Source organism: Sorex fumeus, unplaced genomic scaffold (assembly GCF_029834395.1).
Source record: "Sorex fumeus unplaced genomic scaffold, SorFum_2.1 ptg000010l, whole genome shotgun sequence".
Classification (NCBI taxonomy): Eukaryota; Metazoa; Chordata; class Mammalia; order Eulipotyphla; family Soricidae; genus Sorex; species Sorex fumeus.
Genome location: NW_026606067.1, coordinates 18381512 through 18525690, shown reverse-complemented (window position 1 = coordinate 18525690; position 144179 = coordinate 18381512). Strand labels below are relative to the sequence as shown.

At 46.3% G+C, this 144179-nt stretch overlaps 1 protein-coding gene across 2 annotated transcripts; it reads left to right on the top strand.

Moving 5' to 3' along the window:
* The first annotated feature begins 55646 nt into the window (after positions 1-55646).
* Positions 55647-137878, top strand: MARK1 (microtubule affinity regulating kinase 1). 2 transcript variants are annotated; one of them, XM_056110842.1, is made up of 18 exons: positions 55647-55740; positions 86183-86386; positions 87666-87719; positions 101319-101367; positions 102762-102827; positions 107096-107166; positions 112316-112372; positions 114785-115021; positions 115107-115226; positions 123785-123884; positions 124636-124748; positions 126837-126990; positions 127446-127564; positions 128687-128787; positions 130002-130166; positions 131156-131407; positions 134377-134421; positions 137280-137878. In XM_056110842.1, the coding sequence occupies exons 1-18, from the start codon at positions 55690-55692 to the stop codon at positions 137632-137634; spliced, it is 2313 nt and encodes a 770-aa protein (XP_055966817.1). In that variant the 5' UTR covers positions 55647-55689; the 3' UTR covers positions 137635-137878. The 2 variants fall into 2 exon arrangements, with proteins under 2 accessions (XP_055966817.1, XP_055966816.1); XM_056110841.1 differs by having other exon boundaries at positions 127446-127639.
* Positions 137879-144179: the final 6301 nt, after the last annotated feature.

Here is a 144179-nt window from a genome sequence, read left to right as displayed (position 1 = left end):
CTGCCTCTGTGGCAGGGAATTCCCTTTTGTTCTCTCTCTCTCTCTCTCTCTCTCTCTCTCTCTCTCTCTCTCTCTCTCTCTCTCTCTCTCTCCTTTTGGGTCCTGTGGTTTGCAAGAGAGGCATTGAGTGGCAATCATGTTTGGTATATAGTCTACTTTCAGCATGCTTCTCTCACCCTGGGAGGATCCTCCCAACACCCTTTATTTGGTGCTCTCTTCTCTATCTGAGCTTCCTTTTCCCCTAGCACATGTAGCTGGCCTCCAAGTCATGGAGCAAAATTCCTGGTACTAATCTCAGCCATTCCTGGGTGTTACTCTCCCATTTTGTTGCTCTATGTTCCCCAGATGAATGCAATCTTTCTGTGTCTACCCTTCTCTTTCTGACTCATTTCGCTTAACATGATACTTTCCATGTAGTACCACTTGTATGTGAATTTCATGACTTTATCTTTTCTAACAGCTACATAGTACTCCATTGTATAAATGTACCACAGTTTCTTTAACCAGTCATCTGTTCTCGGGCACTCAGGTTTTTTTCAGATTCTGGCTATTGTAAAGAGTGCTGCAATGAACAAACAAGTGCAGATAGGAACTAGAATTTTTAAGTTTTCTGAATAGATTCTTAAAAACTGACATCAGGTAACCTTAAACTATATGAAAAAATAAAGATATTTGGAAAATGGGTCTATTTATCTTACAAAAACATTATACACAATCAGAGTTTTTGTTATTTTCTAGATATAAAATATGTTACACACCCTAGACCTCAGAGAAAATTTAGGTTGATATAAATATTGCATGATATTATTATATGGGATTGAACCACGCAGTGGAAGCTCTTAGTGACATTTTAATGTTGAAGTTGCTTTTAAGAATTATTAACTAGTGAATAATTAAACTGTTGTCGGAATGGATTCAAGGCCAATTAGTTTGGCTGCAGATAATATGTCCTAAGAAATACATGACTTCCAACAAGAGCAATTAATACAATTTTATTTGCATGCTAAGAAAAATTAGTGTGAGTTCCAATATGTTTTCTAGAATATAGTAAATTACTAAATTAGCTTTCATACCCAAACGGGATGTGTGATACTATCATAAATGAGTCCCTAAAAGGAGAAATAGGAAACTAATGGCATAGTAATGAGACATGACATTTGTAGATGCTCAAAATTTTTTTTATTTTTGGGTCACACCCGGCGATGCACAGGGGTTAATCCTGGTTCATGCACTCAGGAATTACTCCTGGCAATGCTCATTTGGGATGCTGGGAATTGAACTCAGTTAGGCTGTGTGCAAGGCAAATGCCCTAACCGCTGTGCTGTGCTACCACTCCAGCCCCTGCTCGACATTTTTTTCAAATAACTTTTCACAACTCTTATATTCAAATTGCTCAGTCTGCAATAGATTGGATTTGTAACAAGTTTTGTAGCTTGCACTTCGAATGATTTACAAATTTCAAGCAATAAATTTGACATTTTTGTACCACTTGAACGAGTGATGTGCTTACACCACTCGACTGACCTGCTGTCCTTGTAACAAACAGGTAATTCTGAGATGCTGCGACCTAGTTTCACAAGGCCAAGTTCAGGCATTCTCAGTCTCAAGGCCTCGGAGAGCCAAATTCAAACGATGCTCCTGGGGTAACAGGGATCCCTAACTCTGCATTCTTTGCCCCTTCCCTGCTGTTGGAGCAAGAACCAACACTGCTCACCAGTACACGTGGGGAACTTGCACCTGTCTTTACTCTGCCCACTGCTTCCCAGTACATTTGCGGGGCTGACTTGCATCTGTCTTTACTCCTTTTTTGTAGTACTGGGGATTAAGCCCACGGCCTCACACATACAAAGCAAGGGCTCTACTGTGGAGCTCCATTCCCAACCTTCTTCATAGGCTTTTACTCCTTTAGCATTTCACCCCTAGGAGTCTCTCCCGGCCTTGGCCTGCAATTCTTCTCCTATATGTATCCATTGTTGACAGCATTGAACTCCATTCATACCCAAAAACAGTCTTTGCGGATAATATTCACTTGCTTATTTTAGGGTGAAAATTTTACTCCTGAAAACTACATGTGTTTATTAAATACATTATACATATAAGAATAACAAATATGCTACATTATAGAACATTATGTTGAAATGTATTTTCCACTAGTAATATGAATATTAATAGAATTTCAATCTATGGTACCCAGATTCTTCATATTTTAGATATTACAGCCAAACAGATCCAAATCAGACACTGGATAAAATCTAGAAACATCTTTTGATTATTAAATTAATTTTTAAAAAATTCACAAGATAGTTAAGTTTCTTTAGGAGTAAAGCAAGATGCACTTAATTATTCAGGAAAATTATCTTTTAACCTAGGACATTTTCTCTACATTTTAAAATTAGGACTGCTCTTAGTAGGGTAGAGTTATGCTGGTTGAAGATTTTTTGTGAAAAGCCCAAAAACATTTGAACAAATATCTTTATGACACAGAAAAAGTATTTGTTGGCTGAAATTAAGATGTCAATTACTTTAATTTTTAATTCACACAGTAGCTTGTATATAAACTTTGTCTGTTCAATACTACCTCTGAGGGGGTATGGTGCTGCCAGCAGGTCAATCTATACCTGTGATGAGAGTGCATCAGCAGTCTGATGGCACCTTCAGACTTCCAGATACCCCAAAATTGCTGCTGTGCCTTTAGCCATACCCCAAAAACTTGGGGCAAAGTTTACAAGAAAGTAAACGGCCAGAAGTCAGGTATGTGGGAGACACACCCACAAACTACCTCCAGCTCAGCTATATAATTGGAGGCATGGCCTCTCTGGTACTTGATTGAACTGCTTAATGGCCATGATCCCAGAGACTCAGAGATAAATCTTGAAACCCAGAGGCTTTTGGCAGAAATGCGTCCCCACAGTAGGTTATAGTCGCCAGGCCACCCCAGGGCGGAAAGGGTACTGTTCCTCAGCCTGCTCCCCCTAGGCAGCTCAGTGGCCGCCATCCTCCAGAGGCCACTGGACAGTCAATTTTGGGCCCACAGTGACAAGACACGTGGGGGCCTCACGGGATGGGGGTAGAGGCGGCCCTTTCCTCCCCGTCGCAATGAGACCCCGAGTCACCACCCACGAATGGCCTCTCTGGCTCTTGATCGAGTCGCTTAATGGCCATGATCCCAGAGACTTAGAAACAAATCTGGAACCCAGCAGCTTTTGGCAGAAATGCGTCCAGTCCCTGCAGTAGGTTACTGGAGCTGGTCCACCCCAGGTGGGAATAGGTTTCGTGCCTTGGCCTGTTCGGCCCGGTGGTCACCATCCTCCAGAGGCCACTGGACAGTTGGGTTCAGGCCTACAGTGGAGAGACACACGGGGCCTCACGGGATGGGGGTGGAGTTGGCCCTTCCCTCCTCACCCCAATGAAACCCCGAGTCGCCACCCATGAACGGCCTCTCTGGCTCCTGATTAAGCTGCTTACCGGCCATGATCCCAGAGACTCAGAAACAAGTCTCAGAACCCAGTGGCTTTTGGCAGAAATGCGTCCAGACCTCGCAGTAGGTTACTGTCGTCAGGCTATTCCAGGGGGGAAAGCGTGCTGTCTCTCTGCTGGCTTCCCCTAGGTGGCTCGGTGGCCACCATCCTCCAGAGTCCTTCAGTGATGAGACATGTGGGACCTCACGGGATGGGGGTGGAGCCGCCCTTTCCACCCCGTCCCAATGAGACCCTGAGTCGCTGCCCACTAACGGCCTTTCTGGCTCCTGATCAAGCTGCTTAACAGCCATGATCCAAGAGACTCAGGAACAAATCTCGGAACCCAGCAGGTTTTGGCAGAAATCACTCCAGATTTAATTGTTAAAATTTCGGAATTTCAAAATCTCGCAGTCACTATTGCAGCCATGCGACATCATATGTTATTCATAACCAGAAATAGAAAACAATTTGTCTACTGTTGTCTTTTCAGCAGATCTGAGTGTTGGGGTAAAATCCCAAATGCTAATGGTGGGTCTGATGTCTAAATATTGAATGTAATCAAAGTAGAGAGAGAGAGAGTAATGTGAAAATCATCTGCCCCACAGGTAGGGGGAGGGTGTGGACTGAGGTATACTGGGGTTTTTGGTGGTGTTGAATGGGCACTGGTGAAGGTACAGGTGTTTCATTGTATGGCCGAGACTTAAACCTGAAAGTTTTGTAACTGCTCTCACAGTGATTCAATAAATAAAATTATAAAAAATAAATAAATAAAATACTACCTCTGGCCATTAAGATTTTAAAAAAAAAACCAGAAATGGTGATATCATAACTTCCTGGAAAGACTCATTCATTGGTGACCCTAGGGAGGAAAAATTGACTTCCTTTTTCCCTGGAGATAGTGAGGCAATCTAACTCTCCTTACTGTCCTTCCATTCCTGTGTTAAGGCCATAGTGAAAGGTCTTGGCCAACAAGCTGCCCACACAGACTTCTGGCCTGAAACAGCTGCTGCTCTATCTTGGAACAAAGTAAAGGTTTTATTCCGAAGCTCAAGGTTAAGGCCCCCCCCAAGAGATCTTTTGTTATCCTCTCCAGAGAAACATCAAGGTCATTATTTGGAACTCAGGTAATGGCATTAAAAAATAGATATTCCTTGCACAACATCAATCTATTTTCTTCCTTGCCCTACAGGCACCCACATGATCAGACATGTGAAAAACGTCAGCCAGCTTCACAATTCATAACCTGCCCCATGTGTGAGAACTATAAAATCTCACTGGAGCCATCATTTGGTTTGCTTTAATGTGAAAAATCACTGAGAAAGCTGCCCAAAATAATAATATACCTTGGGGAAATCAACATAATGGGTCATTGCTTTACCCCAAACCCAAACTCCAGATTCTTCCATTTCAGTAGAGTGTCCTTTCTTAATTCAAGTTCTGGCATTGAAAATAGTAGCAAGTAGTTAAAAAGGGGGGGGGGGGTTGCTTGTTTGTTTTTGTTTGGGGGCCACACCCAGCTGTTTTCAGGGGTTACTCCAGGCTCTGAACTCAGGAGTAACTCCTGGCAAACTAGGAAAACCATGTGGGTTGTTAAGGATCAAGCCCAGGTTGGCCAATTGCAAAACAGGTGCCCTACCTGCTGTACTATTGTTCCAGTTCTATAAAAGGGTTTTCATCAGTTGTTTTCATGCTGGTATGGAAGTCTTTTCTTCATGTTGAGTCCTTTGGACAATTGTGACAGGTTGGACTGTAGTGCAGTGGGATGTCAGCCATTTTTAGGTCAGGTCTAGACAGAGTGATCAAACTGACCAAGGTAAAGTCAATATTCTGTCATGAAGGGAGGAGACTCTGCTTGGCAACCTAATGAACTATGTCGTAGCTGGATTCAGATTTCTTGTTGAGATGGATCTAGAAGCTTTGTCAGCTATGCCATGATATTTCAGACCTGGCAGAAAGCTAATTCTATGTGGCTTTAACTATCATCGAAGAGGAAGAAATCTCAAATGTTATTAAAGCAAATGAACTGTGTCAGGTGTCAGGTCATTTTTCTATATAGACTCAGAGTCCTATGTAGTACTTTGTCTCATGGGCTGCTTACTCAAGGACCAGGACAAACTCAGTACTTTTCATGCTTTAATTCAGAGAACTCTTATAATGACCTTATGGAAATACCATTTTTTTGGTTCATGGACTGTGAGTTCAAAAAGTGTGGGGGTGCAATGCATGCATTCAGTGTTTGAAAGCACTTCCTCAGGATACTTCAGAATAGAAATAAAGATTCAGGGAACCATGGATAGATGGTAAAAATGGCCCATTGAATGCAGATATGTTAACTTATTTAGAGAACATTTGAAGGGGGTTGAGGTATAGGACTGTATGTAGGTAATGTTTATCATGTACGGTAGTAAAGTGTTTCAGTGGAGGCAATTCTATTGGGAATATTAACTCAAGGAAATGCTCTGTCTCCCAGGGACATCTATTTGCTTCTCTCTTTCTTTCTAGTTGTACATATTAAACAATTAAGTTACTTCTTATTTGGATAAACACAGTAAGAAATATAGATTCCAAACTTTAGTTCTCTGAGTCTCAAGGCTTTTACTGTAAATCCCAGACTAGGTTCCTAGGTCAGTTCAGGTCATCCCACTGCAGCAAAGGACCCATGGGGGTCCTAGCTCCTAGGTCATAACAGCTTCATCAAGACCATGCTTCCATGCTTTATAGACTATCTCATTTCTTTGCCACTTGCCCCGGGTCCATCCAAAAACCACGATGGGATCTTCGTTTCTAGGATGGGATGTAGGAACTATGACAACCAAAGCCTGAGTCAAGTAATTATGACAGATTTCCAGGAGTAGATATGTTCCAGTATCAATAAACTCCTAAATATTAGGAACATAGCATTAATGGTCTTTCTGTATTTAAGCAAAGAACATTGCTCTATAGTAAAATATGAAAATGATATAGGGGAAATAGAAAAGCAAGTAATTCACTATAAATACAAAGTCCCAAGTTACCGGAAAGTTTTGGCTTGTAAGTAACAAAGACTGACTTGGGGAACTGTGACAATGAGAGGTGAAACACAAAGGAAAGGTTAAAGATAAACTCAGGGGATTAGGAGTGATCACAAGAGCACTGTAAGTTTCTCTGGGGTGTGTGTGGTGGGGGGTGGGTGGGGGGAAATGGGGAAATTCACTGATGAAGCCTAAAACATTTAGGGTCAATATCCGACAGGAGACCACACAAACTACTTACTCAGTGCCTATTCCTGTTACAATGGTCAGGGGTCACTCTTGGCCATGCTTGAAGGATGCTGTGGTGCCAGGGTTTAGCCCAATCTTCCCTGCTGCAAAGCATGTATTCAAGCCATTTGTGCTTTCTCCTTGACCCATAAGTATCAATTTTATGACTTATTTTCAGACAAAGTACTGAGGCACACAGGAATTAAGTAATTTATTCAAAATCACGTCACTGGTAAGTGATAGAATCATGATCTGAGTCATTTGTGGTACCATTTATCTCTTAACACTCATTTCAAAGACTCAGAGTGAAATGATCATCAAGAATAGACCTCACACTTTGGGGACAACAGCATACTCGGGCAAGAAAGCTCCTGGGTTCAGACTATGGGGCCAGGATACATATGTAGCAGCAGTTTCATAGTGTAGGCACTGAAGCATTTGTCAATGTCCTGTCATGCAGTAGGCAAACAATAGGTGGCCTTCCCAGGAATCCTAGAGCTAGAAGCATCCTTTCTAGGGAGAAAGTTCCAGCTGTGAAAGGGAGTATCTGACTTTTGTAAGATCTGTCCCTAGAGCAAGTACTGCTGACTCCTGTGAACTGAAGCACAGTATCTTCAGGAAGGGAAATCCATGTCTTTATTTAAGTAGTTTCTTAAGGGTTGAATCTCTGGCTTTCATCATTGTAATTCTACAGCTTTGGTTGAGAATTGTGCATTTTTTGTAGTATTGATTTACAGTTGCAACAGCAAGACATTTTGGAATTTCTGGCTAAAATGAATTATAAAATATCTTCTCTCTAGAGGCGATAGTGATGGCACAGCAGATAGGGTATTTGCTTTGCATGCTCCTGACCCAGTTCTGATAGCTATCACTCCCATGTAGTCCCCTAAGCCTTCTGGGAGTGATCCCTGAGCTCAGAACCAGGAGTGAGCCCAGAGCACTGCCAGATGTGGTCCCCAAACCAAAAAAGTAAAATATTTTCTTTATTGCCCTTCCTCTGGAGTAAACCTCTGTGAGACCAGAAAGTTTTGTTCCATGTATCCAGGATAAGCATTCAAGAATTATTTATTCAGTGAATTATATGATACATATCAAATTTGTTCTGATTTGAGGGGTAGGGTTGGGCCACAGTCTCTCTGACCCCCATATCCAGATGTTAGAGGAAATGAAAGCTTGTCAGCTATGGACCTTTGGAGTTGTGAGATTGAGTTCAAATTGGAGCTTAACGCACTGATTGCACTTTCCTCATTTCAAAAGTGGGCATGATGTTGAACTTAGAGGAATGCGAAGTCACAGAGACCAAGTCTCCAGCCTGAGTTGAGCACCTGCTGAAGCCTAAGGCCCCGGGAGGGTCCAGCAACTTCTTGCTCCCGCCAATCTGTGATGTGAAAGCTGCTCTTACTTATTTCTGTGCCTCAGGCAGTGAAGTGTTTTCTCCCTAATGGGGGAAGGCATCATTAGCAAAAGTCTATTTGGAAAGCTAGCTTTTTACCTATAGTTGCAGTTTATTTCTCAATTCTGGGATGTTGGGGATGGTTTGGAATTGAGATTAAGCTTTGTGGGTTGAAGGATCTGAATATGAACATTTTCATCAGTTCTTGCATCTTGACAATAACCTTTGGTGGGGGAGAAGGGATCATAGGTTACAGCCCATGTGGCTTGAGCTTCTATCCATCTGGCAGGGGGTGGGACCCCAGGGATTGTTAGGTCTGATAGGAGAGCAGGTGACGACATGCTCGATGCCTTTGCAAGGTTATTTATAGCCTGCTGAGTGGGCCACAGCAATTTCCATTGCCACTTTCCTCTGGAATGCCTTGGGCTGGGAAACAGCTGCTTCCCAGGCTCCTTTCTTCGAGAAACAGAGGCCGCTCTTCCGCTGACAGTGTATTTGGGGGGCTAGGGGGATGGCTTGGGAGACATGTGTTGTGCCATGGGTTTGCATGACCTTCCTGCTCCTGGCTGTCAGAGATTCTAGACTGGAGAAGGAAGGGTTGCCGTTGTGTTCAGAAGATGGTCTTACAGGTCCAGCCCAGAATCCCAGCCCCAGCCAGAAAGAAGTGTGTGTGTGTGTGTGTGTGTGTGTGTGTGTGTGTGTGTGTTTCATATTACGTTCCGATGGGGATGGAGTGAATGGAGAGCAGAGAGACAGAGAACAGGAACTTTTTATTTATTTTTTATTTTATTTTATTTTATTTTTTTTTATTTATTGAATCACTGTGGGAAAGGTTACAAAGCTTTCAGGTTTATGTCTCAGTCATGCAAATATCAAACACATTTCCCTTTACCAATACTTATTTTTTACCATGAAGAACCCCAATAAAACCCCACCCCCCACCCCTCCCCGTCCCTGTGAGGCAGATGAATTCTAGTTAACACTCTATCTGCTTTGATTAGATTCATTGTTTCAATAAAAGATTCACCACTATTATTTAGAGTTTACCCCCCCCCCCAAATCAGACATGCTGAAAAAGCATTGTGAAGTGATTTGCTTTCTACAGCTGGGTTCAAGAATTAAATGTTGGTTTTGGATTTCTGCTATTTTACCTATTGACCCTGGAAGTATTTCTACTGAAAGTCAGATAGTTAAGAAATTGGTTTCTGTGTTCTGGAGTCGTGGCCGTGCTGGAGAGCCGCTCGCGGGGGCAACCGGTGGCCTCGGTAGGGCGTGAAGGGCGGAGCGAAACGCCCCCCTTCCCATGAGGTTTTAGTCGCCCCCACACTCCCGGCTCATACCTGCTGTCCACAAGGCTCCCATGTGGCCGCCATCTTTCTTTCCAGAGAGGAGGGGGCGAATGGGGCAACACCCTTTCCCCTCCGGCAGACTTGATGGCCTGGATCAATGCATAGTCCGTTCACTTTTCTGCTCCAAGCTGCTGGGTTCTGCATTAAGTCCTTGTGCTTCTGGGGCTGTGGCCGTGCTGGAGAGCCGCTTGTGGGGGGCGACTGGTGACCTCGGTAGGGCGTGAAGGACGGACCGGAAAGCCCCCCGACCCATGAGGTTTTAGTCGCCCCCACTCCCCCGGCTCATACCTGCTGTCCACAAGGCTCCCATGTGGCCGCCATCTTTCTTTCCAGAGGGAGGAGGGCGGAAGGGAGCAACACCCTTTCCCCTCTGGGCAGAAATGATTGCCTGGATTAACGCATAGTCCTTTCACTTTTCTGCTCCAAGCTGCTGGGTTCTGCATTAGGTCATTGTGCTTCTGGGGCTGTGGCCGTGCTGGAGAGCCGCTCGTGGGGGCAACTGGCGGCCTCGGTAGGGCGTGAAGGGCGGACCTAAACGCCCCCTTTCCCATGAGGTTTTAGTCGCCCCCACACTCCCGGCTCATACTTGCTGTCCACAAGGCTCCCATGTGGCCGCCATCTTTCTTTCCAGAGAGGAGAGGGCGAATGGGGCAACACCCTTTCCCCTCTGGCAGACTTGATGGCCTGGATCAATGCATAGTCCGTTCACTTTTCTGCTCCAAGCGAACAGGAACTTTTTAAAAAGTGTATAATATGCTCTCTTTTTTTAAAAAACAGATTTATACACTTTCGTGATTACCTTTCAGTTATACAATGGTCGAATACCTATCCCTCCACCAGTGCCCATTCTCTACCACCAATGTTCCCAGTATCCCTCCTACCACCCCCACCCCATCCCCCCTGCCTCTGTGGCAGGTAATTCCCTTTTACTCTCTCTCTCTCTCTCTCTCTCTCTCTCTCTCTCTCTCTCTCTCTCTCTCTCCTTTTGGGTGTTATGGTGAGAACAGGAACCTTTGGAAAAACTGACTGCCTGTCAGACGAATGCAAAAAAAGAGAAAATTGACCCATGTTGGCAACTCTCCCCATACTTGGGGTTTTTTATTTTTGGGGTTTTGGGGTTTTTTTTCCAAAATATAACTGGATTCTCACATTTAGAGAGATGTCTCCTTCCCCACACAGCCATCTGTTGAAAACACACCTGTCTTCAAACCACATCTCAAGGAAGCTGCTCTTGGAACAGATGCAAGCACTTGGTGCCGCTCCTGACCAGGGCAGTGAGGCCGGGTTGAGCAGCCAGTGGAACTGGTCCCTGCTGGCACCTCAGAACATAGGGGTGAGCAGAAGAAGGAACCCAGAAGCAGATAGGGCTCCATGCGGGAGACACCAGCCCATCGCACACTGGTGGGGGGGGGGGGGCTTGTGTGTCAGAAGCAAAGAGACAGGCGGGCACACTCAGATGGCGTGTTGACCGGGTTCATATGAACACAGGAATGCAGGAACCCTCGGAGCTGAGAGGAGGCAGCAGGGCCCACAGCCTGAGGTTCTGGGTTTAATTCCTTTCCTGCAGAACTCCATGGCTCAAGTGACAGAACCAGGCTTGATGACAGGATTTCAGCCCACTGTGTGGTCTCTGGGAACCGGCAGAGGTGGTCTGTGGTCTGTGTAAAGCAGTCCCCACCTTCCTTTTATCCACACCCTGCACCTGACCCCCAGCACCTAATATGTGTTTGATGCCCACACCCACGGAAGGAAATCAAAGCCTAGCCAGCCATCAGATGGAGTCAAAGCTAGGTACTGACAGGTGAGGACCGACTTTAAGGAGAACAATAACCTGTGGGGCTCAGGCAGCGGAAGCTACTAAAGTCAAACCCACCAGTGGGTGGGAAAAGGCAGACGGTTATATCCTGTCTTCAACATGAATGACTCAAGACAAAGCCTCTAGTCATCCAGAACCACATCCCCAAGGCCTGGCAGAGGCTGATGTGACCTGCAGAAACAGGTTTCCTTTCTGAGATGGCATCCCTAGGTGACAATGGCAATCTGCAGGAGGCCCCAGGCTCTCAGTTCACAATTTCATATCGTGACAGTTTTAGGAAATCTGAAATCAAAAGAAGTTTTAGAGGCCATTTAATCTCACCTCAAGGAAATTGGGCTTGAAAGGGAGGGAAAGAATGTCTTGGACAGAAACAAAATATTTTGCCTTTCATTATAATTGTGCCTTTATCTGTACATGGTTTTGATTTTGTTCTGCACCTCTACTAGATTCTAAGTGTCCCCCCAGGAAGCGATTTTTCTCCTATCACCATGTCAAGTTCACATGACAACATGGATGACAGGCAGTCTCCAATCCAGCTGTCGGCTGACTGCTGGCATGAGTGAGCCAGGAAATAAGACATTTTTTGAAGGGCAAAAAAGTTGTTTTGAAATTCGAATTCCCTGCAGCATGGAAAAGCTCCCTGAGAACTTTTTGGAGCAGCACTTCTTCTCACGCATACCCTGTCCTCAGGAATCACGCAGAGGAGAAGATGTATTTTACGTAACATAGTCTCTGCTTCTGAGTTAGCCATGGGTGCAGTAGAGATGGCTCTGGGGGTTCTCTTTCAAGACCCCATATTCAATCCAGGCAGAAATGAGCTCTCCATCCTAGTTTATAGGAGCTATAAACTAATACATTCGTGGATAGTTCTTTTTTTTCCTTTTGTTTTGTGCTGTACTCGGCAATGCTCGAGGTTACTCCTGGCTCTGCACTCAGGAATTACTCCTGGTGGGCTCAAAGGACCACTGGGGGTGCTAGGAATCCATCCCAAGTCAGTCACATATAAAGCAAACTGTACTAGCTGTTGTATTATTTCTCTGGTACCTAGTTCTTTTTTTTAATTTAATTTAATTTAATTTTTATAAAGTAGTTCACAATATTTGGTTACATTCAATATTCGAACACTAATCCCACCACCATTACACCTTCCCACCACCATATTTTAGATGTTTTCATCCTGCACCTCAATCCCTGCCCCAAAGCAAAACTGAAATAATTTACTTTGTATTGTTTGTTATGGAAAAACTACTGAAAATGTTCTGAAAGACTTTCCTTATAGGAGAGTGTGTGAAGACTGTTGTATTTCACCCAGAGGCCATTAAGCCCTTTAGAAGAGATTACTGATAGGTTGTTAAGGGTTGAGCCTTGTATATATATATACATATATCTATATCAATATATATATGTAAAAATATATTTCCCTCTAGGATTGGTTGCCTTCTACTTTAAACCCCATCAAATGTAATGTGCTACTCTTGGAGTATGAGTGATATGAGGTATGAGATGTGATGTGGCCACAAATGTGGCCTCAGTCCAGGGATGGGTTTACTTGTGCGTGAGGCTCAGCCTGAGCACATGGAGAGTGACCATGAGCATTGCGGAGGTTGAGCTCTGGCCCTAGTTCTTTTAAAAGTAGAAATTTCCTCTTAGAAATAGTGAGAGCAGCCTGGCATTCATGCTGGCTAATGGTCTTAGCAGCTAGTTCAGAAGCAGGTGTGTAAATCTGAATCACCCAAGGACTCCTTTCAAAACATAGGTCAGAGGCCCCAGGCCGAATGTTGAACATAATTCAAGGAGGAGATGGGGAAAACACTTGTATTTTGAAAATAATTTCCAGGGGACCTTGATATATGCTCCACTAGACTAACTGCAAAAGAATTGTCAGAGGGTAACCCCAGGGAAAGTGGAATTTCCTCTTGCACATTCCATTTTGAGTGATTTCCGACTAGTCTAACCACCTGAACCCACACCGTCATAGCCCAACTTCTGCCCATTTAAACTGTTCACACAAAGGATCTGTTAACATCATCCACACTACACTACAGATAAAGGACAAGACTTTAGGGATAGTTGGATTTATTTCCCTTACAAATAGAAGCACAGAGTTGAAGCAAAAGAGCAACAGTGCAATTATGGCAGGACAGTTCCTGACTGGTCAACTACTGAACTGGTTGCAGGTGCCATTCAGGGTATTGCTGGCCTCCCTGCCCTGGCCTCTACCAATAAGCAATAGCAGCACTCTTCCAGCCATGACCACCCAAACTGTCCAGATGTTGCGGGATGTCTCCTAAGGGATGAAACTGCCCTGTGATTTGAGAATCACTGAACTTGGTAAAGCTCCAATATGGCTCATTAGTAGGTGTGAAGGTGCTGAGTGAGAGATAAACTCTATTATATATGGAGGACGCTGACCTCCGTATTTTATAGATTATAATCTTATAATTGTATAGAATACAGAGGGCAGCAAAGGCTGGAGAAGGATGAGAGGCATAATCTACAAGACCTGGAAGAAAAAGGACATTTTTGTTTGCATCATCCTCTTGTCCTTTAATGGGAGGGTTATTTGAATTTTGAGAGTGGTCAGAGGATAGGAATAACTTTAATTACATTATTTTTGTTCAGGGTTAGTTCATAGTCAAAGGATTTGTCAGTTCATAGTCAAAGGATTTGAAGGATTTCAGAGATTCCTGGTACTCCCTAAATCTAGACATTAAACTCAGAGTAAAAAATAGCCCTGAAAATGTCATCAAACTACAAAACTTTTGCACCATAAAGTAAATAAAGCCTAGACATGGCTGCTTCTCCTGAAAGGGAGCATAAAATGAGGTTTCCATAACCCTGCCACCAGACTCCGCACCAGGCTCTTTTCACTTGGGGTGCCCCAGAGGGGGGCGGCAGGTGAGAGCCCTCCCTGCCCCAAAGGACCCGGCCCCAGCAGCCGACCTCCACAACCCAAACGCTGCCACTCTCCAGGCCACACTCCACATGCTCAGGCCAGGCCTCATGCATGAGTGAAGTCCCACCAAACGCAGGTAATATGGAACTTTGTGACCTTGGATTCTGGGCTCAACGGGACCCAGAAGCAGAGATCCTCTGCCTGTTCCCCCCAGTCTCTAGTGACCCAGGGCTCACTCCCATAAGCCACCTCCTGTCGGCGCCAGATAATCTCATCATTGGCCACCATCCGGATCATACGACTTCTTCTCCCAAAAGGGAGCATAACATGAGGCTCCCATAGCCATGCCACCAAGACTCCACCCCAAGCTGTTTTCACTCAGGGCACCCCGGAGGGGGACTGGTGAGAGCCCTCCCTACCCCAAGGGACCCGGCCCCGGCAGCTGACCTCCACAACCCAACCACTGCCATGCTCAAGGCCACTCCCTACATGCTTGGGCCAGCCGTCACATATTAGTGAACATATTCCTGGACCACGCAGTCCTTTTGCGGTTGGCTTTTGCAGTCGCATGACACATCATAAGAGACTCCCTACCCATTCTCCATAATTACCACACCATATTTGATGGGGTTCAGACAGTAGGCAACAAATTACAGACAGAAATATATATATATGCATATATACATATTTTAGATATGTATACACCAAATCTCACATCACCCAAACATTAACAACATGTTAGTGATATTCTACAGAATGTCTTAATGGTTCCTGCCAAAATAGAATAGTCTTCACACTGTTTCCTCTATGATCACTTATTTGTAAGCGTATTCAGCAGTTCTTCATAACAGACACTATAAAATATATTCTTAAAAAAAAAGAAAGAAAAGAAAAAAGAAATAGAGCCTAAGTAAAAAGACACCCTACTGTTTGGGAGAAAATATTCACACATCGCCCAGCAGTCTAAATAATAATGGTGCAACTTTTGTCGAAGTGATGAATCTAGTTAAAGTAGATAGAGTGTTAACTAGAATTCATTTGCCTCACAGGCATTGGGGGTGGGGTGGGGGGTGGGGGTTTATTGGGGTTCTTCGCGGTGAAAAATAAGTATTGGTAAAGGGAGATGTGTTTGATATTTGCATGATCGAGACCTAAACCTGAAAGCTTTGTAACTTTTCCCACAGTGATTCAATGAATAAATAAATTATAAAAAAAAATGAATTGAGCTTCCATATAATTCAGTGATTCCACTCCTGGACATCTGTCCCCCATGAACACAAAAACTGAAACCTAAAAGGATTTTTGCATGCTATGTTCATGCTGCATTATTTATAATAGCCAATATTTAAACACAACTTAAGTGCCTGACAACAGATGACTGGCTAGAGAAGCTGTAATAATATTTACCCAATGGAATATTACTCAGTAGTGAGAAAAGATGAAATCTTGCAGTATGCCACAACTTGAATGGAATTGAAGGGTAATGTGCTAAGTAAGGTGAGAAGGAAGGAGACAAATACCCAATGATCTAACTAGCATGCAGTATAGCACTGTAGCATTGTCTTCCCATTGTTCATTGATTTGCTTGAGTGGGCACCAATAATGTCTCCGTTGTGAGACTTGTTGTTACTGTTTTTGGCATATGGAATACACCACAGGGAGCTTGCTAGACTCTGCCGTGTGGGCAGGATACTCTTGGTAGCTTGCCGGGCTCTCTGAGAGTGAGTGGTATCTCACTAATAAAATTTTTTTTTAAAAAAATGGAAATAACAAAGGATTAGACAAGCCCCAATGGAAACAAACCTCAGATATAGGTAACAGAGCTGTTACTCCAGAGTGCTGGGGGAAGAGGGGAAGGGGTTAAGGGTCTTGTGATAGCGGTAGACAGATCTGGGGCCCCTGGTGGTAGGCATGATGTTGCAGCCCTGCAACAATAGTATTGGTATCACTGTAAAAAGTGTTCTGGTGAGAACAGCTCTTAGGAAGCAAACTCTGGCCGGAAGAGGCTTTGGGAGTAGGATGGTGGTGGAATCAAATTCCAGGCAGGCCCCCAGAGGGAAGCTCAGGTCCCAAGACTGTCAGCACATTCCAGAACTGCACAACAGTCAGCAAAAGACAGCCTCAGTCTTTCTGGCGGTTTCTGGAGAAACAGTCCCAGGGCAAGTAGAGGGGCTCTTTGTCATGAGACATTAACAAATAAAGAGGACTTAGTGCCTGCAGGCCAGAGCCATCGGGCCAGGATGTGCAGGAGAGTGTGATGAGAAAGTGTGCATACAGGTAGCTAGTGTACAGCTTAACACTAGGGTAAACTTGGAACTTCCCCACTGATGCAAGGGAATCAGAGCACAGTGTTCCTTGTTGTGTGGGGCCAGGCGGTATTCCTATTCAGGCTGGGTGTCACCTGACAGGCAGCAGGTGAGTCATGCCCTAAGCAGTGGCACCATTGTCACCTTCTGCCTTGTCCCCCAGGTCTCAGTTTTAATTTCACCAAGATGAGGTGTTTCACATTTGTCCTGGATGGCACAGTTCCAGCTACCTTGCCATTGTTCCACCTTTCTCTTTCTTACAGCATTTAGGCATGATTAACTCATTGCCATGGTTTCCACAGGCTGTGGAATGACATCATTGTGGAGGAAGGAAGCGCTCCCTTTCCCTCTGTTACAGCCTGCTCCAGTTCCTTCTCACTGTCTACAGTACAACCAAGGTGCACTGCAACCAGCTGTCTCTTGGGTTCTACCTGCTCTGGATGTGTGTATTTCGTGCACCTCAGAGCAGAGACCGGAGAAATGAAAGCAGCTGATATGAAGGATGAGTTGCTCTCCAGAGGTGTCTCCACTCCTCTCTAGCCTGGACACACCCATGAGAGTAACTGAGAAAAGATCATGAATTTGAGGTTATTTGAAAACCTTGCTCTTATTCAAATAAAAAACTTTCCGAAGCAAAGTCAGGGACCTACATCCAAACCAACTCTCACACCAAGGCAAAGCACTGACTTTTGTCAACATTTCCCCTAGATCCTCGAGCTGATTCCACACATAGGAGGGATGAGGAGCCCCTGAGGAGGACGGAGCTGAGGGCCTCTCCTCACCGGCCACCAGACTAGACTAGCGTGTTTTGTTGTCAGTGCACAAAGGGAGTTTGTATTTTGGATGCAGGAAGAGGGACTGGATGATACAGATTCTTGGGAAATCAGACTCTAAGAAAGTGCTATTGAGACTCTGGGTCCCAGAGAGTGGATCTGAGCTACTTTGGAGGTCAGATCTTCAAGGTCTAACTCTCATGAAATGAACCCAAGATAGGAGCAACCCAGCTCTGCTGACTTTCATTTTCTCCAAGAAGAACCCAGAAGAGAAGCTGATGCTTTCTCCCTGATGCTAACAATTGCCCTGAGGCTGAGAGAGACTGAGGTTTCAGATCTTGTGTGGAATGAGAGGGGATGCCTCACAGACCCCTCACATTTAACAGGCCCAAACTGAACTCTCACCAAATCCATTCCTCTTGCCATGATCCCAACCTGTGAATGTCACCCCACCAACTGCCAGCTGTGTGAGTCAAACATTCTGGTGTCACCTTTCCCTGACCTCATCCTCTGTATCCCATTCCCCAGCCTCCTCCACACGCCAATTCCCAATATCCTCAATATCCCTTTATGCAATACCTCCATTTCTCATTATCCACCAAGGCACTCTGTGTTTACACACAAGCAGCTTATGAATTCAAGTCCCTGAAACTGTGTTAATTAATTCAGGACATCATCTGATTTTCCAGATCAATCTGTACCTTCCTGGAAGGTATAGTATCCTCTCATCTCAGCCCTCCTCAGAATTTTCTTCATAATGTACTGGAGTGATTCTTCATTATAAAAATGGAACCATGTCACTCCACTGCTCCAACATTACTGTGACTGATCTCTTGTGTACCCGGGCATTCAAATTTCCTCGGAGACTTACTTCACATAGTTATACCTTAAAATTTTGCCTTAACTCACCTCTACAACCCACTCTGTTTCTCTTTCATACTTTATTTTGTGGTAGCTTCGGCTTACAAGACTGCATCAATTTTAGGGGTAAGATTCCATACATATTGTGTGTATGCTACCATGCCACGCTCACCACCACAGAACCATCATCCCCTGCCACTGCCACTGCACTGGATCTTCTCCCCTGCTATAATCCATGCTTTTTTCTTCCCATCTGGTAACTTAGGTTTTGCAGTCGCAGTTTGTTTTCCTTTGATTTTGGTTTTGTCTGTCTTCTGTCTTTGTTTCTTTATATCCCACACGTAAGTGAGATCATCTGGTGTTTGCCTTTCTTCTCACTTGTTTCACTTAGAATGACTCCTGCCAGCTTTATCTATGTTTATCTATGTTGTCGAAAAAGATTTCACCTTGTCTCATAGCTGAGTAGTATTCCGTTGTGTATGTATACACAATTCCTGTTTCTACTCATCCCTCCTTGGGTATTTGTTTCCAATTCATGGCTATTTCAAAGAGTGTTGAAATAAACATAGGAGTTTATATATCTCTTCGTATGGGTATTTTTGTGTTATCTAGATAGATACCTGGAGTAGTTGAATCAACAGATCATATGATAGATCTATTTTTAATTTATTGAGAAATCTCCATACTATTTTCCACAGGGGCCAGGTAATTTACATTCCTATCAACTGAAGGTTCTTTTTTCCCCATATGTCTTTCAACACTTGTTTCTGGCCTTTTTCATAAAGGTTATTCTCATAGGTATAAGGTGATATCTCATTGTCATTTTGATCCAATTTCACAGGTAGGGATCATGGCAAGAATAATGGATTCAGTGAGAGTTCATACATTTTCTTGATAATGGGCAGTTTTAAAAGTACCTGTGGGATATTATATGTCTTCTTTGGTGAAGTATCTACAGAATTCTTCTCCCATTTTTATGGGGTTGGTTTTCTACTATCATGATTTATGAGTGTCTTAAACATTTTGATAGTAGCCCTTTGTTTGATATACAGTGTGCCAGTCTTTTCTGTTCACTAAACTGAACTTTTGTTTCAATGATAGTTTTTTTTCTATGCAGAAACTTTTTAATTTTCTTTTTGTTTATTTTTTTGGTACCTTTGACATTAAAATTGCATTCCTGAAGTATCACTGAAGTCAGTATCGTGGAGTGTTTGCCTGTGCTTTCCTCATTGTATTTTATGGTTTATATCTAACATCTGAGTTCTTTAATTAATTTTGAGTTAACCTTTGTATGGAAGATAGTGATCTGGTTTAATTCTTTTATCCAGTTTTCCCATCACCACTTATTAAAGAAACCTTTTATTCTCAATTTGATATTCTGCATTCTTTGTGAATTTACTATCCATTTATGTGAGGGTTTAGTTCTGGACTCTCAAATCTATTCCATTGATCTGTGTGTCTATATTTTTGGGGGGAGAGGTGATTGGACTACATTTGATTCAGGAGATACCACTGTATCAGTGCTCAGAGTTCATTCCTGGTGGTGCTCAAAACCATATGTAGTGCCAGTGGTCAAACTGGGGTTAGCTACATGCAAAGCAAGCATCTTAACCTCTGTCTTATCTCTTTCAGATCCTCTTTTCAATTTTTAATGGCAAGGATTTCTTACTTCTTAAACCATGAATGACGAAGGGTATGCAAATATCCCCTTTCTAGATTTTTACTTTAGCTTGATCATGGAGTCATTTTCTGTTCTTTCATTCTCTATCACTATTATGGGTTAACATGCCCATGTCTCCATTGACATTTAAGTGTCTCTGAGAAGAGGCACAAGAGCTTTGCTCTTGAAGTCCTTAGCAGGTAGTATCATGATTAGCACACATGAGATACTCAATAACTATTAAAGATTAATGTACATGTATGTGTGTGTAATGTACAAATGAGGATATGGACGAAGAAACAAATTACAAACCTAAACCTTTGCCATGTCTTCAAGCTTCCCTCTTGGTGTGTATAGTGAGCATAAGCATAAGCCAGATTTCTGCGTGTGCCTATTTGCACAACAGGAGGCGAGGGCCCTGGGAAACTAAAATTACAGACTTCACTCCATTCGTCTGGCTTCTGTCACTGATGAGCAGCTCCTGACTGCTCATAGTCGATTTCTATGAGCTTGTGTTCTACAAACCTAAGACAGACTCTTACGCCTCTTCCATCCAGACAGTCCAGCTCCTGCTTATGTGGCACTCCCCCAAAATGCCATGTCCTCTCTCTTTCTCTTATGTGAGGATGATACTACATACATTACCCTGTTGTTGTGAGGATGAAATGGTATATTTGATGTAAAGCATCAGATATGACATGCAGCCTAGGTTCAATAAATGACAGTTGCTATTTCAGTTATTTTTCAGTTTTATTTACTTTGGTATCATTTCACCAGAACATTTGCTTTTAACCTTTCTAGTGACAATGACTGACTCAGAATCTTACACAGAGACACATTTTACATGTCATTTCAAGAATGCTACAGAACTCCCCCCAAAATTCCAGAATATCCTCAAAGAGTCTTAGCACTAGAAAGTGGAAAATGACGTACCATCCTTACTGTCTTTTGCTCTAAAAATGTAGTTATAGTTTGTTGTTAACTAGGTGAAAAGCCATAGGTATATTGGAATTTCTTAATGCCTCTAGCAAAATGCCATCAATTTTGGCTATTTATTTGAAGAAATGGCTTGCTCGATTTGGAAAGCTTTACACAACAATTAATCCAAATTTTTGTCTTTTTTGGTTTTTGAGCCACACATGGCAGTGCTCAGGGCTTACTCCTGGCTCTGTGTTCAGGGATCACTCCTGGCAGGACTCAGGAATCATATGGGATGCCAGAGATTCAACCCAGCTTGGTCATATGCAAGACAAGTGACCTACCGACTGTGCTATCTCTCCAGTAAATTTTTAAATGGTATCTACTTACTCCTGGATTGTTTACTAGTAAGTGATTCTAAGAATTTTCAAGATGCATAAAGTCAATGGCAACTCATTAGTCATGGAGTTCCCTAAATTGTTACTATCAAATAATGCAACTTCATAAAAATTTAAATTAAAAATGCATTCTTGAAAACTTTTCCAAAAGCCTGGGATCTTTATTATTACAGAGGGAAAAGGTGCACTTTTCAAAATAAGTTTGCTGCCAAAAGATTCATACTTATGTTAAAGAACTTCCAGGGAAAACAGGGGGAGCATTATTCCAGGTCTTCCAGTTAGGAATTGTTTACTATGACTCTTTGGAAATGGCAATCAAAGTCAATCAGAGCTTGAGTTTTTATTTGTATTTTGGACCATGTCCAGTTGTGCCCAGGGGTTTCTTTCTGATCAGTGCTTGGGAGCTGTTCCTGGCCATGCTGGGGCGGGGGCAGGGGCTACAATGCCAGGGATGGAACCAGGAGTTCCTGCTTGAGAAGCACGCACCCCACCTGTTGGACTAGCTCCCTGGCACATGTGTTTCCAATAAATTTGTCAGGTACTCACTTCCTCTATGTCAATAGGAGAAGTAGTTTATTCCTCTTAATTAATCTTTGACATTCCATGAAATATATCAAGGGACCACTGAATTTAATAGACTATGATGATAAAAAGTATAAAATCAGTACCCTCTTATTGTCCAATAATTAAATATTTTGTAAGTTTGGATCTGCGCATTAATGGTATTTTAATAACAAGATACACTATTACTGCGAACAATAATATGCTTGATTTTTACTTTGGGAAAGCACTCCTTTGAACGACTATCATTTGGAATGGAATTAATATTTTAATCAAGCAGAAAATTGCTCCTTTAGGACCAGTAATCATGCTGCCAATACAGTCTTTTCTGGGACTCCATCACAGTTTCAAAGGGATGGCAAAGTTGGGATAAATAAACAGCTGTTGCGTGTCCAGAAAGAAGCACATTAAAGATTTGATCCTCAAATCATCCTTGGTTATTTACCCTTTATGTGGAGATGGCTGATTAGTTTCCAATCAGCACTTCCTGCTCTCCCTCCCCACTTCTGACAGGGCACACGGTTGAGTCCCTTTCCTGTCCTGTGGAGGCTCCGCTTAGCATATGTCCACCAAAAGAAATGGCAGCAGGAATAATTTGCAGTTTCCTGCTGTGTCATGGCCTTAAAATAAGTTTGATTTTGTGTTTTGTTTTCATCTACCTTCTTTTCATTCCCAGGAATGAAGATGGGGTCTACTTCATGGGTGCTAGGCCAGCATCTTGGGGGAGGGCCAAGCAACCGGATGAAAGGTTCCTGAATCCTTGATCCCTGGAAAACTGCAATGATCCTCTGCTTGGATTGGTTGACCTCTGGTCTCTCTGAAAGAAAAAGCTTAACTTCAATCCTATTTAAGCCACCTTATTTGAAAGTCTTTGTTCCACTAACCTTGTTTTTACCCTAGATGAAGCACAGTCCCCATTTTGATGATACCAGATATGATAAGAAATCTCTAAGATGTTCAACATTCCTGCCTCCTGGTACACACCCTTTCATGTAACCTTTTCCATGGAAAGTGGGTTTGCCTAGTGATTCATTTTTAACCAATAGAAACAGTGTTCACAATGGAATGCGACTTTCACAATTGAGTCTCAGGAGTTTGTGACCCACATCTAACCTGCCTCATCAAAGGCAGACTTTGGGGATGAAAAATTTCATGTTGGAAAGACCTACATGGAATGGATGTGTGATACAAAGTCAGCAAGAAACTGAGACCATCAATCCAGCTGTCCACCAAGACCCTGGTTTGGCCAGCAATGATAAGACCTTGGAAACAGACTGACTCAGTCCAGACTTAGTAGGATTGTCTCTGGGTTGCAGTCTCTGAGCCACCCTGAAATAAGGGAACGTGCTAATGCTCACAAGTTCCTGATTCACTGGGACTCAAAGAGCATCAGCAAGTGTTGCACTTGGTGTTGTATTGTCCTGTCAGCAATACCTATCTAATGCCACGCAGGCATCATTTTACTTCGACACAATAACATGTCACGGATGAAAAGGGTTAAGGTAAAAAAATTAATTTTGGAATATCAGGAAGGAAGTGCACCAGACACTTATGCTTCAGTTCTTTGATGTGGTCACTATGTTCTGAGACACAGCCCTCCCTCCGCTCTGGAGGTCCATAGACTTGATTAATTAGGAAGTCCAGTGTGGTGAGGCTCAGGGGAGCTGAAGTGGCTAAACGAACTCCCACGAGAGTTATATCAAAATCAGAATGCTAATTTGTTAATTTACCGTGAGGAATAAAACTGCCAAGTAAATCAGATAAGTTATATCTTTATAAATTACAGCTTTCCAGGATTCAATTCAATGCTTAAAAAAATCCCTTTAGCCTCTCTCCTGCAAAATCTCAAACTCACACATGCACACATACACTTTTGTGCCTGGAAATAGATATATAGGTGTAGCTATTTATGCAAATATGAAGAATCTCACACAAGCCCATATTCAGACCAGACTTCTGTGAGTTTATTATTTTTTGTGGTATATTGATTCTACGTATTATGCTACAACTGAGTTTCCCAGGACTAGAATAGATTTCTGATCTGGTTAAACCTGCTCTATCCTGGAAGATGTCAGGAAGCTCAGAAGAACAAGGATCTTCCCAGCGGCTTCTTTCCTTGCTGCTGGGTCTTGCTCAGGCAGGAGATGACTCTTTGTTCTCATTCTTTTGGACTGCTGGACAGAACTAAGGAATGACTGGACCCTCTGTGATTTTCTGCTCAGTCCCACTGCTGCTCAGAGATTGCAGACCGAACCTCCCATGGCCTGTCTCCCAGTCTCCACCCACCTTCCACTGACAAACACCCGGCTCCCAGCATGAGCAAAGCCATTTGCATGCTGCTACAGCTGCACTTTGTTATTTGCACTTTCCATCTGAGGCTCCTGGGGGCCCGAGGGTTGGACACCCGCTGAACCTTGGGGTGCACCCTCTGGGGCAGATCAAGTCCCACAAGGCCACCTAGACTAATGGCAGAAAACATAGGTTCTATGGTTCATTCTATGTGGTTGCTCTGAAGTTTCTGGGGCAGGATGGTGTCCTCCTCACCAGAAGCAGAGAACTTCTGGGGTTCCCCTTTCCCTCCCACTCCCTGCACCATGTTCCCTGGGAGCACATCATGTTCCCCCAAACCAACCAATAGCATGCCAATCTTGACCAGGCTCTGCTGTGTGGGCAAAGCCTAGCTAAGTCTCACTCAAAGGCTTCTTCCATCTGATGCTCCCACTCTGGGGCCACTTCCTGATTTCCCTCTGCTCCATGGACTGCTCTGGCCTCTAGTCTTAGTCTTTTCAAATCCTTCAAAAGGATGTCCCATCCACTGCCCACACCAATGCATATTTCTTTGAACCTCTTTGCTTAAATGGCCTCTCATCCACTTCAGCCGCCCTACTGGAGACTGACATGAGCCCCCCCAACCCCCCACTGCACCATTACAAAGTTCTCAAGCATCAGTATCCCTTCCTCATACTTTTCCCTCCCTGTGTATACTCACACTTACCCATTTGCCAAGTTTTAACTCTGATAGAGTTCTGACTCACAGACCACTCTCCTTATTCACTATGAGCTTTGTTACCTAGTCTGGTCACTCTGGAATTGCTTCCTAGCTTCTATCACTCTCTAGGAGGGCTTCTATGCATGTTGCTTTTTCAAAGCTTGTTGTTCATCTTCCAAATCACTAAATCTTTCCATTCATCATAAAGCTTCTGAGTACTACCTGCAAAGCTTGTTGTTCATCTTCCAAATCACCAAATGTTTCCATTCATCATTAAGCTTCTGAGTACCATGCTGGGGTAATTGGTGCTACCTTGGATATGGTCTCCAAGCCTCAGTAAGCATACTCATCACCTGGATCACAATAATGCTCTTGACATTCTCTCTTCCTAACCGGAAGCAGCTTTTTTGTGTGTCTTTCTTTTTCCATAGTTTACCTTATCTTTAAGAATGATATTGTTATTGATATTGATATTGATAGTACAGTGGGTAGGGCATTTGCCTTGCATGCTGCTGACCTTTGTTTGATCCCTGGCATCCCATACGGTCCCCCGAGCACCACCAGGAGTAATTCCTGAGTGCAAAGTCAAGAGTAACCCTGAGCTTCACTGGATATGACGCAAAAGGCAAAAAAAAATTATATTGTTGACAAAACCCAATTATGAAGTACAACATTAAATCTATTTTATATTTTTCTTTCATTGCAAAACCCCCGTGTTGAATAGATGTGGCACAGGGCAAGGAAAATCCCAGATGGTGAAATCATGACGCTATCGACTTAGACAATTTTGGAATAACTCATCCTTTTCTTTGCTTGCTCCTTGGCATTTTTAGAAAGCAAAGCTTTAACCTTCATTTCAATATGATTTAACTTTTGCTCCTCTGATTGGAGCACAGTGGGAAAATCTCAAGACTGTTATTTTGTTTGAAGACCTTGTTTCAGCCTCATCTGTGGAGAATGAGTTTGTGTAGCATAAATATTTCATAGAAAAGAAACATTAAATATTAATTTTATGCTGAAATTGTAATTCAAGATACATAACATATGGCAGTGGTCATTGAATAAATGACACGGATCAATTTGAAATCAATGCTACTTATGTGTCTAGATAGAGGCTGAATATTTTGCATTCTTGTATCACATATTAATCTATCAAGAAAAGTTCTCTTGGACATATCAGGTTATTATATAATATTTGGGAATCATTATATAAAAGTAGATTATTAGCTTAGGTTTGTAAAAAGTGGGTTCTCATTCTTTTTCTAACATTTTGATAAAAAATAATCTCTTGCATTGAGCAATTTACTAGGTTTTCCTGGAGTATCAGTTAATGCCTTGAGACAGTGGCATTTCTGGAAACCAAGTCTGAGAAATGCAACAATTATTTCCATTTGGCGTGGGTGGAGGAGTGGGTCATACACTTGGTGGTGCTCAAGGGTTAGTTCAGAGGACTCTATGCAGTGCCAAGGGCAAACTGGGGTGAGCTGAACACAAAGCAGTGCCTTAGTGCCTGTACTATCTCTCTGTCCCTAATTTAGAATAATTCTGAGAAGACAGCCAGCCTTATTCTTTCTCCTGGAGTATAGAGATGCCTGTGTAGGCATATAGGCAAGCCTCGTCTTCTTGGTCTGTGTCTCCATCCCAAGACAGAAACCAACCAAAGTTAGGTTGTCAGAAACCAACTAAAGTTCTCACACTTGGATTTTACCTAAAGACTTAGGTTATAAACAATGATTATCAAAGTGGTAAGCTGTCTGTAGAGAAAAGGGCCCCAAGATCTACTGTTATTTAAAAATGATGTCCTATACTTCTACAGCTTCTTCCCCCAAACCTGAGGGTGTAGTAGAAGGAGATTTCTTCCACCTTGTAAAGTGATGAGCATCTCATTGGGAAGACCGCATTTGTGGCTAGACAATCATGTTTGCCTGGAATAAGTGATGCTGTGAGAACTGAAGAGTCAGGACAAGAGATAAGCATTTGCCTCACCAGGTTCAAATCTCAGGCACTGTGTATGGTTCCCTGTGCACTTCCAGGGGTCACTCCTGAGCACTGGGCCAGAAATAGTCCCAAAACACTGCTGGATGTGCCCCCCCCCCCAAAAAATAAGAGTAACAGTTTGGACAGTATTTCACCTTTATGATCTGGTTACTTGTTCACCTCTAAGTGGAAGAAAGGGAGACTGAGGCCACAAACTGGGCAGACCATTGCTTGGAGACACCTGTGCTGGCCTCAAGGTAAATCCTTCTGACCAGCCTGCTGGACTCCTGGCTAATCTCTGCGTCAAAGCACACTTGCTTCTTAGTGTCTCACTGGAAACTGTGGTTCTGGATGATCATAAAATTGGTTTAAATGCAATTATTTTAAGACTAGTTAATGGACATTTATAATTTAACAGCGCCTTTAAGGTGGCTGGAGTCAGGAAGGAGAAGTGAACTCCTCCCTCCTCCCCTCCACTGAGAAACATATGCTCGGAACTGAAAATGCCCGCTAATGCCTTGTGCTTGTTTGTTTATTTTGAGGCTTGCTTTCCTGGTGAAATAAAGAGACCGTTATGGGGCTGCCTTAATTGGTACCACAGACAGAGTTTTCTTAAAGGGGATTTCTTCACTCTCATTAGCAGCACTTCTGAAAGCTCTCAGTGGCTGTTTAGGGAGGTTCCCAGAATTCCTCCCCCCAAAGAACTCATCTTCTGAGCTGCCGACCTCAAGATCATTATCAGCTCAGGCCAAGTCTGCATGCAGAGAGCTTCCTTCCAGCCACCAGTGACCTCCAAGAGGGCTTCACCAATTATCCACCCTGTTCCAGCCTGCTGAAAGCCACTGCCCATAAAATCTCTACTGGTTGTCTCAGCATCTTCTCCCCATGTTTCTTCATCCCGGGGTGGCAGCTGGACTCACCTTGTGATCCTCAGCAGCCCAGCCCGTGGGCCATCCACAGAGCCGGGTGCTGTGGGGACAGCCCAGCTCTCTGTGCAGGGCAGCAAGGACCTCCAGTCTCAGGGCTGGGGAGCTGGGGGGCTCCAGAAGCTCCTCTGGGGACTCTCCTCTGCAGTTGTCTTCACCTGGTGCTGAGATGCACTCGTCTCGGAGAAGCTGCAAACACGAACCTCCCTGGCCTCCAGCAGGCCATTAGAACAGGGAGGAGCCGCAAATGGTAGATGCTGACACCGTAGGGAGAAATGGAAGGAGGCCTAGCGTGCAGGACAGGGCTGGGCACTGGCGGGGGGCAGGACTGTCCTTTCCAGGCCTGCAGCCTGGTTGAGAATACCCGAGCCAATGAGCCCTCTCAGACCAGGGAAGCAGTGGATGGTTTTTAGAGAAGGTGAGACATGGGGTTGTTTTCTTGAAGACTGAATTCCAGTCAGCTGGTAGAAAGACAACAGCAGTGTGAAAAAACCTGTGCCCACGCATCCCCAGAGAGTTCCATGACTTTACCTCTCTCGCGTGACCTTGAGAAACTGAGTTGTGTCCCCAGCAGTGTCAGCCCCTTGGCCACGTGGCCACGTGGCAGGAAACCCGGCAGGAAAGCCACGTGGTCAGAGCAGAGACAGCGCAGGCCCTGCTCCTTTCCACCCCGCTGTCCGAGACCCCCTGCGGGTGAGGGGGTGCAGGGGGTGTGACAGCTGGGAGCAGCATCTGGCCTGGGAACCTGGAATTTTGTTCTTTTTCCTCCTCTGTATAGAAGATGACAAGGGAGAACTATTCCTCCCCAAGGCCTTTTTCTTGCGGGTGATCCTGAGTGCCCTGGGTTTTGCACAGGCCTGAGGCTCACGCTTTGGAAATGTGCTGTGAGCAGCCTCAGCCAGGAGCTCCCCTTCCTCGGAGCAAGACTGGAAGTCAACATGACTCTTCGCATTTTGTTTGTTTGCCTTTTGGGCCACACTCAGTTGTGCTTAGGGCTTGCTCCTAGCTCTGCATACAGAGATCACTCCTGGCGGAGCCCAGGGCCTCATATGCAGTGTTGGGGATTGAAGCCAGGTCAGCTGTAAGCAAGGCAAGCATCTTATAAATATATAAATAATAAATATAAATAATAATAATAATAAATAATAATAAATATGGTCAGAACATCTCTCTGACCATATTTATTATTTGCAGGTACTGTGCTTGATTATTATGGGGTATGGGGGTGGGGGACAGGCAGGGCCAGGGAGAGAACCCAGTTCTCAGGTATGCAAGGCAGACATTTGGCCTCAGAGTCACATGCCTGGCCCCTGAGTTTTCCAGTGTCACCCACTAGACTAGAAACACTGTGGAAAGCTGCTGTGTCATAATCCGAGACACGCACAGCTCAGTAGGAGGGACAGCTCAGGAAACAAGTGGTCAGGGAGAGCAGAATCAATCCCGTAACCACACTAAACCTGGAGCGGACAAGGAAGGGCCTGCTGGGTGGGAGACATTCTCTGGAGATCATCCAGGAGCAGAGACATGGAAGAGAAAGGGAAGAGACAAGGATGAATCTGCAGGTAAGGAATTGGAGATGGGTGGAAAGGAATATGGTTGCAACAGCCTTCTGCACACACCAGCCTTAGGATACTTCTTTAAATACTCGGAACACCATTCTATTCTTGCATTGGCAGAGGCGGGGCAGAGAGGTAGCACAGTGGGTAAAGTGTTTGCCCTGCACGCACTGATCATGATTCTATCCCCAGCACTGCTTGAGGTCCCCCAAACCCTGCCAAGAATCATTCCTGAGCACTGAGCCAGCAGAAAGTTCTGAGCACAGCTGGATATGACTCAAGAGCAACAAAACAAAAATGACAGTGCAGTGGGCCGGAGGGAAAGCTCAATGCACCGAGTGTGTGCTTTGCGTGCAGGAGGTCGGGGTTCAGTCCCTGCCTCACTCCACAGGGATCCCCATACACCACCAGAAGCAACTTTGAGCATAGAGCTGGGAGCAGTTCCACAGCACCACCGTGTATGGCCAAAGAACAAAAGCAGCACTGCAGCTGGGCATGGTTCAGTGGCAAGCGTCTACCTGACTGTATTGAGTTTGATTGTCCAGGGCTGCCCACATATGCTGAGCCTGGTCCTGGTGGCTCTGCTGTTCGGACCCCTGGTGTCACAGTGAAGTGAGGTCTCTGGACACACAGCAGACAGATGTGTATATGGCTGAGTGTGTGTGAGCACTGTAACGAAGAAAGGGACTCCGGTGAGTACAGTATCAGAATGTGGGTGAACACTGCAGCCAGGAGAGTGCACCCACTCACCCTCCCACCCCCAACACCCAGTAAATGCACGTGCAAGGACTACAGCTGAAACTTTTGACCACAGCAGTGGCTGTGGTCCTGTGTGCGAGCACCACAACCGCATCATCACAACTGCAGCAGCAGAGGAGAAGGGAAGTGAGGAGATATTTAGTATTTAAAATAAATGCCCAGGGAGATAACTACCTTTTTCTGCTTTAAAGTTAATTACCAAGTTAACGTTCTCTCCGCATGCTGTCAATCTTTAAGATGGTCTTGAGTTGGAGGAGGTATTGACAACCACTTATTCCTGGTCTTTTCAATGCCTAAATTTCCTTGCTAAAAGCCTTTTTGGGTGTTTTCCTGATAATAAAGGAAAAGAAAAAATGGGTAGACTCAAATTTCCTCTTTCTATCCAGAGAAACATTTGTGCATGTGGTTAAGAATGTGGATTCTGGAAGCAGACCACCTGGTATCGAATCCTGACTTGATAAATCTTGACCTTGAGCAAATTATTTAGCCTCAATTATTGTCAGAATCATCACCACTAAAATAGAGACTAAACATATCTTCTCCAGCAATAATATTCTCAAGTGGATTTAATACAGTAACTATCACTGTCCTCCCATTGTTCATGGATTTGCTCAAGCATGCCCAGTAACGTCTCCATTGTGACACTTGTTACTGTGTTTGGCATATTGAATACGTCACAGGGAGCTTGCCAGGTTTTGCTGTACGGGTGAAATACTCTCAGTAGCTTGCCGGGCTCTCCAAGAGGGCGGAGGAATCGAACCTGGGTGGGTCAGGTCCGCTGCGTGCAAGGCAAACGCTCTACCCAGTAACTAGCACAGAGTAAATGCTCAAGAAATGCATTCTCGGGGCTGGAGCATGCACAGAGGGTAGCATGTTTGCCTTAAAAGCGGCCAACATGGATTCAATTCCCAGCATCCCATAAGGTCCCCTGAACACTGCCAGGAGTAATTTCTGAGTGCAGAACCAGGAGTAACCCCTGTGCATTGCTAGGTGTGGCCCAAAAAGCAAAAAAAAAAAAAAAAAAACAAATTTAAAAAAAGAAATGCGTTCTCTTGATACTAGAGAGATAGTACAGTAGATACATGCAGCCAACCTGGGTTCAATCTCTGGCATTCCATAAGGTCCCCTGAGAACCCCTAGGAATAATTCCTGAGGGCAGAGCCAAGAGTAAGTCCTGAAGTCCTGAACACTGCTGAGTGTGGCTCCAAACACCCACATCTACACCCCCACGCCTCCCCACACACATCCAACCCTCCCACACACACTAAAAGAAATTTACTCTATCACCTATTAATCTACCATATGTCTATCACCTATAGTCTATCACATACCTACATATATTTATCATCTATAATTTATGAATTATCCTACCAACATATATCATAAAACTTATCTCTTACATGTCCTAAATATAAGTGGTAGTTCTCTGCTTACATTCAAATTCACATTTGTTCTACTAAAGTCATCATAAATCTTCAGAGTAAAGCATAAAAACAAATTTTTTTGGAAAAAGAGACACAGTAAATGGCTTAAGGCATTTGCCTTGCATGTTACTGACTCTACTTAGGTTCCCAGAGTTGTAAATGGTCTCTTTTTTTCAAATTTTTATTAGTGAAACACCATGAGGTACAGTTGTAGACTTACAAATTTTTGTGCTTGGGTTTCAGTTATACAATGATCGAGTACCCATCCCTCCACCAGTGCCCATTCTCCATCACCATGGATCCCAGTATCCCTCCCACCCCCCATACCCCCATCCCCCATCCCACCCTGCCTCTGTGGCAGGGCACTCCCTTTTGTTCTCTCTCTCCCTTTGGGTGCTGTGGTTTGCAAAAGAGGAATTGAGTGGCAATCATGTTCGGTCTACAGTCTACTTTCAGCAAGCATCTCCCATCCTGGGTGGATCTTTCCAACACCCTTTATTCGGTGCTCCCTTCTCTAGCTGAGCTGCCTTTACCCCTAGAGTGTGCAGCTGGCCTCCATCTACACAATGGAGTACTATGTAGCTGTTAGAAAGGATGAAGTCATGAAATTTACATACAAGTGGTGCTACATGGAAAGTATCATGCTAAGTGAAATGAGTCAGAAAGAGAGGGACAGATATAGAAAGATTGCATTCATCTGGGGAGCATAAAGTAACAAAATAGGAGACTAACACCCAAGAATAGCCGAGATAAATACCAGGAGGTTTACTCCATGGCTTGTAGATGGTCTCTTGAGGATCACCAAGAGTGACCCCTGAGCTCCACCAAGTTTGGCCCAAACACCTCCTCCACTGAAAGAGGAAACAAAAAGAGATTTCTATTCAGATATTTGCCATCATCTTATGATGTGAGAAGGAAATACCTCTCGGGAGATGGGTTGTAAAACTGGGAATGTCAAACCTATGAGGAAATTATAGTGAGTATGCAAGGTATTCTACCCACCCTCTCATGTCCCAAGTCATGTCCCTTCCAAGTACTCAAGGACCTGGATACAAATGCTGTTGACATGCACAGATGATAAGCAGCTGTGAGGTGTGCAGTACCAAGTCGGTGGGGATGTCACAATTGTCGATCTCTTGTCCCCATATGAAGTCTCACTGTCATTCTAACTAACCTCGGGATATTGTCTTTTCTCTATTCCCAACATCCAGTAAGAATGGTTTAGTGCTCATTTCATTCAAAATACAATAATATCATCACAGTGAGATGGGAAATCCTCAGGCCAGAGGACCACAGTACAAGTGAGAAAGAGGTTAGAGTTTTTCCATTGTGGGACTGAGCAGTGATGCCGCTTGCTTGGAGAAGGAAAATGAAGCAGTCAGAGAAGATTTCAGGAAGAAGAGGTGGGTCCTTCAGGTTAGGGTTAGAGACTTAAGAAAGAATAGAGGTGGGGTCAGGGGGCAGGTCTATAGTATAGTGGGTACTTTTGCCTTGCGTGAGACCAACCTGAGTTCAATCCTTGGCACCCCACATGGTCCCATAATTTCTCTGGGTGTGGTCCCTGAGTACAGAGCCAGGAGTTATCCCTGAACACCACTGGGTCTGGCCCAAAACAAAACCAAAAAAAGATCAGTTGGGCATCAAATAGGTAAAGCGTTCAGTAGGTGCTAATACTGCCTGGGGGTGGGGGATTGCAACATATATTCCAGATGTTTCAATATTTGTAAACAATAATGTTTTATCTCTTATGTCTATAGTGAATGATTTCGAGGCAGGTGAGGTGGTAAGGAGGAAATGAGGATGTGACAAAAATGCACATGAGACATAGAAGTATAGCCCAGGGAAACTCAGTTGACCTGGAGCTCAGCGGTTCTGTTGCTGTTGATATTTTCATGCTCAATGGAGGTGAAGAAATCATTGCATAGATATAAATTAAGTTCTCAAAATCTTCCTATCCCTTTGTTGTTTTGATGACTGAGGGATTACACATACCTGATTGTGGAACATCCTGGTCTACATCACAAGGGCACTGGGGACCCCATTGGCAATGCTGGAAGTACCCTTGGCATGGGAGCTCATGCCAGGCATCCAATTCTGGGCTCACGTCTATGAGGCAGAAACCCCATTGTGGGGAATCTCAAGGAGATCATTGCTTTTGATGGGCAGATGGTAGTATCCTACCATGGATTAGCTCTAACTCGAAAACTCTTGGTAGAGACTCCTTGGATAAAAAGACAGACACACCTGGATTGGGTCATGTGGACACCAGTATAGAGTCTGAAAAGGATGATGTAAGTGCTATCCAGTAATAGGGAAAACAATTCTGGACAGGGAGGAACTACACAGTCTCAGAGTCCGTCCTCCCTTTCCACCACTTCTCTTCTTTACTCCACCACTATTCATGTGCAGAGCTCTCTCCATTCTATGTAGGAATCATGGTCAAACCTCCACCTTCCGAGCTCCTACCCCTGCTTTCATTCTCCCAAATCATCAAAGGCACCAGTGATAGAATCCCATGATCAAATTCACTCCACCCTTTGAAAAGAGTTTGTGTTTATTACCTATGAGATTAAGTTGAAAGTTTGTGTATTAGTCTGGGACTTGGTGTGCTTCCACATTTATTTTTATACATTAATAAGGGTATAACTTTTTTCTCTGACAATTCATGTGTCCCGACTCTTCTCATCCTTCCAAGCCCAAGTATTAGCTCTCGTTAAGGAAGCTTTCTTTCAACTACCTGTGGGTCCATTCGTCTTATAGTTTAATACCATTTTGAAATGTAGAGTCAGCTAAACAACACTTGTGCTCTCTGATTCATTTTTAATTGCAAGACAATTAATTCAACTGTCAGATTTTGTTTGTCTTTTAGAATCACACCAGGTGATGCTCAGGGGTTACTCCTGGCTCTGCACCAAGAGGATGATATGGGGATGCCAAAGATCAAACCCAGGTCAGTCACGTGTAAAGCAAATACCCTATCCACTGTACTATTGCCCCAAGTCTCAGATTTTTAAAATCAAGAATGATATCTTGAAAGAGTATACCAGAACCTGATCTAGCATCTAGACAGACCAGTATGCTGCTCTTTGTGGTTTTTGTTTGCTTGTTTGGAAGAGGCGGTACAATCAAAAGTCTGTATTCAGGGATTAATCCTGACTCAGGTCTTCCTGGCAGTGCTCAGAAGACCATATGAAGTACCTGGGAGCAAACCCAAGTCGGACAGATGCCAGGAAAGCACTCTGCCCACTGTACTATCTCTCCAGCTGTTCTTAATCTGGTTAACAGATTGATACACTACAGTGTGGTAAGACTACCAAAAAGTCAGGCAAAAATGATTTAAGGCAGTTCCATTTAAAAGCTTTCAAATGAAGTGTTACTTGTTACCCATTGTAATGAGTAGTCCTGTCTGACTCTGAATACGAAGTCCTATATATGTCAATTCCTCACAAATCTATTTTAAGTTCTCATGTTAAATTTTATTTATGTTTCACCTTTAAATAGGATTTTATTGACCTTCTGTTTATTGATTTACTATGTAAAACTTCAGAAACACAGCTTCATACTTCTTTGTTATAAATCTCGCTGCACTCCCCCCGCCCCCCCGCCAAAAGTCCCAGGCCATCAAGCCATCCAGATGATGGCTCTCCTCGTTCCCAGGCAGACCCTCTCTTCGTTCCCAGGCATATGTTTCTGAATGGGGAGACAAGAATAGCAACTGTGATATCAGTCCTGGGCCTCTGAGGCTGGGGGACATTTGATGTTGCAATCTCAGTAACTCAAGCCCAAAGGAGTACACATGAGTGAAAGGTCAGGTTTGCAGCATGCTTCTAGTCTTCATCACTAAGGAAATGGGGGCGGACATGTTTTAGCTGCAGGGCATGCCCAAGAGAATGAGTCTCACCTTCTACCTGGGGCACTGGAGTCGAGAAAGAGGAACACACACAAAGAACCATGCACACAATTTGTATTAGGCATGTGTGGGCATTGGCTGCACAACCTCCCAAGGTTTTGTCTCTGGATACTGAAACACAGCAAGGCAGTGAGCAACCCAGGGAGGAACCTGGTGGCCAACAGGAGCCTGAGATTTCTAAGTATAAATGTACTTCACATCCCCGGCCAAGTCAGGAATGAGTGCCCTGGTAGGAGTGTACCTTGGAGGATTGGTGGGGCAGAGGTGGGGGGTGTGCGACCAAAGTGAGTAGATCAAATGTCCCATGGTTGAGTAGGTTTTCCTACATGTTATAGTTCACCTCTAAATTGATGTCAATAATACTTGATTTCCACTTCACATGAGACTGAGAACTCTTAGATCTCAAAAGTGCTTTCTTTCATTTATACCAATTGATCAAGGGAATAGGCTTTCATGGGGCTGCTGAGATGTTTCCAGACGACTCTGATAGAGGGAAGAAGATGAGAGATGTAGTTCCCTCTACACTCAGGTGCTGCAGCTAGAGGCTGGGGGGGCCTCGTCTATGACCTGGTGACCTCCACAAGGACAGAGACTGGGAGCAGGCATGTCCAGGGGAAGCCACAGTTGGACTTCTGCCAGGGTCTCCTTTTAAACAACCCAAGTGTAGAACAAAGCATCCTGGAAGTTATTAAGGAAGTTCAAATCAAATCAGATCAGCGTCAAACTAGCACTAGTGCCGCTCTCCATTGCTGGGTTAATTTACAGTGGCGTGCTTTTGTTCAAAATGCTTTTATCTAAAGTGCCTAATACTAATGGTTACATATGCTCTGGTTGGAGCAAGCTGCTCCCAGGGAGTGCTTTCTGTGTGGAAAGCACCAAAACAGACATTTTGCACCCACATAGCTGGCTCCCACGGGGGTGAAGGTGCATATAGTCACACAGACCCGGATCTGAAAATCCCTGATTAGCTTCCTGTGCTGCCACCTTGAAGTTCTGAAGAAGTCAAGCCTTTTGTTTTTGGAGCAAAACTCAGGCCCCTCAGACTATGGAACTGGTACCGTGCACACATTGTTTCTGAGGAAGTTCACAACTGTTCCACCTGATAGGATGCTTAATGCCCTTTCAAGGATAAGAAGACAAGGTCATGGCTATTTGCCAAGGTCAGAAACTGGCTTGGGTTCAGCTTCCCATTCTGCTCTTGTGACTCTGAGGTTCCCAGTCTGTGCTCCTGGAGGAGTGTTTACTGAGGGTGCTCACAGCTGAGCAGGAAACTGGCTCTATGGACAGGGTCTGGGTGTCTGCATTTTCTTCCACTTTCAGGCACTGTGTATAGTCAAGGGTGCACACTGAAACTCTTCTTGAGTGCTTTTCAGCCTTTATTGCCCCCAGTACTCAAGAAACACATCTTCCACCAACACTTAGACCAACCAAAGACTGCTAAAATAGTACTTGTCCAGATGATGCGAGAGGCACTGTCGTTACTTTGCTCTCACCTCATTTGTTTTTGAATGCCTGTCGTGATTCATGGTGAGGGTCACAACCTGAGAGTCTTCAGTAATACAATGCCTGCACAGGGAGGAGATTACATGAGGCCACAGTCTAACAATGTGGAGAACTGAGGCAGAAAGAGAATTACTTGGGGCATACTAAGTAAAGCATTTGGCCTTATATTCGCCCAGCCTGGGTTCAATCCCCAGCACTTCATATGGTCTTCCAAGCACTGATATGAGTGATCCCTGATCTCTGCGCTCAGGAGTAAGCCCTGAGCATAGCTGGGTGTGGCCCTAAAACTGAGGGAGTGGGTTAGGGAAGGGGGAGAGAAAGAGAGAGACAGATAGACAGAGATAGAGACAGACAGAGAAAGACAGAGACAGACAGAGACAGAGAGAGATAGAGACAGGGAAAGACAGAGAAAGAGAGAGAGAGAGAGAGACTTAGATCTTTGTTTGTTTATTTGTTTGTTTTGTGATGGGGTCCACACCCAGTAATGCTCAAGCTTACTTCTGATTCTGTGCTCAGGAGTCATCTCTGGATTCCTGGTGGTGCACATCATAGATGGCACCAGGGATCAAACCTGGTAAATTGCAGAAGGTAAGTTTTTTAACCCCTGTACTAGCTCTCAAGACTGAAGACTTTTGAAAAATGGAGGGTTTTCTAGTTTTTATTTTTTTTACAAGTTCACTAAAACCTAAAGGCCTCATTTCATGGAGGGTTTTCCCTATCCACATACAATCACATTTATTTTGGGGAGTCTCTGGATCCTCTTCTTCCTCAGAATTCAGATCAGCACCCCTGAAGTTGCTAAAGAGTCAGAGGCAGCCTCCCCATTATATGTGGGGGCAGGGGCTTGGAATTCCCAGAACCAATTTCCTTTAAAGTCCTCAAGGCTGATGCCCATTGGCTGTTCTTTATTTTCTATGTCCCTGAGAGCAAGCACAGGAATGTGGTCAGTAGAGAAAAATGTTGTTCAAGGCTGCCTGAAAGCCTTGGGGAGGAGGCAGAGGTCACTAAAACAAAGGGCAGCAAGGAGAAGAGATTCACTTGGATGGTCCCTGAGGCACGTGGGCCTGCCTGGCTCTGGGATGGGAACTGGGACCCCAAGAAGTCCCCTCAGACCACTGCACAACGCTACAGAGAAACCCTTGCTTCGTTTTCTGCTAAACTGTGTGCAACTTTGCAACCTTTGCTCCTGTGTACAATTTTGCAGTCATTGGCGTCTAGACCATTGAGCTCTCTTTATAGGAAGGCTGCGCTCAGTTTTAGTGCTGAGGTTCAGATGCCTGACTCCATGGAGTTGGACTTGACAGGGAGAAACCATGCTGAGATGGGACTATCTCTAAATTTGCCGCCAGACACTGCAGATCCTCTGAGCAGAAAGAGACTGTCTGCATGCAGACCTGTTTTGACAAACACTTGGATCCAACAGAGGGAGAGAGTGGGAGAGGGAAAGGGGGGGGGGGAGAGAGAGATGGGGCAATAAATTGACAAAATTCAATCTCTAGCATCCCAAGCTCCACCAGGATTGATCCCTGAGCACAGAGCCAAGAATGAGCCCTAAGCACAGTCAGGTGCAACCCAAAACAACAAGAACAAATTATGTTACCTGAGAAAAGAAAAAGAGAATGATTGGGGGAGGACATTGAAGAAGAAGATGGAAAGAGAGTTTGGATAGAGACCTCTTTTGGGGGTGGGGGAGTGTTAATCGAAGTATCTGTTGACAACAGTATGGAAATCGTTCATTTGCAATTCACCCCAATCCCTCTACCCCAATCTCTCCACTCCTCATTATCCCAGAGCCCCTTTCCCTTCTCCCTAGCCCCTCAATTCGCAGTTCGACTGGTCATGTCTTGCTGGGACCTGCCCCTGGTGAACAGGCCTGAAGCAGGGACACGGCAATGATTAAAAAAGACAAGACAGACATAAGAGAGAAAAGTATGGACTGAGAGCCTGATTCTCCATCACATTCCCTATTTATTCTCTAAGACCAATCATCATAGAAGAACAAGGACAAATATTTATGGATATTTGCCTATCTATGCTAATATAACCAGGTTAAGCTTTTACATATCAAAGGGGATCCATAGCTGTTGTGCAGACTTCTGTCACTGTCCTGCTGTTATTCATTGATTTGCTCTGGTGGGCACCAGTCTCTATTGTGAGATTTGTTGTTACTGTTTTTGGCATATTGACTATGCCATAGGGAGCCTGCCAGGCTCTGCTATGTGGGCGGGATACTCTCAGTAGCTTGCCAGGCTCTTCGAGAGGGACGGAGGAATCGAACCCGGGTCAGCTGCGTGCAAGGCAAATGCCCTACCTGCTGTACTATCGCTCTGGAGTGGATTTATCTCCAAGGAGTCTTCACTGGGAGAGGTAGCAGAGATAAAAGTGGAGCGGGTAAGGAGTTCGTCTTGCTCACAGCCAACCTGGTCGACCCAGGTTCAATTCCTCAGCCCCTCTTGGAGAGCCTGGCAAGCTACCAAGAGTATCTCGCCCACACGGCAAAGCCTGGCAGACTTCCCATGACATATTTGATATGACAAACACAGTAACAACAAGTCTCACAATGGAGAAGTTACTGGGCCCACTCGAGCAAATCGATAAACAATGGAAGGACACTACTACAGGATTCCCACGAAGGAGCTTTTCCCCTGGTGAAGGCTTTCTAGTAGATAAAGGTTCTATAAACCACTTAATCAGTCCCTCTCCTCAGACTATCTAACCTTTAAAACTAAGCGTATCTATTTCCCTAAGAGTATGCATATCTGACAATGTTCCATGATTTGTTTTCATTCAAGATTGTCTAGTGCCATGCTTATTTCTGTATACTCTACATAAGTGGTAGATAATCTGATATTTATCTTTTCTTTTCTAACTCACTTCACTTAGCTTGACACCTTCCAATTCCAACCAAACTACCATGAACTGAAAAAATTTCCCTCTTCTCATCACTTATCACTTAATCACTTAACTTCCCATTAGTCGTTGAGTTGCTCGAGCGGGCGCCAGTAACGTCTCCATTTGTCCCTGTCACGTGCTAGTGTAGCCCAATGGCATCTGTTCGTTCTGGGAACATGAAGAGCCTCAAACCGATCGTTCATGACCTTGATGAAGAAGTCTGACCATCTAGTAGGTGGGCGGCCACGCGGTCTTTTGACATCCTGTGGAATCCAGTCGGTAACAGCTCTAGTCCAGCGGTCGTCTTTAAATCACATTACGTGACCAACCCATCTGATTTTTGACACCTTGGCAAACGAGGTGAATCCCTGATTCTTGATAGCCGACGGATGTCGGAACTCCGGATTCTTTCTCTCATTTGAGTGAAACGTGATATTCCAAGCATAGCTTTTTCTATTCTTCTTTGGGAGACCTGAATAGCGTTCTCATCCTGTTTGCGTAGGGCCCAGGTCTCTGAGGCATATGCTAGTGCAGGAAGAACAGTAGAATCAAAGAGATGTGCCCAGAGCCGGAGTTTCTTCGTCCTCTTAGCTATTTCTTCAACGTTCTTGAAGGCGTTCCAAGCCGCTCTCTTCCTCCTGCGCAGCTCAGGTGCCAGGTCATTTGTCATGTTGACTTCTCGACCTAGGTACACATAGCTGTTGCATTCGGAGATGGTCGTTCCGTTGAAAGCGAATGGGGCTTCAGGAACGAGGCTGTTCCTCATAAACATTGTCTTCTTAAGATTCAGCTGTAGTCCTACCTTTCCACACTCACAGTCAAAGTCGGCCAGCATTTGTGCCGCTTGGCTGATGTTTGGTGTTATTAAAACAATGTCATCAGCAAAGCGGAGGTGGTGTAGTTGCCAACCATCTATCTTCACTCCCATTCCCCTTATCATAGCTGAATAGAATTCTACTGTGTACCCTTTCTGTCTCTTCATCCGTTGTTTGGCGCTTGGGTTGCTTCCAGGTCTTGTCTATTATAAACAGTGCTGTGAGGAACAAAGGTGTGCCTGCCTCTTTGGATTTATGTTTTTGTGTTTTGGGGTCGATGAGAGGTTACTCTGAGAACCCTTTGAAGTCTGATCATTCTGCACAGAATGCTATACCCAAAATTGTTCTTCTGTCATTATGAGGTTAACTAAGTCAAAAATGGAGAAAGTTTAGAGACATAGAAAATTGATGGACTCATTTTATGCATGTTGCATCTTATAATACATTTAAACTTTCGGGGCTGGAGCGATAGCACAGCGGGTAGGGTGTTTGTCTTGCACGCGGCCGACCTGGGTTCAATTCCTAGGATCCCATGAGTACCGCCAGGAATAATTCCTGAGTGCAGAACCAGGAGTAACCCCTGAGCATCGCTGCGTGTGACCCAAAAAGCAAGCAAACAAACATTTAAACTTTCTTTGTTTTTGTTGTTTTGGGTGTTTTGTTTTGTTTTGTTTTGAACACCTGGCAGTGCTCAGAGCTTACTCTTGGCTCTGCACTCAGGGATAATTGGGTGGAGCACAGGAAACATATGATTCAGCACATGCAAGAGTTAGGCATGTGTAAGGCAAATGTGTGTTCTACAGCCTGGGAAATTCAGTCCAACTCACACCTATGAACTCTTCCCAGAATTAGGCCACAGGCAAATGAACACGAATTGTAGTGAAATCCTGATTGCCATCTGAGAGGGTTGAGGTGAATCAACACTGTTTGATTCTGGGGGGGGGGTTTCACATCGAGTTTGTATTTTCACCCTTAGTAGGAGGAGTACTTTGAAACCTCTAGTAACAAGCTCATAGTTGTACTTCACCGGGACTTTGAATGTGAGGTGAAAGTTGCCATCACCGGGACAATCAGGGCAATTTCACATGTTGAAATCAGGAAAAGGACCAAGAGTTCTCATCATTTCTTCCCATCCAAACCTACTTCTTCCCCAGAGAAGAGTCTGGGGGTTGGAATTATGTCCTTATGCTGTTTGTTCTTTTAACAAGTTCTTATTATCACAAATAACTGTCCTTATAAAAATAACAGGCAGCAAAACAAATGAGTTTCTTCAGTAATGGATTAAAGTATCTCACCCAAATGAGTTTCCACATGTGGGGTGACAAAATATTCCATCCAGGCAAATAGTTGTGGTCTTATTTTAGGAAAGAATGTCAAAAAGCACACAATAACAGCCACTATAAATTTTAAAACCATCTTCTGCACTCAAGGAAATTGAAAGTTTGGTAATTTTTCTTTTGTGGGATACAGAGACTCAAGGGGGTGAGTGTTGCTGGAATTCAGAGCAGCCCAGAGACAGGGAGGACGAATAAGTCCTAGGGGAAGACTGTGAAGGAATTTCAAAGGGCAAACAGCAGTTCCCAGCATTATTTTGCAGTGAGATCATTAGAAGTTCATGGTCCCATTTAGGGAAAGAGGGGCTCCATGCCACTGAATCAGTGTAATAAAATTTGGGGACAGGAATGAACATTGCAAAGGTGTTTTTCACCTACCTTAAAAAGGAATTAAGTCCTGTTCCCTCTCAGCGGTGAGCCCTCAAGGCAGCAGGGTGCATCTAAGTTTCAGGCCTTTGTTCAGACCAGGGGAAATAGGCCAGAAGCAGCAGCAGGTGAGAACTGCTGAGAGACCCAATGGAGAGATGAGGCAGGCCCCTAACTAACAAAACACCTCAGGAAGAATTATTCTCTCTTGATTGACAAACACCTAGAAAGTTTCCTGCCTCAGGTAATAATCTCAAAGTCCAAATGCAATTTTCCCCTTGTACAGCCAAGTATTTGGGAATTGCTGCATGTCTGGTCAAACAAACAAGTGTTCTGATTCTACTACTTCCAGGGTAATTCTTTCCCTCTGCCTCTCACAGCCCATCTGGTTCAAGGGCCAAAATAATGCATGGGGATGAGGAAGCAGCTAGCTGGGCTTTCTGTGAGCCCCTTCCTTGGGGCAGCTTTTTAAAAAAAAACTTTAACTAAATCATCGTGAGATACAGTTACAAAGCTTTCATGTTTGAGTTTCAGTCATTCAATGATCTAACAGTCATCCCTCCACTATCCCTTCATATGCATATTTCTCATTTGCTTTTGGTTTTCATTCTGGTCTGATTTCATCCATATTTTCCACCACCAATGTCCCCAATATCACCCCCTCCCATCCCAATCCTCCCCCTGCCTCTATGGCAGACAATTTCCCCCATACTCCCTCTCTACTTTTGGGCATTATGGTTTGCAATACAGATACTGAGAGACTATCACATTTGGTCCTTTATCTACTTTCAGCACACATCTCCCATCCCGAATGATCCCTCCAACCGTCATTGACTTAGTCATCCCTTCTCTATTCCAGCTGCCTTCTCCCCCAGCTCTTGAGGCAGGCTTCCAACTATGCAGCAATATTCCTGGCCCTTGTGTCTACTGTCCTTGGGTGTCAGTTTCATATTATGCATTTTATATTCCACAAATGAGTGCAGTCACTTTATGTCTGTCTCGGGGCAGCTTTGACCTCTGAGAAATTCATTTCTCTTTTTCTTAATATTTTTGTTTTTCAGTCACACAAATCTATGCATCAATTATGTCTATAGGCTCTTCCTAAACTCCTTGATTTGCCATGAAGCTCTCCTCAGAGTAGCGTGGATGTACCTAGCTTCACATACATTGCATTTTTGGTCTTTTACAGCAGAGCTTTCACTTCTGTTCCCCAGAAAGTCTTTTTTTAAGAATCCATGTCACTCTGGCCAAGTGTTTCTTTATGACCCGCAAACATGCATTTTGCACTATTATTTCTATGTCACACTTTTCCTTTCTGAGTGCTTTTGGTTTCAAGGTATGTGTAGGGAGGAGTATGTGTTTGTGTATAGGAGAGGAGATATGTGGGTATGATATGTGTGGTACGTATGTGGTATGTATGTATGTGGTGTATGTGTTTGTGGTATATGTGAGGGTAGTGTGGTCTGTGTGTATAGTGTGTGTGTGGTATATGTGAGGGTAGTGTGGTCTGTGTGTATAGTGTGTGTGCGATGTGTGCGTGGTGTGTAAGTGTGTGGTACATATGTGTGTGGTACATGTGTGTGTGTGTTCAGTTCCTGGTGGTGGAGCAGTGAGTAGGAATTACTCGAGTAGGGGTCCTGTTCTGACAAGGTTTTGTGTCCTTTAACAATAGGGACAGTTACCTCAGCGACTCAAGGGTAGGTGCAGTCAAACCTATTTCATCCATGCATGTGATTTGGGCGGGAGGAGGGGGGGGGACTCCCATAAGGTTGCTGTGGAGTTGAGCAGATGATAAAGGAGAGATACAGGGCCCAGAAGCGTCACACCTGTTTGTTTTGTGTGATTGGAGCCAGGTCTTAGCAGCTGAATACCATTTTCTGCTTGCTGCTTGGTTTCTGCACTACAGCTAAGGTGACTTCACCCATCAGGCCATGGACAGAGAGGTGCCATAATGACCCACGCTGGCAACGAGAAACACCGTGTCTTTCACGAGCTTGGCCTCCTCTGTGGGGAGTGGTTCTGAGTCAGGGGTGCTCCATCCACCCGGGCGTTGCCTCACTAGTGGCTAGCAGCAAATAATGACGCCCATTGTCATCAGGCAGACGGAGCACTGAGAGCTGATTGTGTTGCTCAGAATCAGCTTGTGTCTTTCATGTGTTCATTCACTTTATCCACTTCATTCTCAGAACAGTTTTTCAAGGACAGAGCCCATCAATTAGAGGGTCCGGAACAGGGCCCCTTGTTGGAAAAGAATTGAGAATTTTGAAATGGCGAAGGCAGATCATTAAACCAAGCAGGGGGCTCCTCTGAGCAAATTTTCTGTAGCTGACACAGTTGCAAACTCCACAAGCCAGACCTTCTAATCCCATTCGGAGCACTCTATTTTTCCCCCCAAGTGATAAAGAGGACTAAATGGCTCCTAAATTCTTTAGCATGTTGCCCTCTCTTCCCACCAGTTATCCACTTGGGCATTTTCTTCAACTTTTAGACACTGTAGCTGCTGACTTATCCAGGTAGGATTTCATACCCACTATCCTCGCTGTGTTGGTGGCTTGCCTATGTGGAATATACCTTGAGTCATTCAACTGGGAGTGTTACTTAAATCACTTGACCTCTCATGTGTGGTACACTCCCCACCCGTGTGCTAATTTAACAATGTAAGTAGTCCACAGAATCTTCCAACAACAGTCTGGGCAGTCTCTTTCCATTCCTGCATGTAGGAGCCCTACCTTCCTTTCCCCTGCCCATGTGAACACAGAGCCCCCAGGCTCTACTTACATCTCATTATTCCTTCATACGCATATTTCTCATTTGCTTTTGGCTTTCATTCTGGTCTGATTTCATCCATATAAAATCATCAAACAAGCTACATGGTGTCCTTGGCCTGGATCCTGCCTCCAGGACCAGACCTGGTTTTTCTTGACATTTGTAGCAGATAATCTCCAACAGTTACTTCTGTCCTCAACACTCATTTCCAGGTCTCAGTTCTGGTGCTGTTCTCATTCAGAGGCTGGTCATTGTTTTTATTGAGAGAAAACTGGAAAATTATGAGGACTGTGGATATGGGAGTGAGCAGTCAAGATGGAGGTGCCCACCAGGCCATATGAGAGCTTAGAAGTGACTGACACTGGGCTGGGTCCAGGGCTAGAGCACAAGGATGTGGCAGTTCAGTGGCAAAATTCCTACCCTGCAGGGGCAGAAGAGATAATATACTGAGGTTAAGGCACTGGTTTTGCATATAGCTGACCAGTCAGTGCCAGGGACTAAACCAAGGTCAGCGGCATATAAGGCAAGAGCTTTAACCACTATACCATTTCTCTCTTTTGTTTGTTTGGGGTACACCAGGCAGTGCTTAGGAGTTGCCCTGGATCTGGGCTCAGGAATCACTCCTGGTGGCTTGGGGTACCATATGAGGTGTTGGGATCAAACCCAGGCCAGCTATTTGCAAGACAGGCATCTTATCCTCTGGGTGATCACTCCAGTCCCCAACCCATGTACTATCTCTTAGGCCCTTTTGGTTTTTAATTAAGATGATGCTGTTGATCTTGCTGTTAAGGCCTCTTGCCCTTGGGACACTCAACAATCAGCCTTACATTTGATGGTAAATTTTCTCTGTCATTTCAACAAGCTTGGTTCTTCCTGATCTTCATGTGCAGGGGAACCATGTGTTGAGGTGATTCTAAATTAAAGAGAGTCTCTTTTTTTTTTTTCTTCTGGGCCACACTCAGTGGCCCTCAGAGGTTACTTCTGGAGCTCCTAGGACACCATAAACAGTGCCAAGGATCAAATCAGGGTTGACCCATACAAAGTAGCACTGTAGCACTGTAGCAGTGTCCTCCTGTTGTTCATCGGTTTGCTTGAGCGGGCACCAGTAACGTCTCCATTGTGAGACTTGTTACTGTTTTTGGTATATCGAATATGCCATGAGGAGCTTCCCAGGCTTTGCTGTGAGAGCCGGATACTCTCAATAGCTTGCTGGGGTCTCCAAGAGGGATGGAGGAATCGAACCCTGGTGTGCAAGGCAAACGCCCTATTTGCTGTGCTATCGATCACTCTGCAAAGTAAGCACCTTAATTCCTGTACTATCTCTCTGGCCCACAAGGAGTAAATCTCTTAACAGAGCCACTTTTCAAAGTGTCATGATTACTCCAAAGAGTTTAATTCTTTCAGTGTTTAATTCCTTCTTCAAAGCATGAAGCAGGCTGATGAACATGAGAAAACACAATTACAGTCCTGATGTTTTATCAAATGTGATACTATCCAAGTTAATCATTCATCTTACTTATTAAAGTTGATTCTAAATGGTTTCATTTAAAAATAAACCCTCTCCTGGGCTAAAGAGACAGCCTGGAGAACAGGAATGCATTCTTTGCACGTGAAGTCTGGATTCCATGCCCAGAAACACATGATCCTTTACGAGTGACCCCTGAGCAACGATTTTGGAGAAGGTCCTGAACACTCCCAAATATGCTGATAGCCAAATGAAACCCTCTTCTAAAGGTAAACTCAATGCAGTATAGCTATCTAGCTAGAGAGTTATATGTGGACATGGAATAGGTCACACCCAGCAGTGTTCAGGGGTTGTTCCTAACTCTATACTCAGGAGCGACCTCTGCAGTGCATGGGGAACCATATGCAGTCTGGGGATCAAACCAAGGTCAGTCACATTCAAGCCAAGTGCCTTGCCTCTTGTACTCTCTCTCTGGCCTTTACATGTTGATTTTTTTATGTTGCACACCTAAAACTTATATACTATTTAATGCAATGTTGCTTCATGAAAAACTACCTTTAACAAGATCAAAAATAAAAAAAAACCCTAAAGTGCATTCTTACCACTACCCAGAAAACAGAAATGTTCATGTCACCAAGGCCATCACAAAGGAGTTCTCAGGTCCAGCATCACAACTGTATTTTTTTTTCTTTCACAAATGTATTTTCACAGCATTGGAAGGGTCAGCTCAACCTTTGCTATATGGGTCTTGGTGCATTGATCTAAAGGCTAACATACTAACATCAGGAATTGATTGTGCCAACCTTTTAAATAGAGTAGGTGTATGTAACTGTGTGTCATTGACCAGTGGTTTAGTGTTAAGGCGCAATTAGATTTGTTATGAAACAAGTCGAGGGTAAAAGAATGATTTAAAACATTGCAAGGAGGAGAGTGAGGGACAGAGACCTGTACAGTGGGCAAGAACCTTGCTGAATGGACCCTGAGCATCACCAGATGTGGCCTAAATTCCTTGCCCCCAGGGGAGAAAACATTCTGAAGGAAATACATTTTTCTTTACATGTAAACCTGGATTCTAGACTTAGTAGTCTTGTGAGATGCAGATCCCATGACTTTCACACTTTTAACATAACTCAGAATATGGATACTTGCTTTAAAATCTGAAAAGGAAGATATTGACAAAGGATGAAGAGAATTAATATGGGACCTTTCTAACTGAGCTATTAAGCACACTGAGAGTGGTAGCAAGAGAGCAAAACAGACACTGTTTGGAAAATGGAGGAACACTTAAACAGGGCTGTCACTTATTAGTGGCAAAATATCACTATCATCTGAAGGGTGGAAATGGGGTCTGAAAACATGCAATCAAATTTAGAGTGATAACCAAATCTATGTTTCATTGCCCAGTGAATTATTCCCTATTTGAACTCCTGTCCTTCTGATGACCTACGCACCCATTTCTTGCAGTGGGAAGATGAAAACTCTGCCCAGAATTTTACCCTGAGAGGTAATCTTGCAAGATTCGTGAAGGAGTATTCCACCAAAGGAAGTAATAGGGGGTGACAGTTGTATAAGGCAGACAAGAAAGAACTTTCCAAAGCTGCATCTTCATCTGAAAAATGGTATTTCTTGAATAGTTTTAAACATAGATTCCTATTCAGCACTTGATTCTTGCCAAACTTCCAAAATATTGATAGTGTATCTAGAGCAAATGGAAATAGGTAAAGAATTGCCCATGATTTAAGATAAGCAGTTCCTAATGATGAAATGTAAGTAGATGAGGGTCAGTAGAATAAAATTTGGATAATATTACACATGTAGATCAAATACAAGTCACCTGGTCAGAAAGACAACTGTATTATGGTTTTAAAGCACCAAAGTAGTTGTGGAACCAGTTGAAGCCATTTATACAAAGGCTTATTGGAGAAAAGCCAAAATACTAAGAGAGAAAGCAATTATCTGCAGATTGAAGAAAAGACTTAGCCACTGCAATTCATTAATTAAAAAAAACTTTAAAAGTAGGTGCTTGTGTTTATTAAAAGAGAAAAATAACCATGCATATGTAAAATGTCCTTGTATTGTGGGAATCTCTGGTTCTGAGCTATCTATATATATAGAAAGACCTTTTAAAATGTAAACTTTTGTGACTGGGGATTTTTGTCTATTTTGTCTAGAACTCTAAAGAGCTGAGACTAGTGCCTGGTATTAGGGCTTAATATTTTTAAATGAATGAATGAATGCAGAATAACATGTGACATGTCTATTCATATAAAAAAGAAAGCAACCATTGACACATTAAGTAATGTAACTTTTAATCTAGAGAAATAATTTGAAGACATTGAAGAAATTGAGTTGAGTTGAGGGAAAGCAACATCAAAGCTTTTGTTTTTTTTTTTTGCACTGACAAAATGAGTATGAACGTAAAAGAGAATAGTTCATCCGGGATATTGTCCATGAAATCAGTTGATTGAATTACAAGGTTGTTTGAAAGGGTGTTGAATTACATTATGTTCAATTTGTAGTTGCAAATACCCAGGGAAAGATAATCAAACTCCTACTTTGGAGTGGCTTTCAAAACATTGAAAAAATTGCTTCCTGTGTCATATCACAGGTTAGGAGGTACAAGAATGTATATCCCCACCCTAAATGAGTGAATAACTCACTGTCAATAGTCATTTGCACATTTGCTGTCCCAGATGACACTGCCCAAGTGTGGCTCTGACAGCCAGCCTACTGTAGGAAAAGCCACTCAGCCACTTCCTGGGGTTCACCTGAAGCTCGACTGCTCTCAGCCTGGTTATTCCCCTTCTAATGGCGCAACTTGCCTTTGAAGTTCTTTCTCTTCCTGAGTGCTTGCTGTCAGCACTCCTTGGTTCATGCAGGTGCCCATTTATGAGACTTTTCTTGTGGAAAGTTCAATGACCAGCAGCTCCTAGAAACGAATACCAGTAATTATAGGAAAAGGACAAAATTAGCAACACTTTGCCAAATAATCCCTTTTATAAGAGGTAGAACAGAGCCATTTTGCTACCCAGGCAATAACATTTACTGGGAAGATAATTTGCAAGTAGTGTGAATGTTTATCTACACCTACAGCCCCTAGTTGTAAATGTGAATGATTCTCCTATAATACATTCTCAATTCTCAGAGAATACGTCTTCAAAATTCCAAACGAAGTGGATGTGCACACAAATTTACAACAGGGACAAGTCCAAATAGGTCTTTCAGGAAATCGGGTCTGCTAATTGCTAGTCACTGTGTCAGGCCTTGGGCAAAAAAGAAAAGAAAAGAAAAGAAAATGTTTTAACAAGAGAAATTCCCTTCCTTGCCCCAGCTGAGTAGGAGGACAGCAAAAAGATTCTGCAAAGGACAAAGGGAGTAGATAGGGAATAAAGGATGAATTCGATGGCAGGGATGAGTGGTAGGGCCTGGAGGCCTTTCAGGGGCTTGCAGAGTTCCACTCTGAGTTCATCATGTGGAAAGGAGGGGGAAGGACATCCCAGGAAGAGGGGTCTGATGGCAAAGGCGCAGGCAGGTTAAATTCACTGCATGTTTGGGGAACTCCAGTCAGTGCCACATTGTTGAGCCTAGATGCCCGAGCTGAAGTATCATTTCAGCATCAATCACTGGGAGACGCACAGTGCCCAACCAACCCAACTCCGTTTGAATGTTCTTGATGCTGATGGCTACGAGTACATAGGTAACAAATAGAACTGCAAGACACGTCAGACCCTCTGTGAACACAAATACCATGTAAAAGGCAGCAGCCTTACACAGATTTTAAGACCAACCTACATTTTGTCTTGAGGTCCTTTACCGTTTGAATGAGTCTGGGTTTTAGGTGGGGAAGATTGCCTGGACTGAGAGTTTGTGTCAGGAAGATGGGAGAACAATGAATTTTTAGTTTATTTTCTGAAAAAAATTGCTTGTTTCTCTCTCGGTGGGCTTCATCACGCTTCTTCTCTTTAGCCGAGACAAGGTCTCATAGTTGGCTTATGTGGATTAAGTAAAATACGGCAAATAAACCTTATGTAGCACAAAATTCCTTCACAAATAATTCTTCATTCTTCAAGTCTATCAGACATGAGATGCTTGATGTAAGAAATGTACAGTTTTGCTAGTTTCCTACGATCTTTTCTACATGTCACATATTGTAAATTCAGACTGCAATCTGTGAATATTCATTTGCGTGGATTTGCCATGTTTTTCATTTGTCTTGCTAGAAATGGATATTATAATGCTAACTAATGGTAACTATTTAGGTAAGGAATATTCCCCTTAAACAGCATCATGCTTGGCCTGAGCTACAGTGGTAATTGTTGGTCACATTAGAAAACGAATTGTTAATAGCTTCTGATCAAAACCTTAGATTCTTCGGCAACTAAACCTTTTTCATTTCCACTTTACCTAATAGAGAAGTGCTGTCCAATCAAAATATGAGTTAAGTTACATATATGATTTTATATTTTTCAGTATCCACATTTGAAAATGTTCGAAGAAACAGCTGGGCTTAATTTTCATCATATAAAGTATTTAACCCAACATGTCAAAATATTAGCCTTCCAGGATGTAATCAATATGCTATTTATTAAAGAGATGGCTTACATTCTTTCCACCCTCCATCTTTCAAAACTTGGTATGTGAGGGGCCGAGAGATGCTTCCGCAGCTCACGCACTTGCTTTGTACATGAGACTAAAAGTTCAGTCCCTATCTTGCCGCCTGCACGGAGCTATCCCCGAGTGCAGGCAACACCACAAGCCCCTTCGGGCTGCTGCAAGCTGAGTGTGTGCTAGCCCTGCAAAATGCAGCCTCCAGCCAGTGCGTCCGTGAGCATCGCTCAGAAGAGTGAGGCTTGGTGGACAGCGCATGCAGCCAAAGTGCACGCAGTTCCGGCAGTCGCAACAAATATCAGCAGAGGGACAGGTAGGGCAAATACACCGTGAATTATTCTTAAAAGTAAATTAAAAGGATGGTGTGTATTTTCCTTTTTTTTTTTTTTTTGTTTTTGGTTTTTAGGCCACACCTGACGATGCTCAGGACTTACAGGACTTACTCCTGGCTCTGCCCTCAGGAATCACTCCTGGTGCGAGCACGAGGGACCCTCTGGGATATCAGAGACCAAACCCAGGTTGGCGAAGCAAGCGCCCTACCCCCTATACCCTGGCGTGCATTTTCTACATAGAGGACACCTTAATCCAGATGACAATTTGTTTTGGTGGGGGCCACACCCAGGTTGCTCAGGGCTTACTCCTGGTTCTGGGCTCAGGGATCACTCCAGTGCTGGGGATGAGGACCCTATGTACTGCCAGGGATAGAACTAGGGTTGGCTCTGTGCAAGGCAAAGTGCCTTAACCACTCTAATAACTCCCTGACCCCAAACAGCAAATTTTGGTCAGAAATATTTGATCTGTATTTAGATTGTAGATTATTTAAAATTTCAAAGGCATGTCGAATTTCACCCAACTTAATAAAAATGTTGCCAAGAACTGAGTCAAATGTCTTTTTTTAAGTGGTAATTATTTAAAATAAAATTAGAGAAGTCAGCTACTCATTTGCACTAGGGATTGTCAAGAGTTCAACACGCACATGTAGTTATATCCACCACTAGGACAGTGTCGTTCTAGTGAACTCTGTTCCACAGTGCTCTTGCTAGGCCATGCTCTGCTTAACATATTTCAGTGTAGATCTTTATTATTTTCTCTGTGCTTCATTTCCCCTAATGCCATTATTCCCTGAACACCTAGGCTAGAAACTTCTAAATTAAAGGTGCCACATTTGCTTAATAACTCCAGAGAAAATTATTGAAAGGCTTAAAATATTCCTTTTATAATTTCTTTGGAATCACGGGCACAAGAAGCTACAGAAAGACCCCAAAAGGATTTTTTTCTACTAAGCATTCTCCTATAAAGACTATGGCTACACAGTTTGATTCAATAATGCAACTGCCCCATGCCGCTTTTGGGGAAAGAGTTCTGGTGGGGGTGCATTTAAAACTCTTGTTCGGGGATCACACTTGGTGGTGTCGGGGATTGCTCCCAATGGTGCCTGGCAGATCACAAAGTGCCAGGCTTGACCTCTGGCCTCCCACATGCAAAGCACGTGCACCAGTAAGCTATGTATTTAGTATGCCCTGGCCCCAACAACTTCTTCTGGAAAAAAAATAGCAACTTTTTTCTATCCAATAAAAAAATGAATTATTTTATGTCAAGCCAAAAATTGTGTCTGTGAATAAGGGTTACTTGAATTCCATTTTAAGAATGAAATTAACTTTTCATAGGAGTGACTCTTAGCAGTGCTCAGGGGCAACCGGAACTGTAGCTTAGGTGGAATGGAGAGGAGACAGAACTCAGAGTCTTGAGCATTCCTGGCACATGGTCCGCCACTTGAACCACCTCTCTGCCCTCTCGAGTGCCATATTTTAGCTGCCCTTGTTTTCAGTCTATTTTGTTAGCTATAATACAAATTTGAATGACCTAACCAATAAATGAATGTAGGTCAGCTGCTAAAATATTATCTTTGGGGCTGGAGAGCTAGTACAGCAGGGGAAGTGTATGCCCTGTATGCAGCTGACTAGGGCTCAATTGCTGGCACTCCTTAGAGTCCTCTGAGCTCCGCCTGGAGCGATACCTGCAGGTCCAACAAAAAACAAATAAACATTCTTTTGAGGTTGATTTAAGAAATTAGTATCTTTCATGATCCTATGTAATCCTTAGCACTGTCCAGGATGTGAGCAAAACATGACAAATAGAGCTCAGAATTTGCCCACGGTTTGTGATATGTAATTTCGATCTCGGAAGCCTTTGTGCCTAAATCCTGGCTCTCCCTTTGGGCTCTGTCTCTGGTTTGCTGGTGGAACCTCCAAGGGATCTTCTCATCGGGGCAGGACTGAACACTACTGCACAATCCAGTGATCTTCAGTATGTGACCAACCATAGCCAATTAGCTTCTGAAACGTGACTGTGATCTTGAATAAGCCAACTGAGCTAGGAGGACTGTTGTAAGACTGAGATAACCTGTCTGGGTTGACATAAGAAAACCCACCTGGGGTAATTGGTGAGTAGGAATTGAAAAAGCCAAACCCAAACTACCAGTTGAAGGAACAGTTGAAGGCACGACGCCTTTCACAACAGGGCAGAAGCCCTTTCATGGAGAGCTGCTCACTTCCATGCAAACCTCAGGTTCTAAGGCTGGCGGGGGAGCTGGATGGGCTGAGCAAATCTTTGCATGCAGGAGACCCAGATTTGATCCCTGGTGTCTCAAGACCCCCAGAGTAATTCCAGGAGCGAATCTCAAGCATACCCCCTAGAAAGAAAGAAAGAAAGACAGAAAGAAAGAAGGAAGGAAGGAAGGAAAGAAAGAAAGAAAGAAAGAAAGAAAGAAAGAAAGAAAGAAAGAAAGAAGCGAGGGAAGGCAGGAGGGGGGATGGAGGAAGAAAGGAAGGAGGGAGGGAGGTAAGGAGGAAAAGGAAAGAAAGAAAGAAAGAAAGAAAGAAAGAAAGAAAGAAAGAAAGAAAGAAAGGGGAAATTGCACCCCAGGTTCTAGAGTAACATTGTTAGGTGAGCCTAAATTGCAGTCAGGTAGCAGCTCCTATGGGCAGCTGTGGCCCAAACTTCTCCTCTAGCAACTTATATTCATCTCGGTGATCCAGAATCCTATGAGAGCTTGGTTTTCCCACTCACACACGCCCCACAGTTCAGAAAACAGCCTTGCAGCTCCAGAGGCTGAATTCTGGAGGTTGAGTGATGAACCCCAAAGGGATGTTGTGATTTACAGTTGCCTTGTCAAAGTGGGACGTGTTTACAAGACAAAATGCTAAGGAAACAAACATCGCTGGTATTCTAGAAGAGAATGTATACATGTATACTGGGAGAGGGCTCCCTCCCCACCCAAGGAGCGCCGGGTTTGCTATTTTTAGGGCTTTGGAGCATGTTTTAAGGGTCAAGTGTTAACTTCAGAGAAACAACCTTTAATGAGTCAGGACAGAAACCATCTGGTGCATTCCTCCTCAGGAAGGGCTGACTCCAGGAGGAATCTCCCAACCTCGTAGGATTCCCACTGGAGGCTCCTGGCAGTAGCTCGGGAACCGAATCTAACCCTTCCCACTCCTTGCTCTATCTTCCTGTCCACCCACGAAGAGGAAATCTTGGGAAAGGGGGAGGCTTTCCCCCCCTTTTGTCCTTGACTGTCCAAAGATGTCAGCAGTCCTAAAAGCTCCGAAGCAGCAGCCTCCCTCTCTCGGGGACACCTGGGCCGACCCCGCATTGCACAGGCGCGCGGCAGGTGCGGGAAGGCGCCGCGCGACCGCGCCGGGATGGGGTAACTCGGGGCCCAAACCAAAGCGCAGCTCCCCATCCTCCCTCGACAAGCTCGCCTCGGTGACACTTCCTCGTGCCCCAGGAAGTGACGATCAGCCAGCGGGGCCCGCTGTAACTCCGGGGTCCCCTCCACGCCCAGGGGTGCCACCTCCACGGCCCGGGATGCCCGGTGACCGCGCCGTTTGCGCCACCCGGACAGCCTCAGGGGTGCTCGGGTCACCCTGGCAAGCTTGCAGGCTCCTCTCGGGCGGACGGCGCCCTGTGCCCCGCAATGGGGGTGACCCTGCACCCACCCGGGACAAAGGGACAGGAGAGGGGTCGCGGGGAGGGCGGCACCCCGGGGAGCTGGGGACAGGGGGCGGCGGCGGATTTCCCCGAAGCAGAGTCCCGAGGCCGCCGCGGGGCAGTGCGGGTGCAGACCCCGAGGGATCCAGGGTCGTTCCCGGGAAAAGGGCAAACGTCGGGGTTAAAATGAAAAAAGGCGACGCGCACCGCAGGGCCTCGGCAGGCATGAAGTCGCGGGGCCCGGGGCTCGGGAGCCGGGCGCCGGCGGGGCGGCCCGCACCCCCGCGCGGGAATGAATGGGGCGGTGGGCGCCGCGGCTCCGGGCCCCGCGGCGGCCGGGCGGGGCGGGCGGGCGGCGCGGTCGGGGCGCGCGGGCCGCGCCGAGCCCGGCCGTGATTGGCGGCGCCGCGAGCCCCCGGCCGCCCGGCCCGCAGCGCCCCGCGGGGCCCCGGACGCCGCCCCCCGCGCCCCCATCCCCGCCCCTCGGCCCGCGCCGGGCCGCCGCCCTCGCCCGGAGCCCGCCCTCGCCGCGGCCCGCGTCCCCGGCGGCGCCGCCGCGGCCGCCGCTCCCCCTCCTCCCGCCGCTCCTCCCCCGCCGCTGCCGCCGCCGCCGCCGCCGCCGCCGCGCCGCCGCCGCCGCCGCGCCTTCCCCCGCGCCCCGCCGCGGCCGCTTGTTGCACCGCCCCGCGGCCTGCGGGAGCCGCTCGCCCGGCCCGGCCCGGCGCTCCGGCCCCGCCGCCGCCGCCGCCCCGCGCGCGGCCCGCACCGCCGCCCGCCCAAGATGTCGGCGCGGACGCCATTGCCCACGGTGAACGAGCGGGACGCGGAGAACGTGAGTCGCATCCCCGCCCCGCGCGCCGGCCGGCCGCCCCCCGCGGTGCCCGCGCCGGGGCCTTTGGCCGCCCAGAGCGCGCCCACCCCCACCCGGGGGCGCGGCAGGTGGGGCGCGGAGGGGCGCGGGGGGCGCCCCGGAGGAGGCGGGTGCCGCCCGCCCGCGGGCTCGGGAGCATTCTGCACCCACCTCGGCCCCGGGCGCTGCAAAACTGTCTCCGAGCCCCGGGGAGCCGGCGGCTGCGGGTGCGCCCCCGGCTCGTCCGGGGTCCCACCGGGCCGGGTCCTCGGTGCCTGCGACCTCCGGCGGCTGCTCGGGCGTCCCGGAGCTGCGAGTCGCCGGGGACGCGGCCCCCGGGCCGGAGCCCCCCGCCCGCCGGAGCCGCGCGTCTGGACGCGGGCGGGCGGCGTGGAAACGCGAACGGATGCAAAGGGTGCCATCAGCGGGGTTCCACCTTCTGCAAAGTGCAAAGTGTGTGTGTGTGTGCGTGCGTGCTTGTGTGCGTGTGTGTGCGCGCGTGTGTTCCTTTGTGGGAAGGGTTTTCTGGTTGATGTTTTTGTTTCCCCCTCTGAACGCTCGCGACCTGGGCGGTGAGACCTTGGCTGGTCCTCGGGCGGGTGCCCGGGCTAAGTTTGCACGGGCTGCCGGGCTCTGCCCGGGAGGCAGCAGCCAGTCGCAGGGTGCCCGTGCCGAAGGGTTGGTCAAATAAAATCTTTAACTGCTGGGGCGTTCTGAGACAAAAGGGGCGACAGGGGAGTGACAAACTCCGCGCTGGAGTGCTGGAGGTATAAACGGATTCTTTCATCTGGGCCAAGGAGAGGGGCCCTGGAACTTCCTGTGATCCCGGGAGGGAGAAGAAACGTTCCTAAGAGACTATTGTTAGAGCAGCCGGGAGATGCTTCCTACTGCTTTTGTCTTCTCCCGTGGTGTTTCGGATGGTTTCAAAAGACAGTGCCACGCCGCCGCTATCATAAATTATAACTTCATTTGCATCCACAACCGCGCTTTCAAAAAATGTCATTGACTTGAGATATTTTTTTTTTTTGATGGACAGAAGCGGGAGTTGGGGCAGAGATGAAAATTTTGGTTGAAGTTGATTTTGAAGTCGAGTGGGTGCCGATTTTTTTTCTTTTGGTAATAATGGAATTCTAAAAAAAATGTTTCTGTCATTTCGGTGTGAATGAAAAGTCTCACAGATGACGCCCTTTGTTGTGAATAGCAAAGCCCAGCTCACCCCACACTAGCTAGCTGTGTTCTATTTCGGAGTGCGCTTTCCATACTTGTGTGAGTAAGGTCCATTATGCAGACGTGAGATGGCATTCTGGAACATGCGTCTAGGAATAGTACAAAATGCAGCATCACGTGGGCCGGGGAGCTGATTCCTTTCAGGCTCAGCATTAGGACCCTGTGCAGCGTGGGTGTACCTGCAGGAGAGGTGGGCTGCGTGCACCCACTTGCTCTGTGTGTACGCATCTTATTCCACTCTCATTTGTGTGCCCTTACTGTGCTTATGTTGTGCAGAACTCTGCCTGGTGGCTTCTTTTACCCACGTCTCCATTTCCAATTGCAGTGAAAAGCAGCCGGATATTTACTGCTCCTGTTAATTTGTCAATAAGCATGCACTCAGCTGTTTCTGACTGGGAGGGACAGGAGTATTTAAGACGTGACCTTTCCCCTCAAGGAGTTGACAGGAAAGGTAAATAGAAGACCCAGAAAATCGGGGGCAGTCGCAGGCAGCATAAATTAGGGCCCATTTGATTTATAAATGCTATCAGTGTTTTATACAGAGACCACCTGGGCTGCCTGATCGATTGCCATTGGGGTCTCTATTCTCTGGCTAGTAGTAAATGTCATGGCCAGTTGCATCCTTACCTCTTATCAATGAAATAAAATAACACACTGTTAGTGTCCAAATGCCCATAGTAGTCATTTTCAGTTAAGATAGTGCTGTGCATTTTTTTGTTTTTTGGTTTTTTTGCTTTTTGGGTCACACCCGGCGACGCACCCAGCGACGCACAGGGGTTACTCCTTGTTCATTCACTCAGGTATTACTCCTGGCGGTGCTCGGGGGACCATGTGGGATGCTGGGAATCGAACCCAGGTTGGCCGCATGCAAGGCAAACGCCCTACCCACTGTGCTATCACTCCAGCCCCCAGTGCTGTACATTTTTTACTTATTATTTTTATTTTATTTTGTTTCTTTTTGGGTCAGATCCGGTGATGCACAGGGGTTACTTCTGGCTCATACACTCAGGAATTACTCCTGGCGGTGCTCAGGGGACCATATGGGATGCTGGGAATCGAACCCAGGTTGGCCGCTTGCAAGGCAAACGCCCTACTCACTGTACTATCACTCCAGCCCCAACTTACTATTTTTTTTTTTACTATTTTTAATACAAAAAAGTTCTGAAGAACACAGACCCTTGGGCTGGGGAAAGGACTCAAAGGAAGATGCTTGGCACACCCAGGGTTTGATTCCTAGTACCACCAAGGTGGAATTGTTTTTTAGTGGTTATAAAATTTATATTCAAATGGCAAAAAAAGACTTTTGAAGTTGTTCTCTGGGGGTGGGGGGGCTATTAGCATAGCTCATAGCCTGTTATTGCTAGAAATGAAGATCTTGTCATTAAAAAAGCCTTTGATATTTCATTCATTTGCATTCAGTATAAAATGTGTTTAGTCATAATAGCACATTTGGGTTTTGTACCCTTGGGGATAGTCACTGAGTGTCCTCCCCCCCATCACTACCACATATTAAGGGTGCATTTAAGGTGCACTTGAGGAACGTTGCAGCTCTGACTTGTGTACTACTGCTGTAGCAGAGTGGAAAGACGTGCTTGTCTCTGAGAATCTTCTGCATGGGCTTTTTTGGGAGTATAAATAATGAAGGATTTGCATGTGTGACACTAATGGGCCTCGAAGAGGGAAATATAACCAGCGATTAAGTTCAAAGGCACTACATGCTTCATAGGGAACTAAAAGAGGAAGGTTGCAGGTAGTAGAATTAATTGATAGAAAATCTATAATCCTGGGGTGGAAACTCCTAAATTCAGAGAAAGAATGAGTATCTGAAATCCAGCTCATTCTCTCCTGTTAGACTCATGTTTCCACCAGATGATCCAAGGAACCTGGAGCAGGTGAGATCATCTTCATAGTTAGGGAGCACTTTTTGTTCATTTACTTCAAGAAGTAAGACTTACAGAGGGCGGGGGGGGGGGGGGGTCCTGGGTGATCTTTATTTCTGGAAAGGGGGTAGTAGACCCAATGAGTTTGGAAGCCTCGCTATTATATTCAGATCATTCCAGCATGGATAAAGTGAATGCCACTATTACCTTTATATTCCTTTTACAGATGCAAGGGCTGGGGGTTGGAGGGGGGGATGGGAGTAGAGAACTGCATGCTTTCAAAAACCCAATCCCGATAACTTGGGTGGGCCCAGACTATCTAGATGTGATCAGAATGAAGAAAAATGCTTGGGCTGGACTTGGATTCCATTTTTCTCTGAAGCTGTGGCTTTGCGTATGGGCACTCTCGGTGGCCATTCTTGTGCTAGGTCTGAAAGCCCTGTGCACTCTGAGTATGCAAGGCAGCCTAGGAGGCCTCAGCGCAGCCCCCTGGGGACCACTGCAGGGGCGCAGAGAGCGGGAGGGAGGTGTGCCTTTGTCCCTGCTCCTGGGTCTCCACGCACCCCTCTCACACATACACTCATCCTGTCACCCCCGTTCTCTATGCTGGCTGCGTGCCACACTCCTTAGATGAGCGCTGCCTGTGCCCACCCGTGGCTCCCCGTGCCATGTGGATGCGCCCATCACTGCCGGCACCTTCCCCCTATGCTCTTCTCACTGACCATCAGGATAGTGACCCCACAGGCGTAGGATCCTGAGGCAGAGTCTGGGGAGAGCCACGTGACCTGCTCAAGGTCATGGCCTCTCCATACTGGTTTGGGTGGTTCCTGTCCTAGAGATTTCCAGGCAGATGGGAGAGGATGGAAGCTGCTTTCTCGGAGGAGGAGCAGGGCCAACCATGCTGTGTCTGCTTGGGGGCCGGGGGCTGGCTGTCGGCCAGGGGGCCTGCCGTTTTCTCTCCACCACCCAGAGACAGCCTCTGTGGCCTCACTCGTGCTTGTAAGACTTCTGAAATGATTACGTCCTGTGCCCTCTGTGGAAGCCATGTTTGTGTGCGTGTGTGTTCGTATATGTATGTCTAAAGTATACGTATGTCTAAATATACGTGTGTATATGTGCTTATATATGTGTGTATGTGTATGTATATGTGTCTGTGTATGTCTATTACATTTGTGTCTATATGTGTATCTATATATGTGTGTCTATGTGTCTGTGTCTATATGTGTGTGTCTTTGTATATCTGTGTGTTTGTATATGTTATGCTTGTGTGTCTCTATGTCTGTATCTTTGTATATGTCTGTGTGTATCTGTGTATATGTGTCTATATATGTGTGTGTCTTTGTGTGTGTCTGTGTCTGTGTGTAATTTACACATTGGTCTCCAATTGGTGCAGAGGGATGAGCCATTGTGAGGAAAAGCCTTCCTTCATGGTTCCCTTTCGATTAAACACTTTTAAACACACACACACACACACACACACACACACACATTCCTTTTTATTTTTACAAGCCCAGCTTTAAATCAGCTTTAGATCTCAGCATTACTTGTTTTACTGTTTCTACTCTCCCCTCTGACTTTGTGTATTATTTTTCCCTTTCCAAGGAGCATCTTTCTCGTTCTTTTCATGAAGGATTGTCAGTGGTGAGCTTTCTATTTTATTTTATTTTTTGCTTTTTGGGTCACACCCGGCGATGCTCAGGAGTTACTCCTGGTTCTGCACTCAGAAATTACTCCTGGCGGTGTTCGGGGGACCATATGGGATGCTGGGAATCGAACCCGGATTGTTTGCGTGCAAGGCAAACGCCCTATCTGCTGTGCTATCACTCCAGCCCCAAGCTTTCTCTTTTATAATGGGACATGGATTTATGCCATTGTTCTGTAATTCTGTCTGCACAGGTTATTCTTTTCTTTCTCTACTCAGAGGATAATATTCCATTGTCTACTGATTGCAGTTGTTTTTGTTTGGAAGTCAGCTGCCACCCGGTCGCCTATCTTTTCTGTGTCTGTTTAGGATACCTTTTTTCTTAGGTTCTGAACTTTCACTCTGGTGTATTTAGTGCAGATTTCTTTTTTCCCCCGTTTGCTTCCAGTGTCTGCTAGTTCATACTTTCCAGTTCTGAAGTGTCAGCTATTACCTTCTTTGAATATTGCTTTGCTTCTTGTATCTTTCATTTTTATTTGGGGACTCCAAGTTGACTGATACCCATTAATTGCTGCACATGTCTTCTCGTTAGTTTTCCCCGTGAACTTATTGCCTCTCTGTACTTTAACCTGTGTCACGAGCACGATCACGATCATTCTGTTGTTCGTCGATTGCCTCGAGCAGGCACCAGTAACGTCTCCTTCCTAGCCCTGAGAATTTAAAAGATCCATATTCAGTGCTCTTTTAGGGCTAGGAGAATGAAACCTATCATTGTTACTGGTATTTGGCATATTGAGTACGATACGGAAAGTTTGCCAGACTGTGCCATGCATGCAGGATACTTTCAGTAGCCTGCCGGGTTCTCCAAAGTAAAAACGAGATAAAAAGATGTCACGCGGCTGTGAATGTGGCCTGTGTATATTATTTAAATTTAAACCTTATGGATTTATAGCACTCATTACTTTTAGAAAAGTACTAACCATAATCTCTCTGCATATGATCTCTTCTGTAGTATTTCTGGTGCTCTGATTAGATGTGTTGAAGTTTCCCATCCCATTTACATGTCTTAAACTCTCGTTCACTTATTTCCCTATTTTGTTGCTTGTACTATAATCTCGTACAACTTGCAGTATATAATATATTTAAATCTATCTTTTAGTTAATGCAGTCTCTTTAGTTGAATATAAATCATTATTAACCTCTCATTGAATCTTTTTAAATTTTTACCATAATAAAAATGTATTATGTATGTACGAATGTAGCCTGCCCACAGGGCAGAGTCTGGCAAACTCCCTGTGGCGTACCAAATATGCCAAATACCAGTAACAATGATGGGTCTCATTCTCCTAAAGAGCCGTGAATATAATCTCAGGGCTAGGATGAAAGAGACGTTACTGGGGCCTGCTCGAGGCAATCGACGATTAACAGGATGATGAAATGAAAAAAAAAAATAAAAACATGCATGAGACCTACTATCGTTGCAAATTTCTAAGTATGCATTGCAGTATCATGAACTATAAAAACAGTCATGTGTGGCTGATCTCAAGCATTTTTTAAAATCCTGTGCCGCTGGGACTTCATGTCCATTCAGTGATGGTGTCTGCTTTTCTCCCTCCTCCAGCAACTACAACACTTTTTTTTTGAGTACTTCAGAAACCTCATTTAAGTGGAATTATGAAGTATTAATCATCTTATGGCTGGACAGTTGCACTTAGAAAAATGTCCCAAGGTTCATCCATTTTGCAGCATACAGCACAATTTACATTTTTTAATGGCAGGAAAGTATCCCATTGGTATACATCATACATAATACATTCATCTGTTGAAGGACATTTGAACATTTTCTATCCTGGTCTTGCAACCAATGTAGCAGAGAGCATAGGAGTTTAGATATGACTTTGAAATCCTGATTTTGGTTCCTTTTGTGGGGGTGGGTCGTGCTCAGGGATGCTCCTGCTACAGTGCTCAGGGACCACTTCTGGTGGTGCTTTCGAGACCTGTAGTCAGTGATTGAACTAGAGCTCAGAATTACCTGCCCGGATATATTGTTTTTTTTTCTTTTTAGCAATTTGGCTAGATTATTACATTCTTGCCCAGCCTGTGAGTTTCTTGCTTTGAAACCTAGCAGGTGACAAGTTCCCTTTCATTTGGTACTTGAATACGTTCTGATTCTTGATAGTTTAGTTATAGTGTCTCAGTGTGCATACACCTTTTTGTTTTGAGCTCATCAGGGATCCAATCTATGTAAGTCTTTTTTAAGTGTTTCCTCAAGACTTTGCATTTCTCTCTCCATATTCAGGGCTTTTTAAAAGTCATTTTTAAATTTAACTTTTCTGTCCCTTTTGCTTCTCCTTTTGGAACTCCCATAATGCATCTGTTGGTCCACTTGGTGGTAATCCATAAGTCTTTTAGGCTTTCCTTGTTCTTTTTCAAACCAGCCTGGTGCTCGTTTCTAATTCTGTTTCAAGAAATCTGTGGTAAACCCCTCTACTGTTTGTTTTTGCTTTCTTTTCTTCTCCTCCCTTTCTTTCTTTTGCCAGGCTTTGTAGTGCATAAGACTTACTCCTGGCTCTGTGCTCAGGGCGTACTCCAGGCAGTGCTTGGGGAATGGTTGTTGTGCCAGTGATGGAATCTGGGTTGGCCGTGCACCGCAGCCCCCTTAACCCACCCTCTGCCCCCTGTACTATTTTTCCAGCTCCCAATTTTTTACTTTCTTTAGCTTCAAGATTTCAGTTTGGTCCCTTTTGTATTACCTATTACTTTGTTGAAATTTCTCCCCCTCCATTATTTCCATGAACTCAATGAACATCTTTTTTAAAATTTTATTTTATTTTATTTACTTATTTATTTTATTGAATTACCGTGAGATAGAGCATTACAAAATTGCTCATGATTGCGTTTCAGTCAGACAGTTTTCCAACCCATGTCAGTGAGCATCTTTATGTCAGTTATTTTGAAATCCCTGTCAGTTAATGCATAACCTCAGTTTCTTTGTAATTCGTTTTAGAGATTTTTTTTCTCCTTGTTTGGACCATGTGGCGCTGTTTTTTTTATGTTTGTTTGGTTTTTGTTTTGTTTTTATATTTCTTGTAACGATGTTGTTATCTGTGAATTTAAAAAATGGGTATCTCTTCCACTCTTTCTGAACTGGCTTCACAAATGGAAACACCTGTCTATACCTGTAGTCCAGACAGAACTTCTTGAAGTTCTCACGCCTTCTCTGTAAATGTGGAGTCTTTGACCCTGAGTTAAGTAGACTCCTGGTCAAAGGGATTTGCACTGTCTTCTTGTTAGCAGCTCCTGATCCCTTGTTCCCTCTGGGTCCTCCCAGGCACCAGTGCTCTGGCCTGGGCACCACCTTTTGCTGTCAGTCTCCACCCGGGCATGGAGCACGTGCTCTCCGCCCTTGGGTCCAGTGGGACAGAAACCAGTCCTGGGGTAGAGACCTGAAAACCCAGGCCCTTGGCTACTCTATGCACAAGACCTTTCCTGATCTGTTGATTTGTTTCATGAATTCTGTTTTCCATTTTCCATTTTGTTTGTTTTATGTTGCATTTCTTCCCATTCCCATGTTTTCTCTCAAACCAGGCTGGCCTTTTTAGCAGTTTGTTGGTCTGATATGTTTTTAGGATTTCAGCCTCCTTCCCTTCAACCTTGAGTATGTTATTTGCTCTCTCTCTCTCTGTGTCTCTCTCTGTCTCTCTCTCTCTCTTCTCTCTCCTCTCTCTCTTCTCTCCTCTCCTCCTCTCCTCTCTCCTCTCTCTTCTCTCTCTTCTCTCTTCTCTCTCTCTCTCTCTCTTTCTCTCTCTCCCCCCCCTCTCTTTCTCTTCTCCTGGGAACATAGCTGTCATATCTATGTCAATAGGATTCTCACCTGGCAGCTTGTTTCTTTTGTCTTTGCATTGTGGATGGATTCCTATTTGCTGTTCTTGACCTGTTTGAAACTTGGGACTCTAAGCTGAAGGTGGTCTCTAGAGAGGGTTCGGATTTGCACTCACGGGGTGCAGCAGTGACCTGGGATGCTTGAGTTTCCTTTAAGGATCCAACTCCACACGGGAGTTGGAGGATCAGACCGCTCACCTTGCTTTGGGCTCTAAGGCAATGCCGGCCTTTTGGCCGGGGGGGAGGGGAGGGGGATTTCAGCTAAAAGGTTTATTTTTTTTTTTTCATTTTCATAGGTCTGTTTATTGGGCCATAGTGATAGTACAATGGGTAAGGAACTTGCCTTCCACACAGCCTACCTGGGTTGGGTCCCTGGCATCCCATATGGTCCCCTGTGCACCACCGGGGGTGATATCTGAGGGCAGAGCCAGAAGAACGCCCTGAGTTCCATTGTGCATGACCCAAAAAGCAAACTAATAATAATAATAGTAATGAAATAATAATAATTAAAATTCAAACAAACAAAAAAGGTCTATTTTGTTTTTCCCTTGGGAGTTCTCTTCAAGCTCTGCAGTGCATTAAAAACAAAAACAGGACTGGAGGGAAAGCACTCGCCTTTCTTGAAGGTCGAGGTTCTCCCAAGTGCCCAGGATGTCCAGGAGTCCCTGCCCAGGGATTCTTGGTCACCTCTGCCATGTTCAGGGCCTCCAGGTCTGTGCCTGGTGATGTGTGGGAAACCATGTAGCACTGGGCATTAAAGTGGGCTTGAGGGCGAGTGTCTCACCTCCAGACTAGCTCTGTACCCCTAAATGTTGTGTGTTGTTAGAGTAGGTAAGGTATTGTGTTGACAGCAGTCAACATTTGCCAGACTTACGGTTACGATATACAGTCACTGTACCTTCACCATAATCAAACTACTTAAGACCCTCCGCCACTGGCTTATGTCACTTAAAGTCCCCTCTTCCTTAGGTCCTCTGTTCCTGCTTGGTGATCTTAGTTTTGTAACCCAGGGTCAAAAGTTTGTCATCATTTGTCACAGTACTGCCTGTTCTCTTTTTTGCCATAGGTGAGTGAGATCAAGCAGTATTTGACCCTCTCCCTCTGATGGGCTTCACTGACCAGAATATCCTCCAATTCCTTCCAAGTTGGAGCGAACTGTAGATTTTGTTTTTTTACACAACTGCATAGTATTCTATTCTATCTGTATGCCATAACTTCTTTGTCCATTTACCTGCCACTGGACATTTGGGTCTCTCTGTGTCCTGGCTCGTGTACTCAATACTGCAAAGGCCATAGGTGTGCATACATCTTTTTATGAATCATTGTTTTTCATATTTGTGGGAGAGAGGGCAAAAAGTGGGAACTCTGGATCAGATGGAAGCTCTGTTCTTAGTTTTTTGATACATCTCTTAGAGGCCATTTGTCACAGAGTTGAGCCAGACAGCTGTCCTGCCACCATGAGGGTTCCTGCTCCACCACACCCCCACCAACATGGGCTCTTTCTAGGCATTTTAATACTTGTCGTCCCCACTGGTGGGAAATTATACTTCAACATTTTGATGTGCATTCCCCAATGATTGAGCACTGTTTCACGTGCTTACTGGCCGTCTAAGATTTTCCTGTTCTCCCAGGCCCCGTGTGGAGGCTGGTGACCTGTTTGAGGTCCTGCAAGCACAATGCTTGATGGCCTTCCTCCGGCCTCTTCACAGGAGGCTTGCTCCACTCCACCTTCTCCTCCTTCATCCCAACTGGAATCAGGCATGCGGGCATGGAGGAAGCTCTGCTCTGCGGGGACAAAACAGGGCATTTAGACGGGGACAGACAAGTGAGGCAGGGGCGACGGCCCTGTGGGAGGAGAGAACTGGAATGAGGGAGGGGCCGGGGAGCCTCCGACTCCGGCACAAACAGGAGTGTGCAGAGAACAGTGCTCCTTGGCCGGTGGCACTGTGGGGTCTGAGGTGGGGCAAGGGCACCTGATCGTGGTGTGGGGCCAACAGGACGGCAAGATACTCCACCAGATCAGTAATGGAGAGGCAGAGAGTGGGCGGGGGTGGCTCTGCTCTCAAGGGGTGAATTTGCTCTGGTTTAGCCTCTGGTGGGAGCTGAACGCATCATCATGCTTCAGTCCTGGCGAGGAGGTCCAGGGGCGCGGGAGGACAGTGGGCTTTGCCTGGGTCCCCTCAGCCCGTCCTTAGACTCTGCATGTACTGGGCCAGGTTCATTTAAATGGTTGTGGAATATAGTTGCTAGCAGCAAGTTTTGCTTTGGATTTGTCCCCCTCTGTACCCTGGCACCCCCGTCGGCCGGGAGCTTCAATGAGGATTTGGCGGGAACCGGAACTAGCTGGTCTTTACCCCTTGCCGGCTTCCTGCCTTCCAGTGGTGGGCGAGGCTGCTCTGAAGGAGACAGTCACTTTGCTGCTGCCAACCTCATCAGATGTGCCTTGGGAAGGTCTCAGCCTCAGGCCCGTTTGCGTGGGCAGGACTCAGCACATCGTCTTTTTTCTTTCCAAGAGCCTTACAGATTGCATATGCTTGCCTACCACTTAGCAAATTCTGCCACTGATTCCTCGGGCCCAGTAGGTTCTTCCTGCCCTAGTGCCAGCAGTGGAGGATCGGGTAGACGCCGAGCCTGAGTGCTACTAGGAGGCTAAGCAGGGAGGCAGTGGCCGCTCACCTCTGCCTTGCCTGTGCCTTCCAGAAAGACCTGGAGGTTCTCTCTTGATGCTAGTTTGTGAGTGTGGGGAAGACACGTCTTTCAAACCAGACTGTAGGCGTGCCCCACTGCCGCCCCCACCTCTGCAGACTCCCCAGACGTGGCGCTCCGACCAGTGCCCACTGTGCCAGGACCCTCAGGAGATGGCTTTAAAAAGCAGCAAGACCATGTCAAGGGAGCGAGCCCCACCCCTCTCGAGCTTGCTTTAACTCTGGATGGGGCTGGGGTACCTGTGTACAGCGAAGATCCAGGCCTTCTCTGGAAAATGTTGGCATGCTTCACGAAGTTGAGGTGGGCCCAATATTCGCTCTTCAGATTCTAGTCATTCTCTTCCCGAGCTGTCTGGGAATTTCGCCACCCTTTGTGTTCATGCTCATTTTCGGAGAAACGTATTCAGAAAGCGCCATGACATTCACGTGGACAGAATCAATTAACTTCTGTTAGGGAATAATGGCTAGATTCTTGTTTAGATTTGCTAAATTGTATGAGAACTAACAGCCTTAGAGTAAACCTGTGGGCGAGGAGAGTGTGTAAAGGACCAGCCAGCACCAGTAGTGACCCCTGGATCTTAGTGCTCATGGGAGCAGCAGCAGGAGGGAGTTTCTGGGCTCACTTAAGGCCGCATGTCAGAGGGGCAGATGTTTCCTTGTGTCCACTCTTGGTGCATTCGGTTTGTTTTTTGATTGTTTTGTTTTGTTTTTGTCTTTTCTTTGCTTTTTTTGGGGGGGGTGGGGGTGGGGATATACCCAGCAAAACTCAAGGCTTACTCCTGGCTCTGTACTCAGGAAATATTTCTGGCAATGCAGGTGGTGGAGGGGGTTACATGAGATGCTGGAGATGGAATCTGGGGCGGCCATGTGCAGGGCAAGCGCCCGACCCACTGTACTATTGCTCTAGCCCCATGCTTAGTGTATTCTGGTGAGTGGGGCAGACCTCCTGGGGTGAGTCAGGGAGGAATGTTTTTGGAAGGAGAATCTTAACTCAGCTATTTCTGCCTGCTTCTTGGGAGGTGCCCGTCCCCTGGTCCCCTTCCAGACTGAGGGACTCTGCGGGGTGGTGTCTGAGCTCGGGGACCTGGGGAAGCCACTTCATGACTTTCTAGGGGTGTGGTGGTGCCAGTGCATGGGGCTGCACTGAGGCCCATGTGTAGATGACCTTCACGAAGCTGGGCCAGGTTCCGCTGCCACTCTGGGCTGCCGGAGGCCACCTGGTCTCCACGCTTCAGTGGCAGAAGTGGTAGTGCCAGGGTTCCCAGGGCTGCCTCAGGGACGTTATCCTACAGCCACACAATTAGACACTTGCCACTGGATCAGAGAACATTTGTGCTTCAGTTCTGGTTTCTCTTCCTTCTGGTAACCCCCCAGTACAAATTGGATTACATCTTCACACACAGAGTGGATCACGTTGAAGCATCACTGTGTTGGCATCCCCCCTGAGAATGCAGGTGGGAGGCGGGTGGCGTGGTGAGCAGAAGCTCTCTCAAGGGGTGAGTGAGGGGGCCTGGGGGTTCTGACCCCTCAGAGGGCATGGCTATGTCCAGGGGCGGGGGGTGTGATGCTCAGGAGCACTGACTTTGCACACCAGCCAGGCTCTGGTGTGGAGTTCATTCACTGCTTGTCACAGTTGAGGCATAGTGCATGGGGTGGCATCATTAATCTGTGCAGTGCATGTTCTGCAGACTTGATGGTGTGGTTTAAGTTATTGCAGGTCTAGGGCTGTTCTTTGCAGTGGTAGGTGGCCAGGGAAACCAGGAGTGCTAGTTGAGACCCACTTTGCATTGCTCTGTCCCCTCCCCCCCCACCCCATGGTCACAAAGACACTTGTGACTTGGGTCCTTCGCACTTTCTGTTCTCTGTGGCTGTTTCCTTCCCATCGGTATGTTCCTTCTTCAGGTCAAGGGCAAGTGCTTAGTTCGATGACTGCTTGACACACGCCCGTGCACTCACTCACTCTCCACTCTCTGCGGACGGCGTTGGCTGGACTGAGGCTTCAGGGCAGGCCCCGTTTACGCATGTGAGCTGGAAGGCAGTGTTCTGCTCTCTTTCCTAGATGATGATGCTTATACTTTGATCCCTCTGAAATGAGGGCTAATGGCTGGATGAGCAAGCATTTTGGTGGAGTTATAAAAAGTTCTTCACACTGGAGCCATAGTACAGTGGGTAGGGTGTTGTTTGCCTGGCACATGGCCAACCTGGGTTCGATTCCCGGCATCCCAAATGGTCCCCAAAGCACTGCCAGGAGTAATTCCTGAGCCCAGGGCCAAGAGTAACCCCCGAGTATCACCGATGTGACCCAAAAAGCAAAAAAATGAAATAAATAAAAAATTCTTCTGATGCTGTACTTGTCCTCCTCTTTAAGGAAATGCATTTCCCTCTAAAAATAACATTCAATTGATATATTTTTTTTTTACTTGGAGGAATTAACATCTCCCCTAGTCAAGTGAACACGATAGACTCAAATCAAAACTCCAATCCTCCATCCAGCTGCTGGGTTGAAACTGACCACCCGCCTGTATGAATGAGTCTCAGGTCAGCGAGGGAAGCAGGACCCAGGGAGGTGACAGCTGTATCATCATCACCATGAAGAAAAGAGCAGTGTGGCATGGGGGAGCGGTACACCCCAAGTCCCTGGGGCCGGACTGGAATCTGCGCATGCACCCACACCAGGACAGCGGCCCTGAAGCCTCAGTCCAGCCAGCGCCGTCCACAGAGAGTGGAGAGTGAGTGAGTGCACGGGTGTGTGTCAAGCAGTCATCGAACCAAGCACTTGCCTTGACCTCAGGGGCCCGGAGAGCAGTGGGGCGGTGAGACCTGGCCTGCGCTGCCCCTTGGGGGGTCTCCCTGGCCGCCCCCCCCAGTTCTGCCACCCCGGCCTGCACATGTTCCTCTGTGCCCATCTCCACCCAGAGCCCTCGGGGGTAGGCGGGGCTCTGGGGCGTGGACCTCAGCTTCAGGAGTGGCAGCAGTGCGGGGGGCCATCATGGCTTGGCCACGCCACTGGGGCCTTCGCTTCTAACTCTCTTCCCCAGACCTAACCTCCTGCTGCCGTGGCTAAGGCTGACTCTTTACTGTTGGTGATAGAGAAATGGAGACAGGAAATAAAAAAGAAAGGACCAGAGACTCAGCTACTGTCCACACAGATGCATCCAGACCCCAGCGGGGAAGGACTCCTCCTGCTTCATCCCACGTTTCTGCAGCAGACCACGTGGTCGGGATGTGTCTGCTCTCACCAGGTCCATATTCCTTGGCCCTTTAGCAAATGCTTTTGGGCCAGCAGGCCTCTGGCCTCTGTGGGGTTACTGGAATTTTCCGTAGAACTACCTTAGGACCTGGGAGTAATAAGAGGTGCCCCAGAGGACGTCCTGCCTTGAGCCCTCCTCCGCCTCCTCCTCTGGCTCTGTTATGTAAGGGCAACCCAGTTTCCCCCGGACGGTCGGGCCTGGCCACCCTCTCCAGGATAATCAGCCCCTTCTTTGCCCATTGATTCCCTGCCACGGAGCCGGCTCGACTTGCAGTGCCATGGGACAGGGCCATGGGACCTGGTGGGAGGCCACAGAGCCCAGCACAGCCCCCACGGGAGGAGAAGCCTCCTGGCAGATGGATGAGGGGCAGTCATGCAGGGCGCCCCTCCCCCCCCCCCCCATACTGGCCTCTTGACCCGGGACTCAGACTGTGGGAGAGAGAACCCTGAGGCTGCATGCTGAGTGCCGGCTGCATACGGGGCAGTTCTCTGCCTCTGCTGGTTGACGTCCTAAGGGCCTGAGAAGGACGATGCAGGCCAGAGAGTGAGCCCAGCATGAAGGGTACTGGCCTTGCACACAGCCAAGCTGGGTTCAGTCCCCAACACGTTGGGCCCCCCAGTCCCCACCAGATGTGTTCCCTGAGCTAGTGCCAGAGCCTGCCTCTCAGGTGGAACCGAGTTTAGACTTGGCTTGCGTGTTCTTTACTCCTGTCAGCTGGTCCTGGGGCACCTCCTGAGGCTGAAGTGTGGACTTTGGCAAAGGGAGCCAGGACAGGGGTTTGGCTCTTCTCTTCTGTCCTGAGGACTGGTGCTGTCCTTGCCCAAATGTGCCACTTCCTTCCTTTCGGAAATGTATCTACACCTTCCCAACTTTCTGGCTTCTGCAGTCACACCAGCTCCAGGTGAGAACACCGTGGGCAGTTGAGTAGCCTCCATTCGGTCTGTGTGGGGCCTCTCAGCAAGCTGGCGACTTGCAGGCTCAGACAGACTGGCAAGGGACCAAAGCGATAGCACAGAAGGGAGGGCATTTACCTTGCACACAGCCGACCTGGGTTCGATTCCCAGCATCCCACATGGTCCCCTGAGCACCGCCAGGAGTAATTCCTGAGCGCAGAGCCAGGAGTAACCCCGAGCATCATCATGTGTGACCCAAAAAGCAAAAAAAACAAAACAAGACTGGCTGGCAAGTCTGTGCTGTGATTCCACAGGACTGGGGGGTCTCCCTACCCCACCCCAGAGCTCCAGGCCCCTCTGGCTCTCTGCTCGGTAGGGATGACTATAAAGTGGCCTCGACCTGGGGTACAGCCTCCTCCCTACTCTGCCACCCACTTCACACTGGCAGTCCTCATGGTGACTTGTAATGGTTTGGAGGTCAGTGTCACCTTCACACTCCATAGCTGGGGGCAGGGCATCCTGAGATACAGCTGTTTGCTTCTCCACTGGAAGGGCATCGCAGTCATTTATGGTGGGATTGTGAGGCCCTCCCAGATTCTGCAGAATTGTCCAGGCTAATGGCAACAGAACTGGGCGGAAGGAGGTGGTGCAGGGGTCAAGGTACTTTCCTTCATGCAGCCAACCCAGATTTGTTGGTCCTGCAGACGGTGCCCCTGAGCATCGCCAGGAGTGATCACTGAGCACAGAACCAGGAGTACTCCCTGAGCACTACACTCTTGAGTGTGGCCTAACATCCCCTCCAAAGTAATTAGCAGCATAAGGTCCATGTGACTGTGTAGGTATGACGTTCCTCCCAGACTCTCCCAGTGCGGGCTAGGGCTCCCCCTCAACACCCTGCGACATGTTCTCCCTCCCCCTCCCTGCAGCAAGATTCAGTCCTCTCTGCTAGGTGGAGATGTTTGGATCATGGCACGAGATTAGGACACCTGGCCTGGAGGAGGGGTCGTGGCAGCAGGCTGCTTCCTGTCATTGTTCTCCATGGAAATATCCAAAAGCGAGACGTTGATCTGATCCGTCGCAGGAAAGTACTTCAGACAAGAACCGCAGCTGGAGTCAGGTCAGGTTTGCCAGTGACCCTTCCTGCACACCAGGCAGATCTGCCAGGGCCAAGGTGAGTTGAGTTGGCAGCGCCGCGTCCTGGCTGGAGCGATTCCCCGCGGCGTCTTTAGAGGGCAGTGTTACGACCCCTTACTGCTGCTGACCTTCCACCTCCACCCACCCTTGGCCAGAATATGGAATAGTTCCCAGCCCAGAGCGTCAGACCTGTGCAGAGTATGTCTGTGCCAGCTGGGATTCCACGCTGGGCAGACTCAGCTCCCCAGGCACCACTGTGCAGTGAGCCTGGCCAAGAAGCCCATTCACCAGCTGATTTCCTTAGACTCCTACCGAGATGGGGGAATTACAGTGGTCTTTGGGTCTTGAGGAATGATTGTTGGGAGGCAGTTTGGATTCGCTGCCTGCCGCTGCCCCATCTTTGGTCCACTAGTAAATTCCTGTGAATTTGTTTGGTTCACTAGTAAATTCCTGACCGTTGGGAGTCAGGAGAAGGACTTCCAGGACACATCTGGGAGCATGAGGTGATGCCTTTTCTCCCTGGCCTGCCCTCCCCTCATTCCAAGGACCCCGGGGCTTCCCACTCACTGAAATCTGGGAGCTGTTCAGGGCCTGGGCCTTGAAGCTGCAAAAGCACAGGAGCGTAATGATCTGCCTCCCCCTTTGGGCTCAGATTTCTCAGGGCCACTGTGGGAAGGAAGCCTGGGCGAGACGCGGCAACCAGACTGAGCTCCTCATCTGACCCCGCCCCCCTCCACCCCCAGTGAGGCTATCGCCTCAGTGGGCAGTGGGACCTTTCAAGCTGATCTGCTGTGTGTGTTATATAGTCATGCCAGTTACGCCATAACTTTAATGAGCCAATAGGAAAAACCGAGATCAGGGCCTCTGAGTGTAGTGCGGCTGTCTGTGTGTCAGGGGTGCCATGCGCATGCAGTGGCAAGTGGGGGGTGCTTCAGCACAGCACCCTGACGGAGGTCACCATTCTCTGTCTCAGTGTGACCAGCTTTTGATGACAATATTGCAGGCTTCTGCTGGCTGGGCGCTTTTTGGTCAATATGAGTCGGCGATGTGTATTTAGTCCTGGCTTTTGAACACCTCTCTGGCAAGTGATACTGTCCGCTTTGTTCGGTTAACACAGGAGGCGTTTATCTCCGTTCATTCTGGATAGTTCAAATCAGCTGCTTTGGCGGATGAAATGCCTCTGCGCAGTCTTTCCTTCCTCCTAGAAAGGAGCCACACATGGATTTCTCTTCGTGCAAATTTAGAATAATAGGGCATATCTGCTCAGGATTCCGCTTTCTGGCATGACTTGCTCTACTTGATGATTAGGTGGAAATTGAGGTAGCATTTGTGTTTTTAGAGGACAGAGGTGTGTGTGTGTGTGTGTGTGTGTGTGTGTGTGTGTGTTTTATTGACTCACCATGAGACACACTCACAAAACTTTCATGTTTGAGTTTCAGCCATACAAAGATCAAACACCTATCCCTCCACCAGTGTACATTTTCCACCACCAATATCCCCAGTATCCTCCCCCCCATCCCACCACTCCTCCTGCCTCTTTGACAGTTTCCCTTTTACTGTCTCTACTAATGAGTATTATGGTTTGTAATACAGATAATGAGGGGCCATCATGTTTGGTCCTTTATCTACTTTCACCACACATCTCCCATCCTGAGCAGTCCTTCCAACCGTCATTGACTTAGTGATTCCTTCTCTACCCCAGCTGCCTTCTCCCCCAGCTCATGAGGCAGGCTTCCAACCATGAAGTAATCTTCCTGGCCTTTCTCTACTGCCCTTGGGTGTTAGTCTCATATTATGATATTTTATATTCCACAAATGAGTGCAGTCATTCTATGTCTGTCCCTCTCTTTCTGACTCATGTCACTTAGCATGACATGATACTCTCCATGATAATCCACTTATAAGCAAATTTCATGACTTCATCTTTTCTAACAGCTGCATAGTATTCCATTGTGTAGATGTACCAAAGTTTTTTTTAATCAATTGTCAGTTCTCGGGCACTCAGATTATTTCCAAATTCTGGCTGTTGTGAACAGTGCTGCAATGAACATACAAGTGCATATGTCATTTCTGCTATGCTTTTTTCACCCTCAGGATATATTCCCAGAGTCATATTGCTGGGTCATATGGAAGCTCAATTTCTAGTTTTTGAAGGAATGCCCATATTGCTTTCCAAAAAGGCTGAACCAGTTGGTATTCCCACCAACAATGAAAGAGAATCCCTTTCTTCCCACATCACACCAGCACTGCTTGTTCTTATTCTTTTGGATGTGTGCCAGTCTCAGTGGTGTGAGATGATATCTCATTGTTGTTTTGATTTGTATCTCCCTGATGATTAGTGATGTAGAGCATTTTTTCATGTGTCTTTTGACTATTTGTATTTCTTTTTTGAGGAAGCTTTTGTTCATTTCTTCTCTACATTTTTTGATGGGGTTGGAGGGTTTTTTCTTGTACAGTTCTACTAGTGTCTTGTATATCCTGGATATTAACCACTTATTTGATAGGTATTGGGTGCATATTTTTTCCCATTCCATGGGCTCGCTCTGTATTTTGGTCACTGTTTCTTTTGAGGTACAGAAGCTTCTTAGTTTAACGTAGTCTCATTTGTTTATGTTTGTTTCCACTTGCTTGGTCAGTGGTGTTTCATCCTTAAAGATGCTTTTAGCTTCAATGTCATGGAGGGTTCTGCCTGCGTTTTCCTCCATGTACCTTATGGATTCAGGTCTGATATTGAGGTCTTTAATCCACTTTGATCTGACTTCTGTGCCTGGTGTTAAACAGAGGTCTGAGTTTCTTTTTCTTTTTTTTGGGGGGAGGGGGGACACAGATCAGTAGATTTGGGGAGAAGAAAAATAGTTTTACTGAGGGAGGACAGTAATTTGAAAGAGAACATATTGTTTATGAGAGAGAGAGAGAGAGAGAGAGAACTGAGAGTAAAGGAAGAGAAATTCCCACCCTGACCTGGTATGTGGGCAGCTTGAGAATGCTGGCTCCAGAGCAGCCAGCTGTGATGGGCAGCCCCGGCCAAGGAAAAGAGCATGCCATTGTTTTAAAGTTCACATCTGTGCACACATGTGTATCTCTCACACACACCACCACCACCACCACAACCCCACACACACACATGCACTAAACACACACACCACACACACTATAACACTATACAGGGGCTGGAGCGATAGCACAGTGGGTAGGGCATTTGCCTTGCATGTGACAGACCCAGATTCGATTCCCAGCATTCCATAGGGTCCCCTGAGCACTACCAGGGGTAATTCCTGCGTGCATGAGCCAGGAGTAACCCCTGTGCATCACCGGATATAACCCACCCAAAAAAAGCAAAAAAAACAAAAACAAAACAAAAACCACTATACACCCTGCCCTCCCCTCCCACCCCTTGATAAATTGGCAACGCCCTCATTTCCATGACTGCAGACCAAGCCTTCCTGTTGCAGGATTCACGGAAGGAGTGAGGCACCACGAGCACTTCCCTCCTCACCCCTTCCCACCTCTGCACCCAGATCCATTCTTGCAGAATAGAATTATTTCTGATGAGCATCCCAAAATCTGTTCCTTTAGTCTGCTGTTGACAAACATTCGGGTTATTTCCAAGTGGGAACTTTGGTGGGGGGGGGTTGCGCTGTTGGGAACATTCTTGTACCTTTTTAAACTTAAAATCTTACTTTTTTGTTGGGGATACACATCAGAGGGATTTTATTGGGCCATGCCAAAGGCAAATTTTAATTTTTTTTAAAGAAACACACATGCTTTCTGGCTGTGCCACTTGTCTGCTCTGCCCCTCCCACCACTCTGCCTTATGGGTAATCTCGCCTGACCCCTCCTGTGGTGGTGTCAGCCTCCCTTGCTGTGAGTGTTCTCCCGAGTGTGCTGTGTGTCTCTCTGTGGCCAGGTGAGTTCACCCTTTCCACTTGGTGCTTCCCTGTGTACTCACAAGCCCTTTATGCATCACCATTCCTTATGCGTTCATACAAGTCACTTGGTTACCTTAATAGTTGGATTGTCTTTTTGTTACTGGCGTGTGGGTATTAAAGATATATATATATATATATATATATATATATCACTTAATCACTTAATCCCCGTTATTCATCGATTTACTCTAGCGGGTGCCAGTAACGTCTCCATTCATCCTGGTTGCGTGCTAGCGTAGCCCAGTGGTATCTGTTCGTTCTAGGAACATGCAGAGCCTCAAACTGATCATTCAGGGTCTTGACAAAGAAGTCTGACCATCTTGTAGGTGGGCGTCCACGTGATCTTTTGATGTCCCATGGAATCCAATCAGTAATGGCTCTAGTCCAGCGGTTATCTGTAAACCTCATTACGTGTCCAGCCCATCTGATTTTTGATGTCTTGGCAAAGGAGACAGCGTCCCTGATTCTTGAGCGTTGACGAAGATCAGAACTCCGGATTCTATCTCTCATTTTGAATGAATCGTGATATTCCAAGCCTAGCTCTTTCGATTCCTCTTTGAGAGACCCGAATAGCGTTCTCATCCTGTTTTCGTAGGGTCCAGGTCTCTGAGGCATATGTTAATGCAGGAAGAACAGTGGAATCAAAGAGATGTGCTCGTAGCTGGAGGTTCTTTGTCCTTTAGTTATTTCTTCAACGTTCTTGAAGGCATTCCAAGCCGCTCTCTTCCTCCTGCGCAATTCAGGTGCCAGGTCATTCATCATGTTGATTTCTCGACCTAGGTATATATAACTGTTGCATTCAGAGATGGTGGTTCCATTGAGAGCGAATGGAGCGTCAGGAACAAGGCTGTTTCTCATAAACATTGTCTTCGTAAGATTCAGCTGTAGTCCGACCTTTCCACATTCACGGTCAAAGTCGTTCAGCATTTGTGCCGCTTGGCTGATGTTTGGTGTTATTAGAACGATGTCATCAGCAAAGCGGAGGTGGTATAGTTGCTGGCCATCTATCTTCACTCCCATGCTTTCCCATTCCAGTCGTCGCATGATGTTCTCGAGGGTGGCACTGAAGAGTTTTGGTGAAATGGTATCACCCTGCCGAACCCCTCTCTTGATATGGATGATTACTTCTTTGTAGAATGGTGAGATCTTGGTAGTGAATCCGTAATAGAGCTCACGAAGGATATATATCCTGGGTATGTTCTTTGTCAGAATACTTATCTAAAACTCAGGGAAGAATGCAGTTGGAGATGAAGGCTTGGGGGGTCACTTGGGACAGATACTATTGAGAGGCGTGACTTCACCCCAGGAAGGTGTGTAGCCGGAAGGAGGAAACAAAGGACCAATATGTGGTGCCCTGAACCACCAGAGTTCCCTCCTTGTGCAGACACATACCAGGGCTGATAGTGGTTTTTTTCAGGTTTTATTTGTTTGGTGTCATATCTGGTAGTGCTCAAGGGTTACTCCCGACTCTGCACTCAGGTATCACTCCTGGTGGTGTTCAGGGGACTGTATGGATGCAAGGATGAACCCTGGGACAACCTCTGCAGCAGCTTCCCCTAACACTGGCTGGCGGACGCTCTGCTGAAGAGCGTGGGAGTGAAGAAGCAAACGGGAGATGGCTGGCCAGCCTCTCTGGACGCGGAAGGCTTGCTCATTCCTGTTCTAGGCGGCGGGCAAGTCAGCACTTCCATTAGGGCAGTGGCAGAGAATAGGGGCATTGCCAAGGTCAGTGGGCCACGTGGCTGTTGATGAAGAACTGCGGTTTGGTGAGAGACAAAATAGCAAACATGGTATTAAGTGGCTCTTTATTTCTCCCCACTATTTCCACGGAGCACAAATCCTTTGAGTTTCTTGTTTGATGCACGTTTCTGCAGCATCTGGGGAAGCCCTGTTTAATTAGAGGCCATGTCTGCTGTGGCCTTTAGGGATATTCCCTTAGTCAGTTCCTGTGAGACTGTGCACTCCGCCACGTGTCTTGCCCAAGGTAAGGCAAGGTGCTTTGCTTGGTGTGAGATCCCGTTCTACCCGCTGGAAAGTATAGCTATTTAACTGTGGTGAAAGAGTGGACAGCATGCAAATTGTTCCCTGTTTCCCGGAGTCCTGGTAGGGGGTCCAGATGGGCCTGGGTGGATAAAAGGCAGATCTTCGGAAGTATCGGTCACATGGTCTCCTGCACTCAGATGGTTACAGGAGACCCCTAGGTATTGGAAACAATTCTCACTTTGAGGGAACAGAGCTCAGCAAATACACATCCTAATTACCGGGTCAGAGCATAGTTATTTTGATTTGCTTTGCTTCCTAACCCAGACTGTGTAGGGCCAGTTCTTGTAATAAGGTTTCGTCTTTCAACAGTGGTGGATTGTCAGCCAGGATTGATTGAATTAAACCAGACAGTGTGATGCTGCGGGCTAATGGTTCCATCGTGTTGCCGAAGCTTGAGTGAGACTTCGTCTTGAGGACTCTGGGTTTGGACTTCTCTGAAGTGCAAACTTCTCTGTTGCTCTTCTCAGATGTTTTCAGGGCTACAAATTGAGCTGAGGCAGAAAGTTGTGCCTGACAGGAAGCTTGTGTGACAGTAGCCAGTTTTCAGCAGGAAGGTGTTTTTAATTAAAGTCTGTCCACTGTTATGCCACAGTGCTTTTGCATTGTTAATAGGCTGCAGTGTAGTGTAGACATTGAAACTGCCCCAGTGGAGTTAAGAATTGGACTCGGGATTAACAACTCAGTGTGCTGAGCATTACTGTTAAGTAAGCCCAGACTGGTTAAACTGCAAAGAATATCACCTTTCGGGGCTGGAGAGCTAGTACAGCAAATAGTGGGATTGCTTTGCCTGCTACTGACTTGGGTTTGATCCCTAGTAGCCCATATGTTTCCCAGAGCAGAGAGCCTAGAGTAAAGCCTTGAGCACTACCGAGTGTGGCCCCCAAACAACAGCAACGACAACAAAAGAATATCACCTTTCCCCTTATCACTTTCTTCCCTGCAAAGCCACCAAGGAGGCAGTCAGCCCCTAAGCAGACCCCATCAGCAGAAATCCAGAACAAATTCCTAGGCACACGCACCAGAGGAACCCTCCTAACCTCGCCTGTCTACAGGGTTTCTGGCTAACCTTGAACTTCTCTGAAAGGAAGTTGCAGCTTAATAAAGTAAGCCGGGGCTTACTCCTGTCCCTACACTCAGGGATCACTCTGGAGGGTCGAGGACCATTCAAGGTGCCAGGGATGGAGCCTGGGTGAGCCACATGCAAGGCAAGCATCCTATGCACTGTCCTGTCACTCCAGCCCAGTTTATACATTTTGATCATGTCCATCAGACATTTGTCTTTTTTTAAAAATTTTTATTAGTGAAACACTATGAGGTACAGTTGTAGACTTACAAATTTTTGTGCTTGGGTTTCAGTTATAGAATGATCGAGTACCCATCCCTCCACCAGTGCCCATTCTCCACCACCACTAATCCCAGTATCCCTCCCACCCCACTTCCCTCCCATCCCACCCTGCCTCTGTGGCAGGGTATTCCCTTTTGTTCTCTCTCTCCTTTTGGGTGCTGTGGTTTGCAAAAGAGGCATTCAGTGGCAATCATGTTCGGTCTATAGTCTACTTTCAGCATGCATCTCCCATCCTGGGAGGGGAGGATCCTCCCGACACCCTTTAATTGGTGCTCGCTTCTCTATCTGAGCCACCTTTTCCCCTAGCATGTGCGACTGGCCTCGAGGCCATGGAGTAAACCTCCTGGTACTTATTTCAGCGATTCTTGGGTGTCAGTCTCCTATTTTGTTACTTTATGTTCCCCAGATGAATGCAATCTTTCTGTGTCTGTCCCTCTCTTTCTGGCTCATTTTGCTTAGCTCCATCAGACATTTGTTCACTTTCTTTTCACTGGGCATCAGGGTTGAGTTTTGCTCGATGGTGCCTGGCCCCCAACCTGTGAGTGTTTCCGCCCAGCCACCAGCCAGGCTTAGGTGAAGCTGCTGTGGATGCTGTCCCGGACACCTCCTCATCCCAGTGGCCCCAGGCAGAAAGGACCCTCAGGCACAATTGCAGGATGGGAGTAGTTTGGGGGAATAGGAGGAGGAGAGGATTGAGCGTGTGCTTGCTTTCAAGCTCTTCCCAGAGGACTGTCCCTGCGGAAGCACCTGCAGGCCCAGCACTCTGACCCCAGTTTCCCCGACTCCCTCTGCTGGAGAGGTGCTCCAGGATGGCGACGAGGGTTCGGGGTTCACTCTCTGGCCCTCAGTGCAGCCCAGTGGGCCAGGCTCCTGCATCTGTTTTGCTCTAGTGCACGGATCATTGCCGGCTCTCTTGCTCCTGGCACAAGATGCCCAGGCTCGTCTTTGTGTATCTCCTGCTCCCAGACCTGGGATCAGCCATTTTTCAAAAGCGGGCGCCAAGGTAATTGCATCTGGGGAGTGTCTGGGGACTGTCAGGAAATGGGCACTTTGCTCAAGAAAGCCTGAGTTCATACAGAGATTTGTACCTAGCACCTCTGAGTCATTCTTTTCCTTATGTGTAAATGGGTCATCATGGCGTGCTTTGAGTAGGTTTATAATGAAGATTAGAAAATGGGATGCATGGAAAGCTTACAGCCGACGGCACATAGAACTTCCAAAAGGATGCTTGGTGCAACCTTGTTCCCTCTGGATAGCTAACCTACTGCTACTCTCGTATAGCAAAACATGACGAGAGCAAAAATTCTCATCCTAGGCAGGTATTTTTCATGATTCAAAAGGTTGTTTGCTTCAGGCAGAAGAAAGAAAGTCACTTATTATTAATTTAATTGGAAGTAGAGACATGGCTTACCTTTAATACCATTTTTCTTTATCATTTTTCTGTTAATTGGTTTGCTCTTATGTTCACTTTTTCATCAGTTACCTGTTGGCCAACCTGTGGTTTCTTTTACCTTTTAAATCTGGCTTGGTATGTCAGATGCATTAAAATGTCTTACATTAAGCTTTATGTGAATACCAAGTAGTATAGGTTGTAGTTTTTCCCTCAAAACTACTGAATTTTCAAGTTTTTTGATGATAATATCCCGTGCAATTTACTGTTTCTAATGTACTTTCAGCGCCTGCTTTCATCTTGCCCATTCCTCCGTCAGAATGCTTTCGCCTATGTCTCTAGGTCCTTGTCACCCTTCCAGTCACACTCAGGTGTCGTATGTTCTGTTTGTTCTCCGCTGCGCCACCTTCCCCAGCTCTGACTCCAGCCAGGCCTGACTCATGTCCATATTTCCTTCTTAGCACATACACCAAGTACAATTATTTTCTTCTGACTCTTTATGCATACTTGTCTTCTGTCCTCCAGAATATAAATTTCATTCTTTGTGATATTCCCAGGCTCCTCATGAACTTCAAACATTCCTTTTTCTACATGAGTTAACCTGTGTTGTCTTCTTTTGCTCCCATCAAGAAACCGGAATGACAATGAAAATAGGTACTGCTAGTGGTTGCAAGTCACAGACACTGGGAAGTGGCAGCAGTTTGGGTGGTTGAGTGTCCATGTTTGTTTGTGCCTGTGGTTTAATCGGCAAACTCTTACATACTGCATCATACTCCAAGCACCTTTGCTTACATTATTTTACCTAATCCTGAGTATAGTCATGAGGCAGTTTCGTTGCTTGCTCCATCTCACAGGTAAGGAAAGGGGCACCTAACATTTCAACAGCCTGTTAAGGTCAGATAGCTGGGGAGTAGAGTAATTTCATTTCATTTGTACTAGAGGCAGGGGAAGTTCTGTTATTATTTAGTAGTCGGAGCCTGGTAGTTAATGGGAAGGAATCTTGAAGACTGATGGTCACCTGCAGTGGCTTAAGACTAGATTTTCCTCGCAGGGTAAGTTTCAGGGACACGGGGAATGGAGGACAGCAGGTCCTCTAGGTTGGGTGGGAACTTAAAATGACAACATGTAAATTTGCCTTTTGGATAAAGATGGGGATTAAAACTTGCATTCTAAGTTTGAACTGTCATAATTTCTTACACCTAGCAGCAATTATGATGAGCTATTTCTGAAATAAAGACACTATTTCATCCAGCCCAAACTTCTGTTCTTGCCAGGATTCCTACTGAAAATCAAGCTATAAAATTGGAAGACTGGAGGAAGGAGTAAGATCAACTACTTGAAATAATTCTCCAAAGATTCCCTTCAAGGAAATCTTGTGCTTCTGAATGGCCCAGTGGAAATCCTAAGGAAAAAAACATTTTGATAGGGCTGGAGAGATAGTACAATGAGTTAGGCGCTTGCCATGCATGCGGTTGACCTGGGTTCGATCCCCATCATCCTATGTGGTCACCTGAGCACCGCCAGGAGTGATTGCTGAGTGTAGAGCCAGGAGTAACCCCTGAGCTTTGCCAGGTGTATCCCCAAATAAAAACATAACAAGACAACAAACAACATTTAATAAGAGTTTGGGCGGCACCATATTTTGCTTTGCTTTATCACCCAAGATTAGGTGAATGCATTTTGTGTAAAATGGATAGCTCATGAAATGATCCTGCCTGTCGTTGAGAGCTGGGCTTTGGATGCGTAGCGTACCCTTCCCACTGGGGACGGGGCTTGAGAAGGAAGAATGTTTTCAGCTGAGCCCTCTATCCTGTCTCCTGCTCGGCGCATGAAGACAGTCATAGCCAGGGTTTCTCTCAAACTCTGCTGCTGTGAGCATGTGTCCCAGGATTGAGTGGTACACCTGGAATCATCCAGTTACTCTGAGGAGCCAAACTCAGCTTCTTGGGGTATGTGTGTATTCCTGAATGAAGGAAGGTTTTTATCATGAATAACATGAAAAATAACATGAATTTGCTATGGATATAATATACAGACTACAGAGTCTGAATATTTACTGTCTGACTCCCTCCCCAGCCCCCCTCCAAAAAAAGTGTGCCTGTCCCTCTGTTCTTCCATATTTATTAGGGGTACACTCAGACAGATTCTGCCCCGGAGAGTTACTCTGCAGGGAGTTGATTACATAGCCCCCCAGTTCTGCTTAGTTGGCACATTCTGCAAGAATTGGAATACGTCAAGAAAATTCTTGACCTATTGTTCATTAGCCTCTTATGACTTTAGGCTTTGTTTTTTAAGTGACATATATTTAATTGAGCTATAGATAAGAGTTACATTGCAAAAGCCAGCAACCTGCTTCTGGCGTGGATCTACACTTCTGCAGCGGTTGGCTAACTATTTATTTCGTGATTTTACTTCACCCACCAAGTCAGAAAACCACAGCGTCAAGAGTTGAGATGAAGTTTGTGGCTGGCCTTCGAGCCAGGCCCGACATTCGGCCCCCAGTCTTCACTCACTGAGCTTTCAGGGGATTGTCCTTGGTTGTCTTTTCAGAGCCTCCTACGCCTCGCTTTTGAAGCCCCCATTCCGGCCCTTTCCATCTGTGTCCCCCAGTCACTTGCTTGTAGCAGCAGTAAATGAGTGGCATCTCTGTCCCATGAGATTCTCAACATCCTCAGCAGCTTTATCAGTTTGTGGGGTTGCCGGGAGCCCAGGGCATCTTCCGAGGCAGCAAGGAACAGAACCAGCTGCCTTTTATTTGCAGGGTCTTTTTTTTGGAGGGGTTGGGGGAGAGGGCGGTGTATCCGCAAGTGGTGTTCAGGAGAGCTTCGGGCCCTTTCTGGCCATTCTCTGCCGACCTTCTGGCAGTGTGAGGACCTGACATGTGGTATCAGCATTTCCAGGTCACTCGGCTGCTTCCCAGGAGGCGCAGGGCTGCACCCGGCAGTGCTGGGGGACCAGGTGGTGCTTAATTTAACAGTAACACAAAAAAACACAAATCATCCTGTTATTCGTCGATTGCCTCGAGCAGGCCCCAGTAACGTCTCCTTCATCCTAGCCCTGATATTATATTCAAGGCTCTAATTTAACAGAAGTAGCTGGCTATCCTGTGCACCCCAGTGGTCCATCCCTCAGAATTGATGGTTCACTGGGAACAGGCAGGTCCATTGATTCGTTCCAGGCCAGCTGGGAAACGCTGTGCTCTTCCTCTTCCTCCCCCATAGTCCCCTGGTGCAGCCTGGAAAGGCCTTCTCAGATGGGGCCAGAAGCTGAGACAAGCAGGCAGGAAGCTGCATGGTCTCATGCAGGATTTGAGCCAGTGGAACTGTTATTAGTGTTGCCTTGAAGACAGACTTGGGTTTTTTGTTTTGTTTTGTTTTCTTGGGGGGGGGCAGGGTGTTGGGACTTGTCTAGGTTGGATGATAGTAACTAAATTGGTCACTTAGCAAATAAAAGCAGCTTCTCTTTATTATTTTTCCTTTAGAACTTTTTAATCAAGCACTGTAAATTTTAACTTACAAAGTTGTTCGTCATAATAGTTCTTTCAGATATTTCATGTTCAGACACCATTCCCACCACTCTTATGAACATCCCTCCACCAAAGTCCCAGTTTCCTACCCACCCCCACGTCTGCCCCCTTAGCAGGCTCAAAATAATTTATGTTGCTTGTTACAACATATACCTCACAACAGCGTCACTGAAGTCATTGTCTGAGGATTCAATGAGCCGCTTGGTGTTAGTTGAGCCCTCTGTGTTATTGGTTTGCATGTTGAGCCTAAAGACACGATTTTCCATGTTCCTGTTGTATTGTTGATACTGTGCAATTTGGAGATGTTGCGGCCGTGTGCTCTGGTAGTGTGGAACGGGGACGGTTCAGCAGCTTGGCATGTCTGAGATTAGTTGCCAAAGCAGCTTCTTTTGCTCATTTGTTCTCCTTTTCTGCTCTTTGTCAGAAGTCAGTTGGCGAAAGGTATGGTGTCTACCACACTTGATTCCGTGTTTGCATGAAAACTGTTGGAAGTTTTCTAGATGTTGAGTGTAGGCAGAAGCAGGCACGAACAAGTCCAGTGGGAGCCAGCGCAGGGGACACTGGGTTGGTGAGGCAGACGGACCCGGACACAGACACTGCTCCCCATGGCCCCTGGAGGGGAGACTGTGGCCCTGCACAGCAGCACTGATGGGTGGGCACACGGGAGCTCCTTGGCCTTGAGTCCAGGCAGCCACTGACAGCTCTTGCTGGGGTATGCAAAGTGTGGCAGGCCTTGAACTTGACGAGTAACTGGGCTAGTCAGAGAAACAGACTTGTACAAAGGAGTAGTTGTGCTTGGCATCAGAGATACTCTGCTTTGGGTATATGTTTTTGTGCTTGGGGTTTTCTCCCAGGAGTGCTGGGGACCATTTCGTGCCGAGGATGGGGCCCTGGGCGTGCATGAGGAGCCTGCACTCCAGTCTTTCCGCCATCTCCCTGATGACCCACACTGCTTTCCTCATGCCGCAGTCCAGCCCTTAGAAACGGCCCGCAGGGCACCTACCCCCCTGCTTGTTTCCATCTGTTCATTGAGCATGAATCTGAAACTGGGTAGAAAATTCCATCTTTGGGAGTTCCCCCTGCCCCCACCCCCTTGAAAGAGAAACTAAAGTCAAGTGGTAATTTTAAATAGATCAAACTGTAAAATTATGTGTCATATATTTTTCCGTCAGATGGCTTATGAAGTATTTTATTCATTCTCTTATCTACTAATGATTGTCTAGAACATCTCATTTAATTTTGCTATTTTTAATTAAATATTTAAATATTTAATTGAATGGTTAATTCCATGATTTAGAAAGTTATTGACAGTTGGGTTTGGGGCATACATTTCAACACCAGTCTCACTGCCAGTATCAGCTTTCCTCCACCAGCGTCCCCTATCCCGTACCCGTACCCGCACCCACCCTCCCTAGCCTGTGACCTTGACTGGCACATTCCAAAGTTCCGGTGGTTGTAGCTTACATCTCACGTTTTCCGGGTCATTGGATTACCAATGCAAGCCATTTCCAATTGTTGTAACGGCCACGTTCCATGCAGCTTCTTTACTGATGAAGTGCTGTGGCTTCTCTCCCCAGCACACGTCTGTGGATGGATACCCCGAGCCACATGTCCAGCCTTCCAAGTCAAGTAGCAGGCAGAACATCCCTCGGTGCAGAAACTCCATGACGTCAGCCACAGATGAACAGCCCCACATTGGGAATTACCGTTTACAGAAAACAATAGGGAAGGGGAATTTCGCCAAAGTGAAGCTGGCGAGGCATGTCCTCACTGGTAGAGAGGTGAGTTTTCCTGGTGACGTGACATCTCCGGGCTTTGCTTTTGTGTCCTCGAGCAGCCCGTGGTGGGGATAAGTGTCTGTAGCAAGACGAAGGACACTGGGGTTTGTGTGAGCGAGTGGAGTGCGAGCACAGGGAGCATAAAATGACTTGTCACAGCAGGAGAGGGAACTCTTGCCTGTTGGCATCTGTGACAAATCCATCACAGCCCAGGCGAACTTTCCCGAGGCTCCTGCCGCCCTCAAGTGCCATCTCTGCCTGTGCTGAGGCCCCAGGAAAGGTGGGACCCCTGCCTGCCAAACAAGGCTTTGGGCAAAGAGGTGAAAGGGGTAAAGAATCACCCTCTGGTTTCAGTGTGGAACCGCCTCAGCAGCTGATGTTGTCCAGATGCTCTTCTCAGGTTTCAGAGATCCCAGAGGCTGTGCATGGTGTGCACTCGTGCACTGGAAACGGGCATTTTTGGTAATCAATCAGTGTCCTCGATAACTTATAGATAGGCGGTAAAGAGGGCATGCTATTGCCTGGGACATTATGGGAAGTCCCAGTCATAAAACGTTTTTAGCAATATTTCATTGTGCCCCGTAGAGAATGTCCTTGTCACTGGTGGGTGGGTGTAGTCTGTGCCATTCTGATCAGGAGCACCTCAGACACGAACAGAGATGTGGGGGTCTTGCCATGCGCCTTTGTCAGGTGCCGGTAAGTAGCAGGAGTGTAGATCTCTCTCCACACATCATCATTTACTTGCACGAACTCGATGTGCCCATTCCTAAGACCCTCCTTAAGCATTGCTTATCAACATCATAAGCAAAGGAATAGATAGAGATGGTTTTTAATTTTAAAAGCAGAAGTGTGGAAGAAATCACAAAAAGTCATTTCATTGACTCGGAATCAAATGAGTTAAAAGTTTGGATCACAAAAGTAGAGAGAGATTATGGGGAATCATGTCTGCCACGGAGGCAGGGGGAGGGTGGGAAACGGGGGGTATACCGAGGATATTGGTGGTGGGGAATGTGCACTGGTGGAGGGATGGGCGTTTGATCATTGTGTGATTGTAACCTAAACATGAAAGCTTGTAACTATCCCACGGTGATTCAGTAAAATTAAAACAAAAAAGTTTGGGTCAATGGGATTCATTCTGAGACTGCCATAGTATCAAAACAGCCACATGGTTATGGTAAAGTTGAATCATCTATAGTGAGGAATCAAATAAGAGATGACTTTTTTTCTATGTTTCTATCTACAAAGTGTGTCTTAAATATAGTTTAATGGTTTTCTTTTTTAGGTGGCTGTAAAAATAATAGACAAAACTCAGCTAAATCCTACCAGTCTACAAAAGGTATTTAATTATTTTAATAGTAATAGAATGTAAATTTATTTTTTAATAAATGCTACTCTGTGAAGTCAGTTATGCTAAATTTTCTTAGTAAATACAATATTATATCCCATTAATATATGAAATAAAATGACATAAAATAATTTTCTGAGTAGATTTAATAATAACATTTATAAGATAGTTGTTCAAAAATACTATGCATGTGTATGCATAGTAAAGCTATATTAAAAGAATTTATGTCTTTTTTGTGGAGTTCTTGCTCAATTCAATCAGCGTAATCAATGGCTGAATAAATAGCAGTGCTCCTACATAAAAAAAAAGAATTTATGTCTTTTAATTCAGTAGAATTAAAAACTTGTATCAAATATTTCAACATATTCAGGATTTTGCTTAGTTATAGATCTCTGAGTTTATTTTGTCCATTGATGAGTTTCTGAGTTTTGGTGGTTTTTTTTCCCCCCTTTCACTTGCTTTTCTTTGTCTTCCACAAGAACAGTAAAAAAGAGAGAAGAGGGCTGGAGTGATGGTACAGCGGATAGGATGCTAGTCTTGTACACGGCTGACCTGGGCTCAATCCCTGGCATCCCAGATGGGTCCCCGAGCCCTTCTAAGAGTAATTTCTGAGTACAGAGCCAGGAGTACTCCTGAGTATCACCAAATGCGGCTCAAAAACAAAAGAACAAAGAACAGTAAAATATATGAGCATTTTTCAAAGGTTGAAAATATAAGCAGTAGGGGAGAAAGGAAGGGCTGTTAGGTTGGGTGTTATGAGCACCTTAGAAATGCAGTAGATAGTCTGACATTTATGGCATGTGATTAAGTTTTAAAATAGATTATAAGTGATTTTGTTAAACTATTATGAATCACTCACCATGTATAAATGTGACGTAAATAATTTGGGATTTCGAAAACAAAGAATTTTTTTACATTTTATTTTAAGCAACGTGGTTTACAAAACTGCTATTGTTAAGGTTTCACATATAAAAATCCCAGCAGATTTTTGTTAAGGTTTCATGTACAAAATTTGTTTCATATATAAGATTTTGATATGTATTTGATACATAAGACCTATTCATTTATCTAAAATTTTGCGAAGGTTTATTGTTGATGTTTCATATATAAAACTCCCAGCACCACACTTCTACCAGGGTATCCGACATCCTCCACCGTGGTCATAGGGTCCTGCCCGTGTGCTGTCCCCGCCCCTCCCGGCACCCTCCCCATTCCTGCGTGTGGTGAGCTTCCTACCAGAAACCAGTTCTCAGTTTCTGTTTCCTTTGTGCATCTAAATCTGAAAATCTTGTAAGAAGTTTTTAATAAGGTGGGTTTACACCTGCTCTGATTCTGTCCTTAAATATAAAATGAGTGTGTGAATTCAGCACTTTCTGCCCGGCCCCATCTCCAATAACTCAATGTATTCAGTATATTTCTACCTGGAGACCTGTCTTTTTCGACAACTCATTTGCTTCAGAGCATTGTTACTTCTCAGCAGTAGAACACATTTGCAGATAATTGTTTTTTTTTCTGTCTCTGAGTATACAATCTTACTATCTTTTATGGACTTCCTCAGGGAGAAACTTGGAACTCAGACTTCCAGCCAGTCATGATGTAGTTCTATGAGCTCCAGAAAGTCATTCCTTCCTAGGCAGGCCTGTTCAGAGTTGCTGGTGTGTGTGGTTTCTTTTCCCTAGGGCCAGAGCCATCCTGGGGCATATTTTTGCCTGCCCCGTTGCTGGGAACCTTGTGCTAACTGTGCTAACTGTGCAACTGTCCACAGCCAACTCAGCATTTCCACTTTTCATGCATTAGGCTGTGGCTTGCTCTGGTACATGGGTTTAAGTGGCATTTAGATGTACTCTGGGCCAGTTGTACTAGCTGGGTACTTCTCTCTCCCGCTTTCTTTTCGAAGGAGCTCAGAGAAGTTGGGTGTAGGACCAGAGTCTTACTTGTTGTAACATGCAGACATGGAGTAGAATGTTGCTGCATTTGACTAGATTACTAAAAATGGCACATTATGATGACAAGTAATTTCTGTTGTAAATCCTGCTGATATCATCGACAAGGTGTGGCTTTTCCAGATAGCTATGGATTTCTGGATGGATTTATGGATTTCTTCATGGAGAAACTTATAAACCAATCATGATGTAGTTGTGTGAGTCCCCAGACAGGCATAGAAAGAGTGACAACAGTTTTGTTTTCTTTAATCTGTGAAAATTTAAAAATAAAAAGGGAAATTTACTTAATGCAGTTAGGTACACCCTATGCAGATTGTTGTCCCATTTCAAATATCTGGCACCATTTTGACTGGAATTGCTTTTGAATTTTCAGTGAATAAAATGAGCGAGAGTTCAACCTATAATTTTTTCAGTCCATAAATATACATATGTGTTTGTGTTTCATGTAAAAATATTTGTACATGTTTTTCCATTAATTTTATCAAGAATTATCAGCTACTCTGGGATACTATTATAAATGATATCAATACAATTTGTATTTTTGACTCTATAAGTAGTACAATTACTAACTGTAAACAAATTACCTAATGACTGTAATAAATGCATTTATAGGGTTTCAGGACTGAATCTCCAGTCTGCATGGCGGTAGAGGACCTTGGCTGTCCCTCCCCGGGTCCCTGCTCACCCAGCAGACTGGCTGTCATGACCACAATTTGCCTCTGAGCTCCCTCTTAGTGCACCAATAGCCCTAGCCCAGAGGCTCCCAATTGAATCCCAAAATGTATTAGTGCCATACAGAGATGTCTCTGGTACCCGACCATTTGCAATCTAGAAATTTACGTTTACAATCGCAGCCATGCGAGCTCTCGTGATACTCAAAATGAGCTATGGAAAATAAATTATCTAGCATCTCCCCCGGCAGGTAGGCTTGAATGGTGGTGGAAAATTTTGAGCAGAACCTAATGCCCAAAATTTGAAAGTATTGGGGAAATTGTCTGCCATAGAGGCAGGGTGAGGACTGGGATGTGGGTAGTGGAAAATGTGCACTGGTGGAGGGATGGGTGTTTCATCATTGTATGGCTGAATCTCAAACGTGAAAACTTTGTAACTCTATCTCATGGTGATACAATTAGAAAAAAAAAAAGCAACGTGGAGTTCATGCCCAATTCAATCAGCTTAATCAATGGCTGAATAAATATCAGTACTCCTACATTATTAAAAAAATAATAAATAAATAAATGCACTTATAAATCGAGTGCATTTTCATCATGTAAAGGTCCCGAGGCAATGCGGGTTTCCTTCTTCCTCTCTGCAGTGGCCCAGGCTCAAGTGTCAGTTTGTGGAGTCAGGGGCTAGCTCTGGCCCCAGGGGCTCTCTGAAGCATCTGGTTCAGGGGAGAGGAAAGCACATCAGCCAAGTCCCTTTGCCCCCGCTTCCCGCATCTGAACTGTGCCATCAGCAGCTATGTCCTTGGCAGTGCTGTTGGGCACAGAGACTGGGCGTATCAGTGATGGTGAGATGACGCAGTAGCAGCTGGTATCTCACAGCCCCCCAAAGAGGCCACTGGCCTCACCACTCTATTATTGATTTGCAGTACTAATCACAATTCACAAGATTGGCCCAGGGGTTCAGAACTGGGTTACTGACAAATAAAACCTGGGAAGACAGTGGAAATGGGGCCACTGCCATGAGAGGTGGTGTTGTTACATATTGGAGAAGGTAGCCCGGGTGGCCAGTGTCTGTTCTATGGGAGAAATTTTGCACTGAGCAAAAGTGTACAAACCACTTCAGTCATTGGTATCTGAAAAATGAGACCTCATGAGTGAGCGAGCGACTGATCACAGTGTCTATTGTGTTACCTGTTGTACAGAATCTTGCAGGTGATCAGGGGGGTGGGCAGAGAGATAGTACAGCAGGTAGGGCTCTTCACAGTGATACACACAGCCAACCCAGGTTAGATCCCCAGCATCCCAGAGGGTCCCCCAAGCACCACCAGGAATGATTCCTGAGTGCAGAGCCAGGAGTAAGCCCTGAGTATTGTCAGGTGTGGCCCCAGACAAACAAAAATCTTGCAAATGATGACCTTGCAAATTTTTGAGTTTGGAGCTGGGGAGATAATATAGCCGCTAAGGCACTTGCCATGATGCACTAGCCATGCATCACCCAAGTTTGATCCCCAGCACTACATGTGGTCCCCCAAGCCTCCAGGAGTGATCTCTGAGCACAGAGCCAGGAATACACCCAGGGCACAGCCCAGTGTGCTGTCTCAGCACACCCCCTCACAAAAACAAAAAAAACTTCAGTGAGTGTTCAGATACAGCCTAGAGTCCCTTTTTTGCTAAGTTCATAGAAACTTGCAAACATAAGCAGAGTAATCAATGTCATATGGATGAATGTGGTCACTCAAGGTAGAGCAGAGGACAGAACTTTGGTTTTGAAAGTGTCAGCAAAATTCAGAATTAAATTTCTGTTGTAAGTGACTAAGAAACCAGACTTGTAAAACCGATCACAAAATCATTGTCAAGGATAAAGCCAGTTTTGGGGTTTTGGTTTTTGGTGGGGCTGGGACCTAGTGAGGCAGCATTTAAGGCTCCTCCCTCCTCCCTCACCCCCCAGCACTGCGAGGTGGCCTGGGTGTCCCCAGCACTGCGAGGTCCCCATGGCATTGCACCCTGGGATCCTTGTCCAGAGCCACCAGCGTGGTTGGCTGAGGATGGCTGGGGGTTGGGGTCTCGGACCTCCAGGTACCCCTGCTCCCCCAGACCCCAGGCAAAGCTCTTTGGGCAATACTCTTTGGCAGCTGTTTCTGCAGACATAGGTTGCAAGTGTGACAGAGGATGCTTTCTGCTGGACTGAGCATCCAAGCCACCGCCCTCCCAAGAAGCACTTCTGGCTAATTCTTTTCATGGTGGGGCTCATTCGAAGGAACCATCTTGATTTATTTTATGTGTCTGTGTCTGAATCAGTGGCAAACCTAAGAGAATAGAGAAGGTCTGCTTTTTGGGAGCTAGGGTGCATGCGAAGAGGCTATCTCAGAAGCAGTGATGGGACATTGCCAGGAGGGTGCCCGCCCCCTTTTTGTATCCATAAGGAATGATACTTGCAGAACGTGTGTAAATAGGCAAAATTTTACCTCATGCTTTGCCGCAGTTTGCTTTATTCTCCATGAAATTAGTGGTCACCAGCAAGCCTGATCCTGTTTTGGTTTTGGAAGAAATACTGAAAATAGGTTATCGTAAAGCCATGGCATTTGCGAGATGTCTGTTTAGCAGGCAGTGTGAGGAATTGGTGAGAAATATATTTTTCACACTGAAATCTGATGGGTTTGGAGGGAAAAGGTGTTTGTTTCGGTATCTTTTAAAAGTCATTATTACCAGCTTGGCCCCAGAGTATAGGGAGGAGGAGGACAGAGAAGGAAAGAAATCAAGGGGGAAGAAGAGACAGACAGGAAGCAGCAGGAGCAGGGCAGAGGCAATTCCAGGACACTGGTGGTGTGAAGGAGTAGGAGGTACCCCAGCCACAGTCAGCAACACTGAGAACAGGAGATCTAAGCTCCAACAACCAACGTTTAAAATGCACCTGTCAAGGGGACAGGTTGGGGAAGGGGGCGGTGGGCAGGGAATCTGCGAACCCTGGTGGAGGGAAAAACGATATGGTGGTGGGATTGGTGCTGGAACATAATATGTCTAAAAGCCAGCTATGAATAGCCTTGTCAATCACAGTGCTCTAATAAAATGCCATTAAGGGGCTGTAGAAATGGTACAGCAGTTCGGGCGCTTGCCTTGCACATGGCTGATTGGGTTAAATCTCCAGCATCCAGTATGGTCCCCTGAGCCCCTTCAGGAGTGACCCTAGTGACCCAAGAGTGACCTAGTTAGGAGTCAGTCCTGAGCACTGCAGGGCATGGCCCAAACACCAAAACAACAACAATAAAAAAAATGCACAACAAATGTTTTAAAGGTATTACCAATAATGTTAACCTCTGGCTGAAACACTTACTATTTAAATGTTGAAAATAAGATAACCAGATTTTCTGAACAGACCAGACTATGTTTCAAGTATTTCTTGATCAAAAACCTGAATTTTCTGAAAACTTGTCGGTTCTTGTTTAGTACTAAACCTTGTTTAATTACTGGGAAAAGGACTTAAAAGTGACTTCTTATTGGGCACTTTTAACATACAAATATCATATTTTTAAAAAATTTAATATCTCCCGATAAAAAAGATCTCCACAGCATAGTAAGAATTCCCTCTACCATCCCACAAGTGGAAATGTTCCGTTTCCCACTGCCTGAGTGCAACACACCAGCCAGGAGCTGCACCTGACTCCCAGGGGGCTGGGCAGGGCTCGTCCTGGTCTCAGCACCTCGGGCCTCACCCAGGACTCTTGCCCCATCTGTGATTTTGACTCAAGGTTTAATTTTGTTTGAATTTAGTGGAAATAAGAAGTTAGAAACAAGGGAAAGAAGAAATGCACATTATCGCAGAGCTAGAGATATCTGTTCACTAATTAATTCTTAATCTAACAGACATTTATGGAAAAGTAGTTTTTCATGCGTTTCCTCTGCCTTCTTCCTCTTGTTCTGTTTCCTGTAAGTTGGGACATTGCCCTTTCCTGCCTTTTCCTCTGTAGTGGAATTCCACAAGGCTTGACCGGAAGATCTCTCCCCCCGGCCCCCTCTCCTTCCCTCCCCTTGCCTTCCGTTCTCATAGGCAGTTGTAGGCAGATGCTCAAGTTTCTGTTTTGAAGCCCAGCTCCCCTAGATGTGCTTGTGATTTCTCAAAGACAGCCTGACCTCATGATCTCAAGCCTCTTTGATCTTAGCTGGGAACCCAGTGGCTGGGTGCCGTGGCTTTGACTGGAGTAAGACATGACTTTCTGGTGCCATAGCAGTAGTACAGTGGGTAGGTGCTTGCCTTGCGCACAGCCGACCAGGGTTTCCATACTGTCCCATCCCAAAGCCTCACCAGGAGTAATTCCTGAGCGCAAAGCCAGAAGTAAGCCCTGAGGATCAGCAGATGTGACCCCAAAGCAAAACAAGAAATAAAGGAAAAAAAGGAAAGAAAAGAAGAAAGAAAAAGAAAAGAAAAAAGAAAAGAATGAGCTTTCTGACATGTGCTGCGTCACTTCTCTTAGTGTCTCTGTGATGTCTTTTGCAAGGGAGGGGGAACCATCATCCACTCAAGCGATCCACTTTCCACAGGATGATTTTTAAGCCCATCCTAACTCCTTTCTGTTCTCCATAGAGCAGAGTCGCCACGGTTTAGGGTTGCATTCAAGGACCAAATCGCGCATTGGATACTACCGACAGCCCAGCTCACACAGTCCATCAGCCACGCAGCGTTATTCACAGGGGAATGTTTATTCCCAGCCACAGTGGGGGCTATCCCTCACTAGGTGCAGGAGCTGGAGTTGGGTTCGAGACTTCTCATCAGGTAGCAGCATCCTCCTGAGAGGTGCTGCGTGGAGACAGGAGATGCTGTAGAACCAAGGCTGACGGAGGCACGTTTGTGCTGTGCCCATCCCGGCCTCCAGCCCTGGAAACACAGAGGCCCCTTGGGGAGGCAGGGCCCTCTCCTGCGGGGTCAGGTCATTCAAGAGCGTGTAAATAGTTGACCGTCGAATCGACCACGTGGTATCCGTCCATCAGCCTCTCTTTCCACGCAGCGCCAGGCTTCATTCCTCTCTCCAGATTAGGTCTGCGGATTGGCATCCTGCTCTGTTTATCTGCTGCAGAGACAGCCATGGACCCAGAAAACAGTTGCTGCTATTTATAGTTGTTGTTGTTTTCATTTGTGGAGGTCGGTTTAGAGCAGCGCAGGAAGTTGTCTCAGATCTTTCTTCTAACCTTTGACTTTGGTCTCACCCCGGCCTCACAGGGCAGAGCTCTCTGTAGTCGCTTTCTTCAAGACTTTCCTAAGTATTCCATTGAGTTTGTTTGGTCAAACAGTGCACTCGCAGTGGGGTTGACTCTCACTGGACAGGTTCAGTGGCATCCTCTGGTGACCAGCCGTGCAGTCTGTTACCATGGAGTGTGGGCTGGACGGCAGTTGGTTCCCCCCTTAGGCTGGGGGAAAGGTGTGTGGTAGCTGGTCATACCCCTGGTTGCGCCATGTTCTGGGAGATGACCCACCCAGACTTGGTGAAGTAAACCACATTGGAGAAGCCTCCTTAGCTTCCAGGCAAGGACCAGAAAGTCCATCCCAAGTGCTGGCGACAGAGAGCCACCGAGAACCCTGGGTCCTCGCTCCTGTCACTTCCAGGAAGGGTGTGAGCCTGCTAACCAGCCCACTGAGCTTGGAGGTGCCGCCTGGGCCGTGCCTAGATTGCAGCCCTTTGAGATCTGAGTTCAAGACCCAGGGCTGTGCCCAGATTCCATTTTGGGTTTTGGTTTTTCCTTTGGGGTGAGAAGATACCCTGCGGTCCTCAGGGCTTACTCCTGCCTCTGTGCTCAGCAGTCACTCCTGGCAGGCCAAGAGGGCCATATAGGTGCCAGGAATCGAACCCAGGTCAGCCAAGTACAAGGTAATACCCTACCCACTGTACTGTCGCTCAAGGTTTAATTTTGTTTGAAATTAGTGGAAATAAGTTCTGCATCTCTATGCAGAACTCTGACACACCAAAGTGGAATCAGTTGTGCTGCTGTTAGGCTAATAGACCTTGGTGGTTTGTTCTTTGGCCAGAGAAAACCAGCTTCAGATTTCTTATCTGCAGTAACAATGCTGACAGGTGTAGGCCCTAGAACACTTCTGACAAGGTTTTTTTTTTTTAATTTTATTGAATCCCTGTGAGATAGTTACAAACTTTCATGTTTGGGGCTTCTGACAAGTGTTCTGTGTTTTGGAGGAATCCTTCAGGGAAAGAACACTGTGGTTCTGTGCGTTGGAGGCATTCAGATGCCAGTCTTGGGTTTGGCCTGGCAATGAACTGGAGATTGATACGAAGCTGCCCCATCCAGTAGTGCTTGCAAGTTGTGGCTTTTACAGACACCCCCAACAACTTAACACTGTGAATAAGAAAGCAAGATTCAAGCAGAGGCATGGCAAGAAATTGGAAACTCAGAAGAAATGGCTGCATTCCTCGGTTCGCACAGTTTTCTGGGATGGAATCATAGAGAACTAAGACAGACCTGAACTCCACCAGGGTGAGGCTCCAAGGTTGATCCCCAATAGTTTCTGGACCCTTGAGCACTGGATGTGAGCCAGGTGGCCCCCAGCAGCACTGCCTTGCCGGGCCTGAGCACTGAACTGTCAAACCTGAAGAGCTGGACCAAGTTTGACTAGGAGTGGCCCCAAGTCTCCTGAGCACAATATAGAAACACCTCCCTCCAGAAGAGGAAGTAAAGTAAAGCTCTCTCTCTTTTTAGATGTAGTACTGTGGAGACATCCCTAAACTCTGCCCCAAATCATCCTTGGATCTAGTCTGCAAGCTCGGTAAAATTATAGGATACAGAAGTGAAGAGGCCAAATTCTGCTACTTTCCTATACCCTGAAAACAAGTTGCTGGAAGGAGAGACCGAGCAAGCAGCCCCACCAGGGACCCAGCTCTGGGGGCAGAAGCACCTGCCAACCAGCATGAGGGCACGAGCTTGACTCCCCAAACCACCCGTGTACCTGTTTGAGGTCCCCATGGCTTTGCCATCTGGTATCGTACAGGGTGGGCGCTTCAGCACCCACGTGCCACCCCTGGCACGCATCGTAAATAAAAGATATGTGGCAGCACCGCGCCCCCTGCCAACCCCACAGGCAGGCCTCGTGCTGGCACAGCCCTGAGCGCCCGCCCAGAGAGCACCATGGCCAAGTGTAGCGGCAGCGAGTGCAGCGCAGTACGTGCACGACCCTCGTTGTCATCACAGCAATGAAGGGAGGAGTGCGGGAAGGAGGAAGAAACCATCCACTGTTTACAGTCACAGCAAGAGAATGAACAGTCTGGAACAAATCTGAGAAGGTGAAACACAAACAGTGAAAACAGTCAGACACTGTTGGAAGAAAGTGAAAACAAAACCAACATCCTGTGGGTTAGACTAACTGATACTGCTGGCACAGTCAAGACCTCTGTGGATGCACCAGGATTCTTAGCAGAATCTCAGTGCCCCGTGGTCTCTTTTACAGGAACTACACAATCAACTTTAAACTCTCTGTGGAACTACAGAAAACCTCAGTGGACACCCAAAACAGTCTTGAGAGAAACAAAACTGCAGGCATTGACCACACTGGTTCCAAACTGTAGTGTACAAAGTTATAGTTATAGTAATAACTTTGATATTGGCATAAACAGATGCATCAGACTGGTCCTCGGAGCATCTCCAGGAGTGAGCCCTGAGCACTGCCTGTGTTTACCTAAAACCAAAAAAAAAAAAAAACCACCAAAAACAAAAACTGGATGCATGATCAGCAGAATTGATTGCAAGCCCAGAAACAACCCCACGTGTCAAGCTGATGGCAGAGGAGTCAAGAGTATATAGTTGTGGAAAACAATGTGGACATTCCTCAAAATACAAGAAATTGAGCTTCCATTTGATCCAACAATACCACTTCTGGGAATATACCCTGGAGCCCCAAAACACACAGCAGAAACACCATCTGCACTCCTGTGTTCATTGCAACACCATTTACCATAGCCAGACTCTAGAAACAACCTGAATGCCCAAGAACAGATGATTGAATAAAGAAACTATGGCACGTCTACATAATGGAATACTACACAGCTGTTAGGGAAAATGACGTCATGAAATTTGCCTATAAATGGATGAGCATGGAGAGCATCATGCTGAGTGAAATGAGTCAGAAGGAGAGGGAGAGATATAGAATGACTGCATTCATTTGTGGTATATAAAAGTATATATAGTGAAGACTAATATCCAAGGCCAGGGAAAACAGGGGCTAGGAGGACAGGTCAATGGTTGGAATCTACCACAAGTGTGTGTGGTGAAGGGGATATAAGATAGAAAAGGGGCCAGTATGCCAATAATAGTTGAAAATGATCACAAGAATTGAGTGTTAAAAGGTCAGAGAGACAGAGGAGAGGGAAGGAGAGAGAGAGAGAGAGAGAGAGAGAGAGAGAGAGAGAGAGAGAGAGAGAGAGAGAGAGAGAAAGTGCCTGCCATAGAGGCAGGCTTTGGCGGGGGGGAAGGTTGGGATGATGGGAGGGAAGCTGGGGACACTGATGCTGAAAAATGTATGGTGGTGGAAGGATGGGCGTTGGAACACTGTATGACTGAAACCTAATCATGAACAGATTTGTAAAAGTCTATCTCACAGTGATTCCATTTTTTAAAAATCTTAAAAAATAAAGGTTAATCCAATTAGTCACAACGTAAAGACCAAAAAAAAAAATAGCATATGGTTGTGAAAGGATAATCTCAGTCTTGAGTGTGGTGCTGGGAGAACCAAACTGAGTCACACGTAGAGTGGCAGGGACCCTCTCTCTCACATGTACAAAGAAATGAACAAGTGGGCTAAAGACTTGAACAAGACCCAGAACTGTAAAAATCCCAGAAGAAAACTTAGTTGACAGTGTTCTTGTCATCATTCTGATGATTTGGGGGTGGGGGATGGAGGTCTGACTCTAAAAACAAAGGCAACAAAAGCAAAAATTGATCTCTTGGATTACAGCCAATTAAAAACAGCTATGTATTGTAAATTGTAAAAGAATTTGTAAACATTCTAAAAAGGTAGCTGCTGATTGGTAGAAAGCATTCTTAAATCAGGACTAGAACTATAGTGAAGCAGGTAAGGTGCTTGCCTTGCACGCAGTTGGCCTGGGTTCAATTCCCAGCACCTCAAAGGTCCCAAGAGCACCGACTGCCAGGAGTGATCCCTGAGTGCAGAGCCAAGAGTAAGCCCTGAGCACTGTCGGGTATGTACTCCACACACAAAAAAAAGAAAAAGAAAAAGAAAAATATCCTCAAATCATGTATCTGATAAGGAATTACTAAACATAATACATAAAGAACACATTGTAACCCATAGCAGAAATATCTGATGACCCAGTCAGATCTGAATAGATATTTTCCCACAATACACAGAGAAGACATTCAGCCAACAAGTACTGGAACAGATTCCCAACCTCTCTAGTCATCAGTGACATGCAAATCAAAATTTTATGCCTATTAGAATGGCCATTATTAAAATACTGTGAGGGTGTAAAGAAAAGGGAACCCTAGTAACATGTTAGTGAGGTGTAGATTGGAGCCACCACTACGGAAAAACTGTGTAAAAAATTTTCGCCAAAAATCAAAAGTAGCATGGCCTGAGAGATAGTACAGGGACTCAGGCATTTGTCTGGCATGCAGCTGACCCTGGCTCCATATTTGGTCTCTCGTACTGCATGTGGCCCCCCGGATACAACCAGGGGGTCACTCCTGAACACAGCACCAGGAAGAGTCCCTGAGTATGGCAAGGTATGGCCAAACCCTAAAAACAAAATTCCAAAATTCAAAGAACTGCTGTGTGATCCATCAGTTCCCCTCTGGGTATTTATCTGAAGCAAATGGAAATATTCTGTCACTTTTGGTCTTGATTCACATTTGCTGGTGATTTATGATATCAAGTCTCTTCTTCAGCGGCCATTTGGCCATTGGATGAGCTTCCTCAGAAAAATGTTCATTCTAGAAGCACTGATTTTACATTTTGCTCATTTGGTGATTTGAGTCACTCCAGTTGCTGGTTTTTCTAATCTCTTAGTCTAATAATACTCAGAAACAATATGGGGGTGGGTGGGGGGAAACAAATCATGGTTTTGAAAAATGGGCCTTATGGCATTTTAAAAGTAAATGAAATGATGGGAAGTGTTGGCATTCATATTTGAAGTGACATACTCATTTTGGTTTGTTAATATATAAAGTATAATAATAGCAAATATATTTTTATTATCTTCAGCTGTCATCCAATTCCCCTTTAAATGTAAAGAAGATTTCAAATTATATTTAAAATTTGCCCCTCTCGGAGAGCCTGGCAAGCTACCGAGAGTATCTCGCCCGCATGGCAGAGCCTGGCAAGCTACCCGTGACGTACTCGATATGCCAAACACAGTAACAAGTCTCATGATGGAGACGTTACTGGGCCCGCTTGAGCAAATCGATGAACAACGGGAGGACCGTGATGACCGTGATTTAAAATTTGAATAATGTTGAAACTGTTTATATCATTCATATTTCATAAATTTATATACATCTTGGATTTTTAAAAAAATCTTGTGGGGGCTGGAGAGATAGTACAGTGGGTTGGACTCTTGTCTTGCATGCAGCCGACCTGGGTTTGGTCCTTGACACCCTATGTGGTCCCTGAGCACCACCAGAAGTAATCCCTGAGCACAGAGCCAGGAGTAACCCTTGAGCATTGCTGTGTGTGACCCAAACAACAGCAGAATGATCTGTTGGGCATTTGGCTTCATCTGCCACCATTATTTGTCTCTTATTTCCTAAAAAAGAAGTGTCATGTGATGCAGATTGACTGTCTGCGCTGTCTCCTCCCACACAGCACCTTCTTGCTGTCTAGTCAAACAGTCCTAGGAATAAGACCCCCTAGTACATTCCCAGGGTCCTGTAGTGTCTTGTGAGCAGATGGTTTTCTTTCAAATGATGTTTTGGCTGGTTAACTGCTTGAACCTTCTTCTTGTAACAGAAATATCTGTTTCCTTTAATAGTTGTTTCGAGAAGTACGAATAATGAAGATATTAAATCATCCTAACATAGGTATGTGTTTTCTATATACAATTGATGATGAAATATTTCCTTTAATTGAACCTATTTGAAAAGATTCAATTTTAAAGATATTTTGTATTTTGGGGCAGGGGGGCATCATTAATGACCTGAAAAGAATCATGTACTTGGACTGAAAAGAGATGATAAAGAAGTTACTGGAGGGACTGGAGAGAGAGCACAGAGGGTAGGACGCTTGCCTTGCACGTGGCTGATCCAGGTTCGCTCTGTGGCATCCCATACGGTTCCCCAGCCCTGCCAGGAGTGATCCCTGAGTGCAGAGCCAGAAGTCTGCCCTGAGCAGCACCAGGTGTGACCCCAAAATAAAAAGAAGTTACTGGAAGTCAGCAGGCCACTGTTTTGCTCATTGCTTGCTGTTTTCTGTCCAATACCAACTTTGAGACTGACGCGCTGCCTACTGCGCCTGGCAAGCTCCCCGTGACGTATTCGATATGCCAAACACAGTAACAACAAAGTCTCCAATGGAGACGTTACTGGGCCCGCTCGAGCAAATTGATGATCAATGGGAGGGCCTTTACTTACTTACTTACTTTTACTTACCAACTTTGAATGTTCTTTCCTTCCTTATAAATTCTCTCCAAATGGAGATTGCACTCTACTTAGGTATTTATAAAAAATGGATTTCAGGTCATTTAAATAATATTCACTTGGGTTTGATCATAGTTAATAGGAAAATAAGTTTTAAAGAATTTATTTTCACATTAAGAGACTTGATTTCCCTAAATTCCAGTTCTTTCCCCCTGTTCCCATGTTTAAAGTAAATTTAGTGGTCACATATTTTCACAGTCATTGGATTCTGAGAATAGATTTTTTCCTTTTAATTTCTATTTATTAAACACTTCTTCCTACCTCATTTAAAATCTCAATTTTATTAGAGATATATTGTAACTTCTTATGGTGTATAATTTCAGCTGCATAATCTTGTAACAGTAGATTTTTAAAAAAAAATACATTCGATTTTTGTTAACATTTTGTTTCTGCACAAAATTGTTTAACACTTGCTCATATATTTCTTAGTATATGCTCTTTTTTTAAGCCTCAGTCAAATATTCTTATTTAAATTTTCCTTTTTTAATACCTTATTCTAATTAGAAATCATGATGAGTTGATAGTAATTTTTTACCTTAGCTCCCTTTTTACCTAATAGTTGGTTTCAAATCACTTTGTGGTAAGTAGCTTTCTTCCGTTGCAGTAATAACCCTTCAGAGAATTGGCAAATTGAAATTCTAATTAATTTTTATTAAAGGCTTAGTTTTTCACTATTAAGAAAGTTTCCACTATTAAGAAAATTAAGCAGAATATAATTTTCTTAAAACCTGTTCAATGTGAAAACAATGACAGTGTCCTGTCTCTGATTTCTTTTTCAGTAAAATTATTTGAAGTGATTGAAACGGAGAAGACTCTGTATTTAGTCATGGAGTACGCAAGCGGGGGTAAGGATGAGGGCCCAAGATACAACGCAGAATCCACAGCTAACGGCTCCTTTTAACATTCTGGTGTGATTGTTAATGAATCTGTCATCTTCTAAGAATGCCTTTAAATGACATCATAAGAAAAATTCTTGTTTGCTTTCAAGAGTTATTTAGCCAACATTTAAAAGTTGGAATGTTTCATTTGTGAAAAAAATTACTTGGAGCTATTTTTTCAAAACACTAGATTGCATTGTTATCTGTGGACTTCCAAATTCTCTTATGTAAATGTCCTATTATGATGATTAAATGCTCTTAGCTGTAAGCAGGAAATCTCAATTTCATAATGAATTAAAGCCAATAGGAAAAGTGTTCAAGGTCAGATATTTGTTTTATTCATTGTTCATAGATATGGCAAAAACTCAGCGTATGTGTATATATGTATATATATATCATACATATGGTAACTCATAAACTTCCCACTTGAACACATATAGATATATAAAGATGTTGTATAAGTTATAAGACGTAGCTGATAGAGAAATAGCAGGATATTTGACTACATATTGTCAATAATAGGAATTACTTTCTGTTGATTAAAATTTTTTAAATGTATGTTCATTTTATTCACTGATAATTAATAAAACATCTTTTCTCCTCCTGTCCTGGCCCTCAAATTGAGAGCTATTTTTACCAAAATAATATTCTTTCATGATGGGACTTAACTTTCTCAGAAATTTTAAATATGTGAATTAAAATAGAATAAATAAGGAGAGGAAACATGAAGGTTTTCAAGACTGAGAAAAATGAAACAGTTGCAGGAGAGTGAAGGCAGCTGAAATGATTGAAACCATCTTGATTGATTTTGGTTTTGTTGTTGCTGCTTTGGGGCTACCCCCAGAATTGTTTTATTTTGGGTCCATTCCTGTCAGTGCTCAGGGATCACTGCTGGTGGTGCTTGGGGGACCATATTGGGGCACCGGGGATCCAACCCAGGTCAGCTATGTGTAAGGCAAACCCCTTCCCACTGTACTGTCTCTTTTGCCTGAATTTAGTTGTTTTGCTACTCAACAGAAAAATTTGGTGTTGAATGTAGTGTTGAGTCCTTTCAGCTAATAAAACTATATATTTTTATGTAAGTAAAGTTTTATGTAGAACGTAAAAGATTTAATTCCGTCTCTAGCATCCCATCTGTATGTTTTATGCTGTTTTTACTGTTCTAAAATTTTTTTTGCTACAAATATTATATGCTTTGCTCTTTTAGTTTTATCCAGATTCAAATTTTCAGTAACTTAAAATTTTACACCCCCACTCATCCTTTTTTGTTTGTTTGTCTGCATTTTGGAACCATGAGCAGCAGTGTTTGGGCTTACTCTGAGCTCTGTGCTCAAGAATCACTCCTGGGAATGCTCAGGTGGATACATGCAGCGCTGTTGAGAGCAAGCACCTGGACCCCTGTACTATCTTTCAGGCCCTGCAAAGCCCTGGGTATCCTGAAACCATCTAAATATAGTATTTTTCTAACTTAATTTAAAAGCTTGCCTACATTGTTGATGCTTATTATTATAAGATTTTAAAAAATATTAATATATCCATGCAAATCCGCATGAAATGTAGGTGTGTAAGAACATTACTGAACCTAAAAATATTGCATCATGACCTATTTCTTCATTTTAATTCTTTCATTGGGTTTATGTAGCTGTTTGTCAGCGTGGGAACCCTGAGTATTATTTTTAGTTCCGTTAGACTCTTATTTTTTTTTTCCTTTTGGTGAGCTAAAGTCTAGAGAAAGGGGCCAGACAGGCTTTGATATGACAATTTTTAGGCTGCTGGAAGTCTGTGGACATGGTTCTATTTTTAGGAAGGTTCACCAAAGGCTGTGTTGACATTACTCTGCACTCTGTTTTAACCATGAATGGTAAGTACAGTCAACTCTCTATTGGTGCTGTGGAGGGGAGAGCCCGCCACGGCAGTCGGGAACAGTTGCCCTGCTTTCCCCCCGACAGAACCCGGAGGGCAGTGTCTCTAGAGGCACTTGGCTGGCATTCAGCCCAGACCACATGACCCTTCATTCATTCTGATGCCCCCTGATAGGTTTTCTGTGGATCTGTTATCTGCTCATCAGCGATCCTGTAACAGAACCACCTTGGTTCTCTAGCAGCAGATTTGGAATCATTTCTCTTGACTCTTCATGTAGCAATGTCAGGAAACCAAAAATCTTCCTGTTTTCCCTCAGAAGATTATTTCTAGCTACTTTAGACTTGGGGCTGGAGCAACAGCACAGCGGGTAGGGTGTTTGCCTTGCAAGCACAGCCAACCCGGGTTTGATTCCTCCATCCCTCTCAGGGAATCCCAGCAAACTACCGAAAGTATCCTGCCCGCACAGCAGAGCCTGGCAAGCTCCCTATGGGGTATTTGATATGCCAAAAACAGTAACAAGTCTCACAATGGAGATGTTAGTGGTGCCCACTTGAACAAATCAATGAACAACCAGAGGACAGTGCTATAGTGCTACTTTAGACTTGAATCTGTCCGACACACTCACTTAGAAGTCTAGTATAGACAAGAGCTAAGTTCATCACCTCCCTCTTGGATGGTTGATTCAGGTCCACTTACGGCACTGAACATCTTTTGATGTTCAGTGATCAGGTAGGCAAGTAAAGTTTTTACGCTTTTAGAACTACAGTTAGTGCCAAGAGCTATTAAAAGAAGCACCTGGGCTGCTTTTTTCCTTATTTCTTCCCTTGTTTATGCAAACTGTATTGGGTGATGTTCAAAGACCAGGTCCTTGCCCACAAGCAAATTGCATTCTAGTTGGGGAAGCAAATCCTAAGCAAACAGTCTAAGTGAAGGAACGTACCATGTAACGGCTAAACTTTGAGTGGTCCAGGCAGAGTTTAAGAGTAGCCCACATTCGTTAATTTTGTATGCGTCTCTCCTAGTCCCAACACACATATCGAGAATGAATTGCTAGGAGAGCAACTAGAGCATCCATTCATTTCTGTTTTCCGTCATCCCATTTTCTCTGTTAAGTGTGCTTGATTGCGTGTATTGTCCAACATTGTAGCTGTTCTAGTTCCATCTGACATACATCTCTGCATATTTGATTTTTCACATTTCACTTATCTCAGGATTGATACTTCATATGTGTCTATGTCATATATCTGTATGCTAGATACAAATATATAATTTATTGAGTGCTTTATATACGTCAGTCACTGTGCTAAGCACATGCATTATCTCATGAAATCCTCACAATGCCCATATGAGATTGGCGAAGGATAGAAAATAAGTCTTCCTGAAGTTAAGAAATCATCCTGTGTCTCAGTAGCTCCTTGGGGCTAAACCAGGATTCACACTTCAATTGGTTTGATTCTAAAGCCTGAGTGCTTAGCCACTTTGCATGAACTCCTTTTTTTGTGTGTGTTTTTAATGTACATGTATATTTATATGTTGCAAATTCTAAAGATGGAACAAATGAATTCCTCCCTTGCCCTGAGATATGTTTTCTATTGTAGCTAAACATTAGTTTTTTCACTATGACTAGACAAAAAATTTTAAAGTTAGATGTATAAATGGCTCTAAGGGAACTTCTAAGTTTCTAGTTCACTAGTTCTGTTTCAGCTGTTTCAAGAAATATGTATTGTGTCTCCAGCTTCTGTTCTGTCTCATGGCATTGGGGATGCACCTGTGATTTGGATGTTCAGTGGTTTGCCATTCATTTGAGCGGAGAAGGTGGAGATGCATATACTGTGTAAAGTGAATGCCGTAGGAGAGGGTCAGACCAAAGCAGATGGCCTGGGTGTTGTGAACTCAAGCATGGGGAGTGTACGAAGGAAAAGGAAGACACCAGTGTGGACAGGGCCAGTGAGAAGGAATTTGACCGAGGCAGCCTAACAAGTGGAGTTTAATCAGACCTTTGTCTCTATAGGCCCCAATACAAAGCCCCATATCACCTTGCATTGTCCATGCTGTGGCTGCCCTTTATGAGAATGGATAATAAAGAGTTGACTGTATTTTTGCATAATACTGGAAAGCAGAAAGCAAATTTTCTTGGTTATGTTTTAATGACTTTTAAAAGAGTTTTGCAAAATTGTAAGCTGCTGAGGATACTCAATTCTACATGTGTTTTTTTTCCCCTTTTTTCCTGTAATAGTTTGTGATTGACATAGCGCTATCAAACAAATGTGGGCCGAAAGCGTCTTTAAAAACAAGGCCAAAACTAGACATTGCGTTACTGTTCTGTGAAAATCAATGTATATTTTACTGCCTGCTCTGCCTTTCTGATTCAGGTGAAGTATTTGATTACTTAGTTGCCCATGGAAGAATGAAAGAAAAAGAGGCCCGTGCAAAATTTAGGCAGGTATGGAAAGTAGTTTTCAACTTTGCTTTGCTGGTGTTTTTAGTGATGTGCAATGGATAGTATCACAAACTAGACTTCAAAAAACATGATATTTGAAAAGAGAAATTCCGACTTTCTTATGCTTTTTTTAGATTAGATAACCAAACAAGAAATCTTTTTGAATTTAAATATAACATAATTGAAATGGTTATTTCTAAATAATGACATATTTATAGTCTCACCTGGTAGTCTTGGAAACACAGATTAGACCAAGATAGAAAAGAAATACTCCTTTATTTACTACCTATTATCAAGCTTTTTGTATACAGTATATACATATGCTCTTTAAAAAAATATTGGATTATTCCCCTATTATTAAAGGTATCTTTGTGTTAAAACTTGTATTTTTGTAGACTTAAAGGCTATGTTCAGTTTAATCAAGTAGGCAAATATAGTAGAAGATTTTGATAATAATAAGCCATCACTGTGCATAAGATTTATTACAGAAATGATAAAATAGGAAAAGTAATCTAAGTTCATCTAGGATTTTATTTTTAACCTTTAAGAATGAAGTGACCAAAATGAACATAATTTTTTAAAACATTTTTTTTTAATTTGTGGGCTGTGCTCTACAGTGCTACCAATAATAGAGTTTGGGGAGATAAAGCTCCAACACCAAACCCCCCGCCAGACTGCCAGCCCTTCTCCACCAAGTCTCCAGGGCCATAACTTATCCCCCAGTCCAAGCCCACTGTGTGAGAACTGAGTTCTGTGACCAACTCTCATGAGGGTCCCTTGCCACTGGCCAAAAATTGAACACATTTACACTTATATTTACAAATAACTGCAGAACTGACCAATGGATGAATTTTAAATTGTTCAAGAAACATATTTGTGTTTTCAGCAGACAACATACTGCATCCCAAACTGTTTTAGTAAATGTGCTGCCGAAGCAAGCACTGTATCCAAAACTTTTATCTCAGTAATTACAAATATTTCATTTAAAGCTTAAAATGACTCCTCTATAAGCATGAACCTTGGTTTTACAAGTAAAGGTGTTCTGTAGTCAGCACGTTTGGAAAACATGTAATACTGATACAAGATCTTCCCCAACACACACTTACACATTTAAATGCAAGGACTGTCGGAGAATCTGGAAGGAGAGGCGAGCAGAGCTAGGTCAGTGCGTTATGACACGTCCTCCAAGTGGGCCCCCGAGTAAGCTGGTTTGTGATACCTCACTATTAATATCTCATGGAATTTTTACTTTCTGGAACACATACTGCAAAATATTCTACACCAAAGACATGTAAAGCCCTTTTCCTTAGGACAGGTTTCTGGATCCTTCTTCAGATAACGGAATCTAAAGACTGCAGGAAAGAGGGAGCAGTGCTAAGAAATGGAAATGTGCAGCCACGTTCTGCTGCGTTCTCTCATTCTGGCATGACCTCCAGGCGCCCCACCCCTCTGGGAGTCACCAGCTTAAATATCACAGATATTTCGGACTCAGTCACCGAAGCTTTACTTACCAGCAAGAAAATTACAGTTGACATGAAATACCCATGGGGAATTTATATACATTTTTAATACTTTAAAATAACTTTAATATAAGTGCATTTAAAAATGTGCATTGACGTAAATATGCATTTAGTGTATGTTTTAAATATTTAAGTGCATTATTACTACTCATTCTTTCTTTGACAGCTGGTTTTCTTTATTTACTGAAAACAACCATGTCTGCAAAATTGTCCTGGGTACTTTACAGAAGATGAAGTACTGGCTATTTGAAAAAGTTCGCTCATCTTTCATGGTGGGTGGGGTTAGGCTCAGAGACTGGGAGATAGACGTATTTATAAAGAGCAGATAATTACTGCTTGGCGCACGTGTGTGTGTGTGTATATGTGTGTGTGTGTGTGTGTGTGTGTGTGTGTGTGTGTGTGTGATAGAGAGATATCAAACCCAGGCCCTCACACATTTTTTGCCTTACTACCTTTTGTATAAAGTCAAGAAGCAAAACCTGGGTTATTTTGAAATACACTCCTTTGCCTCAAGTTACGAAGGCTGTTTAAATGAGTGCCATTGAAATTTAAAATAGAGGGAAATATTTTCTTTTTTTTTCTTTTTTTTTTTTAGTGGGGGGGTCACACTTGGTGATGTTCAGGGATTACTCCTGGCTCTGCACTCAGGAATTACTCCTGGCAGTGCTCGGGGGACTATATGGGATGCTGGGAATTGAACCCAGGTCGGCTATGTGCAAGGCAAATGCCCTACCCACTGTACTATTGCTCTAGCCCCAGGAAATATTTTCTTTATAATTTCTCAGTTATTACAGACATTAGATGTATTTACCATGTATATCTATTTCCCCAGAATTTGGACACTAACTCCCATTTTTAAAAAGCAGAGATACACTATGCATACATGAACAAAATTTTGTAGTTATTTGACAAGGTATTTTTTAATTTATTTTTAAGGAGCTTATTTTTCTTTATAATTTTAATGATTTGAAAAATTTACATTTTTCTCTATATTTAATGATACTACTTTTCAAAATATGATTAGGGATGGCAGAGACTCTGTAGCCAGGATATGCTGTCTAAGGCCTTAGCAGTGCCTTTGACTAGCTGGGCCCATTGACCAGTCTGAGGTCACTTCTGCAGCTAGGGATCAGATACTGCTTCTTACCTTCATATTTGAGAACCTTCAGGAAAATCCTGGCATAGATTCCCCTCTCCCACTGTTGGATTGCTTAAGGCATGGGAATTCCTGATCCACTCCAAGAATTCACAAGACAACCCCAGCTGCTGCACCTGTTCGGTGGAACACAGCCAAGCCTGGTCTTAGAGTCCGTACAGGGCTAAGCATGTGATCGTGTTTTAAAGATCTAGAGTAGAAGGAACACTGCAAGGTCCCTGTGTCATATTCACAGGATCCCAAATGTTTTGAGAGGAGAGAGTGTGGCCCCGGAAGAATGTGAACGCTAGGGCTGTGGATGGAGATGCTTGGTCAGACGCCAGCAGAAGTTGTGCCCCATCAGACGCATGTGGGCCTGTTGCGGGCTGCCATGCTGAACGCTGGAGACCACAGTCAGCTGAGGAGATGGAAACTGGATCCACAGCTGCCCTGTTTAGGTATCTGCCCGTTCCTGTGGCTCAGGAGATTTTCATTACAGCAGTGCCTGTGGGACTGTCTTCTTAGAGACCTTTCTGTCCAATGTGAAGTCCACATTTGGTAACCAAATCAGTGTCTGTGACACACCTTCTTCGCTGTCATGGAAAGATGTCTTGGGGAAAAGACCACGAGAACCAGCCTTCTCAGCACATTTCTGCCTTCCAGACACAGAGCCTGCGTGACGGGCCTCCCCAAGCTTTCCCAAGCCCGCACAGCGTGATTCTTAAATGTATCCTACCTGCCCAGAAATGTGTCCATCACGTGGGTAATGGCATGTTTTTGTGGGAAGTAGATAAGTCACATTTTGAAGCTTATTCTTTACGACGAATCCAACAAATATCTGACGGGAAGAGTCAGCCACATTTGGAGGACTTGGACGCCCATGTGATCACAGTCTTCCACACTCCACTCAGAAACACCAGTGTCTCCACACGCTGCCTGTGTTGGGGCTGAAATCCAGAGACCTCTGCTGCCCTGTCCCTCAAGACTTAACCCCTGTGCTGTGCTTTCCCCACTAACATCTCAAGCACGTGGCGTGGCCTCACCCCGGTCCAACCTCCCCACACACTACCACGCCCCACATTCCCAAACACTGCCCTCCGTTCAGGGTGGCAGGGATCAGACACCACCTGCTCCAGGAAGCATCTCTGAATAGACATTCTTTCTTACTTCTCTGTACCCCCTCCTCCGGGATCCCTGCCTGGGTTTTCTCCTAGCAGTCCCAAGGCCTGCCTGATGTGCAACTTTGCTCCCCCACCCTGGCAGCTAGCATATGCTCTGCCTTCTCACATAACAGGTACTCAATAAACCGACTGTGGAATCCGAATGAATGGAAAAGGAATTCCATCCAACTCATTGTGTGTTCATTTTGTTTTCTACTCATGCTTTGCTCCGTCTTTGAACCGTTTTAGTAGTCATTAGGGTAATTCTGTAGGACTCAGCTCTCAGTTTTACCATCTACTACTTTGTTCTTTTTTTTTTTTTTTTGGAACCGGAACCGCCATATTTTTCTGTTAGCATGATCATCCATCACGTTACCTCTGCATTTTCAAAAGTCTTCATCTCCACTGCTAGTCGTGCATGCCTAGCCGGCATTCAGTGTTCAGTCTAGCTGATGTCGGGTCACAGATCTGGGTGTTCTGTGGTGCTCCCAGGGGACTTCCTCCTGTCCGGCAGATTGGACTCTCTCTACCAAGTAGCTCGCACTTAATTGCCACCAGATTCTCCCCTTCTGAACTTTGTGTAAGAGATAAATGATCACAGGATTATTTCTGCTTTATTTCTTGAACTGCTGGACTCTTCCCTATTCACCCACAAAGCTATGAACACAGACAAATGTACAGTCTTCATATGGAGTGAATATTTTGTCCAGATGGATTAGAGAAAGGTTCAAGCTAAAATTTCATTTTCCCTCTTTTCATAATTGGGTTTATTTTTTAAGGCTCAAAGATTATCTTGCCTCTTTCCATGTGAACAAACAAACCTAAGATGTTGTAAATACTTCACTTGATAAGTTCTTAGTAGATTGGCCTCACTGAAGAAGCCTGCCTTAAACACATTTGAAAGTACCCCTAAAATAGACATGCTCTTCAAACTTGGACCAGCCCTCTTGGAATACTAATTCATGTGTGCCAAAACTTTCACCCCAACACTGGAATAAATCATTTGACTTTAGTCCAAATTTATACCTATTTGATTATATAAATGAAGAAATCTAATTACCCATAAAAATTTTCATGGACCCCGATAAAGAAATACTTTGCTGTGTCTTTTTTTTTTGCAAGATAATACATACAATTTTCCCACACTTGAGAGTAAAAAGTTACATCACTTCTTTGAGAGTTTAAAAGTTGCATTGCTTTAATACTTGATTTTCTGAAGTAACTAAGTATACTTTTGGAAGACAAGTTAGTAGTTTATCTGATAGAGGTGATAATTGGGGGGAGTTATGTTTTACTGTAAAATAATTTGGAATCTTCTATTCCAACATTTATTTCAGATTGTGTCTGCTGTGCAGTATTGTCATCAAAAGTGCATTGTTCATCGAGATCTTAAGGTAAGCCACTCGTTTTAGACAAAACATTCTTGATGAGTTAGAGATATTTGACAGTGCTAGAACTGACTTTATGGTTGCCTAATTGTACCAGGCACTCCACAAGAAAATTAGTTTGTATTTCATTCTCATAACAACTTCGTAGAAAGAATTTTTTTCACTAAGAAAGTATGAATGAGAGGTTGTGTTCGAGATGAGAGAACTTGGTTCACTTTTGTTAAGAGCCTTGTTTTAGTAGACGGATGTGAAACTTTTGACCCAGACTAAATCCCTGAGATGTCCTGTTCAGGCAGAAGTAAGATCAGAGTACAAATCAGTGTCTGTCTGAGGAAGAGCAGTGCTTATTCTTTACATCCAAGCAATAAGAACTAATGGAAGCATGTCAGTGTTTTCATAAAGACCAAACCATTGGGAATTATACATTGGGAGTGTACTCTAGAACAAGAAAATGTTTGTGGCAATGACATGGACTATAAACACCTCTCTTGGGTAATTCTTTTGCGTCTATACCCAGAAATAGAGTTTCTGGATCATCCATTAGGTCTAACTTCAGTTGTTTTTTGTTTGTTTTGTTTTCAGGAACTAGAATACTGTTTTCCATACTATCTATACCAATTTGCATTCCCAGCAACCTGTCCAAGGGGTCTCTCTTCTCCAGCACTTCTTTTTATGTTTTTGATGATGCCATTCAAAGTGACAGGGGGGCTGGTAGGGGGGAGTGAGGGCTCTCTGAGGCTTGGACTTACATCACCTGGTGATCAGGAGTGAGGTTTATCTCCTGTTCCGGTCCCTGCTGGCCATCTGTCTTGCTTTCTTTATAAAATAGGCCTATGTTTTGATCACTTTTCAACTGAGCTGTTGTTTTGTTTGTTTTTGGATGAGGTTATATGAGTTCCTTCACTATTTCGGAGATTACTAACCCCTTATAAGATATATGGTCATGGAAATATTTTCTCTGGTTGGGTAGGTTGCTGTTGCATTTTGTGGTGGTTTCCTTGGCCATGCAGAAGCTGTTTAGTTGGATGAAGTTTTCCTTGTTTGTTTTGGCTTTGTTGCCTGGGATTTTGGTGTCGCACTCATGAGGTGAATAACACCATATCCAGTACTGGGAATTCCCTCCCAGAGTAACTGCATGGCTCCTACACGCCTGCTCAGATGGTCACCAGAAGAGAGTGGGGGGTAACCTCCTTTCCCGTCATTTCCCAGGGTGCATGTCCCTCAGATCGTCATGTCATAGATCTTCAGCATGGACAGTTTTATTTTCCCAAGCTTAAAGAATGAAGGGGAGAGTGAGGAGAAGGAAGAGAGTATGGGGAGGGTATTGCTGGGTGACGGACCGAGAGGCTGTCTCTGGTGAGCCCAGCATGTCCCCGGGATACCCAGAGGTCAGAGGTTCTTCTTGTATTGTGCTCCTTTCCGCAACCTGATAAAACATCTGCAGAGTAGCCTGGTCTGTGAGCCCAGCAGAATAGGATTCCAGAGGCAAAACTTCTCTTGGTTGCTTCATAGGTTTTTCCTGACCTGATTCTGATTTAGGGTCTGGGAAAAGCAGTATCTCAAAGCACAGGGCGGAGGGTGTATGCGGGAAAGGCCGCTTGCCACCCTCGTGAACCTCAGAAGAAGGTACGAGTTAGAACATGTACCGGAGAAGCGCAGAGCAGCTGGTATAGTGTTTTGTTTCACTGGAAGAACAGGCCTTTATTGAGGAAGCTTCCTATATAGCAGGACAGAGGTTTGAGTTCAGTAGTCACAGAAGCTCCTGACTGGCAGTGAGTTTTATTCAACCCTTGAGCCTTGTATCAGCCAGTGATGCTAAGTGAGAGCTGGATGCCTTGGGAGCACTGTGGCTCTGCCCTGTGTCTGTGGGCGTTAGGTGGACATGGGTTCCCGGGACTGGGGTTCAGTGCCGTCGGACAGCGGGCTGTGATCCCATGGTGCTTCTTACCATGAGGAAGCAAAAAGGGCTTTCAGATGACTTTTCTTTACCACTCTCCCCCTCTGCATGAGAGTGAGGGTTTTCCTTGTATGGAATTTTTATCAGTCCCGTTTTATAGAGCTCTTATGCAGTTTGATGCCACACTGGGCTTCTAATGTGACATTCTGTTTTTATTTCTTCAGTTTTGTTTTTTATTCCAGTTTGGGGAGGTGTGGGCACACTGGCAGTGCTAGGCTGACTCTGGGCTCTGTGCTCAGGGACCATTTCTGCTAGTGCTAGGGGGACTATATTGAGGTGCTAATAATCGAACCTGGGTGGGCTTAGCCTTTTACCCACTGTTCTATTGCTCTGGCCCCAGACGTTCTGTTTTTAGAATGAGAGAGGCAGGAAAATGTATGCTGGGGTCTGGGACAGTGATGAGCACGTGTTCTCTGTTACGTGGGCTTTTCACATTGTCCTTTCTATTATTTTCCTCTCAGGCTGAAAACCTTCTCCTTGATGCTGATATGAATATTAAAATTGCTGACTTTGGTTTTAGTAATGAATTCACAGTTGGGAACAAATTGGACACATTTTGCGGGAGCCCGCCCTACGCCGCACCCGAACTTTTCCAAGGCAAGAAGTACGACGGGCCCGAGGTGGACGTGTGGAGTCTGGGCGTCATTCTCTACACGCTGGTCAGCGGCTCGCTGCCCTTCGACGGCCAGAACCTGAAGGTACCGGCCACCCCGCCTCTTGCCGGGTCTCAGCCGGCGCCCGCCCCTGCCACCGCCCTCACCTGCTGTCTCTTGTCTCCCCAAGGAGCTGCGGGAGCGGGTCCTGCGTGGGAAGTACCGGATCCCCTTCTACATGTCCACCGACTGCGAGAACCTGCTCAAGAAGCTGCTTGTGCTGAACCCGGTGAAGAGAGGCAGCCTGGAAGTAAGTTGAATGGGGTGCCGGCAGCCAGCCCACACAGCAGTGTGCTCCTGAGTTGCTCATTCTCTTAACTCATGGGAGAATTGCCCGCTCGGCCTCGTCTGCCTTCTGCCGAGAGCCGAGGACGGCAGCAAGAAGGTTTTCTCCAGTGAAGCCACCTTCGCCAACCCCAGCTCTGCACCCACCACCCGGAGTGACCTCCAGGCACACTGCTGGGCCCGTGGGGTGAGGCCCCCAGCAAACAGGGGCCTGACTCTTAGTTGGAGAAGGAAGCAGGGCAGCTTTGCTTGTCCCAGAATCTGCGGGATCCCAGGCGGAGGTATATCATGTCGTAAGTGCAGGCATTCTATTCTAGAACAGAGGGAGAGAGTCGGGATGCCAGTGGGGTCATGTGCACTGACTGCGTCCGAAAATGCCACTGGAGGCGCCTGCTCGAGGGATTGAGGGGAACGTCTCAATCTCATTCAGAAAATGTGAGGATTTTTTAAAAATATTTTATTAAAATATCATGACTTACAAAGTTGTTCGTAACATAGTTCCAATCAGCTAGAGTTCCAACACCACCAGTGAGACCTTTCCTCCACCAGTGTCCGCATTTTCCCTCTCAACCCCAATCTGCCCCTTTTGGCAAATACAGGTCTACTTTATATTGCTTACTCGGACAAAACTTAAAGAAATGGCAAATAGAACACTCATAAAATAAATCCGTGAAAGCTGGTTTGTGACTGCTGATGATTTTCAGTGTGGGGATATTCTGAGTAGGTGGGACACAGGTGCTTTGTTCCCGAGCGTGCTGCCACTTTGCCAGCTTATCTTTTCTCCCTCGTGGCTCTCAGGATGGGGTGTTCATTATGTGGCTACCTAGCTCTGTAAGAAAGACACTTCAGGGCCGGAGTGATAGGACAGCAGGCATAGCGCTTGCTAGACCCAGGTTTGATTCTGGCTTCCCATCTGGACCTTCCAAGCCCTGCCAGGAGGAGTCCCTGAGCACAGAGCCAGGAGTAAGCACAAATCTCCACCCCTTACTCTTTCTCCTCCCGGAAGAGGAATGATGCTTTCAAGGCAGCAATGTCAGTGCTGATCTGTCTCGGTGGTTCTTCCACCATGAGGCACAGTGGCTGCCTGGTATGTCTCTGTGCAGTGAATGTCCCTGTTCTGAAAAGCCCCATGCAGTGAGCGGCCCTATGACATGAGCATCTATATGCAGTGGGTGTCCTTATGCAGGGAGCCTCCCTGTCAGTGAGTGAGTGTGCAGTGAGCGTCCTGTGCAGTGTTTGTGCAGTGTGTGTCCCTGTGCAGTGTCTTCTGTGCAGTGAGTGTCTGTGCAGTGTGTGTCCCTGTGCAGTGTGTGTCTGTGCAGTGTCTTCTGTGCAGTGGGCGTCTGTGCAGTGAGTGTCTGTGCAGTGAGTGTCCCTGTGCAGTGGGTGTCTGTGCAGTGAGCGTCTGTGCAGAGAGTGTCCCTGTGCAGTGGGTTTCCCTGTGCAGTGAGTGTCTGTGCAGTGAGTGTCTGTGCAGTGGGTGTCTGTGCAGTGAGCGTCTGTGCAGAGAGTGTCCCTGTGCAGTGGGTGTCCCTGTGCAGTGAGTGTCTGTGCAGTGAGTGTCCCTGTGCACAGACCCTGTGATGGTCTGGTCTTTGCTACTTCTGCTTCACATTCACTGTATGTTATAATGGAAGTTGGTTGAGGTGGTGGTAACTTCCACTGGCAAACAGTTTTAAATGATTTCTATCAGTGATCAGTTGTGAGATTTTTTTTTCTTCCCACTAAATCTTTGTTTTTCCTTTGGTTTTTGGACCATACGGCAGTGCTTACGGGTTACTCCTGGCTCTGTGCTGAGGAGTACTCCTGGTGGTGCTCATATGGAATGCTAGGGATCAAGCCCATGTCACCTGCTTAGAAAGCAACACCCTACCCACTGTGCTCCAGCCCATCCTGCTGAATCATTTAAGTGTGATTCACCTCCTAGGAGTTTTGTTTTGTTTTGTTTTTTGTTTCATTAGGGTACCAAAGAGTATGTTGAGAGGAATTAAGTGGAGAAAGCAGGACAGCTCAGGCCCATAACACTTTTCTGCTTCTTTAGGCAGACTTCCAACCACTCCATACCAAATTGTGTGAATTGTTTCAGTTATTAAGTTGTTGGTGCTGGGGACATGGCTCAGAAGTGGCGGAGTACCTGCCTTATACTCGGAAGTTTGGTTCTTGGCATCACAGAGGCCTGGCCCTGCCCAGCTGAGCCATGACCCTCAAGTTATATTTATGGGCTCAAGCACTCTAGGCCTTAGTGGCAAGTGGGGGGGGGGGAATCCTTGATCAATAAAAAACTAAATGATTGATGCCCATGACACTGAAATTTTATGGCAGCATAAACCGACCATAACGTTACTTCATCAAATGTCCAGAGCTAAGGCACCTTCTAAACTAATAAGCTAAGTAAACATGCAAAAATTATTTGTACAGTACCAGAGCAATAGTACAGCAGGGAGGACGCTTGCCTTGCACATGGCTGACCTGGGTTCAATCCCTCATACCCCATATGGTCTCCTAAGTCCTTTAGGAGTAATCCCTAAGTACTATTGGGCGTGGCCTAAAAACAAAACTTGTGGGGAAGCATTACAAGTTTGTCTTTTGACAGTTTGTGAGATACAGTGTCCTAAAGATGATTTAATGTACAGTAGCCAAATATTTAAGTCTTTTATCCTTGGCATTAAAATGCAAAGGATTAAAGTATTAAAATTCTAAATTGAATTTAAAAGTCAAACTTTTACTGTTAACAGATTTGATCAGAGAAGCTTAGCTATCTGTATTTGAGCTTATTAAAACTCAGTTTTTTAGCCATGAAACTGAGTTTAGGTCGAAAATATCATAATAGTACAGATATCACTATATGAACCCTTATCTACATCACAATTTCCAGAAATGAATTTCCAGAGAAAGCTGACACTTTTCAAAAGAAAAAGATTCATTATACCAAACCTCAAGAAAATCTTCAGTGAAATGACAGTGACAGAGAAAATTACTAGACTTTATATTTTTTTTGGTGGTGTTGTTTTATTTTATTTTAGGACTATGGCCAGGGATGCTCAGGTCTTATTTCTGTCCCTGTGCTCAGGAATCACACCTGATGGACTCAGGGGATCATATGTGGTGCAAGGCAAGTACCGTCCCCCTGTCATACCTGTCCATTTCAATTTTTCATGCTAACGTTTTTGTTTACATGGTAGCAAATACACACATACACACAAACACACAGGCATGCACACACAAAGAAGAGCTGTTTTTCTACCCCAGACTTAGGTGTGTAAACATAGACGTGTTCATATAGCAGCAAAGTTTCCATGTTACAGTGGATCACTTTATCACTTGATCACTTGACTTCCCGTTAATCGTTGATTTGCTCTAGCGGGTGCCAGTAACGTCTCCATTTGTCCCTGTCGCGTGCTAGTGTAGCCCAATGGCGTCTATTCACTCTAGGAACATGAAGAGCCTCAAACCGATCATTCATGATCTTGATGAATAAGTCTGACCATCTGGTAGGTGGGCGGCCATGCGGTCTTTTGACATCCTGTGGAATCCAGTCGGTAACAGCTCTAGTCCAGCGGTTGTCTTTAAATCTCATTACGTGACCAGCCCATCTGATTTTTGACACCTTGGCAAACAAGACAGCATCCCTGATTCTTGATCGTCGACGGATGTCGGAACTCCAGATTCTTTCTCTCATTTGAGTGAAACGTGATATTCCAAGCATAGCTCTTTCAATTCCTCTTTGGAAAGAGACCCGAATAGCGTTCTCATCCTGTTTGCGTAGGGCCCAGGTCTCTGAGGCATATGTTAATGCAGGAAGAACAGTGGAATCAAAGAGATGTGTCCAGAGCCGGAGGTTCTTCGTCCGCTTAGCTATTTCTTCGACGTTCTTGAAGGCATTCCAAGCTGCTCTCTTCCTCCTGCACAGCTCGGGTGCCAGGTCATTTGTCATGTTGACTTCTCGACCTAGGTACACATAGCTGTTGCATTCGGAAATGGTTGTTCCGTTGAGAGCGAGTGGGGCGTCAGGAATGAGGCTGTTTCTCATAAACATTGTCTTCGTAAGATTCAGCTGCAGTCCGACCTTTCCACACTCATGGTCAAAGTCGGCCAGCATTTGTGCCGCTTGGCTGATATTTGGTGTTATTAAAACAATGTCATCAGCAAAGCGGAGGTGGTGTAGTTACCGACCATCTATCTTCATTCCCATTCCTTCCCACTCCAGTCGTCGCATGATGTTCTCGAGGGTGGCACTGAAGAGTTTCGGTGAAATGGTATCACCCTGCCGAACCCCTCTCTTGACATCGATGATTACTTCTTTGTAGAATGGTGAGATCCTGGTAGTGAATCCACAGTACAGCTCACGGAGGATCTTGATGTATTGAGCTTGAATACCCTCATTGGCTAGGGCTTCAATGACCGCTTCCGTCTCAACAGAATCAAAGGCCTTTAAATCAATGAACATTAGACAGAGCGGCATCTTGAACTCCCGAGAAACCTCAATGAGCTTGGTTATTGTGTGGATATGGTCGATGGTGCTGAATCCTTTGCAGAACCTGGCTTGCTCGCATGGTTGTCCTTCATCTAGTGTTCTGCCAATCCTATTTAGGATGACTTGAGTGAACAACTTGTAGATGACAGACAATAGGCAGATTGGGTAATAGTTGCCAATGTTGTGGATGTCTCCCTTCTTGAACAGTAGTACAGTCCTGCTGGTTTTCCATTGGGATGGAACCTTGCATTCAGACAGGTAGCGTGTGAAGAGCTGAGCCAGTGTATTGATGAGTACTGACGGCAGGTTCTTCAGGTGTTCGGGTCTGACCTTGTCTCGGCCGGGTGCTGTTCATTTCTTTACTGACGAAATGGCATGTCGGATTTCAGAAGGGAGAACATTGGGAACGACATATCCATCCTGTGGAATTTGGTATGTCGGCAAGTAGACATGGTTATCGAAGAGATTTGAGTAGAAGTCATGGATAATCTTCTCCATTGCCATTCTAGAGGATGTGATAGATCCATCAGGATGTCGGAGGGCAGTCATCTTGGTCTTGTAGTTGGCGAAGGACAGGCAGGCGTTACGAATACTTTTCCCAGCTTCTGCCGCATCTACCAGCACTTCTGCTCTTCTCTCTTTGAGGTCTTCCTTGATCGCATCTCTGCACTGCTTTGCGAGCTCAGACGTTCACTTGTGGTTGCCTGAGGCATGCGCCAAACCACATTGGCAAATAAGCTCAAGAGTTTTCGAAGACAGGCATTTTTTTGTGGCTATCTCTCTCTTGGCGTTCTTCGCACAATCATGGAGGTGCTGAACGAGTTGATCGTATTCCTCGTCAATGTTGTCAACAATGGCATCTTCCCATGTTGCCACAGTAGTGCCAAAGAGCTCCCAGTTGGTGGTCATTCTGGGAGTTCTCTTTTTGAACTTTGCAGCCCTTTCTCCCCACTCTGTGAAGTAGAATTTTGCACGAAGGAGACGGTAGTCCGATCCTGTTTGGAATTTTGGGACAACAGCGACATCAGTCAGGCAAAACCGTCAATTGAATATGATGTGTTCTATTTCGTTGTGGAATCATCCAGTAATTACAGTGGGTCTCATTCACCTGACTCCGAAGGCTTCACCAACATGGCAGCACTGAGAAGGATGAGAAAGGAGAGGCCAATAAAATCTCAAGGCCGAACTAGGCTGCCACAACGAAGGAAGACAAAAATTATCGTCTGTACTTTCAATGCACGTACGCTAGCATCAGATCCATCCATCGAGGATCTTATGGTACAAGCGCAGAAGATCAAGTACGACATCATTGGTCTGACCCAGACAAGAAGGCACCAATCTCATCATGCCGTTTTCGACACTGGAGAAGAATTGTTCCTCGAAACATGCGATAAAAGAGGTGTCGGAGGCGTTGGTGTCCTTGTCAATACAAACTTGGCCATGAGCATTGATTCATTCAAATGCCTAACAACCCGAATCGGACATTTACATTTGAATAGATTTGGCTCACTGCCGGCAGTTTCTATCTTCGTTGTCTACGCACCAACATCTAATTATGGTAAAAGAGAAATTGAGAGTTCTACATGGAGCAGGAGAAGTTCTAAGAAAACCACACCTTCTACAAAATCATTGTGGGTGATTTTAATGCCAAGATAGGACCGAGATGATCAGCTGAAGAACTTCACATCGGGACCCATGGCCTAGAATGGAACGAACAGGGTGAGAGACTGAGTTCATCATGTCGACCAAGACCATCTATGGTAACTCACAGTTCCAGAAGGCCGAATCTAAACGTTGGACATGGGAGTCTCCCGGTGGACAATTCTACAGTGGATCATTTCCTTCTAACTGAAAGGAGTCTGCTTGTGTTCAGACTTTGGAGGATGAGCACCACACTTGTCCCTGGCCATGCTAGCCCCCTGGGGTATATAGATCATAGTTTATTAGTTCATCACTGCCTATGGCATCTTTGAGTTGTTTTCATTGTTTGTGCTAAAAGCAATGTGATTTATGTTCTCCCCACTCTGAGGGATATATGCTTAGATCACGGTCACGGTCCTCCCGTTGTTCATTGATTTGCTCGAGCGGGCCCAGTAACGTCTCCATCATGAGACTTGTTGTTACTGTGTTTGGCATAGCGAATGCCTCACGGGTCGCTTGCCAAGCTTTGCCGTGTGGGCGAGATACTCTCGGTAACTTGCCGGGCTCTCCGAGAGGGGCGGAGGAATCGAACTTGGGTCGGCCATGCTTAAATTCTCTAAAACATAATTGCTAGACCCAAGTGTCTATGATAGTTCTTATAAATTCTTTCCAAAAAAGCTAAGCATGGACCACAACATTGGAAGGTACCAATACTCTTCAGATGGATTCAGTACTGAAGAGAATTTGCTAGTACTAGATGCCTTGGTGGTAGTACAGTTTATTGCACTGTAGCACTGTCCTCCCATTGTTCATTGATTTGCTCAAGCAGGCACCAATAATGTCTCCATTATGAGATTTGTTGTTATTGTTTTTGGCATATCAAATACACCACGGGGAGTTTGCCAGGCTCTGCCGTGCTGACGGGATACTCTCAGTAGCTTGCCGGACTCTCTGAGAGGGACGGAGGACTCGAACTCGGGTCGGCCGCATGCAAGGCAAATGCCCTTCCCTCTGTGCTATCACTCCAGCCTTGCTTTAATTTGTATTTTTTTCATTGTAGGTAATGATTGTCTTGTTTTTGTTTTGGGGTCGTACCTGGTGGTGCTAAGGGCTTACTCGTGGCTCTACACTCAGCAGCCAACTACTGGCAAGCTCAGGGGACCAGAGGGGGTTTCAGTGATTGAACCTGGGTTGACTATATACAGCACCCTACCCGCTGTGTCCCAGTAATCAATATTTGTAATTAACACATTAACTATACTTCATCTGTAATTTAACCATTCCCTTACTTTTTTACTTAAATAAGTCCAGTTAGGGGTCATGACTTAGTATAGTACGCAGCCAGCCCTGTTTGATTCCCAGCACCACATATGGTTCTCCAAGCCCTGCCAAGAGTGATGCCTAAACACAGAGCCAGGAGTAAGCCCTGAGTACCGCTGGGTGTGGCCCAAAACCAAAAAACAAAACTCAAGTCGGATTAATCAGCCTTAGATATTTGTACCAACCATGTACATTTGCTATGAGATTATTTACTGTGTTGCATTTCCCTGCCTTAACAGAGTAGAAGTTTTTGTCTGTTTTTCCCCCGTGGTATTTCTTGAGTGTCCTGAGTTATTGTTGGTGAGGCTCAAGACTGTCTTCACTATGTGAACTCTCTGTTGTTGCAGTTTTTCTCAGAGACTCTGACGTGAACCCTGCTGACTCTGTTGTTGCATAAAATTGCTCTCTAGTCCCCCCTACAGACACACACACCTCCAGCTGGAGCCTCACCTGTGGCTTTATATGCACTATTAAAGGTGTTTCTTGAATACTTCAAGGGAGATATCTTATTTATTTCCCATGAAATTTCAATCACTGACATTAGTCCCACACTCTGTTTCATTGTCCTGTAGTCATGTCTATCTCTGGCCGGTTCTGGCCTGTTTGCTGGTGTGTGTGGTGTGGTGATTCCCACTCACTGCACTGGGTAGCAGGGATGGTGCCCCTGGGACTCCCCGCCATGAGCACTTCGTTAGACATGGGGTTTTATTTTTCCTACTTATTAGAATACTGGTATATCTCAGGTTTTTTACCTACTAAGAATATAATTTCTTCCTCCTGTTTCCTCTCTTTTTATCTCCTTTGATTTTTTTTTTCCAGTCCTTCCAGTGGTCCATGCTGCCTGTCAAAATGATGCAGAATGTGAGCTTGTCATGAAGAGCTGCTCCTACCACCTCTCTGGTCGTGTTGGCCATCTTCTCTCTTCTTTTCTTTGCTCTTCGGTTTTTATCTTAGCAACCCTTCCAACCACGGCTGTTGCCTGCACTCTGTTGAACAAACCAGTGATCTTCACATTTCTTAAAATAGAGCTAAAATAATGTTTGAATGTTCTGATTGGCCAAACATAAGGTAGCATTTTGTTTTCCCAGCAAATAATGAAAGATCGATGGATGAATGTTGGTCATGAAGAAGAAGAACTAAAGCCATATTCTGAGCCTGAACCGGATTTCAATGACACAAAGAGGATAGGTGAGTGCGTTGGTGAGGGGAAGGGCTTGTGTGCTGGTGACCCCCGGGCTCTGACTGAGGCTTCTTTGCCCTGCGGAAGGAGTTCCTACACAGGAAGCAACTTGCGTCTGAAAAATGCTCTCATTATCATCTTTCCCAGCAGCATCCACTAAACATCACGTCACCCACATCCTTTACTCTTCTCTTAGAGTGTAGCCTAATTCAGTCACTGACAGCAGTCTTGTGAAAATTCGAATAATGTACACTCAATTAGAATGATACCTATGAATCTGACTCCTTTATCAGCCCAGACTAGGAATCCTGCACTCTCAGCAGAAATGCAGGTGCTAGGTGGACACTTGGTCCCTGCCTGTCTCACCCGCCCGCCCAGACCCCTGCCACTCTATCTGCTTCCAGCCTATGTGTCTCCCTTTCTCTCCCTAGCCTCGAAGTGTGTCATTTCTGCCTGGAGGGTGGGAGGGGGGTGCTGGGGGAGCTCTGCATGTGCTGCTGGAGAGACAATCCTCCTGCTGGGTGAGGAGCTCAGCCGAGGAATGTGGAAGGTGATGGAAGTAGGCTGGACTCGGAATTAGGCAGCCCAGGGCGCAGAGGGGTCCTGCACGGGGAGCTCCCGAGCCAGTGTCTCAGACTCTGGGTACTGTTTCTGATGTTTCGCTTCCGTAGCTGTTGGCAGGTTTGCTTCGTACTGTGGGTTTGCTCACTCCAATAAATCCCATCTTCAGAACCTTTGCTTTTTTTTTCTATTCTCTAGATATCATGGTCACCATGGGCTTTGCACGAGATGAGATAAATGATGCCTTAATAAATCAGAAATATGATGAAGTCATGGCTACATACATTCTTCTCGGTAGAAAGCCACCTGAAGTGAGTTTGTCACCTTTTCTCATTGATATGAATCGCTTTGTGGGCTGAGCCATATCCTGTGTGGTATTGAGAAGGTCATGGAGACCTCGACACATCCATTATCCATTAGAGGATGCTGAGTTCTGAGCTGATTTCACTTCTGGGTTTCCAGAGAGTTTCCACTTGGCAGGAGCAAGTGAGACACTGGCCTTGACTCAGGGACAGCTCTTCCAGGCTGGCCTGAGGATGACCCCCACTGCACCCCAACCTGCTGCAGAGGAGGGGGCTTGTTTCAGGTAGTAACTGGCAGGGGTACACCAGAGCATCTGCAGTGAAAGGTGTGTCCTCTCTGACCCGAGTGAGAACCCAGGGAAAGCGGTTTTGGTGAGATTCTGTCTGGTCCTCTCTAGGGGCTTTGGCCCATCCAACTGGGAATTGCCAGGGCCAGGCGAGGCGTAGAATGAGGTACGTTCTGGAAAAAACTGTACAATAGTGATGGGACTTTGGATCCTATGCGCAGCTTTGGAAGCAACAAAGGTGCAGGTAAAGCGCAAGAGACCAGAATAGCCCAGGGCTGAAGAGAGAGAACAGGGGGCGACATTCACCTCACCTGTGGCCACTTTGGCCCAGCCTGGGTCAGTCCCTGGCAGCCCATCTGCCCCCCTGAGCAAACCAGAAAGAGCCCCTAGCACCTCAGAGGGTGACCCAAGTGAGCCCCCACATCCCGGTGCCCAAAAAAGAACCCAGCGTACCGGTTTGTTGAACATTAGACGCCAGTGGGAGGCGTTTTATAAACAGGCTGGAATTAATGATAATCAGAGTCATCGCCGGGGAAGAGAGCGTTCCACAGAGCTCGCTGAGCCTGTTCCCTGCAGGAGCTGAGCTAAGTCCTGAGGCCAGAGGATAGATGGTTTCCAGGAGCCTCTTCTGGAGGGCCCAGGCGCCCTCGGGCCTGACACTGTGGGATTCTGGGCGTTCAGAATAGGCCACAGCCCAGGCTTGGCCTTAGAACCACCAGAGTGGATGGTGTTTCCAAGCCTGTGGGACGTGATGGCTCAGAGCCTCCAATTCTAGCCCACGTGGTACCTTTCCTAAGCTCTGGGCTGTCCAGCAGGAGAGGGGGCCTGGGGAAGGATGGTGAGCTGGACTGGTACCCTGCTCGGACCAACACACTGACCCGTCCAGCCTTCCTCCCACTTTCCAGGCCGCTGCTTCCCACTTGGGAAGAGAGGACTGACTGGCCAGCAGGGGCCGGAGGGAGCGGGGGGATGGGGGGGAGGGCACAACAGAGGAGCCAAGTCGGGTGGATTTTAAGTGGGAAACACCGGTGGCTGCGTCTGAAGCGTTTCTCCCCAGCCTGAGGGTGACATTCCTGAGAGGTTTCCTCTTCTTGGAAAAGCACAAGGAAATACTAATTTGGTGAGCATACGAACCTGGCCCAGGCCAGAATTAAGGCAAAGCTTGAGTTATTTTGACCACAAATCACGTGACCTTGGTGGCCACAGCCCAGCTCGGCCACTAAACTCTGACATTGGCAGCTGACTTCCTTTATCAGGCCCTCAGGGTCCTGGTCTAGAGCAGGCAGCTAATAGCACCAGCCTGTGCCATCTCGGAGGGATTCAAGTTAATGCTTCTGCACCCTGGTGTCACAAGCAGCCTGTCCTCTGCACATCCCGTAGGTCTGTCACAAGCATCTTGCACATAAAGCCAGCGTGCCGGGATGCAGTCAGGATCTCCCTGCAGCGGGCACCTCCGTTGCCCCAGCAGACGTGTGTTGTGTGTGTGTGTGTGTGTGTGTGTGTGTGTGTGTGTGTGTGTGTGTGTAGCTCAGGCCTGGATTTTATCCCGTGTTCTGACCCCTGACAATGTCCCTGGCCTCCCTGAAGCTCTGCTGTTTCCATCGAGGATGTTTGGGCACACAGCGTAGAGCATGTCCCCATGATGCACAGGGTGACCTCTGCAGAGGTGGCCAGGCCAGCTGGCGGGGAGAACAGGCTCTGCTGCTGCCCGGCTCCTGCCGTGATGCCCCAGGCTGGCTGGAGACGCCCCGAGCCAAGTGATGTCTCTGCCTCTGGCTCCAGTCCCTGATGGCTTCTCTTCTCCCAACAGTTCGAAGGCGGCGAATCGCTGTCCAGCGGGAGCCTGTGTCCCCGGTCTCGACCCAGCAGTGACCTCAACAACAGCTCCCTACAGTCCCCCGCCCACCTAAAGGTCCAGCGGAGCATCTCGGCCAATCAGAAGCAACGGCGCTTCAGCGACCATGGTGGGGAGCAGGCGCGGGCACAGACACGTGCCGCGGGCCTTGGCGTTTGGCTCTTCTGCACTGCGCCACCCCACACATCAGGGATTTGTTGTTCCAGAGTTCCATAGTGAACCCTTTGCCCACAACAGGGCTTATTTTGTGGTTGGGGGGAGGGGGTGTCAGGGAGGCACACCAGGCGATGCTCAGGGTTACTCCTGGCTCTGTGCTCAGGGATCCCTCCTGGTATTGCTTGGGGGCCCTGTGTGGTGTGGGGGATCACAGCCGGATCAGCCACATGCAAAGCAAGTGCCCTTCCTGCTGTACTAACCCTTCAGCTGCCAACTTTTTTTTTTAAACTATGCAATCTTAGCACGGAGTGTAAAGTGTGGGGAGGTATTTTTCATCATTTTTGTTTGTGAGAAAATTAATATCCATTATTTATTCACTAAGTAGTCTTTTTCTTTTTTTAATTACAGCTGGTCCAGCCATCCCCCCTGCCGTCTCCTACACCAAACGGCCCCAGGCCACCAGCGTGGAGAGTGAGCAGAAGGAGGAGTGGGACAAGGACCTCGCGCGGAAGCTGGGCAGCACGACGGTGGGTTCCAAAAGTGAGATGACCACCAGCCCGCTCGTGGGGCCCGAGAGGAAAAAGTCCTCCACGATTCCCAGCGTGAGTCTGTGCGCGGCCGCGATGCGCGCTGGTGGTTGGTGTCTGGACGCGGAGCATCTTCTCAGTGGCTCCCGTCGAAGAGGTGCTCATGCGTGCTGGGCTGTGATGCTCCCTCCGCCCTGGCCATAGCCACCAGGGGTGGCCATGCCCAGCCACGGGGCAGGTGTTGGCTTGGGGGCTTTCCGCTGGGAGAGAGAGGTGGGTGCCCCTGTCTTGCCTGTGACACTGTCTGCAGGGTGTCTGGTCTCACAGTACTGCTAGGATGAGCAGAAACCCAGCCGGAAGCCAGGGTGTGGGAGGGGGCGTGTCCCCCTCCTCCTCCCAAGTTTTGTGGCGGGGTGGCTGGTTGGCCCCAGACTCTGCCACGGTCGACTCTTCCCTGAGGCTGTTGCCACTTCAGAACTATTTCTTCTACTCTTCGTTTATATTTCTAGGTTTATGGGACCCAAAAAATAGTAAAGCCAGGAGGGTACTTGCCTGGCATGGGGCTCACCTGGGTTCAATCCCTAGTACCCCATATGGTCCCCTGAGCCCACCAGGAGTGATCCCTGAGCACAGAATCAGGAGTAGCCCTGAGCATCACTGGATGTGGCCTCCTACCTCCCCCCGAATTTCCCATTTCTGCGTTTAAAAAACCTGCCATTAGTATTTTAATTTCTTTATCAATTTTATTTTTAATTGAATCACTGTGAGATTCAGTTACAAAGTTGACCATGATTGGGTTTCCATCATACAGTGCTTCAACTCCCATTCTTTACCAGTGTGCGTTTCCCACAACCAATGTCCCAGTTTCTCTGCTTCCACCCTCCGCTCTGTCTCTATGGCAGGCACTTTCTCTGTCTCCGTCTCTGTCGTTTTGTCTCTCTGTCTCGTTCTCCCTCCCTCCCTCCCTCCCTCCTTCCCTCCTTCTCTCTCTATCTCTATCTCTCTCTTTTAAGTATGGGTACCCGAAAGATTACCGTGTATACCCCTTTACCTCTTTGAGCACTCAGTTCTTGTCCAGAGTGAGCTATGAGAGTTTAGATTGCCATCTTTTTCCTTCTTTAGAACAATGTGTATTCCGGGGGCAGCATGGCGAGAAGGAACACTTACGTCTGTGAACGGACCGCAGACCGCTACGTGGCCTTGCAGAATGGCAAGGACAGCAGGTGGGTCCGGCTGAGGAGTGCCCTCGCTCTGCTCTCCCCAACAGTGACCCCAAGAGGAGGCGCCATCGTTAGGCACCTTCCTGGCCCAAGTGGAAGGTGGGAAATAGTTCAGGAAAATGTGGGGAATCTCTTCACCTCCAAAGTGCCCTGAAAGCCTTGGACTGAAACAAAAAACCCAACCCACCCGCACCCGATCCTCATAACCCGGATTTTTGTCTTATTTTGTCTGGGGGGCACACCCAGCTGTATTCAGGCTTACTCTTGGCTCTGTGCTCAGGCCTCTCCTGGTGGCCACAGGGACCATATGAGGTACCTGGGATCGAAAATGGGTCGGTTGTGTGTAAGGCCAGCACCCTCCCTGCTCTACTATCTCTCTGGCTCCTTGTGACCCAAACCTCACTGTCTGCCACTGTGATCACAGTGGGTACCTACAGGCCCCACTTACTTCCCTTTCCTGTCACCCGGTAACTGTGTCAACAATGTGTGCTTTAAGTCTCCCGGCTCAGCACATTCTCCTCAACTGCAAGTTCCTCAGGGTTCCAAGGATGCTGGGGTTGGTTTCCCATTCCGCGTTAGCCCTGCAGACTCTCACCCACAGCTCATACTCCACAGCACTGACCTTATGAATCTATTGATCGTGGTTGGAAACTGACAGCATCTGCTGATTTTCCCAGGGATGTTGCTTTTACTTAGGAATGTTCTGCTGCATGACACAGAATAACCCACAGCAACGCAGCGCAGCAAACTGATTTCTGGAAAAATGCACAGGGTCTCCTGTGCTAGTTTCCAGTCACGAAAATAATTTCCCACCTTCTCCAGTTCACAGACGAGTCCGTGGGAGCTTTCCTGGGGTAGGGGTCAATCAGTCCAGCCTGTACATTTTCAGTGGGAGCGTTGGTGCCAGAGAGAGACCCCTGTGGGCTGGAGCATGTGCTTTTCCTGTGGGAGGCCGAGATTCAACCCCCAGTACCGCGTAAGGTTCCCTGGCCCCTGGCTCACCAGGCTATGAGTAGCCCATGAGCACCCCTGGGTGTGGCCCCCAAACAAGGAAAACAAGAGAAAAACCTCCCTGCAAGACTGTTTTGTTGCTCTCTAATCATGTACCCGCATGTACCCCAGAAGTTAGTCATTTGAGGCTTTGTAACCATCTGCTTCTTAGAGTAAACTGCCTCTCCTCTCTTCCATTGCCTCGGTCTCCCCACGTACTCTCCCAGCCTCACAGAGATGTCGGCCAGTAGCATCTCCTCTGCGGGCTCTGCCGTAGCGTCTGCTGTCCCCTCCGCACGTCCCCGCCACCAGAAGTCCATGTCTGCTTCGAGCCACCCCATCAAGGTGCCACTGCCGGCCATCAAGGATGGCGCCGAAGCTTACCGGCCTGGGTAATGCATTGTCTTCCATCTTTCTGCCGACCACCAGACATTATTTTATCTATTTATTTATGTATTTTAAAATACAGAGCACTGTTTGGCACAGGACAGTCAGTCACCTTGCCCTGGAGAGTTTTCTGGAAAGATCCAGCATTAATGTCAGGAGAAAAGCTGGACTGTCACTCCACTAATCCCCAGTGCGGATCCCTAATACTGCTTTGCAATTAAAATTATTTTCATGGGGTAGTTTAAGGATTTTATTTGAAATCCAGCTATAAAAGTATTGCTGCCTAATTTGTCATCTAAGTAAATTTGAGGGGAAGGGTTGAGGAATGCCACACCTGGTGATGCTCAGGACTTACTCCTGACCCAGCACTCAGGGACCACTTCTGGTGGTGCTTGAGGAGGCGGAATCAAACCCGGGTCTGCCATGTGTCCAGTGAGTGCCCTTTCTGCTATACTGTCTTCCGGGCCCAGAATTACCCTTTTTATTTTTTTGCCCAGAAAAAAAAATTTTTAAAATACCACCCCGTGCCCAGAATTTAATGTTGGTCAGTTGAAATGAATCAGTCAGGAGACCCAGAGCTGAGACCAGTCACGCCACCTGGTCTTCATCAAAGCAGCCTTTTCATTCCACCAAGTGGATGCCCCAGCAAGCCCGTCAAGGTCCAGAGGACCGATGGTTGGTTCTCTTGGGATATCTCAGGGCCAGGAGCATGTTGGAAGCTTAGGTTTGTTAGCCACGGTCACAGCCTAGAACAGTGTGACTCTGACTTTTGGGCACATCATGGTGCGAAATGGTTTGAGGGGCTAGGAACGGCCCGGGTCGCCACTCAGGCTTCAGACGTGGCTTCATCTCCAGGGACTTTGCATTTGTCGGGTTTGGAGTAGGGGCGGGGGGCGGCTGGGGTCCCAGGTCCCAGCAGGCGGGGCCGGGGTGGCCGTCGGGCGTGTGTCTGAGCTGCCCTGACCCGTCCGTCCGTCCATCCGTCTGTCCACAGCGCTGTGCCACGCGCACCCGCCGCCTCCCCGTCCGCGCACAGCATCAGCGCCAGCACCCCGGACCGCACGCGCTTCCCGCGGGGCAGCTCCAGCCGCAGCACCTTCCACGGCGAGCAGCTGCGGGAGCGACGCGGCGCCGCCTACAACGGGCCGCCCGCCTCGCCCTCGCATGAGCCCGGCGCCTTCGCGCATGCCCGGAGGGGCACCTCCACGGGCATCATCAGCAAGATCACGTCCAAGTTCGTCCGCAGGTCAGTACCAGGGGCTTCTCTCTCCAAGGGTCTGCAAGGCCAGCTGACGGCGACTTTCCAAAAGGAAAAGACACAAACAAGAAAAGCAAGACAGACGTCTTCTTAAGCAAGAGAAGGGGGGAAAGTAGACAAAATGAGAGTTTGAAAATTCTGTAACTTGGGGCTGGAGCTATAGCACAGCCAGGAGGGCGTTTGCCTTGCACACGGCCGACCCAGGTTCAATTCCCAGCATCCTATATGGTCCCCTGAGCACCGCCAGGAGTAATTCCTGAGTGCAAAGCCAGGAATAACCCCTGTGCATCGCTAGGTGTGACCCAATAAGAAAAAAAAAATCAGTAACTTAGTGGGGCCAGAGCAGGTATGAACGTTTGCCTTGCACATGGCTGACCCGGGTTTGATCCCTGGCACCCCATATGATCCCCCAAGCACTGCCTGAGTAATTCCAGAGTCCAAGGCCAGGCGTAACCCAGAGCATTGTTGGATGTGACCCAAAAAAAGAAAAAAAAATAGTAATTCTGTAACTAAGGCCATGAAGAGCAAAGCATGACAGCACACAGGCTATTTTCACCAAAAGGCTGCCCTTCTTTAAATCCTGGATCAAGAAGAAGGATTTACATGAGAGTTTCATGTGCCCTTCAGGTGATGTTGAGTGCGTCCCCATTGGCCCCGATCACGTCTCTGCCCCTTTCCTCTTCCAGAAAGCCCGTGGACTGGAGCCATGGCAATCACGCACGCTCTCAGGGCTACCAGGCTTTCACAGCCTGGGACTGAACGTGACTGAGCAGGACAGTGAACTCCCCACCTGCACGCCCACAGTGCCTTCTCTTAGGAAGTGGCCCGCGTGTGCTGAGCCACAGCCTGCTTGCACTCGCCACCGCACTTGCCGGCTGGTTGAGTCCTACGTCTCGGCTCAGCGCCTGGGGCCACCACACTGACCCAGCTGAGACCCTGGGAGGCATCCTGCTGTCTAGGAGGTCGACCCTTTGGGCACCCCAGGCTGACTGGGGCCTGAGGGACCAGCCATGACTCCTCTTGGTTGCAGGGCAGTGTGCATGCCCATCACCCCAGCTGGTTTTGATTCTCAGCATACTGTGGCCTGCAGAACACTGGGTGAAGCCCTCAGGCCCCTCAGCACCCAGGGTGGCCTGGATGTGGGACTCAGCAGCACCGCACCCCTGGGACCTCACATCAAACTACTCGCCCAGTGGGCTGAGAACCGCAGGTGGGGCCCTGAGTCTCAGAGCTCCCCGCTTGGGAGCCCTAAAGATGATAAAGCAAATGAAATGTGCTCTAGTTGTTTCTGGATTTGGCTGGGGGAAAGAAAGAAACATCAGTGCCCCCCATGTGGTCAGCTTTAGCATGACTGTCCCATAGCACGTAATTCTGGGGACAGGAGTCTCAGGGGGTCTCAGCAGCATAGGGCAGTCCTGTAACCCACCCCCTCCCTCCAGTCTCCCACACACAGGAGGAGCAGCGGAGCACTGGCTTCAGAGCCAGGGGGGCCCGCCCAGTGCTGTGCCCGGCCATCGGGGACGGGACCCATGTGTAGTTGTAGCTGCTGGCATGGTCTCTTGGCATCCAGACTGCCCCAACCTGGGTGCTGGCTCAGGGCATGGTGCTGCCTGCCGGTCTGTTCGGTTCTGCTATTCCTTCTCCCCTCTTCCTTCCTGGCTTGCTTCATTCAGGGTTCACAGCCCTGAGAAATGGGACTCCCCGCCTGAACCCTGACTCCCAAACACATACAGAGATTGCCCCTCGAGACACATCCCCCATGTGGAACCTGAGTGCTGGCCCCTTGCCCAGACACACCCCCACCCCCGGGATGCCCTGAGACCTCCACATCCCATATGCTTTCCCTGAGATCCCCACAACCCATGTCCCCCGAGCACACACCAAGAAAGTAAGGTAAATGTGAGAGCACATTTCATTATCCTTCACAGTTCGGGTGGGAATGTGGGCTTTGTACTGTCCATTTACCATGAAAGGCTTCCGGTGTGAAGTCGGAGAAACACGGGGCGGCCAGAATCCCCCGCTCCCGTCTCGGACGGCTGCGGGTGTGGAGCTGTGCTCTGACCCGGATGGGGGTGAGGAAAGCTGCTCTGGCTGCTCCTCCCGCTCCTCCTGCAGAACTGAGTGAGTGCTCAGGAGCAGTGCTCAGGGATTAAGAGCTTGATTGTCTAATCGTATTTACCATCTGTCACACACCACCCCATCTCCAAGGGGTCTTCCCACTGCTACAAAGCTATGTTGTTGCCCTTGAAAAATGACAAAAATTACTACTTTTCTGGTGGACTTGAAAAATATTCATTGCATTCAATGCCAGGACAGTCAGTCAAGTTGGCTGGTTTTGCTCCGCAGGTAAGAGCAGTGTTCTTGTTGGGGACTTAATCCACGTCTTTAGACGGGGCTCTTGGTTTGCTAGTTCTGCCATATGCATGTCAGGATTTGCGTATATCCTAGGAAATAAGTCCCTTGCTTACTTAAAAATTGTTTATTTTTAGAAGTATTTATATATGAGTTAAATATTTATATCTGCGCTTTGTCTCCAACTTCAAGGTTGGTTTCTGCACATTCTAAATTGAGCCACTGCTTGACTTACTTTGAATAACACCCTCTGAAGTTGAATCTTGCTGCTAACAGTAATTAAACAGTCTTAACTGTAGATTGATTGAACTAGACTGAAGCAAAAGATCAATTGTGCCATGGCAGTCATGACCAGGAATTGGAAAATTGTGTTTTAAAAAAAGAATAATAACCTAGACCTGGCCCCCACCCTCACCCAGCCTCCTGTAGGCACATCCTGGGCCCTGGGTAACTGTGGCCAGAGGAAGATGCAGGCAGTGTCCTTCGGGGGCTGGGGACTGACTAGACTTTGCATGATGGTTCATTATGAGATGGCTTTAGCTGCGGGAGCTCTTGATCACCTTCTCACTTTCATCATTAACTCTCAACCTTGACTTTGTTTTGAGGGATCCAAGTGAAGGTGAAGCCAGTGGCAGGACTGACGCCTCAAGGTGAGTGGGCACCAGGCCCCGTGTGTGAGACACAGCCCAGTCTGCACAGCACCCAGGCAGCGCAGCACAGTTGTGTGTGTCTGTGTCTGTGGATGCATGTGTGTGTCTATGTGTGTCTGTGTCATGTGTGTATGTGTCTGTGTGTCTTTGTATCTCTGTGTGTTTCTGTGTGTCTGTGCCTGTGTGTATCTGTATGTGTGTGTGTATCTGTTGGTCAGTCTCTGTATCTCTGTGTCTGTGTATCTGTGTATTTCTATGTATTTCTGTATTTCTGTGTCTGTTGGTCTGTCTGTGTGTCTCTGTCTGTGTGTGTCTGTGTCTGTTTGTCTGTGTGTCTATGTGTCTCTGTGTCTGTGTCTGTGCTGTGCTTGTGTCCTTCTGTTGGGGGCCGGGGCTGTTGCTGCTGTCCCCTGGCACTCATTCATTTTACACAGGGAGGACCAGTGAGGCTCTGAGGGTCAGGTGGGGGGCACTGCACCATGCCCAGGATTCTGGCCCTTAACTGAGGCGACCCTGAGCAGCCCCAGCTCTTGGCCGGGTCCTGCTAGCCTCAGGGTCCCGGCGCCCCGTCTGACGTCCTGGGCGTGCTGGGGCAGGCTCAGGACCCTGTCACTGGCAGGGCCGGACAAGGCTGCAGGCGTTCCCCTCTGGGGAACAACCGCGGGACCCCACAGACCCGAGCCAGGCCTCACTCTCAGTTCAGTGTCTCTGGGGCCTGAGAGAAGCGTTTGCAGTTCCTGGCTGTCAACACTGCTTTTCAGTTGCGCCTGGGGTCCTGTGTCACCCAGGTCCCTCCCGGCTCACGGGGAGAAAGAGCAGCAGAGAAGACTGAAATAAAGATGGCCCCCACTTGCTAGAGAATCCCGGAGACTCATTTTCTCTCCTGTTTCTTTTCCTTACTTTTTCCCCCGGGCTTTGCACGGTTTGCAGGTCTGAGGGCCACCAATACCTTGAAGTGTGGGGATGTAAATGTGCATATGTGCACACATAAATGTATACATAAAATTTTATATAGAGGACTGGGAGTGATCGCACAGAGGTAGGGCACTCAACAAATCTTATTCCAGGGTCTTCTGAATCAAAGTATCGATTTATTTTACCTCCCTGGATTACTGAGCATAGGTTATCTGCTTCTAGATTATTCTGGGAGACCTTCAAGAAGGGAAGGTTCAGAAGGGTCAGACCTGCCCCATGCACAGCATCCAGCACCCATGTCCCCAGCATAGGTCCGGCCACAAACCGCACAGCTAAACTTCTGGTCCTCTGGAATGTGCAGCTGAGTGGGCAAATGGAGACAAGAAAACAGACCTCCTAAATGGAGAGATTTTCGTTTGTGCATCAGGGCATGCCATGGACTGTAGCATGTGAGAGCACTGAGCCGCGCAGAGAAGGTCGGGCAGAGCTCGGGGAGGGGTGCTCCTGCCTGCAGGAGTGGAGACCACTCGGGGAGCCTCTGGCAAGACTTCTGTCCTTCTGTCAGGAATAATCGGGGCGCCCATGGCCTGAGGAGCATGGCAGGAGCTGGAGGAAGGGATGGGGGCATGCTGGTCCCAGTGAACCTGCCTCCAGCACAGAGTTGAACCGCCTGTTCCCCCTGCCCTCACCTTGACTCTGGCATCACAAGCCTCACCTCTGCATTTCAGGATAACTAAGCCCCCTGCAGCCGTTACTACTCACCAGTCTCTTGTCTCTCTCCCAGCTCAGAAAAGAAAATATTTCCCTGGGGTCGGAGTGACAGCGGTCAGGATGTTTGCCTTGCACACAGCAGACCTGAGTTCAATCCTCGGCATCTCATATGGTCCCCGAGTACTACTAGAATAAATTCCTGAGTGCAGAGCAGGAATAACCACTGAGTATCGCTGGGTGTGACCCCCCACCAAAAAAATAAAATTGTCCTTATACAGAACTCTACTTAGAGACCAGAGAAATAGTGCCGGGGTTAGGGCGCATGTCTTGCAGGCACAATGCCCCGAGTCACATTCCCAGGACCACACGACCCACAAACATAGGTCAGCTGTGGCTCTAGCAGCCTCTGGCATCATCTCAGGGGCCATCTTTGGGGCCACACCGGCAGTGCTCAGGGGTTACTCCGAGCATCAAACTGCTTCAGCTGGACAAGTGTCCCAGGAGTGGCCCCAGGCTCCCAAATGCCCCCACCCCAAATGCCTATTTTGTGTGCCTGCACTGAAAATAGAAAATTTCCTTTTGCAAAGTTAAAGATAGGGAAGGAACTGAAAAAAATGCTAAGTTCTTCTACATTCATCCACAGACTTACTTTCCAGAACCAAATATATTTAAGAAAACAGATGGTTTTAGGTGGTGGTATTAGTGAAAGCTAGCGTAGCCCATGTCCAGGAAGCTGGTGTTTCTGTTTGATTGGTTGGCCTGGGGAACACACCTGGCGGTGCTTGGGGCTTACTATGCTCACCCGTCACTCCTGAAGTGCTTAGGAGCTGATAGGGGTGCCGGTGATTGAACCCTGGTCGGCGCGTACAAGCAAGTGCCCCAGCCACTGTACTCTTTCAAACCTCTGGGCATCTATGTTTTTAGTGGGGAGCGTTGTTTTGTTTTGGGGCCACGCCGGCAGTGCTCAGGGGTTACTCCTAGTTCTGCTCTCAGGACATAGTCCTGGCAGTACTTGGGGATGCTGGGGATCAAGCCCAGACTGCCGCATGCAGTCCAGCGCCTTCCCTGCTTTCCTCTCTCCAGCCCTGGGCACCTGTTTTTATGAGAGGGTGGCAGAAATCTTACCTGCGAGCAAGGCAGGTGCACAGAGCACCGAGCCAAGGGGGGCGAGCAGTGTGCTTCTGCCCTCCACTGAGCGCATCCTGTGCCCCTCTCTCCCTCCCCCCCTTCAGAAGTACATCAGGGGAGCCCAAGGAGCGTGACAGGGACGAGGGCAAAGATTCCAAGCCGCGCTCTTTGCGCTTCACGTGGAGCATGAAGACCACGAGCTCCATGGACCCCAGTGACATGATGCGCGAGATCCGCAAGGTGCTGGATGCCAACAACTGCGACTACGAGCAGAAGGAGCGCTTCCTGCTCTTCTGCGTGCACGGCGACGCCCGGCAGGACAGCCTGGTGCAGTGGGAGATGGAGGTGTGCAAGCTGCCGCGCCTCTCGCTCAACGGCGTCCGCTTCAAGCGCATCTCGGGCACGTCCATCGCCTTCAAGAACATCGCCTCCAAGGTGGCCAACGAGCTCAAGCTCTAGGGCGGGGACGCCCGGGAGGTCCGGCCTTGGGATGGGCAAGGCATCCCGCTGCAGAACCCGCCCCCAATGCAATAAGGTTATACATAGTCATGAACTGTGCGATTCAAGTCCCCATGAACTATAATAAATATCTGTAGCTACAACAAAATGTAGGTTCACATGTACAGGTAAGTATATTGTGTATTTTTGTTCATTTTCTGTTCATAGAGTTGTATAATAAAACAGATGATTGCTTCAAACCGCGTATAGTTGTCGAGATTTCTGCACCCCCATGTATGTTTGATGCTCTGAGTTGAAAATGTTCTTCCCTGCTCTTCCCATTCCAGTGGGTTTTTAAGAATTCTGACCTCCATCAATGCCATTTTGAAAATTGTGTCCAGAACAAAAAAAAAAGCAAAAAAAAGCAAAAAAAAAAAAACCAAAGTTCACAGAAATTGTATCTACAGTGTAGCATGGACTTTAAAAATGTATTCCAAAATCCTATTTCAATTGAAACCAGAAGCTGATGAGTAGATCGGCTGTATTAGACACAGAATAACCCCTGCTCTATCTTTACTCTTATCTCTGTTACCAGACAAGGTTTAGTTGGGAAGACACCAAATGTTTACAGTGTTGGCACTGAGAGTTTTTAAAAATGAAGTACCTGACAATAATGGTAGCTTTGCCTTGAGCTTAGAAGTACTAGGGAGCCTGCAGTTTGGAACTTTGAATCATACCCAGTGTTTCCTGGTCCTCTGCTAATCATAGCAGTGGCATGAGGAGCTGCTGGGTGCCCTGTCTGTGAGGTGCCGCGTCTCGCTCAGTTTGCTGCCCTGTGACCCCAGAGCATACTGGGGAGAGCCGAGGGATCAGGGCTGTCTCATAGCACAAACCCTTCTGGGCAGAGCAGATGGGGAAAGCCGCCTCAGGAATTAACTGCCATTGGGAGCCTCCCACCCCCGTGCACCCCAACTCCGTAACAGCTGAAAGCTCTTAAGAGACTTTTGAAGAAAACGTGCTCTTTATCACAGTACACTAACTCGCCACGCCTCCGGGCGGCCCCTTGGGTTCCTATTTAACCTGCTTCTTTGCGGTCTTCTACTGGGTTTCTTATGTTTCTTCACATCCTTACGCCGACTCTGCAGCTCTGTAGCGGCGTTTGCTGGCTTGTTCTTTGCTGATGCGTGAGCCGTGCGATGGAAAGCGAGAGTCAGCTTCCCCAGTGCTTGCTCATTCCCTGCAGAGCCAGAGGCTGGCTGCGTGATGTCACTTTAGACTGCGATCACTGTCCTGTCAGTGCGGCCCTCTGCGTGCTCCCCAGAGAGGGAATGCCGATTCAGATTGTATCCGTCTCAAAGAAGAATCAGGCTGAGGTCCATACGGTCGCTGTCATCTCCCTCCAAGAGCCCCCGGCCTTGGGGACCGCACAAGGATATCTTCCTTTCTGTGCCATGCTGTGCTGTAACTTTCTTCTGTAAACAGTTCTGTTCAAAAATGAAATGTTTTTGCCTTACCAGTGGATGGTGTTTAGGGGGAAAAAATACTGTGTAGCCCCTTATTAACCTCGTGTTCATTAAAAAAAAAATGGATGCAAATCATTATTCACTTTTACTGGTGCACACTGAAATTCTACTTGAACAGTCCTCATAATAAAGCACTTGTCTTTTGCTCTATATCAGAATGTGAATTACCTGTTTCTGGTACAAAGGTATTCTTTCTGGGGAGCGGGGTCCGTGTGTTCTAGAGTTAGTTGGCAGGCGCTGAAGTTTTGAAGCCATCATTGTGATGGGGGTGGGGGCAGAATGCATCTTTTTATGGGAATTCTAACCATTAAAATACTTTTTAAATTTTATTCATTTGTTTGTATGTTTGTTGGGGGGGGGGTTGGTCACATCTGGAGATTCTCAGGGGTAACTCCTGGCTCTGTACTCAGGGATCAGTCCTGGCAGTGCTTGGGGGAACCATTTGGGACGCTGGAGATCAAACCTGGGTCAACTGCATGCAAGGCAAGTGGCCTGCCCGCTCTACTATCTCTTCAGTCCCTTAAAATACTTTTTTTTTAAAAAAAAAATCTTTTTTGTCTAAGTCAGAAGCTGGTGTTTTTCACATTTGCTCGCTCTCGTTAACTCTGGGTTCATGGCAAGAAATTTTATTTCAATATTTTTTAGAATATTCAAATGAAATCTTGATAACCACTATAAATTTTCTCATTGTATATGTTCATGACAACATAATGTTTTTTTTAAAAGATTTAGAGGAATCTTCTGTGTGTGCATCAATAAATACCAGTTTCTGTTTCCTAGCTATGTACTAATCAGAATGTCCTTGGTTTCCATTTAAATATTATTTAATTTAAATAATGCCTAATGAGAAATTATTCTTGCAGAGACCAGGACACTATTTAATCTGAGCAATAAAAAAATGTAATGATGAGTAAGCTGAAATCAATCTGGAACCGGGGTCTAATGACATTCTCGGAGGGAGGATTCGATTCACCATTTCTCTCGAGAACCAGCCACAATGTGGTTGCCATGACAACCCATGTCGGACCCCGTGAGTCCACTGGCCTAAGTAAGCAGCCCTGTGGATGAGGGTCTCCAGTTGTCTAGGGTGCCCCTGGGGAAGATGAAATATGCAAACATACAGTCAGTCCCCCAAAGACCACCCCGAGTAGGACCTAGTGAAAGAGCCCAGATAGGGGCCATCCCATCGTCGTTCTGGGGAGTCTGGGAAAGGGGGGTGCTGTGGAAGGGAGGCTGGGGCAGGGGGAATGTCAGAGACTCAGGAATGAGGAGCTTCTGACTTGCGATGCCCATGAGACCACATGGTGTGGCCCTGATCCATATAATAATGGTGGGTCAGATGTCCATGGGGACAAACACTTCTTATGGACCACCCATGTCCCAGCTGGCTGGAACCATCTAAAGATGATGCTGTAAATATCCAGTTGGCCCTGGGCAGGAAAAAAAGAGTCCCCATCCCTGATTGATGTGAATGGAAGCCAGGAGAAGAGACCCACCCTGGAGCAGCAGGAGATGCCGGTGGGAACAGCATCTTCAGCACCCATGTGTCCCGCTCTCGCCACTGCTGTGCTTGCGTGCCGCCCCTCGCTCTCAGGGTCCGTGGCCATGGCTCTGTTGGGAAACTTTTAAAATAAATTGTTGGTTGGAACTGGCAAAATTGTACAGCAGGTAAGGTGCTTGCCTTGCACGGGGACAGCCCAGGTTTGATTCTGGCACCCCGTTTATTCATCCGAGCCCTGCCAGGAGTGATCCCTGAGTACAGAGCCCGGAGTAAAACCTGAGCATCACCGAGTGTGACCCAAAACCTAAGATGAACTTTTGGGCTGCTTCCATTCTGGAGAAACCTGTGTTCTCTGTGGATTATGCATCACTTTTTCCTCTCACATTTCTAAAAACTTTTTTTACTAAAACTATCTTGGCCAGGCATGTGGTACCACCAGCTGGTCAATCTGTATCTGTGAGGTGAGTGCATCAGCAGCCTGATGGCACCGTCAGACTTCCAGATACCCCAAAATTTCTGCTGTGCCTTTGGCCAGACCCCAGAAACTTGGGGCAAAGTTTACCAAGAAAGTAAATGGCCAAAAGTTAGGTATGTGGGAGACACACCCACAAACCACCTCCAGCTCAGCTATATAATTAGAGACATGACCTCTCTTGTTCCTGATCAAACTGCTTAACGGCCATGATCCCAGAGACTCAGAAACAAATCTCAAAGCCCAACGACTTTTGGCAGAAATGCATCCGGTCCCTGCAATAGGTTACCAGCGCCGGGCCACCCCAGGTGGGAATAGGTTTCATGCCTTGGCCTGTTCCCCCTGGCAGCCCAGTGGCCGCCATCCTCCAGAGCCACTGGACAGTCAGGTCTGGACCCGCAGTGATGAGACACACAGGGCCTCACGGGATGGGGGTGCAGCTGGCCCTTTCCTCCCCGCCTCAATGAGACCCCAAGTCACTGCCCACGAACGGCCTCTCTGGCTCCTGATCAAGCTGCTTAATGGCCATGATCCCAGAGACTCAGAAACAAATATCGAAACCCAGGGGCTTTTGGCAGAAATGCGTCCGGACCCTGAAGTAGGTTACTGCTGCTTGGCCACCCCAGGGGAGAAAGGGTGCTGTCCCTCCACCTGCTCCCCCTTGACGGCTCAGTGGCTGCCATCCGCCAAGGGCTACTGGACAGTCAGGTTTGGGCCCACAGTGATGAGACATGCATGGCCTCATGGGATGGGGATGGAACCGGCCCTTTCCTTCCCATCCCAATGAGACCCCAAGTTGCTACCCATGAAGGGCCTCTCTGGCTCCTGATCAAGCTACTAAAGAGCCATGATCCCAGAGACTCAGGAACAAATCTTGGAACCCAGCAGGTTTTGGCATAAATTCCTCCAGATTTAATTGTTGAAATTTTGGAATTCCAAAATTGTGCGGTCACTGCTGCAGCTGCGCAACATCATGTTATTCATAACCAGCAATAGAAAACAAATTGCCTATGGTTGCCTTTTTGGCATATCCAAGTGTTGGGGTAAAATCCCAAATAATAATGGTGGGTCAGGTGTCAAAATATTGAATGTAATCAAAGTAGAGAGAGTATAATGTGGAAATCATCTGCCCCACAGGTAGAGGGAGGGTGTGGGATGGGGGTATACTGGGGTTTTTGGTGATGGAGAATGGGCACTGGTGAAGGTATGGGTGTTTCATTGTATGACCAAGACATAAACCCTAAAGCTTTGTAGCTGCTCTCACAGTGATTCAATAAAGAAAATTATAAAAAATGAAAGAGAAAAAGTAAGGTGGAGTTATGCACAATTCAATCAGCTAATCAGTGGCTGAATAAACAGCAGTACTCCTACATTAATAAAAAAATAATAATAAAACTATCTTGAGAAGGAATGGTGGGAGAGAGGGAAGGAGGGGGGGACGGAGGGAAGGAAGGAAGAAGGAAGGAAGGAAGGAAGGAAGGAAGGAAGGAAGGAAGGAAGGACAAATAAACCACTTGGAGCGAGTGGCAGCTAATCAGCTAATGAGCAGATGATGGACACTCTGACTGATGGCCTTGCTCGCCATGAAGTGTGCTTAAGAGGGAGCAGTTAGAAGCGTCTCCGTCACCGGAATAGCTAATAGATCAGTGAGAGTTGTTCATCCCTGGAGCAGCTCTGTTGAGCACCAGTGCACATCAGACTCCAGGTGCCAGCGAATGAACAGTTCAAAAAGAAGAATCTACATCTAATGAAAGTTTGTGTGCTGAATGCAGGCAAGAATCACCAAGATCTTCGAAGAAGCTGTTGGCCATAAAACTGTAAATACGGGGCAGGAGAAATAGTACAGTGGATAGGGTGCCTTCCTTGCAGGTGGACGACCTGGAGTGAATCCTGAGTGCAGGGCCAGAAGTAACCCAAGTATCACCAGGTTTGGCCCCCAAACAAAAACCTGCGAAGTAGAGATCTAAATAAACTGGCTAGCAGAGGACCAGGAGGGTGGGAAGGGGGAGGTGTGAAAGGCAGGTAAGAGATGGAGCGAGGGGCTGTGGGTCAGTGGGAGAAGGTGGCACAGCATGAGGGCCTGGGTCTGATCCCCAGATACACCAAAGAGGAGGGGAGGGACATGGGGAACAAGAGACGCGTCCCGAAATACCCAAAGGGAGGGCACGAGGTAGCAGAAGTCAGATGCAGATTTTGAGGGCAAAGTGCTCACGGCAGAGCTCATGCTCCAGCTGATCTGCGGAGACATCACTGCGTTCACCAACATGGACCACAAGAAGAAAGGGACAGATGGGGTCCGTGCTCGTGGGGGTGAGTGAGCTCGGGAGCAGCCTGCGACTGGGCCTGGTGTGGACCAGCTCTCTACCCTGGGAGAAGGTGCAAGAGGCCAGTGAAACCAAGGCAGCAGTGAGTGGGGAGAGAGAGCCGTCCCCAGGCTCTGTGGGGAGAGAGAGCTGTCCCCAGGCTTCAGAGGCACCAGGGAGCAGTCATGCCAGTGAGAAACCCCTGTAGCCTGTGAAAGATCCTTCTGGAAGAACTGGAATAATCGGTGACCCTCAGGTGCATGTGGACCCTCATGAAAATTGCCCAGACTCTGGGCCGTGGGGCACAGCCTTGCCTTGTGGTGAGAGCTAAGAGCTCTAATAAACACTGCTTTGTTTCTAAGGAGATGGTAACAAGAAGAATCCAGAAACTGAGCTGTGGGCTTGAAAGATAGCACAGCGGGTAGGGCATTCACCTTGCACACAACCGAACCAGGTTCGATTCCCAGCTTCCCATATGGTCTCCTGAGCACCGCCAGGAGTAACTCCTGAGTGCAAAGCCAGGAGTAACCCCTGTGCATCGCCGGGTGTGACCCAAAAAGAAAAAAAAAAAAAGAAAAAGAAAGAAAGAAACTGAGCTGTGCGAGACTCACTCCTTCCTGAAGGAACATTCAAGATATAGATCATGCGGAGGATGGGGGCAATATTTTTTTTGTTTTGCTTTTTGGGTCACACCCAGTGAGACACAGGGACTACTCCTGCCTCATGCACTCAGGAATTACTCCAGGTGGTACTCGGGGAACCATGTG

Bases quoted from the DNA above. Each gene is read 5' to 3' on its own strand.
- MARK1 (XM_056110841.1), top strand. From the start codon at position 55,690: ATGTCGGCGCGGACGCCATTGCCCACGGTGAACGAGCGGGACGCGGAG. The intron at 127,640-128,686 runs GTGAGTCTGTGC...TTCCTTCTTTAG, and splicing joins AGTCCTCCACGATTCCCAGC to AACAATGTGTATTCCGGGGG. The intron at 128,788-130,001 runs GTGGGTCCGGCT...GTACTCTCCCAG, and splicing joins CAGAATGGCAAGGACAGCAG to CCTCACAGAGATGTCGGCCA.